The sequence below is a fragment of the Bemisia tabaci genome, chromosome 10 (assembly GCF_918797505.1).
Source record: "Bemisia tabaci chromosome 10, PGI_BMITA_v3".
NCBI lineage: Eukaryota > Metazoa > Arthropoda > Insecta > Hemiptera > Aleyrodidae > Bemisia > Bemisia tabaci.
The window spans coordinates 31,472,479-31,584,310 of NC_092802.1; the positions used below are offsets into that span (position 1 = coordinate 31,472,479).

General features: G+C 38.5%; 4 protein-coding genes across 5 annotated transcripts; all 4 read left to right on the forward strand.

The window, feature by feature from the left end:
* Positions 1–439: 439 nt before the first annotated feature.
* LOC109033991 (maltase 2-like) lies at positions 440–16,478 on the forward strand. The gene is made up of 12 exons (XM_072305285.1): positions 440–548; positions 1,521–1,741; positions 3,868–4,047; positions 6,682–6,839; positions 8,211–8,339; positions 9,357–9,615; positions 11,087–11,093; positions 11,524–11,722; positions 13,397–13,631; positions 14,400–14,595; positions 15,293–15,433; positions 15,748–16,478. Exons 2-12 carry the CDS (start codon positions 1,576–1,578, stop codon positions 15,839–15,841), a joined length of 1,764 nt encoding a protein of 587 aa, XP_072161386.1. The 5' UTR covers positions 440–548; positions 1,521–1,575; the 3' UTR covers positions 15,842–16,478.
* Positions 16,479–25,576: 9,098 nt separating this feature from the next.
* On the forward strand, positions 25,577–42,700 carry LOC109033993 (probable maltase). Its single transcript, XM_019046882.2, has 11 exons — positions 25,577–25,862; positions 27,408–27,608; positions 28,118–28,297; positions 30,354–30,517; positions 35,577–35,702; positions 36,638–36,873; positions 37,116–37,308; positions 38,372–38,597; positions 40,396–40,591; positions 41,515–41,658; positions 42,432–42,700. Exons 2-11 carry the CDS (start codon positions 27,446–27,448, stop codon positions 42,604–42,606), a joined length of 1,803 nt encoding a protein of 600 aa, XP_018902427.2. The 5' UTR covers positions 25,577–25,862; positions 27,408–27,445; the 3' UTR covers positions 42,607–42,700.
* A 15,417-nt stretch (positions 42,701–58,117) lies between these two features.
* On the forward strand, positions 58,118–71,498 carry LOC109033992 (maltase 1). 2 transcript variants are annotated; one of them, XM_072305129.1, is made up of 8 exons: positions 58,118–58,323; positions 59,472–59,629; positions 61,311–61,436; positions 61,982–62,220; positions 63,102–63,294; positions 65,780–65,975; positions 69,499–69,639; positions 70,429–71,498. In XM_072305129.1, the coding sequence occupies exons 1-6, from the start codon at positions 58,221–58,223 to the stop codon at positions 65,840–65,842; spliced, it is 882 nt and encodes a 293-aa protein (XP_072161230.1). In that variant the 5' UTR covers positions 58,118–58,220; the 3' UTR covers positions 65,843–65,975; positions 69,499–69,639; positions 70,429–71,498. The 2 variants fall into 2 exon arrangements, with proteins under 2 accessions (XP_072161230.1, XP_072161229.1); XM_072305128.1 differs by lacking the exon at positions 70,429–71,498 and adding an exon at positions 64,590–65,134 and having other exon boundaries at positions 69,499–69,640.
* Positions 71,499–81,378: 9,880 nt separating this feature from the next.
* Positions 81,379–102,301, forward strand: LOC109033989 (uncharacterized). The gene is made up of 7 exons (XM_019046875.2): positions 81,379–81,496; positions 82,961–83,083; positions 89,382–89,579; positions 91,238–91,351; positions 93,770–94,456; positions 98,526–98,981; positions 101,473–102,301. The coding sequence occupies exons 1-7, from the start codon at positions 81,379–81,381 to the stop codon at positions 101,970–101,972; spliced, it is 2,196 nt and encodes a 731-aa protein (XP_018902420.2). The 3' UTR covers positions 101,973–102,301.
* The last annotated feature ends 9,531 nt before the right edge of the window (positions 102,302–111,832 follow it).

Below are 111,832 nucleotides of genomic sequence, written 5' to 3' on the forward strand. Positions count from 1 at the left end.
CCTCGGCCGGAAGGTGATGAATTGACGATAGCAGGTAGAAAATTCGGGAACCTTGGACAGCTGGACACCATACGCAGTAGCAAGATAGAACTCAAGAGACACGAGGTGTGGGAGTCTTGTACGGCGGCGGCAGCTGGATACCTCACAAAGTGTAAAAATCAATTTCAAGATATGTGCAGAGCGGGAATGTAAAAGAACAGTACGATGAACTTGAACTTGAACTCTGTTCATGGAGACAAAAAATCCCCTCGTGATCAAACGAGAAACATAGTTACTGAACCGATAAGAGCGCATCCTCTCAGCAGCGCTAATTTGAGCAAAATATATCTAATCAGATATTTTTGGATACTTCATAATCGGCAAAAAAAAGCCTGCGATCGGCTCGTTATTTGATAACGCCGAATCACTGATACCACTTTTATTCTTATATAGTCTTACACGATGTCTCATTACTTCGAAAATTCAAGGCAGCCAGTGCGTAATCAACATTTTCACTTTCAAATTTTTAATTCGACACCGGACTCTCCTCCGAACCATAACCACAACTTGTAAGTTAAAAAATCACTATAACATTTCTCACTTTGACAGCATAAATCCTATCCTCTTTCCTGCGGTACACTGTGAAATGAGCCAATAGATTAGGTCGGACATGAAATTTTTGGCAAAAATTTCAAATTGTAATGTTACTTTTGTCATAAATTTAATTTCAAGGGGTGTTTCGGGAAGGAAATTTCACAAAAAACTAATGAAACCACACGTGAACTTTTTTGTTTCGTATTTACAAAAATATAAACTTTCAAAGTTTTCAGATTTTGTCCGACTACTTTTGACTAGGTCCAGTGTGCGGCGGCCCTTATAATGTGTTATTGGCTGTAGCCGCAATGAAAATAAGATGAGTCATGAAACCAAAAAACCCTACGTCTTATTTCAAAATCAATTTCCTAAATCGGAAGACTCAATCCATTGATTGAATATATCGTCAAAACCTAACCACTTGACAAATACTTTATTTCATTTTTTCCTGAGAATTATTTTCACCAAATAAACTAAAAAATTTCAATATCTTAGAACTTAGGAGTTGATTTTAGTAATTTTCGTTAGGCGAATCGTGTTCTGCGTAAAATTTTGGTCAGCAAACATTTGGATTTCATTTTGCAATTCGGAACTATAATCTCTAGTTCATCTGTAAAAACACGTATGTGCACAGGAAAACTGATAGTACTGGTACATACGCTGTTTTTAAACTGAACTAGAAATCATAGTTCCAAATTACAAAATGCAGTCCATTATCAGAATTCTTCAATTCGTACCTTGTCTACTGGTCCATTAGGATAATTTGATAGGATGCTACTAAAGAAAAACATATATTTTTTTAAGAATATCAAAATGTTCGCCCTCTTAGAACCAAGCATTGTCAGTTATACTGTATCGTAAATTGTGCTCAATCAACCATGAAATTACAGATTCATAATATACCGATTAATACTGATTCTCTTTAATTTCTTGAAATGCACTTACAGATGCCACGAGTGTGAGAAACTGAAATAACGACTGGACGGAAATTTCTCAGGAAAGATGGTACTCAGATTAGGGATTGTCTTTTGCATTGCTGCTATGACCGCTTCGTGTGACGCTCATAATATTGCTGAAGGTCTAGACTGGTGGCAGTCGACGTTCATTTATCAAATTTACCCTCGGTCATTTAAGGACTCAAACGGGGACGGGATTGGTGATCTAAACGGTAAATTCAAAATTTAAAAAAAGTACTAGTGGTAGTAGTAGTAGTAGTAGTAGTAGTAGTAGGAGTAGTGGTGGTGGTAGTAGTAGTAGTAGTGGTAGTAGTGGTAGTAGTAGTAGTAGTAGTAGTGATAGTAGTGGTAGTAGTGGTAGTAGTGGTTGTCGTAGTAGTAGATTTTAAGACCTTTAAATATTTGGGGGCTAAGGGGGGGATGATAGTTATAAAAACTTTGATCCTCGATATCTTTTGAACAATTAAAGTATCGAAGTTCAGTTTTCACAAAAAATCTCAAAAATTGCATAGGCACTTTAAGATTCGTGATTTTAACCCCCCCCCCCCAAAAAAAAAAAAAAAAAAAAAAAAATTAGGTTGACTTTAAGGCATTTTTTATTTTTTGAGTCGAGAAAATTTGCTTCAAACGAAGAATTTACCTAAATTGCACATTTTTGTCTGAAAAAAACCCAGTTTCTTAAGTTGTTGCTGATTTTCCCCATCCAACAAGAGGTTCATTGGCTGGAGAATTAAACGGCTCGAGAGTTATGAACGATTGTAGTTACCGCCAGTGGCGTGGCGTGCTTTGCGATACATCAATTGATCTTTCATTTAAACATATGGAAAAGAATCGATTATTTGGGTGTTCGTCACGAACACCCAAATAATCGATTCTTTACCATATAGCTTCAAGTGGGGAAATATCGTTAATCGATCATTCACGCCACGCCACTGATTACCGCTTTCTGTGTGCCGATCCTACGGGCGCTGTACTAAAGACAGATTTTAGTGTTATTAAATAATGGGCTAAAAGAATGAGGCGCAAGAGTGCAAATTTTGCTGGAGAAATACGTGTTTGAAGTTCCGAATTACATGAATCCTTTCGGTGGAAAGAAAGTTCAAAATTATTTTTAATGCTTCAAAATTGGAACCTGGGGGCGAATCCTTGTAAAAATATGTAATAAGACTAGTTTTACTTGAAATCGTTAATACCTCAATTTCCTTAAACACTACACTTATGCGCCGTGCCTTCTCAGCCCCTCAAATCAGATTGAATGTTCAAACCACGGCCGGATTTAGGGGGTGGCCACATGGGCCGCGGCCCATGGCGGCAAATTTTGCAATTTTTTTAAATGTAGGTATTAAAAAAAAATCGGATTTAGAAAAAAATTACAAACAAGAAGAGGTGACAACATCTCTCATTTCCTGAGATTTTAGTAATTTCTAACAATAAGTTTGTCATTTTTCGGTGATACAAGAGACAGCACCTTGAATTAGTCGAGTAAAGAGAAAAACCAAACACGCAATCTGGCCTAGAGCGGCGCGGCGCAGAGAGCAATGATGACGAGGACTTGAGATGAAAAGGAGAAGCCCTTTGCGCGGCGGTTGGCATGTAACACATATTAGCGCCTACAAGACTGCATAAATACTTCACGCATTGCGTCAAACACAGTGAGGTCAGCAGCAGTCGGCGTGAAACGCACAGCGCCTACAAGACTGTAGGAATACTTCACGCATTGCACCAATCACAGTGCGGTCAGCGAGGCGCGGCGGTGGAAGTTAAAATTATTAAACCACATTCATGTTTATTCTTTCATAATTTTTTCGTTCATGTTTTATAAATGCCTTGTCCGCACAGAGATTGGTTTACGGAACTTAACTTTCGCGCATATTTCCGTCAACTTTTGCTAGTAGTGTTGACAGCGCTTTCGCAAAAAATGTATCCAACACAAATAAACGCGTCTAATGCACCCCTCCTCCTCCGGCACGTTCATTTGATGGTTCTGATTGATGTTTTAAAATGAATGAGAAGGAGGTGACAAAATACAGACGGCCAATGGGTGGCAAGTAGGTAAATCCGGCCGTGGACTTCAAACCGTGCAAAATGAAGTTTTAGGGCATTCGCCAGACTTTATAATAATCATCCATGAAGTATAGTTATCCGAGAAATTTATGATAATTGTCAACCCTTGCCGAGGTTTACCATGCGGATAGTAATTTGTGGCACTTCCTCTAATGAAAATAACGTCGAAATGAAAGCAAAAACTTTCTTTTCATGTATTGCAATTAATTGAGGGGGTTCAGTAAGGCCGGCAATCGTTTTTCAAACGATATCTGTTCCTTTTTTTCTTTTAAAGGGATTCTAGAAAAACTCGATTACATCAAGGCTATAGGAGTTGATACCATGTGGATTCAGCCATTTTACAAATCACCGATGGTTGACACGGGGTACGATGTCTCAGATTATATCTCTGTGGACCCAAGTTATGGCAGTATGGAAGATTTCAAACGACTACTCAAAGCAACAAAAGAAAAAGGTAAAGTACCCCAATTGGCAAACCCAGCTTTACACTGGGTTAAGGTAGAGTAGAACCTTCTAGTCCAGGCGCCTGGTAAGTCTACCTTGAATTTCGGGTACACAGCGATTTTTTTGGCTTACTTTATGTCTTTTGGGTCGCTGAATCTGAATCTGAAGTTTCCTACCGCGTATCTGGTGAGCATTTTCCGCCATTTTGAAAAAATGGCCTAAAAAGGCCTTTTTTGCGTTTTTTTTTATATAGCGGCTACGCATGAGAAAACGTCTCGGATTTAGTTAATGTTTTGAAAAGCTGACATAATTTGGAAGAAAGTGGTATATGAATTTGCTAGGTTTGCTTAAAAATTGAGGAACCTCGGATATCGGAACTTTGGAACGCTTCGGAACTTGGCTGACCGCGGCGAGCCGGATCCCGCGTTGACGGGTGCGCCGCGAAGACGTGAATGGGCGCGATGTTCACGATGCTGTATCATCCTCAATTTTTAAGCAAACCTAACATTTGTACACACCATTTTCTTCCAAATTATGTCAGCTATTCAAAACATTAACTAAATCAGGGACTTTTTTTCATGCGTAGCCGCTATATCAGAAAAACCGCAAAAAAGGTCTTTTCCGGCCATTTTTTCAAAATGGCGGAGAATGCTCACCAGATAAGCGGTGGGAAACTTCAGATTCGGATTCAGCGACCCAAAAAACATAAAGTAAGCCAAAAAAATCGCTGAGTACCCAAAATTCCAGGTAGCCTCATTTTTAGCTACCACGCGCCTGGACTACTACTGAAGTTCGACAGTTACGGTCGTAGTTTAACGAGGCTAAAGCCAGGATTGTATTTCGCAAATGGATAATTTTTGCAGAATAATTAAAAATTCAGAAGCAGGAGTAATTTTACTAAATAATGATAGGAACTCAAATCAACAATATAATGCAAAATAATTTGGTAAATCTGTTCTTGTAAATACAGAAGATTCCAAAACGCCTTCAATTGAGGCGTGATACCTCACGCGTTCCGGAGAGTTCAAATAGTTGTATCCCTGCGCCTTAGAAAGGCGATGGAAGCTTACTATTGAAGTAGCGTCCCCGCTTGGGTTTTCGGTTTTCTTGTGCAGCCACTGCAGTTTCGACCGTTAAGGCCGTAGTTTAAGGGCGTGAAAGCCAGGATTATATTTCGCAAACGGATAATTTTTGCAGAATAAGTAAAAATTAGGAAGCAGGAGTCATTTAACTAAATAAAGAAGGAAACTCAAATCAACAATATAATGCAAAACAATGTGGAAAATCTCCTCATGTAAATACATAGGATTCGGAAACGCCTTCAATTGAGGCGTGATACCTCACGCGTTCCGGAGAGTTCAAATAGTTGTATCCCTGCGCCTTAGCAAGAAGATGGAAGATTAATATTGAAGCAGCTTTCCCGCTAGCCATTTCGGGTTATTCCTTTGCCGCTACTGCAGTTTTGACCGCATAGTTTTAGGTTCGCCGAAGCTACGCTAGTATTTAGCGAATGGATAATTTGTACAGAAGAATTGAAAAAAAGGAAGCGGTTGGAATTTCACCAAATAGAAGTTACTCAAATCAAGAATAAAACTTAAAGAACTGCGATGAAAAATGTGTATGTAAACCTTAAGTTTGAGCCAAAGCACGTCCTAGCAAATTTTGATCTCATAATTAACTGGAACGAATGCAGGGCATAAAAAATCAAATCAAGGGGATGCGCGCGTGACCGTGGCAGTAGCTCGGATGATCAGTCATTCCCTTTCTTCCTTGCTCCGAATGTAATGGGACGAGAAAATCTCGTTATGTAAATACAGAAGATTCCAAAACGCCTTCAATTGAGGCGTGATACCTCACGCGTTCCGGAGAGTTCAAATAGTTGTATCCCTGCGCCTTAGAAAGGCGATGGAAGCTTACTATTGAAGTAGCGTCCCCGCTTGGGTTTTCGGTTTTCTTGTGCAGCCACTGCAGTTTCGACCGTTAAGGCCGTAGTTTAAGGGCGTGAAAGCCAGGATTATATTTCGCAAACGGATAATTTTTGCAGAATAAGTAAAAATTAGGAAGCAGGAGTCATTTAACTAAATAAAGAAGGAAACTCAAATCAACAATATAATGCAAAACAATGTGGAAAATCTCCTCATGTAAATACATAGGATTCGAAAACTCCTTCAATTGAGGCGTGATACCTCACGCGTTCCGGAGAGTTCAAATAGTTGCATCCCTGCGTCTCAGAAAGGCGATGGAAGCTCAATATTGACGTAGCGTCCCCGCTTGTGTTTTCGGTTTTCCTGTGCCGCTTTATTCTCAGGGTTTTCAATTAAATGACTGGTAGCTAGTTATTTTCGCTGTTCCAATTATACATTTTTAATTAGATTAATAATTTTAGTTTCTTTACTCTTAGTTTACTTTTATTTACAGATTTTCTTGTTTGTTATAATTAGTGGTTACAATTTTTGTCACTGAATCCTTTAAAAAAAAAAAAAAAAAAAAAAAAAAAAAAAAAAAAAAAAAAAATCAGTAATTTTTCATGGTTTTTAAGGAATTTCACGAATCAAGAGGAACAAGTCTTACTAGCTTTACTAAAACTGAAAAACAACCCAATTTAATTTTTTTCCGCACGGCTTATATTTTGCTCCTGAAATAGGAATGAAACTGATTGTGGACTTCGTTCCCAATCACTCTAGTGACCAACACGAGTGGTTTAAACTTTCCGAACAACGCATTGAACCTTACACTGACTTCTACGTTTGGCACGATGGAAGGAAAGTGAACGACAGTTATTCGATGGCTCCAAATAACTGGGTAAGTACTTGCATCCTTAAAAACGCAATAAATTGATTCATATTTTAAGCGTTCAGCCGATAGGCAGCGCTTTTTGATTTCGACTTGCCTCTAGAGTACTAGTATACTAGTGCTAATTCGTTTAAATGGCGCACCAGCTCATCGATGTGTAGGCTTTTTAGGGGGGTCCAGTTTTAAAATAAATAAAGCTATGAAAACCGTATTTTATGCTTTTAACGTAATGCGCCGGTAGTTTCGATCGTTTGTTTATAAGAAAATTCCTTAGCGGTAAAGTAATTCTTATCGAAATTGATCGATGAAAATAAATGAAGCCTAAAAAAAACGCGCCTGATGAGCTCAACGGTGACTATCATTTTCGGGAAACGAAAAAACGCTTGTACGGTTTCCTTGGTAACCTTTCTTTGCTATCAGCTGATGTTTTATTTCCATTTCCCAGCCAAGTCGACGGAGTTTATACTTCCTTTCTTCACTAAATACATTGACTAACACCTGAGCGCTCTTCTAATACGACAGGATTAGAACTTTCCCGCTTGTTTTAATTTTAATTTTATTTTAAGCCGTCCCCAAATCAGCACAACCAATAACGTCACGTATCCTTGAATGAATAATTTCTGACGAGCTACTGGATCGATAAGAATGATCTCTACGTGTATTGTGTCTGCATGAGCAGTGGTGTATGCAGGATAAGGTTCGGAGGGGGGGGGGCCTCTCAAGGGGGGGTATGGAATAGACCCCACACTGAAAAAAAAGTAGCTTGGATCAAGCATGATGATTCTTGAATTTGCCGCCAAGAATTTTTTTTTCTTGCTTTAAGCTGACTTTTTCTTGATACAAGAAAAATAATGCTTGGGTTAAGCAAGAAAGTAGCTTATATTAACCAGAAAACTTCTTGATTTAAGAAGAAATACATCTTGACGGCAAAAAGATTCTTTTTTTTTTCAAGTGCAGGTGCAGCGGGATCCGGGACGATTTTCAGGATTTTAACCCCGTAAAACTCCATGTTTTAACAATTTCAGTCATGAAAAAAGATAAGAAGCTCTCCACTGTTTTTCGCCTACAAGACTTTAAAAAAATAGAAAACCGTTTAAACAAGACCAAATGGGTTGTTTTCTTTTAAGTATGAGATGGAAAAAATCCACTAACTTCCTGAAGAGAAAATGAGGCCTCTGAGGCGACGCTCAAGGCCGTTTCGTCCGACTACGAATCCATCCACGTCCTAGAGGAAAATATCGTCATGTTCAATCTCTACCCAATTGTCCTTCCTCTCTCTTGATTTCTCTTATTTTTTCTCTCTCAAGTTGTGGTGAAAAAATGCCCCCAATCAGTGCTGTAAAAGTATGGACTCTACCGGTGCTATTTGAAAAATTTCAGATTGATGTTGTGCATGGTTCATCAGCTTGGACATGGAGCGAAAAAAGGAGACAATACTATTATCATCAGTTTGTGCGGCAGCAACCAGATTTGAATCTTCGAAATCCTCGAGTTGTGAAGGAACTGGAGGTAAGTTTTTCTGGTTTTTGTTCAGTGAAAAATAGTAAGCTTGAATTAGGGATAATCTATTAGGCAGTGGTATAAAACGGCCTAACTTGATTAGTGTGCATTACATATTTATACGTTGGTACGTCTTTGATTTCGTTTTATGTAGAGTATATAACCAGGCCCGATTTCTACACTTTTCAATGAGATTTGTGCAAAATCTAAAGTCCGTAGTGCTCTTTCTACTTTCTTCCTTTATTTTTGGTGATAAAAAATTTAGGTTATTTTGGAATAAAATGAGTGATAATTTAGCAGAACAATCTCGATAGAATTATTGTTTTATCACTATAGAGTTGTACCTAATTATTTGAATTTATTCACAGTTATTTTAAAAATGAATTAATGGAATGAGATGAGTAAAACTTTAGCAAATCAGTCAGACAGCAGGCGTAACGCATAACACATAACGTCTAAGGCGCGAAGCGCTTCGGGGGTTGGACCGCAAAGCGGTCAAAGGGCGTACCCCATTGTATAAATTGATGTAAAAAAATAATGAAATGAAATTATCGCGCAAATTTGGATCCAGAATGATGTAATTCAATGTTGAAATTTATACTTTGGTAGTGGCAAAAGGCAATATACACGAAGAAAAAAACTCGTGCGTAGGACCCGAAGTTTAGGTCATATGGATCTCTGAAGTTTTCAGATTGAGCATCTGAACACTTTAGGTCTAGCTGCCGAGGTTCGGATCGCACATCTGAAACTTCAGTTCTAACATCTGAAGTACTTCAGATGTGAGAACCGAAGTTCTTCGGATGTGAGAACCGAAGTTTTTCGGATGTGAAAACCGAAGTACTTTAGATGTAAGAACTGAAGTTTCAGATGTGTGATCCAAACCTCGACACCTAGACCTAAAGTGTTCATATGCTCAATCCGAAAACTTCAGTGATCCATATGACCTAAACTTCGGCTCCCACGCACGAGTTTTTTTTCTCCGTGTAGTTATACTTTCTGAGCTTCATCCTAAACTTTTTGATCCAGAATGTTCTGAAATTTTGGTTGGATTTGGGTGTGGATGGATTCCGCGTGGACGCAGCCAGGCATTTATACGAAGCTACGCATCTCAAGGATGAGAAGCTTGTAAGAAGTGGGCCGTACAATTGGATCGAACACGAGTATACTCACGAGCTACCTGAGAATTACGAGCTCTTTCAGTCATGGAGGACCCTCTTGGACGAATATTCAAGAAAAGATGGGAGAACTAGGCAAGTGCAACTAACTTCCCTGCGTACTGCATCCTAACGCACTTTCCACTCATGTTAATTCTGGCCGACAGATCAAGAAGATATAAAACAGATAAATTGATTTTGTCGGAAAAAGAGGACTTTTCAAAAAAACATAGCTCTGAATTTTAAAAGAAGCGCCATATTTTTTAGTTCAAGAAAATGATTGAAGGGACTTAAAGGCCAAGGCACATAAGTGAAGTTTCTGAAAAAATTGAGATGTTAATGATTACAAATAGAACAAGTCTTAACGCATATTCTGCACTGGAAAAAAAACACATCGGATCTAGAGTCCAGACTCTTAAAAACATCGACAAGAAAAAAGACTCTTGATTCAATCGGATTTTTGCTTAAATCAAGAACTCTTAATTTGAGCGGATGTTCTTTTGATTGAAGCAAAAATCTGATTGAATCAAGCGTATTTTTTCTTGTCAATGTTTTCAAGAGTCTGGACTCTAGATCCAATGTGTTTTTTTTCCAATGTGTGAAAAATTCGCTATAAAATTCCAATTTTTATGCATCAAAAAGTCTATTTGAACTTTCCTTTCCGCAATAGGAATCCGCGAAATTTCTGAACCTCCAACACGTATTTCTCGAAATAGCAAAAACTGCACCTATGCGCCTCGCACTCCAAGCCCCTCAATTGGACGTATTTCTATCAAATGGAACTATGTGCATTTAGACATGAGCCCCGAGACCCATAAGAATACATGTATAACAGGGCTTACGTCATAATGCGCATAGTTCCGTTTGACAGAAATACGTCCAATTGAAGATGCGATGCTAAAATCATAGGGTAAAATCTGGATTGCATTTCACCTCCCGCATCTATTTTGCTCCCAAAAACCAGAGTAAAATGAATAAGGGGCAATAAACGCACCTTAACACTGGAAAAAAAAGTAGCTTGAAACAAGCTGGAAAAAATCTTAAATTTGCCGCCAAGAAACGTATAGCTTGAAAAAAGCATGGCCGTGCTGCTTGAAATTAGCTACCCGGCGGAATCTTAATTATTCTTCGTTTAATGCTCGGATCCAACACTGAATACTGAAAGTTTTATTCATTTTTCATTAAATTCCGTAACGTGGGGATAAAACGTTACTGATTCTTCGACATGGATCATGTTGAAGTCGTCGTGCGTTGCCGCGGGTTTTGTTCTCGGTTTGCAGCACTGTTAAAATGCGCGGCTTTTGGAGATCTCCTGGAATGACTTGAGAATGTAGGAATGTATAACTTAATGCCCGTGTCGAAAATGAAGACGGAGTGGTTACAATCCAATGGAAACTTTATTCAAGAAGTTGGCTGCAAACTTAATTTAAGTCTAATCTTTTCAGCTATTTCCAAGATTCGTGTCATGCTTGAAACCAGGAATCTTGAATCGAGTATACATTATCTTGAATCAAGAATCAACTTCTTAGAATTAGCAGCCATGGTGGCTTGATGCAAGACTTAGCAGGTTTGACTCAAGATTTTTGTGCTGCTTAAATCAAGCTAGCAGGTGATTCAAGCTATAAGGTAGCTGCAATTAAGAATCTCGAATCCTGAATTTAGCAATAAATTGCTTGTTTTAAGATAAAAATTCTTGAATCAAGCTGATTTTTTCTCAAGATTCCGAGACGGCTTGACCGTAGCAGACTTTTCTTTCTCCAGTGAAGGGCGGAGTTCACTCCGCCAAAAGAGCAGATTTCGATCCACACTCACATCAGCTCCGAGGCAACGGTGAGGAATACACTCTGGATTTCTCTACGATATTTTTTACAGTGCGTTGAGAATTATTTTGCAAAATTTTCACCATCCAGCACTTGATAGTGCCAGATTTTTCAATTCTGTTCCCCAAATACTCGCTCGTTAATATGCGGGAATAATTTCTAGCAATTAATTTCCGCAGTCAATGCCATCCTCAATGCTTCTAATTGTTAAATTTGCAGGATTCTGTGCACAGAAGATTATGATACCCCAGAGAATCTGAAGAGACACCTTGGGAACGCAACGAAACCAGGCGCTCACATTCCATTTTACTTCTATCTTACTAATGCGAACTTGGAGCAGAGAATGAATTCAACTCTTTTGAATAACCTTGTCCTTTCAATGAAGAACAATTTCCCACAGAATTCCTTCAATTGGGTGGTATGTAAAACTTCTGCTTGTATATTATGCCTACATGTCCAAGAGCAGTTTCCATCCATGCGAGGATAATCCTCGGCGTAGTACAAGAATTGAAAATTGAAGGATTATAATGGAGATGTTGCATGTGTGAGGAATTCGCGATTTGACTGTTGACTCTTATGTAAAAGTTCGCGAGAAACACAATAAGGCCACTGGTTTTCTCTGAAATCAACTCCCAAGCTCAAAAAAAAGCTCTCAAAGTTGAGGCTAAAATGGTGGGGATATCCCACCTTACCCTGAGAGTCCACCTATACATCAAGACAAACTCTACATGCAAAGATAGGGAGCAAATACATTGACAGGGCTGCCACTTTATTTGGGGACTCTAAAACTGTAAAACACGGCAACCCTGCTAATGTATCTGCTCCCTATATTTGCATGGAGAGTTTGTTTTGACGTAGAGGTGGACTCTCAGGATAGCGTGGGATATCCCCTCCATTTTGGCCTCAAGTTGAGAGCTGTTTTTGAGCTTGGGAGATTATTTCAGAGAAAACCAGTAGCACCATCGTGTTTCTCGCAAACTTTTACTTAACAACCAACAGTCAAATTGCAAATTTCTCACAAATGTAACATCTCCATTATCTCCTATTATCTACATTATATGTTTGAAATTTAGAGGGAAAGAAATGAGTACAATTTTACACATACATAGACTCATGTCCCGACAAATCCGGAACCTGACCTCCTCTGATTTGGCTCTTTGACGAGCGGGGTCTTTACATCACTTTAAAAGACCACGTGCCATCCAGTGGCGTGGCGTGCTTTGCAATATATCGATTGATCTACCATTTAAACCTATTGAAAGGATCGATAAACAGGGTGCTCGCAATAAACGCTTTCAATAATCGATTCTTTACCACAACTTCAAATGAGGAAATACCGAAAATCGATCATTCATGCCTCGCCATTGGTGTCATCATGGAAAATCAAAGAGAGGAAAGTCGAAAGAGTGGAAATGACAAATCTTCATGGGTCAGTATGACAGGAGCGTCGGAGAGGGAAATCCTTCAAATTCTTTGAATGAAGTAAAAACTATGTATACTTTCTATGATAAAGATGAAAAAGATGAAAAAGTATACCGAAACACGCATATTGTTGAATAAGGTTTAATGGCTTTTGGGTATACTCTTTCATCTTTCTCATCTTTATCATAACAGCACGCGAGATGCGTTTTTCCAGTTTTCTATGATAGGCTGGAAAAGAAGATACAAAAAATCGTAATTTAGAGACAAAAAAAATTACCTAAATCATTTCAATATTAACAGTAAAATTAGTTTTGTTGGATCGTGAGCCTTCACATAAAATTTCTCGAATATTACACCTCGTAACCAACTGATTTTGATGGGATTAGTTGATAACAATACAGAAAAATTCTTACACTTCTTTTGTACCGAAAAAAGTGAAGTTGATTCAACATTCCGGATGTGAAAAAAGTGTGCGAGAACTTCAAAAATACTGAATTACCCGCTACAACAGTTACTTTAGCAATGCCAGGATGTTAAACCAACTGCTGTGGCGGGTAATCCAGCATTTTTGAAGTTCTCGCTCACTTTTTTCACAACCAGAATGTTGAATCAACTTCACTTCTTTTCCGGTGTGTGTTGCCCTTTACTACCTTTTTATAGTTCAATACAGCTAGATAACCACGACAGGGTGAGAGTAACTTCTCGGTTTTTCCCGGAAAGCGGTGACTCGTGGCTGATGCTGGTTCTCCTACTGCCAGGAGCGGTGAGCATTTATTATGGTACAGAGATTGGCATGGAGAATTCAAAGATGGGTCGCGACCAACATCCACTTGACGGCCATGGACAAATAAATTTTAATGACGACTCAAGAACTCCTATGCAATGGGACGACACAGAAAATGCAGGTGAACATGAATCACTAGACATGCAGAGTGCAATTTTAAACATCAGTGCATATATAGTATATTTTCTTATTTAAATTTCACGTAGAAAACAGTATGTGCATCGGAAACTACTGGAAGTAACTCCTAACCAAGAATTCACGTTTTCCGATGCATAAATTCAAACTTCCCGCTCACGAAAAAATAATAATCTACCACAGAGTAGGTACATAGAGTCGTAATGTAAGTGAGTAGGGATCTTAAGCTGGCGCTACTATTAAGCATTTTCCATTCATTATGATTTCTTGTAACAACTGCAATGACCAATCAAGCTATTTTGCGATTAGTGTAAATTATTTGTAATATTGAAGTTTTGTGAAAATTAGTCCGATGGAATGAGAGTCTTATGATATCATAAATGAATTATGTGTACTAAGTTATAAGTAAAGTATGGTTATATATGGTTCAAGTGCATGGTATAAGGTAATATAGTATACTTTAAATGGGTACTTGTAAAAATTAATGAATTACCTTAGCTTAATTCCCAAAAAAAAGGCTTCCAAAAGCTTCGTAATGATTTCCAAGGAAGTTATTGGTAATAATAGAAAACTCAATATCTTTCCGATGGACCTAAAATTTGAAATGAACTCGTTCCGATTTTGTTGTAAGATGACGTCCCGTGAATGTAAGAAAAAGTAGGCGGGAAAGCCACATAAGATTTTACCCTTACACTCGTACATAGTTTCCTTTTTTTACTAATGAAAATAAATTATGTTTCGATCTACTATCCAGGTTTCACGTCAGGTAGAGATACATGGCTACCTGTCCATCCAAACTACTGGCTGAAAAATGTGAGAACTCAGGAACAAGATCCCAAAAGCCACCTCAACATTTTCAAACGGCTAGTGGCATTGAGAAAATCACCTGTTATTACACACGGCGACTTTGAGACTTATGCGCCTAAAACTTGGGTTTACATGATTACCAGGTATGAATCTGAGGAGCCGACAAAGCTCATCTTCATAAATACCTTATTCGTTGACATGCCTCGTCAACTACTACTCATTACTATCGGTTCTTTGACCCCCTGTATTTTCATTTTCGGTAACAGTTCGTTACAACGTTCTACTGGACCGATCTTAATGATTTCTACGGCTGGCGACAGGTGATAGTCCCTGAGTGTATGAGCCCGATTTATTTAGATTTTGGAAGTATGACCCAGGTTTTTGCATGTTACGTTTTAAAGTTTTGTGAAAGCCTTCCATTTAGAAAATATAAATTTTCATTTTTTGTCATAGTTCGTTCCCGCGTTTTACTTGACCGATTTCCATGATTTGTTTAGCTTTTGATGGGAGAGGGAGATAGTCTTTAGAGGAGTCCGTTTTATTTAGATTTTCGGAATATATCTCAGATTTTGTACATCAAGAATAGGCCGTGGAAATAGGCAAGCTGAGGGGCAATGGCAATATGCAAAATTTGAAATTCCCGCCAAGCCTTGGCAGAAAATTGAACTAAACAAAAGATATTTGATCTTGGTATGTTTTTCGGTTCGCCCAAATGATTCAATTTTAGAACGGACAGCCGGATACAGCAATAGGATACCGGTATCTTTCTCATTAACCCTTGCCTTGCTTGTTACCCTGGTCACCTGTATCAATAACAACCGCATCATTTTAATATTTCAGGTCATTCGAGAGTCAAATTATTGTAGTATTGATGAACATTGGATCGAGTGTTGAACATGTTTGCCCGAAAGAAACGATCTCAACATTACCTGATAAGATGTTCGTTTACACTGGTAGTGTTAACTCCGGTTTTAACATTGGGTAAGAACTTCCTCTTAAATAGCAATCAGGCCATTGATTTTTCAAGTTATTTAGAGCGTTTTTTGTATACTTAATATAAAAATAGTAATATTTCAACGACAAAAAACTGTGTTAATTGGTTTATCTTTGAAAAAAAATAATGGGTTTACTTTCAGAAATAATGGACTTGAGGTAACTGGTACTACTATTAGTACTGTATATAATTAGTACTTTATAATTATATTTTAGTACTACTATTTACTAAAATTTACTTTATTTTGCTATATTCTTTGTTCGGTTATTTGATACCAGCCAAATTTTCTGGCGTGTTACAGGGATGAAGTGATAATCTCCAAGTCGGACAATACGAGGTGTGTTACAATGAGGCCACAATCAGGCTTGGTGTTGAGCACAAGCGTGGCACAATAATCACTTCCTCAATCAATTTCCTGGTCCTCACACAATCAGTTGTGCCGGAAATGACTTTGGTATAAGCATCAATTGAGCCGAAGTTGGGTCATGATGGTAGAGAACCATAAATACTTGGTCTCTATTAGGGGTGTGCACGTGTCACGAAGTAACTCGGGAAAGAAGCAACCAACGGGCTTATACTGGAGGGAGAACCACCACGTCCAAAATAGATTTTTAGACGTTTTCAGCCACTTTTCGTCAAATAAAAGTTCCCCTTACCACAAATCTCTGAACTGTTGTAGATTTACGTGATTTTATGCGGGCTAATTTTAAGAGGGTTTCAATGTCAAATTTTAAAGTGATATTAATTTTCTGTTTATGCAGCTCTTGTACAGACGCAAGGCTGCAACAAATTTTTCCCGCCAAATAGAAATTAAATAGAATGTTAATTCTTGTAATCGAAATTTTTCGTGTTTAAAAGGACGTGAATTGAGTTTTGATTTGTGACCCTCACAAATAAATCATATAATAAAATCATATAAATTAAGACGCGTAGTGACAATAATCAAACGTCCTTTTAAAAATTCTTGAAATCCTGCAATGCTGCGAACCTATATAGGGGGTCTCGTAAGTTCACCATTAAGATGTATAAGATCATTTCTATGGCTATATGTTTATCATTAGAGGTTATGTTTGTAACTGTCTAATACATTCGGTTATGCTTATTCTGTGTCTATTCTGTTCTACGTCGATTCTGTAAGGTTGTCTGTGTGGCTTCATGTCCATACTGTGCGGCTATGTCTCTTGCTATGTCTATGGCTGTGTCTATAGCTAAGTTCCTCATATGAGGGGTATGTCTATGACTATCTTCTTGGCCATGGAGGTATCTATTTTAATCTGAAATGTCTGATTGGTCAGTACATGACATAAATCACTGCCTCTAGTCAGTTTAGGCAAATGGCTTGGAGACTTGAACGCTGAGTAAAGAAAGAAAACCTTGGAATTCCGCCTATATGAATACAGTATTCTTCGTAGTTTTACGTCACATTTTGGGAGGACAAGGAGGGGGGGGGGCTGCTGCGTTACAAAATATATCACGAGGGAGAAATGAGCTCGATCACGTCACATGAACTATCAAAGAACACTTGTAGAGTTTTTTTTGCAAGGCAACAAAGATGTCTATACATTCATTTGGAAAATACATTATAAAAGCTGTTATTTTTTTCCCAGATTGCACCGGCAATGATTATTTGCTATAAGCATTAAATTTTAATTTCTTTCTCCTTTTTATGTAGATATAACTCACCAGACATGTATAGGTCTTTTGCATGCGACCGATGCACGCAACATGGAAACTGAGCTAGAGAAAGGACGCGGGTTGATGACGGTGCAGAGATACAACTATTCGTGCTTGACGGTTGTCCGTGTTGCATCTTCAAAATTGAAGGCGCGATGGCACGAGGTGTGAACTCTAAATGATTTTTTTTGTGCTGCCAATAAAGTTTTGCCCACATTTTGGGAGAATAGTCATAGAACGTTCATAAACGGCAATTCAAGAGAATGACAGAAAAAGCCGTGATTTTACCGAGTAAGACAGACACATTTGAATCAGTGAGTTCGAAAACACACCAACTCGGATTTTTTTTTCAATTTTCACTTTTTTACGGTTTTGTAACACTTATGGATAGAAGCATCTGCACACAAAAGGAAATTTCAAAATTGCAATTGGAAGTGCTCGAAACAGCGACGGGAATAGGGAAAAATCGAAGTATTTCATTGGAAATTCCAATTTTTGGCCAATTCAAGGGAAATGGGTGACCATCCGATTTTGCGGTTTTCTTTTTACGGTCCAGTATACCTTGTATCAACAGGTTTTATAAATATTCAAGCTTTATTCAGGTTAAAAAATATACATTTTTCTGGACAGACAATGAAAAATCAGTTTCTGAAAGTCGGTGAAAACGAAAGCACACCAACTCGGAAATTTTTAAACGCTTAATTTTCTGTCGTCAACCATGGTGTATCGATTTCAACTTGGTGCTTTATAAAGTCTCTAAGTACTTGTCCTTTGGCACCAAAAAGGTTTTTCTTAAACTAACTTCTTCGCCCGCTGCGCAGTTTTAGGTGTTTCCTGAACATTTTTTTTTCTGAGTTGGTGCGTTTTTGAACTCACTGATTCATTTGAGTGCCGAGTGTTGCCAGGGACATTGATCCATCCTTAAAAACAACATTCCTAGAGCAGAGTCTCGCCAAAACGAAAAAAAATGTGCTACGACGTTGCAATTTGGCCCAACAACTCTTCATAGCTCCTAGTTGCACCTCCTAGCGGTAGAACACAGAAATTTTCCACCGTTGCCAATTTACAGAAAAATTCCAGGTATATTTGGGGGTCTCCATGGTATAATTAATCTTTACACTGAAAAAAAAACACATTGGATCTAGAGTCCAGACTCTTAAAAACATCGACAAGAAAAGTACTCTTGATTCAACCAGAATCTAGCTTAAATCAAGAACCAAGCCTCTTAATTTAAACGGATTTCGTTTTGATTCAAGCAAAAATCCGATTGAATCAAGAGTATTTTTTCTTGTCAATGTTTGACTCCAGATCCAATGCGTTTTTTTTTTCCAGTGTAACCAATGAATACGATGTATGCGGCAATTTGCAATAATCTGAAGTTCTCATTACTAACCTTCTAAAACCTCTTCAGCAAGTGCTAGGTAAAAAAAGAGTTGATCGTCTGCGTTTCTTTTGCTTGTTTTATTAGCTGGATCCCTTAAGAAAATTTCCAGTCATGGTTTGCATCCATGGAGGTGCTTACTTTATCTCACTTACCAGAGCCGAGCCAGAATTCCTTACTGAAAATGTGATTCTTATTGACGTCGGCTACAGGCTAAGTTCTTTGGGTCTGTAACGGATATTTACTCTCTTGCTGTAAGTCGCGTTGTTGGAGAAACTCTTAGCGGTGTCTTTAGCTACGTTGGCTATTGTAAGCGATCGCGGTGCAATCGTTCGATAGGTATCGAGGATTGACCGCGGCCTGATCGTGAACGTATTCAATCCGTATTGGACAACTGCAGCGCGATCGCTCACAAACGGGATGTAAACAAGTGCCAACTAGCTGACGAAACCTCTCCATCCGTATATTAGACAACCTTTTACCTCACATGTTTGTGTAATTGGGCGAAAATTTGGAATAGGGGCCATTCTTGTCCCTAGTCTTTTATTAGCAGACAAACGTGTTCCACTCCTATTTTTTTGGCCTAAATATGAAGAAAACAGATTTTTTTTTTTAAAAATAGTGATATAAAATATTGCCTAATATTCATGATTATTTAAAAAATTCTACCCTTTGAATATAAGGCCAGACTCGGTCATGGAACATTTCGTCAACGATTTTTTGTCCGCGCACATGTTTTTTCCAGGTGCTTACGTCCACGCAATTTTCGGTGGGAGTTTTGATCCACGTACCTATTGAGAACCAAAATTTATTGGTCCACGTGTAAAAACAAAGTCCACAAGGTGAACATGGTCGAAAGTATTCGTCTCGGCCCAAAGCAGAGTCAGGTCTTCGAGGCCTCAACAAGGAAACCTTGGAAAAAAATCCGCCGTCGCTACTTCGTTACCCAAACGGCGCCGGATGGACTGTAAGGAGAAGCCTGGGTTCGGGTGCCATAAAAAAAAAAGATGGAAAGAAATCGAAATTAAGAGAGAGAACCCAAAAATTTAAAAAATTAAAGGGAAAAGGAAATTTAGCAAAGCTCGATTTGATGCTGCTAAGACCACGCACCACTACTTCGCTCTACTTCTTAGAAAGTCGGAATCCATGTAGCAGTGATCGCGATAAATAGCGATTTTATCGATTGGATATCGCGATTATATTGGTGGCAATATATCGAGATATTATCGCATTAAAAATTGCGATATATGGCGATTAAATCGCTACTAATTTTTAGGTTCGATAAAATCGTGATCAATTTTCGTCGATAAAATCGAAATTTAATTGCCATTTATAGCTATTTTTATTTTGAAAATATCGCGATAAATTGTCGGGTAATGAAAGCGCGATTTTATCGCGATAAGATCGAGGATAATTGCTCAGATGTTGATGATCCTGGTGATTTTATCGCCGATAAAATCGCAATATATAGCGATTTTTCCGTTGAGACATGCTACTTGGGAAGCGTGCTTCAAAATGTATAGAGATTTATTTAAGTACCACCTTGAAGGTTTCCTCATGAATCAATAAAAAAAAATAATGCTCGTATGAAGAAGAAAACATACTTACATAAAAAGAAAAGTCACTTACGTCGAGCGGAAACCCGCTTTCATTCCGCGATTTTATTCTTGATTCAAATAAAATCTTCTTTACGGCATACTCAAGAATGTTTCTGCATGGACTGAGTCATTTTTTCTCTGATGAAAATCAAAAATTATTCTAAACGTTATAGAATACGGACGCGAGAACTTAGGGAGTTTTGTGACTACCGCTCTCTTTTTGCGCCGTAGCGTATAGTATCTTTATTTATTTTGCGAGGAAAGCTCCGTACTCTCAAAAGATACCTGTCATTCTTGATACGTTGCAGCGTCTTCAATTTTGTATGATGCTGTACAACATCTCTCTTGCGAAATAGTTGCTTGAAGTACCGTGGTACGCCGCCCGCGGCGGCGTAGGGCGAGTGCGACCAGCGCGATACGCGCAGAGGCGCCTACAAACCTTACAGGGATACTTCACGCATTGCGCACTGCGTGAAGTATCCCGGTTAGGTTTGTAGGCGCCATTGCGCGTATCGTGCTGGCAGCACAACGCTCCGACCCGTGTTCGGATCTAATATTAAAACTCGCGGAGTCAGCGTTTTTCAACTCATGATTTTGCGATGTTTGCACACTCTGCATGAATTATCCTCATCTAGATCAATGGGGGAAAAATATGTATTAAAGGAAAACATACTGTGTGTTTGTAAATATTCCGATGATTCCGTGTCAAATTTAATGATTTCCAAAGCACTTTGAATTATTATTTTGTGCTTTTACTGTGCTGCAGCGTGGTGTACGAGCAACCAAACGATCAAAATAGGACGTATTTGACTCTAATAGATCTATGTACAAACGGGTTAAAACCAAAGATTGCGTGCTTCTTTTTTTTCTACGATTCATTTTTGTATATATGTAGTTCTTCTCGACACAACTACGGCTCATTGAGATTAATATCGATGCTGTCGCGCTTCGAAAATTTTAAGGATACAAATAAAACCAAATATTCACCAATGACCATATAAAATGATGAATCAAAAGGAGAAAGTAACATTTCATTTACAAAATGAGTTATCATAACAACACCCTCTCTCTCAATTTACTCATTTCAATATTGTCACTATAATTTTATACTTGGACAATAAAACATGTCGCTTGGACTAAGTCACTGATGCCAATATTACACAAGGACTTAAACTACCGGGCAAAACAGGTGCGCGGACAAAAAACCGTTGACAAAATGTCCTGAGACCCCAGACTCACAACCGTCGCGCGTCTTTACACCATACCAGGGTAAGTAAAACGTTATTCAAGAACTTGATAAATGAGAACTTCGTAATATCGGGACCATGTACGTTTTTAGATCCCAGAAATCGTCCAGAATTGAGAAAACAAAACTTCCAGGGGAAATTATGAACTTGAAATTTAACATTTACAGTGAGAAAACCCCCAGAAAACTGAAAATCCATCAACCTAAAAGATTGAAGTATTAGTAACTTTTTTACAAGCTCTCAAAGATTCAGGACAGCCCGCCAGTCACTTCCCGGTGAGCAACTCAAGGACTCGATACATTGTATCGAGTAGGGGGTCGAAACGATCGCAACAGCGGTATACTACGTATTCGTGCCAATAGGAGATTTTAGAAAAACTTGACATCAACTATTTCGAGGTTTGAAACTAATGATGAGGTAACATTCTGCAGTGTCGATAAAGGCAGCTTTTTCGACAACGAACCCCTGTTTGGTCGGTTTTTGGCGTGGGACTGAGGCAGGCAACGATACCTTGACCGCAAATCATACCCGCAAAAAAACACTGTCAAGGAAAGGACGAAATTCACAGAGAATGCTTAGAATTGCGTTTTAAAGGTCTTAAAATTTTAAAAATTTCCCGGATCTCTCCCCCCTGATCGAGTGGAGTTGCGCCATATTTGTAGGAACTCCTTAACTTAAGGCACCTTCGAAGTCTTTGAATGATCGCCCACAGATTTGATGTGTGAAAGGATGGATTCTTGTATTATTGATTCCTTTTGTTTTCATCGAAATGTATTATCAAACTTTGCTGAGATCAGAAGCACTTAAATAAACGACGCTAAAGTAAGTGTTCTTGTACAATGTTGAGCACCAGAAGCACTACGCTCATGACTAAATTTAAAAAAACTGCTATGATTACAGCAGCACACACACACACTCGACAGCACCCTTGACACATCTATTAAAAAATCAGACAGAATTTGAGTGCATGGATTTGTCTGTGAGAAAAAAAAATCGTATCGCTTCTCCATTGTTGAATCGTACCGATCCATAGCATTGCCACGATAGGGTTTCCTCAATGAAGCTCAAACATTTCAGCAATTGACCTGCTGGATTATTACTTCGGTACGTGGAGACACTCAAGCCCGTGCTATTCCATTGGAGGGCAAGGAAAGTTACCTTGCAGATAATATCGAAAGATTTTTTTTTCCAGTGACTTGCTGTGACCCAGATTTTGTATTGCTCTAAAGTTTTCTGGACATGCCAATTATCTGAAGTTTTTTAGATCGATTGATACAAAGTGAACAGCGTTGAATTATATGTACAGCGATATCCGAAAATACCATGTATCGATACAATGATACACAAATATACACATATATACACAAATATAGCACATCAAATACGCATCATCTTAGACCTGGACAGTCGCACAATTTTTTCACCCTTTCTGATAAACTCAAGCCCAAAACCTATAAAATTAGCCGAATATATTTTTTGGTGATAAAAGGACCATCTACGCGTTTTCTCGAACCCATCAGATCTTTCTCTGTGCCTATAAAATTCTTTAATTTTTAAGTGTTTATTATTTTGCTTCGAGCAAATCGCGATTTAAAAAATTAACCTATGTTTACACCTACAAGACATGAAACCAGAGACGAGAAACTCTATTTGGCAATGGTGGGAAGCTTTTACTTTCGGGACTTCAACATTCAGGACGTAGGTCAAGGGAGACTATCATTTTCGTGGGAACGGCCGAAAATTGACCTTCGGGACGAAAACATTCAGGCGTGAATCGACCCCAAAGAATTCAATAAAAATATTTTCAGCCCCCTCCCTCCCCAAAACCCCAAATAGGAGGGCTTTCAAGAGGGGTACCCCCGTTTCTTGCGCATCTCAAATTGGAAGGGTATGTTTTGACAATTAACTTAAATTTAATGGCAAAAAATAAGAACTTTTTTTTTCTATGCAATTTCTCCCTAGACCCCCATTTTTTGGAGTCTTGGGGCATTTTGGGGCATTTTTTGGGCTTTCAATTAGACACTGTAGGCGTTAAAATTAACCGATTTGCAAAATCTAAAAGTCTCCTGAGAGGAGAGGTCAGTATCTTTTTATTGATGTTCCTCATTACGCCCGTTGATTCAAAATTATGGGGGCCACGATCCGCCAAAAATTTTGGGTCTTTGGAGGGCTGTAAGTTGAAAATTTCGAATAGCAAGGGTATAACTTGACTTCAGATTTGGATTTTATGTGAAAAGTTACATAGAATAGATATGGCGCCGGGCCTATTTGTCCCTTTTTTCCTCCAAAAATACACGGTTTCTTATGGAAAAATGGAGTTCTAAAGTAATTTAGGGCAAAAAGGTCGTGTGCCAAATCAACTCTACGTAACTTTTCGCATAAAATACAAATCTGAAGTCAACACACACCCTTGCTATTTGAAATACGCGAGAAACGGGGGGCACCCCGGCATCCCCCTTAAAACCCTCCGAAAATGGGATTTTGGAGGTTGAAAATATTTCATTGAATTCTTTGGGGTTGATTTGCCCCTATAAGTTTTCGTCCCGAAGCTACATTTTCGGCCCCGAGAAAAATATAGTGGACGGGTGCTCTGAAACACCCGGTATATATCGATGGTGAAACTGCAGAATAAGTGCGTATTTCAGAAAACACGTTTTAGGGAGGGCAAACAAACTGTTTACCCTCCTCATTGTTAGTAGGAGAGAAATAATTCTTGAAAGTATCAAGAATAAAATGCCTTTTCAGTGTCCATCAGCATTTTGAATAATTTTTCGAACTGTTTGAAAATACGGCGAGATTATTACCGAGATAAATACCGAGATTCTCGTTTTCGGCACCAAGAATTGACACTAATCACGAGTTACGCATTTGTGCAATTATTGATTTAAACCTGTTGTCGGCGGATTTTGATAATTGTAGGACCGAAAAAAGAATTTCACATTTACAATTCCATATTAGAAGCTTTAGTTTGAGCTCATACGGCTGGATCAAGCATCGTATGATTGGGAACTAACTTTTGATCACGAGATATGCATCTCTGGGATTCGTGTTTTGAACTTGCTCTTGATCATTAAGGTGATTCGATGGACGCCATCTTTTGTGTCAGAACGGCATGCGATATATCGCATCAATTGGTTCCATTTATTCAGCTTTTCGTCATTTTTCTCCAATTTTGAGATCGCAATTCTGTTGTCAGGAGACTAAAGCACCCACTCAATTTTACCAAAGAAATTCAACGTAGTAAAGGCGTGGTTTTATTAGAGAGAAAATATCGCATTCGAGTGGAATTTCGATATCAGTATCGCGTGCGATGTTTTCTCTCTAAAAAAACCACGCCTTTATTACGTTGAATTTCTTTGTTAAAATTAGAAAGTGAGTGCTTTAGTCTCCTGACAACAGTATTGCGATCTCAAAATTGGAGAAAAATGACGAGTAGCTGAACAAATGGAACCAATTGATGCGATGTATTGCATGTCGTTCTGACACAAAATGGGGCGTCCATCGAATCACCTTAAGGTAAAAAATTGTTATTCATACTTAAAACTTGTTTGCAAGGTTTAGTTAACCCCATATATAGCCAGATCAAGCATTGTCATTTGTATGATTCGATTGACTCCAATACAGCTGACCGTTTTTATGAACTGTAGCTTATGATTGCATCTTTGTCTTTACATTATTGTTCATAATTTAACGCAGGCTGGACTGCCTGAACTCCAACAGCCATAAGTTAATAGGGGGCCAATGTGTAATTATTGTATACAAATTCCTATGCGAGAATCCCGAGAGTAAGAAAATAAATAAAAACACAGAACAGTTAATCATCTATTGTAATAATGCTGAGGCTGATGGCGGAAAACGCTGAGGCGCGCTTGTTATGTGTAAAGGCACACCGTATTAAACGGAGGCGCTAGAACGAGAGACGCGAAAGCATTTCTACGGTTTTAGGTCACTTCCCAATTTTTTCCGATTATAATCTCTCAATGGCAGATAGAAAACATCTTCAACAACACGTGTTTATGGAGCTAGCGCAAAAATGTCGAAAATCGAGACGAGCACTCCCGCACGTTCACCATCGATGTATACTTCACTCTTACTTAAATGATTTACGAGCTTCTCATTGTGTAATCCAGTTTCAAGATAAAATTTTATAAACGACATTATCTTCGTGGATTATGTCCTTAATAGCTTGGCCAGCCAAATTCGGTATCAAAATTCATTTGCGGATTAACTTTGTAGGGCATCAAGTAATTTTGAGAGGAAGTCGCTCTTACATGCTGAGTATATAAACTGCACTTTACTTAGTGCGACCACTTTTTTGCCTTTTTTACGACAGTGAACAGTTCCACGGTGCGTCAGTTTTTGCAACAATTAATCTCACATTAGAAAAAAAACATTGCGGCTATATTACTCGAGCCATGTATTTAAATGCCTTAGAAACTACATGTGTGAATTGAATTTTAAATTCCATCAACAGTTTTGGCCTGACTTTCGTGAGGTGATATTTTAGGCTTAATTCGTAAGTATTCTAGATCGACGCATGTTTGGAAAAATCCATTTCATCAATTTGAAAACTTCCAAGTATTTTACTTGTTTATTTTATTTTGGCGTATTAGCTGAGGGCTTGCATAAATCGCTTAAAAAAAAAAAAAAAACAAGCTATCAAAATGAGTCCATCAAACGATCATCAATATACTAATAATTCGATAGATCGAGGACTTATAAATTCTCTTTTGATTTCCGGATCATATTCTGAAACTTGTAACAATGCATTTTTGTCTTTCATCTTTAAAATTTTGAACGTAGGATATTTCGCGAAAATAGTCGTAACTACCACCGCGGGGCGATTATTGAAATGATATCGACTCTATGTCACCGCTTTGTCGTGTCGCGCCATTGACTAAGAGCCGCTCAGTCGATGGCGCGACATGACAAAGCGGCGACATAGAGTCGATATCATTTTAAGAATCACCCCGCAGTTTCATCTAAAAAGGCTTCAGTGACATGCATTTCTTGAAACGACGTGAGTAATCCTCTTTCTACATATTCGAGCATATTTTTGTTGAAAAAGACGTAAGTGACATTTTGTATTAGGTGCGTAAAGTGTCCATTGCACGAAAAAAATGGATGCAAGTAACTCTTTTATTGCGTATCAAAGGTAACTGATTATCACAACCCAAATAGTGCATAAGTGATGATAGTTTCCTATAAAAACGGCACATGTGACGTGCGTCACGAAGAGAAGACCATTGTTCCTTTAATGAATAGAGGAAAATCCTGCAAAAAAAGATTGATAAAGGGCGTCAAAAAACACGTTTACCGCAAAATATGCGTGATGCGGGCTTTATTATTGAAACGGGCTAACTTATGCTTTCACTTTATGAACTGCGTAAGTAACATTTCTTTCACAAGAAAGTCGACGTATACCATTCTGTTTTTTTCATAAAGAGATGCTTTACATTTTTGGATCAATATATAAATAACTTCAGATATTTTGCAAACAATATTATGGACTATTAAGTATTTTGGAGAACAGGCGTGGCTGTCAATTTTATTTTTAACACAGCCAAAGTGGCAAGCTTGTTGTGGAACGACTTTAATCAGACATTAATTGCTTAGAAAGTAGTAATAATTTATAAGTGATCTTTTAAATCAAGTTGTACAACCGTTTGTACTGTCCGTATGCCCCCGTAAAAGGGTTTGATTTTAACCGATATATTTAACTAGTCAACCCCCAGAGGACGCTTCGCGTTCTCTTAGGCCCGCGTCGACAAAAGAACGACCAAAGAAAATGAAAATATTTTCATACCCGACTCTCATTTATCCAATCTCCCACTGGCCGCGAGCAATTGGACCAATAAGAATCGAATGAAAAAATCGGCATTTATTTCAAACTTCACGCCAAGACTTACACGAAACGGAACGGAGCGTTTCGTCGCTTTTGGATAGTCTGTAGCAAAAAAGCATACCTCCGATTCACTTACCCTACTAACAGACCAAGATTTAACATTTCCCGCTTACTTCATCGCTAAATTTGAAATTTTTAATTTTTTTTTCTTGCAAGACAACATTTAAGGGAGAACGTCTCACGAAGGTAACAACATGTGCTACTCCATGTGTCTGATTTCCTGGATGATAGTTATATTATGCCCACTACAAAAAGTTCAATCTCACCAAAATGAATGGTACAAGACAGCAACGATTTATCAAGTGTATACAAGATCGTTTATGGATTCAAATAATGATGGTAATGGGGATTTGCAAGGTGAGTGTCGTAAGCTATAATATATAATAATTAAAGAAATCTTGAACCTGGAAATAATAAAAGCGACGAAATGAGCGAAATTTGGGGAATTTTGACTTCTTTAATTGGTACGAGGCGATCTAAATTAAGTATGTATATTTTTAGATAGGAAAAAAATAAGAAACTGTGCAGTCAACTGTGCATTTGCTTTAACAGTGTCACGTGAAGTCTGGATCTGGAGTATTTGCTAATGGATCAAATTACATAAAGAACATCATACACTCTGCAGCTGAAAAAGCCTATAATTTCATTGCCATATTGTGCTGTAAAGAACAGAAGTTAACCGACTTGAGATGCAAGCAGGGTAATTCTGGTTAATGCCGTCGATTTTTACTGCATGAAACTATTAAGTTTTGGTGTTATCCATGAAATGAAAAATTCCAGAAAATTCAATTTATATGAATATCGAATCCAGATCCTACTTAATGAAGCCTGTTCCTTAATTTGAGATCAAAATGCATTTATTTCAGGTATACTTGAAAAACTGGATTACATCCAAACTTTGGGATTTGACACGGTTTATGTTCAGTCCGTTTTGAAATCCCCTTTCCTGGATGGAGGATTCGACGTTTCAGATCTAAAAGACATCAACCCAATTTTCGGCACCACGAATGACTTGAAGAATTTGATCGATGAAATTCACAAAAGAGGTAGACCGGTCATATATTCCTATTTTTAAAAGTTGAAAAAAGCAAACTAAAACACTTTTAAGTTGTAAAGAAAATTCCAAAAGAGCTGAAGCAAGAACTTTGCATATTTAATTCTCCCTTTTTCCAGCTTAGATACTCATGACAGTGAAAGAAAAAGATAAAACCGTCGCAACTAACCTCATTCTTAGAAGGCTGATTTATAGGGCACCGCCCCGTTCCCCCGACCTATATTTTTTGATTAGTGTAAGTGGCAATGTCTTAGAAATCAGAGCGAAAGAAATTGAATTTGCCGTATATTCAAGATATACTTATACCTCGTCAGTGTGTTGAGCGTTGGTAGTCCAGCGGAAATACCTGCTGAACTTTCATCAGTTTACAGACGTCTTGGAGGTAATTATTGAGCTATCCTTTTTTTCTCAATCGGCAATTCGATGACGAAATAGGGTAATAATGGTACTACAACTTACATAACTGACTTACGAATTTTAGTTCGTGAATGTCTGGAACGAAATTCAATTTTCTATCATTTAAAGATAATCGCCGATTTTGAGACTAACACCCACACTGCTGTACGAGATGTGTTCCCTGAATGTTGGCGCGTATACGTAGTATACCACCGTTGCTGTCAGATAGTTCCAAAGCATCGCCGCACAGTGGATCGAGTCAATGGAAGAGGTCGGAATAGATTTGGAAACTTTAAAAGCTCATAGCTCATGTGCTCAAGCTCATTGTGCACGATATCAAAACCAGGCAGCTGGTTTGGTATGGACATGTGCGGAGAATGGCAGATAGTAGGTTGCCCAGAAAGGTATTTGATTGGGTTCCTCCCGGAGGAGGGCGGCGTGGACGTCCAGTAAAAGGTTGGCGAGAGGGAGTGGAGGGGGAGATCAGGCGGTGTAATCTGCCCGATGATTTGTGGGTGGATTGATTCCGATGGCGATTTGGAGTCGCGCTCTAGTGCGCTGAGGTAGCGGCTTGATATGTATGTATGTATGTATGTATGTATGTATGTATGTAAAAGCTCATAACTCCGTTTATACAGTGATTTGAGATTATAAAAGCGATTTTCTTGGGTTTTTCGTAAAATTCCCATCCAGAAACACCCCTTAAAATGTAAAATGTGACGAATTAAACATCAAAACTTGCAGTTTTAGTGAAAAAATCCATGTCCGACATCTCCGATTGACTCGGTCCACTGTGCGCCGGACGCTTGATCGTTATAATAGGTTGGTAGCTTCGACTCTCACGCCGAGCCATCTCTCTCTATCGGCGATACCCGCAGACGCGGCAAAAAATGTTAATAGTAACGATACAGCAAGAACAACAATAAAAACACACTGAATACACTAAAATACAAAGAACAAATGGGTGTACAAGGCTATAGAGGATAAATAAACAACCAGGACGTTTCGGGCCAGTTACATGCCCATTCTCAACTGGAACAAAAGCTAAAACATGTAAAAATTAAAACAAGAAAATGAGCATGCAACTGACCGAGGTAGGAATCAGTGCAAACTCCTGAGCTCTGAGAACTGAAACTGAACTGAAACTTGAGTTTGCACTGATTCCTACCTCGGTCAGTTGCATGCTCATTTTCTTGTTTTAATTTTTACATTTTTTAGCTTTTGTTCCAGTTGAGAATGGGCATGTAATTGGCCCGAAACGTCCTGGTTGTTTATTTATCCTCTACAGCCTTGTACACCCATTTGTTCTTTGTATTTTAGTGTATTTAGTGTGTTTTTATTGTTGTCTGCATTCGGGCTATTTCGTCTCTCGCTCTCGATACAGTAAGTAGTAATCATAAGCGTTAAAAGCGGACCAACTTAAATAGGTTTTCAGATATCGTCGATATATTGCCAGAGGGATGATACAGATCCAGGTTTGATCTAATGAATCCGAAACGACGATTTGAGCAAGAACGTCCCATACGCTCAAAGACCCTTATTCCGGTCATTTCACAATTTGAAATAGGTACTTTCATTTTTATTTATTATTATTTTGTTTTCAATCCAGTGCGGAAACACTAATCAAACCAAGCTGTTTTGTAATGCCACAGGAATGAAGATTCTTATTGATTTCGTCCCGAACCACACGAGTCATGAACATGAGTGGTTCAAGAAGTCTGTCAAAAGGGAGGCTCCATACACTGACTTTTATGTCTGGGAAAATCCAAAAGAAATTGACCCACAGACAAACGAACCTATCCCGCCGAACAATTGGGTAATATGTTTAGAAAATGGTTTATCATTGAATCATGAAAAAAATAGACTTTAAAATAAAATATTTTCGGGTACTTCGCGTACTCAGAGGCGTGCGTGGGGTCAGGGGGGCCTGCCCCCCCCCTCCAGAATTAGAAATAGTATCATCTGGCCCCCAAGAAATTCTGGATGGTGCAAAAACACCTTCTTTGATGCGCATGGTTTTTAGTTAAATTCTCGCGCTCGAACATTTAGTTTTTTCTTCTCTGTTCATTATTCAGTCAAATTGCTCTAAAAAATTTGGATGCAATCGATTTTTTCAAATTCATATACCTCTTTTTTTAGAGGATGAAAAATGTTTAATCATTCATAGTTACGTCTTGCCTATTATCTATATGCACTACTATCTATCTATACTTCTATACTATAAGCTCCAAGGCCTCCTAATTTTGCGAAACTGGTAACGCTTAGTTCCAGCGTTCCTTGGGGCCGATTTTCATGATTTTTGCGGCAATCGACGGGCAATTGTCTCTAGATTAGCCCATTTTATTCAGTTTTTCAAAATATGACCCAGGTTTTTTTATATCACGTGGTAAAGTTGCGAATTCTCCCATTTAAACAATGTAAATTTATACTTTTTGTCATAGTTCGTTTGAGCGTTCTACCGGGCCGATTTCCATGATTTTTTCGTAAATCGACAGGTAAAAGGCCCTAGATGAGCCCGCTGTAATCAGATTTTGGAAAAAGGACCCAGGTTTTTTTTAAAATCACGTTATAAAAGTGAGTGAGTTTACAGAATGCTCCGGTACTGCTACCGCTATGCGCGGGAGGATGCGCAGTGGTCGAGGAGGTTGCGCAGTAGCTATGTAGGCTGTATCAGCTCTACACTTATCTACACAAGATTCGCGACTGCGACCTAACGTCGAGTGGTGGCCGAGTCGTTTAAGACGTTGGAGGCGTCCACTTTTAACTCGGTGTGGGTTCGATCCCCGACTCAAGCATTTTTAATTATTACCTGACTATCATTGGTCATTGTTTTACTGCAATATTTCATCAAGCAGTCATTCCAAAACGCGTCCTTTTAATTTTAAAGTAATTTTAAGTGAAGTTTAAAATTAAAGTATATCTCATATCGTAATTTTTTAGGGGGAAAATAAAACTAAAACTGATAGGAGGGTAAAAATAGGGCCGCGAAGCGGCCCATTGATAGCGCGGAGCGCCTTCGAGGGGTTGGGCCGCGTAGCGGCCAGGGGGCATAGCCCCCTAGTATTATACTAGGGGGTACGCCCCCTGGCCGCTACGCGGCCCAACCCCCTGAAGGCGCTCCGCGCCATCAATGGGCCGCTTCGCGGCCCTATTTTTACCCTCCTATCAGTGTTAGTTTTATTTTTACCCTAAAAAATTACGATATAAGGTATACTTTAATTTTAAACTTTACTTAAAATTACTTTAAAATTAAAAGGACGCGTTTTGGAATTATTGCTTGATGAAATATTGCAGTATAACAATGAACAATGGTAAAGTCAAGTAATAATTTAGATAACATGAGTCGGGGATCGAACCCACACCGAGTTCACAGAGGACGCATTCGACGTCTTAGACGACTCAGCCACCTCTCGACCTGAGGCCTCTGCTGCGAATCTTGTGTACATAAGTGTAGAGCTGATGCGCAGGCTACACAGCTACTGCGCAACCTCCTGGACCAGTGCGCATCCTCCCGCGCATAGCGGTAGCAGTACCGGATCATTCTGTAAACTCAGTCACTTTTATAACGTGATTTTAAAAAAACCTGGGTCCTTTTTCCAAAATCTGATTAAAGCGGGCTCATCTACGGCCAATTACCTGTCGATTTACGCAAAAAGCATGGAAATCGGCCCGGTAGAACGCTCAAACGAACTATGACAAAAAGTATAAATTTACATTGTTTAAATGGGAGAATTCGCAACTTTACCACGTAATGTAAAAAAACCTGGGTCATATTTTGAAAAACTGAATAAAATGGGCTAATCTAGAGACAATTGCCCGTCGATTGCCGCAAAAATCATGAAAATCGGCCCCAAGGAACGCTGGAACTAAGCGTTACCAGTTACGCAAAATTAGGAGGTCTCGGAGCTTATAGTATAGATTTTACTTTACGTGGGCTTTCCCTGATAAAATTAATGATTCTGGCATTTTTAGAAACATTTTCCAACAATTTTCACACTAACGAGTGGTTATCGGTGAGAAATTAAACAAAATAACCTGCCGAATACAACAATTTGAACTTATTTCTGTCAAACGGAACTATGTGCATTAAGACATGAGCCCTGAGATCCATAAGTATATATGCAAAGCAGAGCTCACGTCATAATGCACATAGTTCCGTTTGACAGAGATACGTTCATTTGAAGGTATCATAACCTTAAAATGCATAAAATTGAGTAATTTCTTGCGAAAATTGAAGGAAGATTAGCGCCACGGAATAAGGTGTCCCAAAAGCACCGGGACTTGTTCTGTAACTTCGAAAGTAAGATAGATACAGACATGATCTTGATTTCATTTTAAAGATCAACTTAATACCTATCGATTAAAACCAAGATCAGCTCAATCGGATAAAAATTGACCGAGTTATGGCAATTTGAAATCAGCGAGGAAAGTTTACGCCTACGGATTTTCAGGAAGATTCTTCATCGCCGTAAATCGAAAAGTCGGCCAATAAAGTGATGCTTATTGTGTTTTTTTATTTTCGAGGTGTCATTTATCAACATTTTGTACCATCAAACACAACAGTTGACAGTGCGTATTATTGCAAAGTACTAAAGGAGTTGAGAATGCACATTTCCCGGAAACGGTCGGACTTGAAAGCTTCGTGGATACTCCATCAAGACAATGCGCGGCCTCACACATCGAGCTTAACACGTGAATTTATGAGTAAAAATGGAGTTGAAACAATCCCTCATCCCCCTTATAGCCCTGACTTGGCTCCATGTGATTTTTGGATGTTTCCTGCGCTTAAAAAGGAGCTTCGCGGACGAAGATTCGTATCGAAGACAAAAATCCAGAATGCAATTCAAAACTTCTTCAACTCCATCCCAGAGGAAGAATTCAGGAAAACAATGTTGGATAAGTGGCAAGAGCGCATGAAAAAGTGCATCCGGTTTGATGGACGGTACTTTGAAAAGCAAAAGGAAGTTATGGAAGATTCGGAGGAAAGTGGATACGAATATTAACTTTTTGAATCCTGGTAAGCGAAAAATCTTCCTAAAACCCGTAGGGGTAAACTTTCCTCACTAATTTCAAATTGTCATAACTCGGTCAATTTTTATTCGATTGAGCTGATCTTGGTTTTAATCGATAGGTATTGAGTTGATCTTTAAAATGAGACCAAAATCATGTCTGCATCTATCTTACTTTTGAAGTTACAGAACCAGTCCCGGTACTTTTGGGACACCCTACGTATGATATTTTTACTCTACACATATGCCCAAATACGCATCATAAGGGACCTATGTGCTTCCTAAGTTGCCAAGTATTAATTATTGTTAGATTATTGGTCTAAAACATTCAATACAACCAGTAAAAATTAGCTGTCCCCTACGAGATTCGAACCCCCGCTCGCACAAAAAGTGACGCTCTCCCAGAGTCAGAACAGTGGCTTAGCTAATTGCATAGAGAAAAAAAAGGAGGTGTTTGCATTTCGGGCATCTTGGAATTTTTCATAGAGTATCTATAGCTTTGATGACGTCATTGGGTACAGCGACGTTTTTATCCTGTCGATTTTCTTGGAAATGGTGTAATTTAAGGGAAAAAGTCATTCTATAAAAAGTGCTTGAAATTAAATAAAGAGTTGATTTAAGTAAAAAAATCGGACATTATGGTCCGTTTTTACAGCGTCAACATAACCCTCAACGAGCGTCTTGTTTACATTGATGACGTAGGTGGGTACAAATCCTCAAGATGCAAACACCTCCTTTTTTTTCTCTATGAGCTAATTGAGCTATCTCGCCGGACGGATGTTGATGGAGAAAATGAGAACAGTTAAGTGATCTCGGACGCTGAGCGGGGCTTCACAAAAGACGTCCTTGAGATTTCAACGGTTCGGCCACTGGCGTGATAAGAGACAAATGGATCAAGCGCATTACTCTGTGAGACATTGTTTACCTATGCGGTCATGTGTAACAAGGTTCATCTCAGTATGCATATGCGATCGCGGCAGTAAGCTGAGGCAATATTTCTGTATTCATGGATTAAATCCATCAATCGAGTTCTGATTTTGGCTCATATATCCGTAACGGGTCCTCCAGAGCAATTTTCCACCTTGTACGATGGTTATTATTTCTTTACATCTATGTTTAAAATTTGAGGTGGGATAATGGCGGCTTCTCAAGAGCAACGAGGTAGGCGATCTTTTGCACCAACGAACAGAAAACTGATGGCGAAAAATAGCCAATGAAAACCTCCCAAAAAAAAGAATTTGCCTAAAAACGGAACTTCGTGGTTCTGCGCAGATTTACCAGTCAGACACGACATCTCAAGGTGGAAAAAAACTCGCTGAAAGCGAATTTTAGAAATCAACACAACTTGACGTAGAGACATGATTGGCTAAAAAATACAACGGTTTTTGATACATCGGAAAATCAACCAAAAATCGGAGACTGGGCGAAACGCTCAAGGTTGCAGAGGTATAGGGAATCCCATTGCGAAAGCAACGGAACGATTGTAATATCATGGGGAACTCCGTTCCCATGACAAAATTTTCATATTTCCTCTCTTCTTCACTCTTTTTTTCTTTTCCTTTTTTTCTGGGTGGTGACACCCTTAGTTTCTTCCGCCTCGCTTTCATCAGTCGGTGTGATACTCATTTGCACCGGATGTTCAACGTGAAATTCGGATGAAAGCAAGGTGAAAGAAAACCAAGGGGGTTACTACAGCGGTGAATGACGTCAATAACCCGAATTTTCAAAGGGTGATATTATTCAACGTAGAAAGCTGCTGTTTGGACAGATCTTATTATTTTTAGCTAATCTAGGTACAAGCACAAGCATTAAAACACGGCTCTGTGACCAGCGCAACTGACCCATTTTCAACAAATCACTTTCCAGATAGCCTTGTTTACTGGTTCTATGTGGAAATGGAGCGACGAAAGAAATCAATTTTACTTACATCAGTTCTTACCCGTGCAACCTGATCTGAACTATCGAAATCCGGCAGTGAGAGAGGCAATGAAGGTTAGTCCAAGAGACAGGTATTTTTAAATCCTTACAAAAGGAAATTAAAAGAAATTTTCTAGACGTAAAAACTAGAAAAAAAGCACTTATGTTAACTTAAAAATGTGATATCGGGATTTTGACCTTTAGAATCTGAAAGTATGCAATTTTAGACGATTTTTCGTCTAAACCGGACCTCGATATCTTCCTTCGTTCGAGAGATATCGAGGTTCACAGGTTTTGACTTCCACCCCCCTAGCTCCCCCCCCCCCAAAAAAAAATAAAAAATTTTTGGAGGTCTGAAAATTTGAGAAAAGAAGCGCTCAAGTATGAGTAATCAATAGACAAAGTCTGAAGAAATTCCAGAGGAGGGGGGGGGGGCGAAAAAAGCCGTTTTTGCATCAAGCTCTTTAATGGAGTTTTCTCCATATTGAATCATTTTTAATCTAAAGAAAATTATTGTATTCGTATGTAAATGTGTCTTATATTCCACAATTTCGATTCAAAAAAGCGCTAATGAAATTCCGGTCGGAAAATGACGAATTGCTCCAATTACCTCCAGATCATTCCAAGGGTTGTTGATACAGAAATTTCAAAAACTATTCTGAAGATGAGCGATTGCCCAACTTGGCGCTCGTGAAACTGAACCTCAACGGAGTATTTTCCATTTTTATTTATGTTTATTCTGAAGAATTGACGTGAAGTTTCACGAAAATAAGGGATTTGTGCGTCAGTGGCTAATTCGTTCCTTGAATGAAATACACGCGACACAAAATTTTAAAAATTCTTTCCTTGGATCACATAATTTATTGCAACTTTGATGTTACTTGGTGTCAGATATTTTTTGCTTTCAAGTTTCCACGCAGTTATATCTAATTCTAAATACTCGTTTTTGACATTCAAGGCATGGAGGTCTTCCTTCTCGTAAAGCGTGATGCTTTTTTCTGTTGTTGCAGGACATTCTTAAATTTTGGTTAGATTTGGATGTTGATGGGTTTCGGGTTGATGCAATTGGACATTTGCTGGAAGATATAATGCTGAGAGACAACCCATGGAAACCTGGTATGGTTGGAGTAAATAACTATCGTGCCCAGATTCATCAGTTCAGTAAAAACCAGGAGGAAATGTACGAAGTAACGGACGAGTGGCGATTGGTCTTAGATGAGTATACAAGAAAAACCAATAGATCCAGGTGAACTGCTTTTTAATGTCATTCTTGTGAACATGCTTCTACCTGCCGTTGGTAAAACGTATTTAAACGTTTTTCTTTTAGCTCGGTATGGATTTGTTTAGTTTGCTCATTGGAAGTCAGTTTTAAGTAACGAATTACTGTCTGTAATTTATAAAAGAAGAAATTCAACTGGAAAGAACGCATTTAAAAGTAACAAAGATACGTTTTCGCTCTCTTCACTGAAATATGCTCTCTTCTTCCAGGATAATGGCATTTGAATCGTTTGATCCTCCTGAATTTGTTCAAAAACACATGGGTAACGAGACACATAAGAGACTACATTTTGTACTGTGTCCAACAATTTTTTTTCTAAGGCCATATAATGCAAGTGGCATTGTAGATTTTATCCAGACTCAATTGAGGGTTTCGTCACCATCCGGAGTTCCAAGTTGGTCGGTTAGTGAGTATATTCGCTATAAAGTACATAAATAAAAAATATAGGACCATCATTTCAAAAGATAAATACAAATATAAATAAATAAAATCATGTCCATGCATGCTCTAGCTGTGTTCCATTGTGGTAGTGTGTCCTTAGTTATAAACGAGGAAGAAAAGTAAATGAATGTAATAAAAACTTTAGGTTTTGGAGTACTTCTTCTTCATTATAAAATTGATGTAGGGATAAGTCAAGTGATTCGATGTTTTAAATCCTAAAAGATACTGTAATTTAGGTTTCAATGCAAAACGTATTCTCGGTCACAAAATCTCCAGAGAGTACATAGTTCACGTTTGAACAAGATTAAACCACGAAAAACGAGCTCAAAGTTGTGTATCTTGAGCTCCCATTTAAACGCGCATCGACGGGTCACCAAAAATGGCCGTGGGGAACCCACGTCGAAGAATGGCCGCACTCGTTGAGTCACCTCTTCTCTCTGCCGCGTCCTATAGCGCCCATTTTTGGACTATAGAGGCCGAAATCCACGATCAGCCTGAGCTTCAGTCTAGCAGTTTGATGAGTTTGTTGCTTGGTGAACGTCAGGATTTAGCGGGCCGCCAAATCCTGACCACCAATCAACGCGTTCCGAATTAAATGAATTCCACTCGTCTTCTCACCATTTATCTATTTAAATACAACGGTCAGTTGAAATCGATCAAATTTAAGATATTTGATTGTCGAGCAATTGCCAAACTGACGCTAAACTTAAGCTTAGACTGACCGTATATTTTGGCCTTAAGGCATCGTGCCACATAGCGTACAGACTATATGGCGCTGCAGTGGGTAACTTAACGAGTGTGGCCGTTCTTCGACGGGCTATTTTTAGTGACCTGCCGATGCGCGTTTAAATGGAAGCTCAAAATACGCAACTTTGAGCTCGTTTTTCGTGGGGTTGATATCGTTCAAAATAATCGGGAAAATTCCTGTGAAACCAATGCACTCTCTAGTTTCCAGAAATGCAGGAATTGAACATTACTAAACAAGCTCTTTCTGCACCCTGGTTCATTTAATTATGTGTTTTAGGTTGGAAGTCATGATATGGGTCGATCGGGCGATTTAGGTGGTTCAGAAATATCCCTGCCATCTTTTATGGTCGCTTTCTTACTCCCAGGAGTGGCAACCAGTTACTACGGAGAGGAGATTTCAATGACCGATCAACCTTTACGCCCAGATCAAAAGAGTAACTTGGATGAGTATGGTAACCTTAAACACAGGACCCCAATGCAGTGGGACGACTCCCCTAATGCAGGCAAGTTAACCGCGTAATCATTAGAGCAGTGACGTATCGTGAATTGCGATATATCGATTGTTATGTAATTTAAACGTATATAGTAAAGAATCGATTATTAAGGTGTTCGCTGCGGACACCCTGTTTATCGATCCTTTTCCGTAGGTTTAAATGGCACAACAATCTATATATCGCAATTCACGCCACGCCACTGCATTAGAGTGCATGCCATCAAAATATTTTGAGCTCAGATGATGTTGAATTAAAAAATCGAATTCTAATACTAAAAATAAAAATTGCGTTTAAACTCACCTGTGTACTTTTTATCGAGATCAGACGCGCCTTTGGATCCTCAGTGATAAGTTGCGTAACGCGTCTGGTTTTTATCGAAGTACCTAAATGAGTTCAAGAGGGATTTTGAATTATAAAACGCAATAAAATTTACTTCATTTAGATAAAAAAAATAACGCACACTTGTGGGTATAAAGTGCGTCCTGATTTCCAACACTGCTGTGCTGAAGAGCTAGCTTTTAAGAATATACATTTAAATTGCTGGAGAGTAATTAGGAAGTTTCAAACATTGGATAAGACGAATTAAAATAAATTCTTTCTAATGAGAGCTGGAATGAAGTAGTGCCAAACCTCTTTCAATCCACTGTGCTGAGGACATGTCTCCACGGGACGTTTCATGGAATTTGTCCTAGGGAAAAATCTTATTTGCGAATTTGGGGAAAATATTGAGTTTGTAAATACCAATCACATTACCAAGTAGAGTCTCCGTGGAGTCCTTAGAGCGAATCAGAGAGAGTGAGAAGATACTTTGTTGCTTCGTTTAACGGCCCAAGAGTTGCATTCATGCGATTCGAACTTGGGGCAAATCCCAAGAAACCTCCCGTGGATATACAAGGCATAAAAAAGACACTGACAGGACCAGACTAGCGCTCAGAGGCTCGAGGGACTCACCATTAGGGGCCCCAAATCCTAAAACTTTAAGGCCCCGTAACAGACAAAATTCCATTCTCGGGGCCTTGCTATATCAGTTTTTAAGATTTCAAAGACCCCAAAGAGATCAAGAATTAAAAAAATCGCGCCCAGAAGGGCCTAAGGGGCTCCCGGTTAATCCGGCCCTAGAAAATGATGATGCCGTCAAAAGATGTACATTACAATTATTGCCAAATTATATTTATTTTTTTTATAATTATAATCATTACCTCCTAAGTGGAGACGAAGGGGAAGCCCAGGGAAAGGGTGGCGACAGGGGGTTTTAGAAAGAAATGAGGGAGTGCCAACTCCTTAAAGGGCTTTCGAAGGATAGGGGACTTCGACGACTAGGTGTCGCAGAGCGCCAGATAGCGCTGTAAAAGCGGTTTTTAAGTATGTTTATTACCGGCCGCCATCTGGCACATGGGCTATTGATACTCCAACCGTGACGGTGCATGCGTCCATGACGTTCCAAATCGTGGAGTGCCACATTGGACCGAGGCTGAGAAGAAGCAATTTGGTTGCAGGGATTGAAAATGCGTCCATATTGAGCACCGAACTTTTTCAGTTCAGGTAGTCGCAGTTCAAGATCATTAGAAACCAAATCCCGGTAAGTTCAACCGATTTCAGTTTCTTTGACCGAAAACGTCGGTTACCTGAACGATAAAATTTGGTGTACGATGAGTATAGAAACCCCCCCCCCCCCCTTCGAAGGGCTCTTTATCCCTAGACGGTCACATTATAATTTAGAAGAAGGGGGGGGGGGTTGGCATGCCTTCATTGATATTGTAGCTACCAAAATGATATCATACTTAAAATATGAGTATTTTGATTGTAGGTTTTACGAGAGCAAGAAAACCATGGGTGCCCGTGAACCCAAATTACTGGGCAATCAACGTGAAGAGGCAAGTAGGGGAAAAATACAGCCAGTTGAACAATTTTATACGCTTAATGAAACTCAGGAGGACACCAACCATCTTGAATGGACAATTAGCCATGTGCACGCCAACTCCTTGGCTTTTTGTTTTTCAAAGGTAAGGCCCACAGGGCAGCAATAGATATAAAATGTCGTTTAGCTCACGAATATTTTAGGTGCATACCATTGTTTCATATCTTAATTTTAAACTTTTATCATTTTTTTTTTTCATTTCATAAATGTACATTATTTTTCAGTTCTCCTTTCTATTTTTTTTTGTTTTCAACTTTTCTTAGGTATTATTATACTTTTCTATACATGATGGGACCACTCGACATTTGGTGCTATTGAAAATCAGGAGGGTTCCTGGTAAGCGTTCTGTCCTGGAGCAGTCAGGGGGCGTACCTATTTAAATTCTTGCTACACATGCATACACAACATTCATACGCATAAATTCATGCTACACAAATTCGAGCATTGCAATTTTTGCTATACTCCCTTTGAATCATACGAATCTTTCCTATCCTCAAATCATCATTTTTTTACCCCTCAGTGTCTAAGTCACAGATAAAGTAGAGGGTCATACGCCGCACCGTACTTCCTCCCCTCCCTATCTACAACGTCTGTACGAAGAACGTCTTAGGAGAGGTTATCTACCCCGAGAAAGAATGCCGCCGACTTTTAACGAGACTATTCGGAATTGCATCCACTCTTATTTTTTAAGGCGAATGTTAGATGATGAATTGTCTAGTTGTCCACGCATGCAAAAATGGCAAAGTTGCACCTGAGAATTATCTTTAAAGTGCACGATGATCCACCACTCTATTACCTCGTTGCTCCGTATTTTTTCCGAGGAAAAATTCTCTACTAATGCACAAATATCAAAATTGCACTTGAGAATGTGAATGACCTTTAAAGTGCTCGATGATCCATCACTCTGTCACCTCGTTGTTCAGTATTTTTATAGAAATTGATTGCACGTTACGTGGTTTTTATAAAAGAGAAATCAATATTACTTTTTTTATATCCTTCTACTTTAAGGTATCTAGTTGGCGAAGCATCAATTGTTGTGGTCGTCAATCTAGGCACAGAGATGGAACTTATCAGTCTAAAAGACTGCTCGTTTAATCTGCCGAGGGTCATGGAAATTCATACCGCAAGCTCCAGCTCTGGTTTCCAGATCGGGTGAGACATCTTTTAAAGATATCATTTTCACAACGCTATAACTTGGTCAAAAATTGACCTAGAGCCTTTGGGTTAGTCTCGTTCTGCCCGTCATTAATAGCACATTAACGCTACTCAAACCGCATTCTGATATCTGCTACCGTTCATGCCACAAAAAAAAAAAAAAAAAAAAAAAAAAAAAAAAAAAAAAACTCTGCAGTGCTTTTCGGTTACCTATTGTATAATCTGCCCATCTGGTACCTTTAGAATATTAAATACATTACACAAGGTTTTGTGACCAATTTTCCAAAGTTTAGCAGTCAATTTCGTGTGAAAAAGAATAATTTAGAGTACATTTTACGGACTTAAAATCGGAATACGTTCTTCCGTGTGGAAAACGACAAATTTTTCCGGAGAGAGGTCTCCTCTGATTCCAAATGTTTCTAACAAGAGTAAAGAAGTCTTAAGCTGTTTTTTGAAATCGATATCAGCGTAGCCAAGATACGTCTCATTAATCGTTGTCTCCTGAGCGAAGGAACGCAACTCCATTCCAAGGTTACCAAATTGACTCAAAAATATGATTTACTTTTCAAGAAGTTACGTGTGCGATTTTTATCTAAAGTTTTTCTGGTTTTTGCATGGAGTCTGGGAGGAAAATCAGTGTTTTCAGTCAGAAATGCCTAAGATTCTTTTGATAGTTATGCAAGTTACGAGGGGGAATTTGGCAACATTGAAACGGAATTACGTTCTTTCATGGAAGAAACGACGTAATGTAAGCTCCTCTCTGCCCTTAGGGATGAATTCGTGGTTTGTGACTCCAGTAATTTGACTAGTTGCCCTCAACTGCGTCCAAGATCTGGATTGGTTTTGACATCCGTGAGGAGCTCCGAAAGCAGTTATGCTGTCAAGTCTAAGCATTCTATTCTTATTTTTGCTTTGTCACTTGTACTATCCACTTGTTATTGGTAACAGTATGACATTTTATACGCCAAAGGTTAATTTTTGACATTTTTTGTTTACATGATTAGTTTGACGGATTCAACTAGAATCTGTTTAACGATAGTTCACGTTGTTTAATTCCCTCGCCCGTTAGTTATTCTTCAATAGAAAACTAAACGATATTTCGCTTTGAATCTTAATGATAATTTCGCAGTGGAAGCGTGCTGGGCCCATAACCCGTTGGGATAAAGGGATATTTGGAATGAGAACAATTCACTTGCAGTGCACATTCATTTAATAATAAGGGTGCACCAGAGGTTATGAAAAATCTAAAAAGAGCTCAGCTGATAGTATACGTATTAATTTTTGCTCTCACGGCATTGCCATATTTCAACTAATTTTTTATGGTTTGGTTAGTTTTTTTTGTGAAGAAATAGGACAGCAGATGACTTTAGACGACGTCTAGTGATTCTGGTTGAATTCATGCAGTTGCGAATTACAACAAGCTGCAGGCGCCAACACCAATGTGTTGGAGAGTTGTCGTCAGTATCGTCGTGTTAAATACTACTTGTATGCCTTCGAAAAGGCTGTCTTGTGCCATGAGTGGCTTCGGCCCAACAATAGTGTTTTTTGGTTGTTCGGCACGGTATAGTAATTCAAAAAAACATATTTTGTCGTTGGTAAGAAGTCGTAACCTATCAATTGCAGTCAATTTTTTTTCTCGTCTCCAAAAGTTCTTTGATTCTCTTTCCAAAAAAAGTAAGTAATAAAAACGAAGAAAAAAAACCTAAAAATAAACAGTGTTGACGAAAACTTTAGGTGTATTTTCGTGGATTTGTTACTCAGATTCCTACTTTTTTCGGCAAAAAACCGCTTTTTTCCCATCGTAAGCTTCAAAAGAAGACACAATCTTAGTTGAAGCTGTAATGGGTTTAATATTGTATCGCTGAAAATAAGCCTGAATTATTTGTCGGCATATGACAAAAGGCACGCCGTCATAATTTCCCTCACAGAGTAGTGATGCTGAAACTCAGTAATATTTTACTTCAATGGCACGATATACAACGCTGAAATCAAGTTGAAGTGTGAGAAAAACACGGCCATCGCCCACAGTCAGCATCGCACGCTGCGAACACTAAATGGATTCCATTATAACGCCTGGATGCAACTATTTCAACTCCACAAATGTCCATGTTGCATATGCACAAGGGTGAAGGCGTTTTTGGCTCTCCCAGTACTCACCGTTTCTCTTGTAGCGGCGCGGCGGGCTGAACTGCGAGAATCCAAAAGGACAGAGCTCCTTCAGTCCTTTCCACTCGTTCATATTAGGAGAATGCCTCATCTGCACGAACAACTACACAAATGGACTGCATTTTGCAATTTGGAACTATAAATTCTGTCTCATCTGAAAAAAACACTTATGTGCATAGGGAAACTAACGTTGTTTTTAAACCGGGCCGGAATTCATAGTTCCTAATTGCAAAATACAGTCCAAATCATACTCAGCACATTGCTACATTAAAACTGAAACACAGAAGGTAGGTACTTGCATCCTCTACGTGTGTGGGCAACTATTTGAGCGTAGTGGATGTCTTCGTAGTAAAAACTAAAAATTAAAGAGACTTAGTCAATTTGGGTTCTCGTTATACAACCACTCGCCACGGCTCGCTACGGGCTGCGGGTGAAGTGGTAAGTGCCTGGAGATTGAAAACGCCTTAACTTTTGTGATTATGCAATGATAAAGTTGGATCCAGGCGTTGCACTGAAATTCGCTTGGAGCTCCTGGCTTTGCTTGTTTCTCTAACAACTCAATCTAATTCCAGCGTCACATCACCCATCGCGCAGATTAACTTAAACCATCACTGGTAATTTTTCTTTGTTCAAGACAAGTAACAGATTTATAGTATCCTAGTGGATTCTGACTTGCCTTCAAAGAAAATTATAACGGAAGGTGCGGATTCATACGATTCTCAGAGGAGTTGTTGGTAGATGTGTTTAACTGTTGCCACAAGTCAAAAACGCCTTATGTTTCATGCGATACTTCATCGCTCACACAATACCTAAAATACATATTATGTACATCATGAATTGCCGAGCAGAATCACTCGTTCGTTGATGTTTGATTCAAATTTTTTCTAAGGCTCATTTATAGAGGAGGATTTGTTTTATAAAAAAATCTTGGTCAACCTAAAGAGGTTGACCAGGAATATAACTCGAGGTTTCGCACTTTGGCGATCGATATTCAGAATGTCCCAGACAGTCCATATCAAGCTTCTTCTAGGTTGGTTTAACTTGGACGAATTAGTGAACGGCGGTGCTGAATGGTGAGTCGATTTTAAGGAATCAGAATTTCTTCCTTCCGAAGCCAAAAGACCTCTTTTGTTGTAGGCCTTTCAAACTGTAGACATTTTCATTTGATAAAAACCCCGTGAAATTAGGATTTTTATTTTCTTATGAATTAATCAGGAAGGACCATTGGCGAATCCAGAAATTTGGCAATGTTGTTGTCACTCATTTAAACATATGGAAATGTATCGATTCTAGGAGGGGCCAGGTGCTCCGACCAGAATAGATTATTCACCACAGATTTAAATGGAAGGAAGACAGTGCTGCCAAATTGCTGAATCCACATCTCGGAAGGAATTATTAAGGGGCACGTGGTTGAAATGAAAATTATCATTTTGCTTGGTCAACACCCTCTTTCCTCTACCTTGATGATGAAGATGTGACTTTTTTTCGCTGCTAGGTAAAATTTGCTCATCATTTAAGAGCCACTCGTGGGGTTTACGTATTTTATAAAAAAAGGGAAGAAGAAATTTAAGAATTAAATAATCAAAGAGCCTCCCAAAAAGAGGCTTCTTCAAGTCTGTTTTTAAGCGGTCGATTCGTACATTGGCTACTACGAGTAGCTTAAATGAGAGTGTATGATGACGTAAACTTTAGAAACATCTCAAAATGAGTCCAGGAACCGTTTTCGAGTTACAAAGCGGTAAAGAGGCCAAAAGCCCACCCAATTTTTCGCAGTTTTCTCGTTGAATTGATGTTGCTAATGTAAATTTGGTATGTTAGGGTATTTTTATCCTAAAATTTATAACTTTATCTTTTTTTACGCCAGTGTCGAATCAAACATGACAGAAAAAACATCTTCAGCATGGTTGTAAATCCGTAAAATGATAGATTACTGACGAATTTTTATGAAACTTGGTATCCGATTTTTTCTCGAGGGACACAAATTTGAAAGTATTTTTCCTTCGCTCTGAAATACAATACAGCGGAACATACACAGTTATTGTAATCCACAAAAGGACTTTTTAACCAACAGATGTATTTTCATGAACATATCTTGCGAGTGTTTTGGTTGTATTTTTGAGAATTTCCTTAATTTGTATATATATGACCCGAAAACATTTCAGACTGGGTTTAAGATACTAAAAATGGAGTGATAACTTTCAATTTTCATGTGTGATACTCAGAGGCTAGGTTGCTAAGTTCGGATGGGAAGTATGCTCAGGCCATTCGGAAACGTAATCTGCAAGGGAGGAAAGGCATCGCCATGCTGAATGGGATTCTTTGGGATCGAAGAATCTCCAAGGACAACAAAAAGAGGATTTATAATTCGGTTGTCAAACCTTTAATGACCTATGGCAGTGAAGTGTGGCAGTTGTTGAAGCGGACCCAAGAAATGCTCAAGGCGACAGAAATGGATTTCTGGCGAAGATCGGCTGGAATCTCGAGGAGAGAACGTATCAAGAATGAACGTGTCCAAGTGATAAAGGGAGTTAAGGGGACAGTTTTGCACGATATCATGACCAAGCAATTGGTATGGTATGGGCATGTGCAGAGAATGGCTGATACCAGGTTGCCGAAGAAGGTGTTGGAGTGGGTCCCCCTAGGTAGGCGACGGAGAGGGCGTCCAGCCAAACGGTGGGTAGAGGGCAGGCCCGCCACATCCCATCTCGGGCCCTGGTACCAATTTTCTGGCCCGGGCCCCTAGCACAGGGGGGGGGGGGGGGTCCGGGGGGCCTCCCCCGGGAAATTTTTGAAATTTTAAATCTATTTGGACGCATTATGAAGCTCTTATGATGGAGATTTTCCATCAATTTCTGCAGAATAATTACGCCTTTTTGTTTACTTTCAGCACCAAAAACTTTCGAATTGTTGCATTCAAAACATCTATAAATTTTTTTTTGAGGGGGCAGATGATAATTTTCAATTCTATGGGGAGCCGGGCCCCCGTGGACTCCCCTTTCGTACGTCTATGGCAAGGGAGTTAAGCCATTGAAGTCGAGGATGCCCAGAAAGGAGCCTCTTAGCATCCGACAACGGAAGAAAATGAAACACAGTTACTAAAAATATCATTCTACATATACTCAAAATCTTGAAAATCTCTAAAAAAGTAAGAAAAATTTTATAGTGCCCTAGCGTGTTTTTGAAACTTTATTCATCTTTTGCGGAATTTTCAGGGTAATTTGCTCACTTTTCCCTACGAGACAAGGGTTACACATGAATTCGCAGTGGTTTTTCACCTGCGTCACGGGCCCCTCCAGGGCCCGGGCCCCGGTACCAAGGACCCAGTATCCCCCCCCCTTGTGGCGGGCCTGGTAGAGGGCATCCATGAAGAGATGGAGAGATGGAGGATCTCTACCATGACAGATTTCTGTGGACAGTAGGCGTCGCAGAGCGCCCTAGCGCGCGGGTTATAGGACATTTCGTTGACAATTCTTTGTCCGCTTACCTGTTTTTTCCAGTAATTTACGTCCACGCGTTTTTTCGGCACGGAAATTTTGGTCCACGTGCCAGTTGAGACCCAAAGTTAATCGGCCAACATGTAAATACAAACGACAATTGGATTGCATATTGCAAAAAGGAACCACTAGCATTGCAATGATGCTAAGATTGTGCAACTTCATCCTTTGCAATAAAATTGCGGAAATCGTTAAAAGCTATGAAATTTAGATGGTACTTTTTGTCTTAAATTCACAGTTTTTAGCGAGTAAAATAGAAACTATTAATGGATAATCGGGTCTTTCCTCCAAGACAAAAGAAGTTGCACAATCTTAGCAACATTGCAATGCTAGTGGTTCCTTTTTGTAAAATGCAATCCAATGGGCCTGTTGCATGCAAGAGATACAGCCGGGCGGATAGACTTTCTAGAGGTTAAATGACACGAAATTTACGATGGTCATATTAAAAAAGTCTGAAATACACTCCTTACTGCGCAATTTGCGTTGTTAGGAACGCGCTTTTTCAAATTTCCCGCGTCTGCGGGCAGTTTTCTAATCACCGGAAACGAGCAAACGGCGGGCACGGTGATTTCCGGAAGATGCCGAGTTGTTGTTATTTTTTCCTTCAGTTTGTTTACAAACCCAACGTGATCTCTTATAGTGGTCCATATACGCTTCATGCGGTAACAAAATCGATCAACTTTTAAATATCCAACGCAATCCTTCTACATTTCATTTCACGATATAACGAGCTCCGATTTTTAGGTTATGTTGTCAGTTTTAGTTGACCGGAAATAGCCGCGAATTGTTTCCGCTAGAAAACTGCCCCAAGACGCGGGAAATTTGAAAAAGCGCGTCCCTAACAACGCAAATTGCGCAGTAAGGAGTGTATTTCAGACTTTTTTAATGTGACCATCGTAATTTTCGTGTCATTTAACTTCTAAAAAGTCTATTCGCACGGCTGTATCTCTTGCATGCAACAGGCCCATTGCTCACTACGTTTTTAGATGAAAATAATGTATATAATGTCTTGGAAGAATGAGGGTTTGCTTGTTTTTTTTGTTTTGTCTGTTTGGTCCAACGGAGAATAATATATAGTTGAGAGTTTTGGTAAAAATGGGGGAGCGTCAATTCCATGAGACAAAATTCACTAAAACTCTCTACACCTCTTTCGTGTAACAGGACTTAATTATATTTCAAGAAATTCCCACCTTGTTATACCTGAACCGGATAAACCTCCATATTTGCCTCAGCTAAAGGCTCTTAGATTTTTCCTGAGCACGATAAGTGTCTTGATTTATTTTGCGAGAAAAGATCTGTACTTTTAAAGGATGCCTGTCATTCTTAATACGTTCAGTTTCGTATAATACTGTGCAACACTTCTGTTGTGAAATAGTTGCTTCAGGCGCCGCAGTAACTGCGGCGCGCATTGGCCCCTACAAACCTAAGCGGATACTTCAAGCATTGTGCAATGCGAGAAGTATCCACTTAGGTTTGTAGGCGCCAGTGAGCCTCTCGCGCTGGCAGCACGCCGCTCCGCTCTGTTCGGCTTCAATATTTATACTCGCATAGTCAGCGTTTTTTAACTCAGGATTTTGAGATGTTTGCAGACTCTGCATTGATTATTCTCATTTAAATTGATGGGGGAAAAAATATGTATCAATTTATCAAAGTAGAATAATAATATAATGTGTGTTTTTTTAAATATTGGTGGTTCCTTGTCAAATTTAATGATTTCCAAAGCACTTTAATTTTTTATTTTACATGTTGTGCTTTTATTGTGCTGCAACGAGGTGTAGGTGCAACCAAACGATCAAAATTTGGCGTATTTGACTCTAAAAGATCGATGTACGAACGGGTTCAAACTAAAGATTGCGTGCTTTTTGGTTTTTTTTCCCTCTTTTATTCGTTTTTGCAGTTTCCTTCGGCACGACTGCGGCTCATTGAGATTAATGTCGCTTGGAAAAGGTTTTACAAATATTTGTCACGTTTTAAAAATATAAATGTTTTCAAAATGAAGTAATAATCTCGTAAAGAAAAAAATAAAAAAAGTACCTACACATATATAAGGTATATTGTACATTCAATATTATAAGGATAGAAATAAAACCAAATATTCACCAATGACAATTTAAAAAGATTATTCCAAAGGAGAAAGTAATAACATTTCATTTAGAAAATGAGCAACCATAACAACACCTCCTTCTCTCTCAATTTCTAATTTCCATATTGTCAATGTAATTTTACATACCGACTAAAATATAACGCTTGAACCAAGTCATTATTGCATTATTGCTTATTATTATACGAGTGGGCGTAAACTACTGGTTGAATTTCTCGTCAAAACCTAACTACTTGACTTGTGGCTTTTATTTCATTGTTTGCTGATGATTTTTTCCACCAAATAAACCTTAAACTAAAAATTTTAATATCTTAGAACTTAGGAGTTGATTTCAATAATTTTCGTTGCGCGAATCGTGTTCTGCGTAAAATGTTTTATTAATGTTTAATTATTTTTTTTTTTATTTTGGTAGGATGCTACTAAAGAAGAACATATATTTTTTTTAAGATTATCAAAATGATTGCCTTCTTTAAACCAAGAATTGTCAGTTATACTGTATCGTAAATTGTGCTCAATCAACCATGAAATTATAGATTCCGATTAATACTGATTCTCTTTAATTTCTTGAAATGCACAGTTCATTGTGCTGTACTATGATGGTAGAGAACTCTAATTACTTGGTTTCTATTAGAGGAGTACACGAGTCACGAAGTAACTCGGTAAAGAAGCAACCAAAAATTTACATTCAACGTTCATAAATCAATATGTTCTCCCAAATTTAGCAAAAAGTACCAATTGATACAAATAGCAATGACACGTAAATAGTATGAGTCCAATATTTCAGTTATTCGGCACGCTTTTCCAAAATATTCATGTTGGATTTGTCCTTTTTTTTTTTACTTTTATGATTCTTTTTTTCTCTCAATCTTATTTTGTACTTCATTTATTTCCCCTTCTTAGTCATATTAAACCTCATTTATGGTTTTGAAAAAAGATGAATTCATTATCATCATCATCATCATCATCATCATCTGATTAAAAGTGATTACCCACGTATTGATATGAATAATTGGATAAACATTATTGTACAAAAATGAATTCGGGATAAAATAATTTTCTGAATGCGGTACTTCAGAAACTCCAGGATCGCATAGTCCTAGTTCCCATAGTCTTTACATTTCTTACATGCTTTTAAAAGTTGTCCAGCAACCGGATCAAATTAACACGTGACTTTTTTTTTTCTGGGCCGCGTTATGGAGCCGGTACATACGATCTTTATACATGGGGTGTACACTGTACAAATAAATCCTCAAAAAAAGAAGGAGACATCAAATTTAAAAGAGAGAAAAAAATAGAGTGTCAAAACAGCCAAACATAGGAGAGACGTGTGTCAGGATGAATCAACCAGCGGGTCGATTGTTGAATCGTTATCGAATGCTTCTGATCGATAAATCCCTATCTTAACAATGCTATATATCGATCAAGGTCATTCGATAACGATTCAACAATCGAAGAGCAGGTGTAATAAATTGAAATATCGACAGTTTTCCAGTTTCATTAGATTCATCACGAAAGTAGCTAAAATTGTATGACGCTGAATTGAAGGCGCATTTTGTTCTCTTCCTATTATCCAATCCAACGCTCTTTGGCCGACAAAAGTATTCAAGGTGGAACAACTGGATATGCATATTAATCATTTTTTGACCTAACTTCGGGGTAATTTTTCAAGTGTCTAGAAGTGGCAATTGTTTATGGAGATTAGTTGGCACCAGGAAATGAATGTCAACAGATGATACCGCACAATTGTTTATGAACTCTCTCAAAATCTGTCTAACGGCAGAAACTCAAATTTCTTAGTAAAACATAGAAACGTATTTGAAGTAAAAAAAATTGATTCTGAGCTCTCGGCGAGAATCGCCTTTTGATACTTCCAAGAACAGCGGATTAAATTATACGTCAGTATCTTCATTACAAATTAATATAATGGGTACTTCTTAACTTACCTATTCCTTTACATACAGGGTGTACCAAAAGTCCGTCCCACCCCTGCTAACTTTTGAACGAATTGAGCTAGGGTAATGAAACTTTGGGAATGTTCCTATCTCAAAGGAGACCATCTTTTGAGGGGGTCAAAATTTTGGGCCCCCCTCAGGGGGGGCGCGGGGGGCCCCCAACTTTTTAATTTCAAATGGCAACCCCTATCTTGTGATACATCATTCGAAAGGGCATAAAAAACTAAGAATTTTGGCGCAAACCGCAGATCAATATCTTAATTTTTGACCGAGTTATGATAGGTCAAAGGTCAAATTTGACCTTTTTTTAAAAAATCATAACTCCGGTTCAAATTATCGTAAAGAAAAAAATAAAACGGGAAAATCTACCAAATTGTGTCCGCTTTTAAGTAAAAATTGCAGAAATCACTTCGCTGTAATTTTAAGGGGGGGCTCGGACCCCCAAATACGTCAAATCAAAGGTCATTCAATTTTCCCGCGAAAAAAGGCAATTTCCCCTAGATTTGCCTCCACATTATCTCAGTAAGGTCAAAATTAGTTCAACATTACGTTGGCAAGTCCCCAAATTTCGGGAAAAATTTAAAAAAAAAACGAAATTTAAGGTGATTAAATTTGACCGTTTAAATTTCGTTTTTTTTAAACTTTTCCCGAAATTTGGGGACTTGCCAACGTAATGTTGAACTAATTTTGACCTTACTGAGATAATGTGGAGGCAAATCTAGGGGAAATTGCCTTTTTTCGCGGGAAAATTGAATGACCTTTGATTTGACGTATTTGGGGGTCCGAGCCCCCCCTTAAAATTACAGCGATGTGATTTCTGCAATTTTTACTTAAAAGCGGACACAATTTGGTAGATTTTCCCGTTTTATTTTTTTCTTTACGATAATTTGAACCGGAGTTATGATTTTTTGAAAAAAGGTCAAATTTGACCTTTGACTTATCATAACTCGGTCAAAAATTAAGATATTGATCTGCGGTTTGCGCCAAAATTCTTAGTTTTTTATGTTCTTTCGAATGATGTATCACAAGATAGGGGTTGCCATTTGAAATTAAAAAGTTGGGGGCCCCCCGCGCCCCCCCTGAAGGGGGCCCAAAATTTTGACCCCCTCAAAAGATGGTCTCCTTTGAGATAGGAACATTCCCAAAGTTTCATTACCCTAGCTCAATTCGTTCAAAAGTTAGCAGGGGTGGGACGGACTTTTGGTACACCCTGTATGCGTTTACAAACGTCAATTATTGTGGCTCAACTTTTTACATGTTAGTAATCATTAAACGAATCATTTAAAGAATAACAAGCCTTCTCATCTGATCTGGTTCTTAGGGTTTTTAGAAAGACATTCGCTTTTCTAGTTTTGATTAACTTTCTTAAGTTCTACGGAACGGAAGGTCATTGAACAACCTAATGGTGGGGTAGAACTTAAGCTGTCCAGCAATCTTTAGGTGAGCGATTGAAAAATTGATCAAGAGATTTCTATCATATCTAATCATGTCAACACAGACAAAGTCGTTATCAATGGCAGGTTTAAACGTATCTAAAACTTTTGTGCCTTTCGATGTATTTTCATGAGAAATTATTCATGCTCCTATGCTATGCTATTTGCATGCATAAAGATTGTAGGCGTTTCACGTGGAGACGAATTATGCAATCCGTCGCATACGCTGATGTCCTCTGGGCATTTCTCATTTTATTCCACGAGTCATATCTCGATTGACCGTTAGAAAGACTGCTGTGTTATCCACCACTCATAAATTCGTCCCCTCGTCACTTTTCTTTAAGAGGGTTAAGTATTCAACGTCAAATTTTAAAGCGATAAATTTCTGTTTGTAGAGCTCTCATAAATTATACGCAAGGCTGCCACAAATTTTCCACGCCACATATAGACATCAAATAGAATGTTAGTTCCTTATAAGATAATTAGAATTTTCATCTTTACTATAGTCACAACAGGCAGTTTGAACGTCTAATTTTAAAGAGATAAAACTATTTGTTTGCCATGCTCTCACAATACATCGCAATCTACATTGAATTCCCTACAAATTATTCAGAGATAGAAAACATTCTATCGTGTCCGCTTCTCTATGTGATTAGATATTTAATTTAGGTGGCATGTGGTAAATACTTTTGAAAATATTGATTCCGTCGTGAATTCAGGGCGACTCTCCCTTGTATCATAACAGGATCCAAAAATGTAGCCTATTTGGAAACGAGATGGAATGAAAAACCACGAGTTATACGGTAGATACACGAAATGCATAGAATTAAATACTATAAGTAGAGAACCAGCTTTTCCCCATTCATAACATCGAACTTCCCTTTGCCAAAAAATATCGAAGTTTTGGGGTAAAGTACGACAAATCACGAATTGAAGGGTATTATACGAGTTAACATTTTTCTCAGTAAGCTGGATTTTTGTCGAGAATTTTATGAGTTCCGAGTATCAGAGGAAGAATGTAGCCTTTCAGAACTGAGTCTAATTACTTTTTGAATGCACAACGAACAAATTCGTTTAAAGCGATGGGTGAGATCGATGTAGACCTCTGGGTTGTTTGCGCTAACGGAAGGTTTAAATTCAATACCTGAATCATTAAAGTAAGAACCTAACACGGAAAATGATCCGTAGAGTTGTAACATCGCCCTAAAACTTACTCAATCTTGGTTTTCTTACTATTTTCTCTGAAAAAAAATCAGGACGAAGATCAAACACCGAGCTACTATGATATCATGTGCATTCAGAGAAACCATTGTAATTATTATTACTTTTTTATATGTAAACAAGCAGTGAACTCCAACACAATGTGTTGATAAGGCGCGTCATTAACTCGCACATATCAACCCCTTTAGTTTTCATTTACAGAGATTTCAAAATAGGCAAGTAGCACAACAAGAGAATTCATACGATTCAACACTGAGAGGTCAACGACGCACTTTGACGAGACCGTGTATTGTGGATGTAAAAAGCCATTCGAACGAGTTTAAGTTTTTTGATCTGCCCCAAGCAAAACCTTATCAGATTCTTAAAGAAAAGTGCGAACTCCTGAAAGATAAAGTCGATTTGAAGGTATTTTGGGGCTAAAATACCCAAATCACCGGCATTATAAATCCCGTTATATTATTGAAAAGAAATTGACTCGATATAAATGCAATTGCATTAGATATGTCTTGATTTTGTTATTTTAAACGTATTTCCACGCAAAGAAGTTCAACCATGTCCATGCTTTATTCATTCATGAATTGAAAGTAAGCAATCTACATCCCGAAAATCTACCGATTTGCCGTAAAAAATTGCAGAAACTTGATATACCAAGTCGATGCACCCACTCGTTGAATTTACCAACCAATTTCGTGAGTGCAAATATGTAACAATCAATATGCTATAGTCATTTTGGGTGCATTTACTTTTCATGAAACAATAATAATTTCAATCCCGAAAACCATCAATTTTTCGTATAAAATCGAAAAAATCGAAATGTGTCGACTCCCTGACGTGAACATTGGATTCTACGTGTAAAAATACTCACGTATCGATATGCATATCAGAAATCCAGAACCAGAACAGAAACCATGTGTGGACACAGTTAGCAGTCCGCGGCAACATCCATTCAACAGAATAATGGTAACAATTAGATAGGATTTTAGCCGCCTTGCCCGCCTCTCCTCGTTATTTACAAACCGTTCCTATACTCATCTCAAAATTTTTCTCAGAGCTTTGTGTTATTATCAGCTTCCATTTAAATCCCGGTTCGATGACCGAATCGGCTGCCCAAAAAGCAAGCCATTTTTGAAAGCTTCTATGAGAAATTCGTGATATTATCGGCTCTCAGGAAATCACCCCATGGCTATAATTGGTGGTATAAATGTTTGAGTGCTTAAAATAATCGTATTCAAGAAACTAAGGCATTAAACTATGGAGTCAGTTTCTTTTTAATAATGTAACGGGATTTACTCCCGGTGATTTAATTATTATAGCCCCAGAATACTTTTAAAGCGCCTTTACTTTTCAGAATCTTGACGGAATTTTTTTTTTAGCTTAAACGACTTAAGAGACACTGTAGTTAAAAAATATAGAGAATTTTCGATTTTGACCAAAAAAAATGTTCGTTCAGGCACACCGTGTATTGTATGGAGTACTGCTGCTATTCAAACCTTGTCTTCAGGTCAAAATTCTTACAAGGAAGCCCCTTGCAAGAGGCGAATTTTTTTAATTTCTCCCAATTTTTTCTCCGTTATATAATTGAATTGCTTGTCAAATTCTGAGGTCAATTATATTTATTGTAATTTATACATTTCTTTTTTCCCCTTCATTTTATTTTTTGTCTGGAGAAGTTTCGTTGATTTCTTCGGATTTAGAATACTGTAACTTCTCTTCTATTCGGCCGATTTTTATGAATGAGACCTCTTTTAATTCGTCTTTTAACGGAGAGTAAGGAAAAAATTGCTAAGTACACGCGAAACAATTTTTTTTTGAAAATTGGACGAATCCTAGCGTGACGGTGAAATGGTTAATCAAGCGTAAAATCAAGGGTGAGGGTCCGGGTCGGGTCGCTCGGGAGGACAAAAGACACTGCCTCGGTGTCGGGACAGAGGTCCGGTGTGCGGGGAGGAGAAGGGTAAGTGGTTTTCTGTAAAAGCAAACTGATTTCTGTATGTGTTATGGTTAGCACATGGTCTAATGAGTTTTGAGGCTCATCACAGATTGCACTGACGTCTATCCTAGGTGGCCTTCGCTATCAGAGGAAAGGTACCAACTTTTGAAAAGCCTAACAGTGGTGTGGAGATCTGTCAAAGCAACGTTATGAACGAAACGGAGGAGTAAAATTCTCATTCCTAGAGTGGCGGCCTGGTCAGCCATCCTCGAATCAGTTCGCTCGTTTCTGCTTATATATGCATATTTTAAATCAGCGCGTCGCATTCTTAGGCTTTTTTTAAAAAAACCAAGTAACGTAGACTCTTGGTATTCATTGCACATAAACTAAAAAGCCCCAGAATGAGAAATACATTAGAATCATAATTATTGACGGATAAATAAACTTTTTACACGCTTTGGAAAATCTCATATGCCACTAGAGTCCCTATGCATATACGTGTTTTCATTTATAAGCCTGAAATTTTAGTTCCTAATTGTACAATGCAATCCAATTACGCTAACTGACCGACATGAATACAGAATTCTGAGCAGTAGCGAAAGCGATGTCTCTGGGAGGGGCAACTCCAAAATCAAACTCTGATCCTCATCTTCAAGTTGGAGATTGAGGCATCGGGCCGACTTCCCAATCCTCGAAAAAATACAATGTTATGCTAATGTTATGTTAACACATATGTATGATGAGCATGCTATGAGAAAAATCGTTTTCATAATCAGAGATAATATATTTTAGAGACCCTGCGCTAATAATCTAAGCTATTTGATTGGCCGAGGCAAAAGTTAAGTTCAGAGATAATGCTATTTCTATCTAAAAATTATTAATGAGCAACTTGTTGGACACACAATATACCTTATTTCCTGATGACGATGGATGAATGTGAGCACTTGGCCTGGCAAGTTTATGTAAATCAAGTTGGGTGCGCTGGACAAATTACTTAACACTTTGGTGGATAAATAAAGCAGTTTGGGGTCCCTAAAACATGTTTTCTCTATTCATAATCACGAGCAAATCATTTTCTTGGTAATTTAGCCTTTAGATGCCCAAACTGGGTCAAATTGACCCGAAGCTTGGTAAACACCAGTGGCCTAATGTGAAAAAAAATCAGACATTTTTTTAAAGAATCAAGTTTCAACACAGTCGAATTTAGGAGAGACGTAATTGAGCCACGTTTTTTTTTAAAGTTTACTCTCAAATCTGAGCCACATCTCATATTAGCAGCATGGATTGGAGCATTGAGAGCTCACGCCTTGCGCCGTCGCGCCTTCAATTTTGCATATGCAACACGGACATCCACCAAGCACGAATAGTTGTATCTCTGCGCCGCGCCGTTCCGTAGTTTCGATAGAGACATTTTTTTCCCCCACCACCATGATTCCTTGCAATGGAATTTGCATCCTCTCATTCACAGAATATAGTAAAACGATTTTGCCGCCGTGTCCAGTAGCGTTATTTTTGCGGCAATAATTTTAGGCTCATTCAGGCTTTTAGTTTTTGAGTTACATTATGGATCTATTTCCAAGCAAAAAATTGCAACGTTTTAATGCGATAAATTCCCTCTTATTCTCTTCTCTTCGAACATCATGACTGAAACAAGATCAATGTTTATGACTATCACGCCTCAAAAAACAATAAATAAGTGTTTTTTGGTGCTTTTAGACAAAAGCTTACTTGCAATCCATCATAATCACGCAAAAAATTGAGTAGTGAACGTGTTTTTGGCGATATTCGATGAATTCTTTTGTCACGCACTTGAATGAATTGAATTTGATCGGGGTCATAATCTCTTTTGCTTATTGAAAACATGCTGAACTGAAAACGATATATGCTGAATTACTGCACACACAGTGACTATACATATAAGGCAAGTGGGATGATCACTCAAGTAAATGAGGTGTTTTAACTTTAGGTAATGATAAGGCTGTAATCCACTCATTTTCAAAATGATAGAATGGATCTCACTCTTTTTCAATTTTGTTGGAACATTCTTTAAGTGGAACCCACTCAAGTTGCTACGTTGATTTCTCCTACCTTTCAAACTTCCTTATCACCACTGAGGAATGGGATACCTCTGTTCTGTAATGGATTATTATCAGTTTTTTTTCCATTACTGTTCTTGCGTGTCTAGGAATCTATGAAAAACTGGACTATATCCAAGACCTTGGAGTGGACGCAATCTGGGTTCAACCTTTTTATAAATCACCCATGAAGGATAATGGATATGACGTTGCAGATTACACCGGCGTGAATCCCTTACTGGGCACTTTAGACGACGTCAAAAAATTAATAAATGCTACACATGACAGAGGTATTCAGCTACTTTTATTAAATCGAAAGGATATACCGACATTGACTGGAAAGACTTCATAAGATCCAATATATTTTATTTCGCAGAAGCATCGCTAGGTCACGTGATGACCACAAATTTATCATTTCTCTCGTAATATTGTATCATTACAATGATGAATCTCACCAGTTAGTGTTTATCCGCGTGAAAAATTTAGTACCTGCAGGTAGGCACGATTCTCTGAATTTTCAGAGCGTTAAAAACACTGCACTGAGAGTGAAGCTGTCTTTTAATTATACAAAAGTAAATTAAATCGTAAATCGACGGTGTAAGTCGGTAATCACATAATTCGGTTTGCGACGTCGCAAAGTTCCTGTCGTACTTTATTTTTTAAACGGAAAACTGCACAACGGCAATTCTTTGAAACTGCCCTGATTCTTCTTCTCTGTGCGAAGAAAATTCTGCATAAACTTCAAGGATTGATAGCAATGTGTTCTCCTTTAAAAAAACAACATTAAGGCGGAGATTTTCAGACACCGCAAACGAGATATGTGACTGCGGACTTTCGCCGTCAAAATGTAATGTAATAAGTACAATATGACTGTCATTCATTGCATAATATGTTTCATGGTTACATTTAAAGAGTGTCAAGATAGTGCTTTAAAAAGAGAAAACAAGGAGAGAAAACAGGAAACAGGGCTGAAATACAACAATAGAACACCCGAGACGATTGCTAAGTTATAATTTTCTGATTTTGGAAATAACATGCACATACCTGAGAAAATACACGAAACTTTATACCGCGCAGGAAACACAAACTTCAACATTGATGCATCTAAAATAAGACAGCGTTCATACAGTGTCTTTACCATCACGGGTATACTCATTATTCAGAGCAACTTTTACTAAAAATGACAAAAAATTAATTTATTTTAAAAAAATGTCACTTAAATATCTTATGCGTGGTATGCTTGAAAAATGCGTCTTTCATGCGTCGTACACATGGAAACTTAAATCCAATTACTTATTACCCGTATAAGTCATTTTTGCTTGAAAGACTGCAAATTAATCAATATTATTTGTATAGCTCATCATTTGGAAATGCATACTATCAGTTTCTGTTTTTAATTCGCTGTATACATCATTTCTTACCACGTGTCTGGTTTCAGGGATGAAATTTCTGATGGACTTCGTCCCAAATCATTCGAGTGACGAGTGCGAGTGGTTCAAACTGTCGCTGAAACGGGTGGATCCGTTTACTAATTTCTACATCTGGAAGGATGGCGTCCCAATAAACGCTACCCACACCACGAATCCAAATAACTGGGTAGTTCTTTCATTTTTTCTTGATGTTGGGATTGATGCTAATCTGGTCTATTCCAGGAAAGAGCAGGCAATATACATACATATAACAAAGATCCGCACTTACACTCAAAGAAATGTAATCGAGTGAGCTAAAAATGAAATTCAGAGGTCGGTGCTATTCTACGCCTTTACACTGGGGAAAAAAACACATTGGATCTAGAGCTCAGACTCTTAAAAACATCGACAAGAAAAAATGTCCTCGATTCAATCGGATTTTTGCTTGAATCAAAAGGAAATCCGCTCCAATTAAGAGGCTTGGTTCTTGATTTAAGCAAAAATCCGATTGAATCAAGAGTATTTTTTCTTGTCGATGCTCTTAAGAGTCTGGACTCTAGATCCGATGTGTTTTTTTTCCAGTGTATGATGGTTGATGAGCGACTTTTTGAGCATAAAATCAAGTTAATTTCGCCTTATGATGACAGATGAATGTCAGAATGAGCACTTTGCTGAGTGAATTTTTACAAAATTGTTTAGAATTGCTAAACCAATTGTTCAACTCTCAAGTCATCATTCATCGGGCGAATCTGCGCGTTGATTTTCTGGGGTAACTTAAACACTAAAAAGAGACAGCACGTTCAAGATAGCATTATAATTAATTTAATTTTTTAGCTTGTGGTTTGTGAGGTGGACTATAAATAATTTATTGATGATATGGTTTTGCATAGAACTATGTCTAACTTTACTTATGGGTATTTATACATTGGGGGAAGGTTACAGACTTGTTGAAAGTGCGGATCTCTAAAACATACGGTCTCCAGCCCAGGCATTATTTCGTCTACTTAGACCTTTCTTTAGAGACAGTTTATATGACAAAGATCTTTTTAGACGAAATTCGAGGATAAGAGATAGGATAATTTGAAACATTTATTTTTGCTATCTAAATGATTCAAGCTTTCAAACACGAATCAATGACAGGTCTAACTCAACCATTATTGAAAAAGCCTCTCAGAGGCACCGTGAAGCAATCGTGTATTCTGAAGGTGAAAATTCGCACGCATATAATCTTATTTGGTCATCGTATAATCGTATCCTCCACGTGTGCTCTGCATGCGTGATAGTTCGATTCTGTGTTGTCCTACCTAATGAGATTCATTCCTTCCCAAATTCGTCGATCCTAATTAAACTCGAAAAAAGTTTCCACTTGGAATTTCATCAGCTCATGAGCGTGCGAAAATGACTAAAACGCGAAAAATATCGTAACAGAGCATATGACTCAATTTGCAAATTATGTAAGAAACTTGTATTTTACATGAAATTCCAATATGACTTGAGATGTCTACCGAGAAGAAAATTCTGAGAGCTCCACTTCACACTTGAGCTGCTCTCAGACAGGACCCTTGAGAGTGAGAACTTTAATAAAATTTAAAAAGAAAAAAAAAATACATATTGGAGGACTTGAGACAGAACAGTGTGTCTTTGACCAGGAAACATTTGAAGTAATCGTGAATACGATGTCTCATTTATGGAGAGGGACTACTCCGTTGTAAAATGCTCCATTTTTAACCCTCATTGAAAACCGTATGATGGAATTTTCCAAATCTATTTTTATCCTTTTAAGCACATCATTGTATTTTACGTTTCCATGCATCGGTTTATTTGATGTGATTCTAAAACGTGGTCCCTTTCTTTTGCTCTATGATCAGGCTAGTCGATTCACAGGATCTGCATGGACATGGAGGGAGGAACGCAAACAGTATTATCTTCACCAGTTCGCAAAAAATCAACCAGACTTGAACTTCCGGGATCCGAAAACTAGACAAACTGTAGAGGTACGTTATTTTCACGCCACTGGTAAAAAAGACTCGTAACTTTACTTCGTCTAAGAAAATATTAGGAATTTCAGAATCACACAAATCGAAATAAAAAGGCCAGAAATTGAAAATGTTCCAAGATATGCACATCAAATGGACTTTCTGTCGAACGGAACTAAGCGCCAATTTGAGTTCCTTCTGATGATTTTAGAATGCCGCATAGCGCGTTCTGTCAAACGGAACTAAGCGCCATGGAAAAGCATTGTGAGTATAGGACGGAATGAGCCCGACGCCCGGTTCCGCCGCCAATCCAAGCCCCCCTCTACCTTCCTCCCCCTATGGCGCTTAGTTCCGTTTGACAGAAATACGTCCAAAACAATGGTTCTGAATGGAAACACAACTCATGAGTTGAATTTAGTAAGTTTTAATTCGTCAGTGTTACTCTCCGTAGAACTTCGATAAGAAAATAAATACATATTCTGTATTTCTTAATTTTGTGCCGTAGTGGTCCAATGCGATAAATGTAGTCAATGAGGTGTAAAAAGCTGAGTGATTGATTGCAGAGTGCTGTAAAATTTTGGCTCGATTTGGGATGTGATGGATTCCGATTGGACGCTCCGAAGCATGTGTTCGAGGATTCGCAGTTCAAAGATAAGCCTCAAATTCACGACTACCGCACCGTGCCGAATGAGTGGTTTGCTTTAGATCACATTTATACGATGGCGCTACCGGAAAGTTATGGACTGGTCAGAGATTGGGGCGCTCTTCTTAATGAATATAAAAAGAGGGATGGGCGAACCAGGTGAGTCACGGTATTTTCATTTTTTTTTTGGGGGGGGGGACGAAGAACGGTCTTTTCATTGTCTTCAATGGGTCACTAAACCTCGTTTTTTAAATTTAAAATTCTGAAAGTACCAGATGAGTAGATTTCGTGGAGATATATTGTGTATTTTTGGAGCCAAAACGCCGGAAACACCCGCTAGTACATAGTCTAAAAAGTCTAGAGACTCAACAAAATTTCAAACGTGCCGGAATGACGGGAAAATGATGGCAGTTAAGTACCGCGGCATCAGTTAAATCGCTGTGTCTGCTCATTTTCCACTGGTGTTTGTTAAAATAAAACTTATTTCATTGTAGAATTGCTGCGTATTTACTAACAACATAACTGAATGAGATTCGATTCATTACTTCTGAAGATGGACTTTCGAATTTACTCTTGTTTTTATATACGAGTAGTAGGGAGACATTTGACGGAAGTCGTAGAAACCTGTGCTCGCTTCTGATTGGCGCCAGATGATATCATTCGCTTCGGAGCTAAACCGGGGCGTTTTAAATTTGCGGAAATGTTGCGCTTTCTGAACGGTGTGTTTCTCGGTTTCGGATTTACTTCTTCACGATTTTAATGCAAGCGTCGTGTTTTACACGTCTATTAGCTTTGAGATAATGTATCTGCAGGTCTAAATTCGTTCATGGCTTGGTGACCCATTATTTGAATTTGCAAAAGTGTTCCCCAGTTACCACTTTTTTCCACAGTTTCAATCACTGATTTCTTTACTTTCGCGCAGAACCATTTCTTTACTTAACTCTGATCTATTTTGGTATCAGCTCGTTCACTTACGAGGATAAAATATAAAATCCGTCGAAACTTAAAATTGATTGAAATGCATGCCGCTTGATCCACAGGATTTTAATGACTGAGGATTATGACAGCCCCGCAGTCTTGATAAAATACTTAGAGAACGCAACATCTCCAGGGGCACAAATTCCACTCTATCTAACGATGACTGAGATGTCATCCACAACGAACGCCTCAAGGTTGGACTGGTGGGTTCATAGTATGAGCGACGTTTTCCCGCAAGGCTACTTCAACTGGGCGGTAAGACAGAATGATTTCAAAATGAATTTTTTTTAATTTCCACAATGATACGACCATTAAGGATTATATACGATATTTCCGTTAATGATGCAGAGTGTTTAGCGGTAATCCAAGATTGTACGAAAGGTCTAAGAAAATGTACGAAGATTGCGCGTAGAAGGCACAAAGATTCCGCGGATAGAAATCTTAACATGTGCTACAGGAATGTGCGAATTTAAAATGAAGTTAATTAAAGGTAGAATATTGACAAAACAAGAAACAGTTGGAAAATGAACGCATTTTAATGTTAATGCTAGTTTAGGTTAGTTTGTTGACAATTCATCGATATCTTACCTTCTGGTGATAAATAAAGTGAAAAGATTAAATAATTGTCGTGGGTATAAAGAACTTTCCTAACTTTTCCAGGAGAAATATTTAATTTTGAGAAACAAGGCCACGTTGAGCTCCATTATTGGATGCCCCATTATTCTACCGCGCATTCGAATAACCGCGCGAATTACAGTGCGGCCGCGTGAAACGTATATTAGCGCCTGCAAGGCTGCAGGAATACTTCACGCATCGCGCCAAACAGTGCGGTCGGCGTAAAGCCAATACTAGCGCCTACAAGACCGCATGAATACTTCTCGCATTGCGCCTAACGCAGTGCAGTCGGTCACTTGGTGAGGAACGCATATTAGCGCCTACAAGACTGTAGAAATGCTGTAGGTCTGCGTGTCATCATGCTTGACTTTCTGCTTTAGTTTTTAACATAAATAAAGGGAAAATATGTATGCTCATTGTAACGCTTCAGAAAATCGGATGATATTTAATTTTTGTTTTTATTATAAGAAAATATAACGAAAGAAAACATCGCGTCGAAATTTTCGATAATCTTATTTGAGATCATTTAAGTGAACTGTGAAAGAGTGCATGTTGGTTTCTCTCTGCAAAATGCAATCCCAACGCTTCAAATTTCCAGACAGTCTAGCAGCCTTATAGGCGAAGGCAAATACCTAAGTAGGATTTAACTCAATGAAACCGCGTTCGATAAATTAGAAATTTTATTTTAATTTATCACGAATTTTTGTTTTACAATATTGCGATGAATCTCCGTCGGTAAAATCGCGATTTTACTGCAAATTTTTGTGATGAAATCGCAACTATTCCGAGGTTTTATCCGATAATATTGCGATAAAATCAACGTCGATAAAATCGCAATGCATTCTCTCATCAAATTGCAACTTATAGCAATTACTGCTACTTAAGTAGTTTTTTTCTACATTAATCATCTAAGAATATATGAAAATGTTTGGCAGCTCGACAACCACGACAATCATCGAGTGACCACGAGGTTCACCCCGGAGAGTGTAGACGCGATGAACATGCTGACCCTTCTCTTACCCGGAGTCGCGACCATGTATTACGGCACAGAGATCGGAATGCCAGACATCAAAGTTCGCCCTGACCAACGGCAGGATAAACAACCAGGCGCCGGCGCCACCGGCGATGACAACGATTCCCGGGACGCCTCTAGGAATCCGATGATATGGGATGACTCTGACATGAGCAAAGTCTTGGTTATTTGGACGTATTTCTGCCAAACGGAACTATGTGCAATAAGACATGAGCCCCGAGACCCATGAGAATATATGCATAACAGGGCCCACGTCCTAATGCACATAGTTCCGTTTGGCAGAAATACGTCCATTTTTAACCAAGAAAGCAGTGAAGGCAAAAATTACGGCGTGTTTTTTTAGATGAAAAATATCGCATTGGATACTCATATCGAAACTGCACTCGAGTGCAATACTTTTCCTTTAAAAAAACCCCACCTTTGTTGCATGGCATTTTTTTGCCTTTGGTGAGTGAATTCTTTAGTACCCTCAAAAAAAATTGAATCAGTGAAAACGAAAACACACCAACTCAGTAATTGTAAAATGCGCAATTTTCATTGGAGACAGTCAGTTTCATAAAGGTCATTGAAATTAAGCATATGTTCCAAATTGGACTTTTAAAGTGTTCATAAGTACTTACTTAAGGCACCAAAAATCTTTTTCTTAGACTAACTTCACCTTCTGTGCAGTTTTGTATGTGTCTTGATTATTTTCATTTTTTCAAGTTGGTGTATTTTCGTTCTTACTGATTCAATTGCGATCTCAAAATTCGAGAAAAATGACGAGTGGCTGAAAAAATGGAGTCAACCGATGCGATATATCGCATATCGTTCTGACACAAAATATGACATCTAAAGATAGTCCGAGGAAACTTTTAGGAGGGTCCGAGAAAGACGTTTGGCCTCCCTCACTAGCTAACCGTGCCGTTGAGAGCGAGATTGTCCGGTTCCTCAAATTGTATTTCTGGGATTATTGCTCTCTTCGCGGTTTCATGACAGAAAAATCATCAATGTCTCCATTCTGTAGACTGCAATTTAATTGCATGAAGATGAGAGTCTTGTTACAACTACTAACTTACGAATAGTATATGACATTATTTACTGACATTTCAGGTTTCACAACAGCTAAAAAACCATGGCTCCCAGTCACTCCAAGTTACTATCATATCAACGTGAAAGCCCAGCAGCAAGACCCCCACAGTCATCTCAACATCTACAAGCGCCTCGTCAAATTGAGGAAAACTCATATAATCCAACACGGCGATTTCGAAACATTTGTACATAGTGAATGGGTTTACATATTTACTCGGTATGTATACCCCCCCCCCCCCCCCAACAAGTGCAAAGCAATTAATTCGATTTTTTTCCTCTGAATGGAGTTGAGTTGTTAAACAGACTTTCCTTGCAATTATGTGGAGAGTCCTGGTAATGAAGAGATACTTTTTTCATTAATACTGATATTTGTTTGTCTGAGTACCGTCCACTACATAATGTAGAAAAATGAACTTAACATTCCACATTGAGAATGTCTTTGATTAATATCATTGTGCTACACAGAAGAACGATATCATCCGTTATAGGACATTTCCTCGACTATGACGTGTGGTGCGCGGCCAGCTCGAAACGGCACCTACAAACCTAAGGGGATACTTCACGCATTGCGCAATGTTGGAAGTATCCCCTTAGGTTTGTAGGCGCCAGTGCGCCTCTCGCACTGGCAGCACGCCGCGCCGCCGTTCCGCTCTGCGTTTGGCTCTAATATTTAAACTGGCGGAGTCAGCGTTTTTCAACTCATTATTTTGAGATGGTTGCACAATCTGCATGGGTTACTCTCATTTAAATTGATGAGGAAAAAATGCATTATAGGAAAATATACTGTGTGCTTCGTAAATATTAAGGTGGTTCGGTGTCAAATTTAATGATATCCACGGCACTTTCATTTTTGGCGCGTATACGTAGTATACCGCCTTTGCGATCGTTTCGACCCCCCACTCGATACAATAACCGAGTCCCTTAGTTCCTTACCGAAAAGTGACTACCGCGAACTTCTGAGATTTTCCAAAGCCTGTAAAAAGTTTATTTATCCGTCAATAATTATGATTTAAAGTTGTTTCTCATTCTGGGGCTCTCTAGTTTACGTGCAGTGAATACCAAGAGTCTACGTTACTTGGTTTTTTTAAAAAAAGCCGAAGAGTACGACGCGCTGATTTAAAATATGCATATATAAGCAGAAACAAGCGAACTGATTCGAGGATGGCTGATCAGGTCGGCACTCGTTGAATGAGAATTTCACTTCTTCGTTTTGTTTAAAACGTTGCTTTGACAGATCTCCACAACCCTGTTAAGATTTTCAAAATTTGGTACCCCTTGCTCTGATAGCCGGGGCCAGCAGGATAGTGGTAAGTGCAATCTGTGATGAGCCTCGAGACTCATTAGACCATGTGCTAACCGTGGCCCATACAGAAATTCACTCCCCTATCAGGCCAAAACAGTGCACAGGCAGGCACAAAACCCAGGTAGTGTCCCGGTCCTGGCTCGGTTCGCCGCGTCGCTTCCCAGCTGAAGAACAAAAGGCGACCCTCGCGGTCCTCGTCACAGTCAGACCTAATTACTTTCACTCGATTACCCATTTCACCGTCACGCTGGGATCCATCAAATTTTCGAAAAAATTGTTTCGCGAGTACTTAGCAATTTTTTCCTTACTCTCCGTTCAAAGACGAATTGAAAGAGGTCTCATTCATAAAAATCGGCCGAATAGAAGAGAAGTTGCAGTATTCGAAATTCGAAGAAATCAACGAAACTTCTCCAAACAAAAAATAAAATGAAGGGGAAAAAAGAAATGTATAAATTACAATTAAATATAATTGACCTCAGAATTTGGCAAGCAATTCAACTATATAACGGAGAAAAAATTGGGAGAAATTACAAAAAATTCGCCTCTTGCAAGGGGCTTCCTTGTAAGAATTTTGATCTGAAGGCAAGGATTGAATACCAGCGCAATACACCATACAATACATGGTGTGCCTGAACGAACATTTTTTTTGTGTTAAAATCGAAAATTCTTTATATTTTTTAACTACAGTGTCTCTTGAGTCGTTTAAGCCAAAAAAAATTCCGTCAAGATTCTGGAAAGTAAAGGCGCTTTAAAAGTATTCTGGGGCTATGTATCCTAACTGTGTCCACACATGGTTTCTGTTCAGCATATCCATGTGTAAGTATTTTTACACGTAGAATCTAATTTTCACGTCAGGGAGTCGACACATCTCGATTTTTTCGATTTTATACGGAAAATTGATGGTTTTTCGGGATTGAAATTATTATTTTTTCATGAAAAATAAATGCACCCAAAATGACTATAGCATATTGATTTTTATATATTTGCACTCACGAAATTGGTTGGTAAATTCAACGAGTGGGTGCATCGACTTGGTATATCGAGTTTCTGCAATTTTTTACGGCAAATCGGTAGATTTTCGGGATGTAGATTGCTTACTTTCAATTCATGAATGAATAAAGCATGGACATGGTTGAACTTCTTTGCATGGAAATACGTTTAAAATAACAAAATCAAGACATATCTAATGCAATTGCATTTATAATGAGTCAATTTCTTTTCAATAATATATCGGGATTTATAATAGGTACCGGTGATTTGGATATTTCAGCCCCAAAAATACCTTTAATCGACTGTATCTTTCAGGAGTTCGACAGAATTTTTCCTTTCTTCGCTTAAATTATTCCGTAGCACTTTTCTTTAAGAATCTGATAAGATATTGCTGGGGGCAGATCAAAAAACTTAAACTCGTTCGAATGGCTTTCTACATTCACAATACACGGTCTCGTCAAAGTGCGTCGTCGAAGAGTTGGATCGTATGAATGCTCTTGTTGTGCTACTTGCCTATTTTGAAATCTCTGTAAATGAAAACTAAAGGGGTTGCTATGTGTGAGTTAATGACGCGCCTTATCAACACATTGTGTTGGAGTTCACTGCTTGTTTAATTTATATTTTGTTCTTTTGCCGGGCTGCAGCGTGGTGTACATGCAACCAAACGCTTAAAATTGGACGTATTTGACTCTAAAAGATCTATGTGCGAATGGGTTAAAACCAAAAATTTGCTAGCTTCTTGATTTTTTCTTCCTTTATTCATTATTGTATGGTTCCTTTCAACACAACCAAGGCTCATTGAGATTAATATCTATGCCGTCGCCATCCCTTTGAATAAACTTTTTTAAAATATTTACCACGTTTTAAAAATGTCAATCTTTTTAAAAGAAAGTAACATTTCCATTAAAAAGGAGAAAAGAGCCGAAAAGAAAGAAGAGAAAGAAGTATATTGTACATCGAAAATTTCAAGGATAGAAATAAAACCAGATATTAGCTAATGAAAATTTGAAAGATGAATCAAAAGAAGAAAGTAACATTTCATTAAAAAAGTAAGTTACTATAACAACAGCTCCTTCTATCTCAATTTTTTCATTTTGATGTTGTCAATATAATTTTACATACGGACTAAAATATGAAGCTTGCAACAAGTCACTGTTGCCTATTTTACGCGTGGATGTAAACTACTGGGCAACATAGGTAGGCGCACAAAAAATCGTTGACAAAATGTCCGGAGAATTCCAAGGGTTCAAAATGAAAAGGGTGTCATCGTAATATTGAAAGTGATGAAAGGTTTGGAAAATAACTTTTCAACATTCAACTTTACAATCGCAAGATGAGAACTATTTACATGCATTCCCCCATTTTTGATTTCTCCAATGACAACATCAATATTCTAGTGAAATGATATTAAACAACTGTTCATGATGATATTCTTTTGAACCTCTAGATCTTTAGACAATGAGCAGATTGCAGTGATTTTGAATCTCGGGTCAGAAAGCGAAGAAGTTTGCGCTAAAGGATCAGCGTTCGCCCTACCTGATACAATGTTCGTTCATACCAGCAGTGTGAACTCAGGATTCAGTTTTGGGTGAGCATGACTATAGTTTTATCATTTTATCCTCTCCCGTAAATGAGAAGTTCAGCACTTAACCATTAGACGCTCAAGAATGTTTTTATCCGCTGAGTTCATAGTCTGGTCAAATCATTCCGTATTTAAATATATGGATTTTTATTTCCAGTTTTTGAGGGTAAAAAATACTTTTTTTTCTTCTTTTTAATTTTCACCCTTACAATAAAATGGCGCTTTCTCGCACGTGAACTCGCATTGCTTTTTTCTATGCCTCCAATGAGCTAATTCAGTAATTTCTAATTTTTGCATACATTGCAAAACTAGAGATTGCACTTATTGCACTGGAATTTCCCCACTGGAAAATTATTTTGAACAATATTGATCCACAAAAATCTAGTTTGAAGTTGGGTATTTCGAGCCCCATTCAAACGCGCGTTGCCGGGTCATCCAGTTTAGATATCCCGGTCACGCACCTTGTGGTCTAATCACACCATTACCACGTATGTACCGCTGATTTCTTGTGCACAATAACGCGTTGTTTCCTTAAGTCAATTCGAGGCTGATTGTGAGACTGGGCAATGCATAAGTCTTTTTCTTCTTCTCGTGTATTATGGATATTTGTGCAGATAGGTGGCTTTTTGTACACGAAATAACAATTGCGGTTCCCCATTGCAAAATGAAATTCATTTGATGATACCATTTTAAAGAACGGGAGTAGGGAATTCAGATCTCAAGTTACGCAATAACGATGCAATCATGTTTCGTGGGTCCCCGGGTGTTAACTCAAACTCATCTGCCGTGTTTCAGGAACAAAGTGAAGATCTCTGCGGAGGATGGAGCGCCCTGCCTGAAACTGAGACCATACGCAGGAATAGTCTTGACTACAAATCACAGCGTTGCGGTGTCTTGCTCTTTATTTGTTCTCTTTCTTACTTTTTGTTCAAATCTCTTATTGTAAAATTTCCCTCTTTAACACCTGCGATAATTTAAGGTTTATCTGTTCAGCTATGCCCAGGGTTTGCGTAATGAGGGCTGGTCAGAATTTCTCTGCTCAGTTTGACTGTATTTTACAGTAAGGAGCAATTAGTTTTCGTTCATTCTATGGACAACTTAGGTGCTATCAATTTCTTTATACAAAGTATGCGTTTTGTAAAGCAACGTTTCCCCGATCGAAATAGAACATCGATGCTACTGTTTAGAATTACCTATTAAAATTAAGAGTAGCTTTTACTTTTTGATCACCATGAATAGCGAACTGAGTATCAAAAAACTCTTATTCGATACGCTATTCGCAATCTAGCTCAATGAAACAGAAAAATTGCCTCTAGATTTTGATTAACAACCCTGAACTGTCTCATTCCTGTCCCTATTTGATCGGCTCATTCTGCTTGAATAAACATACTTTGATGTAGGTTTGTTAGCTATGACGTACAGTTGCCTTAATGCCACATGCGTAACCTTTTAAAGAGTTTGTACCTGGAAAAAATTAAATTCTAGTCAAATGTACTGGGTCTACAAAGAGTTTTACTGTGATAGTAGTAAGTATAGTAATGTACCCTATCAGTCTTTTTCTGTTTTAATTTTAGCCTTTCTTCTCCAGGTCGTGTTTTAGTGTTATAATTATGTATGTACATATATATGAGCGTCACGCAATCAAAGTGCAAAGTGACAGAGATACTTGAAACTAATGTATTAATGGGAAAGTGAAAAGGAGAGTAATAGAAAAAATATGGCATGGATTGACTGTTTATTGCATACATTTAGTGTTAAAGTATAAGAAAGATTTAAGACCGTTTCATGTTCCGTTTTAAAGACATCTCGTTTACTACATAGAATGACATATATGAAAGATTCACATGTATTATTTCATCAATAAAAACTGGAAATTATATTCTACAATGATTTTTTTCACTTTTCTCTTTAATTTTAATAGGAGCAATACTGAAAGCCAATTCTGTTTCTTTTTCTTCCCTCAAATATTGAAATGATAATTTTTTTTAAATGGCTTTATTATTATTATTATATGCGAGATTAATTTGATGACATGGAACTTTTTGGTTTTGCTTCTGAGTTTAATTCCAACTTCAGGTGTTAAATCATTGTCAAAAAAACTTGTGACTTGCAGAAAACTTCTACTCAATTAATTTGGTCTTCTCGATGTTTAATCAGTGATAAAATTTGTCTATATTGCCGACTTAAATATAAAAACCAAGGATCCTTTTAGTTCTGAATTATTGGTAATGAAAATCTGGAAGTCAAACGCGACGTCTAGACTTTCTAGAGTTCAGACGTTCTAGGGTTGAGGACAAAAGATCTAAGTCCCAGACAACCTGCAAAAATAGTGATTTCCATCATTGCGTTCCACCAAATTATCTTGTGTGACACACGCATAGACACACCCTTGACCTCACACCAAAAAATTAGAACATTGAATGTGAATCAGACTCAGTCGTCAAGAATGTTCCACCTATCAACTCAATACGGTTACTGACTTAAAGTAAAAACAATCATGTAAAGATACCGATTTTTCGTTAAACAAAGGGTTCTTTGCAGTCTGAACCGGTCAAAATTTGATGCGCTCAAATTTTCAGAATCTTATAATTATTATAGGAAAAAAATCAGGAACAGTAACAAATCTAGAATACAAGTCAGTTCAGTGTATACAGTGGATTGAAAATTTGAACTTACCATTTTTATGTTGGAGTTTTTTAGCCGCAGCGTGCGTTAAATTCACCATAAAGGTGATATCTCACTTTTAGAGGATTATAACTTTATGCTGAATTTAACGCACGTTGGCTAAAAAACTCCAACATACCGCCTTACGACTCTTGCGTCTACCGCAATCAGTTTGTGTTGTTATTTTACTATTTGTGCTCAATATTTCAAAAGCACACTTCCCAACCCATAATGTCGGCACCTGAAGTATATTGAGTAATCCGTGCTAACGGAGCATTGGACCTTTAAAAATGACGCGCTCTCTGACACTTCCATTTGTACAGCCTCACAAACACGTGTGCTACAATGTGATCAACAATGTCATAAACAATATGATTAGCAAATACCAGTGAGGTGGCGAGCTTTTCGATGTATCGATTGATCTGCCATTTAAACCTATGGAAAAGGATCGATTAACAGGGTGTTCGCAACGAACACCTTAATAATCGATTCTATACCACGGATTTAAATGGGAAAATATCGATAATCGATCATTCACGCCACACCATTGACAAATACAAGAGTGGAAATGAACACGTCAAATATTCAATTTTTTTTTTTTTTTTTTTTGAATGCTCAGTGATAAAATTTGAATGCACGTAATAGTTATGTAGAAATGACATGTAATGGAAAAAATGCAAATAAAATCTGTCTAAACATGCACGACGGAAGGACACCGAGCGATCACTGGAAATCGGGAGGAAAAATGTAGCTTCTATCAAGCTGCAGGATGGGCCAATACTGGAGAGTCGTTACATTTTTGTACGTCGTTGCATACGTACTACAAGGAGGTAAGCCATTTTTATCAAAGATTGCGATTGTGAATTTTTGGTTTTTTTCTGGAAGCAGGATTTTATTACCTAGTGAGAGGGCAGAGGGTCGACCCAAATTTCGAATTTTTCAGGGCTGTTCCCTGCGGAATTTTAATCCCGCGTTTTTCCTATTTTCACTGTTTTTCAGATTGCTTGAAACTCCGTACAGCAAATCCGACTTTGACGCCTCGGTATTCAAAGGGCTTTAAATTTGCTAAATTTTCGATTTATGCTTTAGTCGTGTGTTCTTATCCAACTTTTGGCATGGTACAAGTGATAATTGGGGAAAATAAGTGAAATGACTGCTAACCATCAGATGACTAACCGTTTTTTTTTACCTACACGAATACCTCTCAAATTTCCCCCTCCTCTCCCTAGTCCCCTCTGATCTAGGTCTCATTATAACACATTTTTAATTCTTTGTTGTGAATTTGAAGAAGTTACTATATAATGAAGAAAAATTACTATCCCTAAAAGTATACTTGAATTTGAGAGGAAAGGGGGCATCATTACCCACCACTACCCCCCTCCTACCGGTAGCCAAAAAAATTAGTACTTTTCGATTTGTTTCTTTCAAAGTTTTGCACTTGGAAGGTTTATTTTTTTTAATTTTGTGAAAAGCAAATAAAAGTCTACAATTTATTCTTGTCATTTATTGAAGACTTCTATATTACTTCAAATTTTTCGACAAGTCAGAGCAAATTTTGGATATTACCGTGAATTATAAGATAAGCGCGGGACAAAATTTATTGTGAAGTTTCTAATGATTTTTCTGAGATTTTGCTGTAATTCTTGAAGCTGAGAAGTAATCATGGAGGTAGTATACTGCACCGGTCAACATGGGTTCTGTCCTTCGAACCAAACCAATTTTTTTTCGATTTCTAGGTGCTAAAGAAGCCCGAAAATTGCCATATTAACTTCAGGAAAATTTGCTGGTGCTCAGGGCGCTGCCATTCTGAATTTTTCAAAATTGAGAAAACCCAAGATTAGATTTTTGCAAATATCTCCTCAACGGTTCATCTCTCAAAAAAAAAACAAAAATACCAGCGGAAAGACCATAAAATTTCCTACCGAAATCATCCTCCTTTGTTTTTTGTAGCTCAATTTTTTGGTCGTGACATTAACGTTTTCTTCAAAAATTAGCTTGAAAAAGGCGCATTTTTGCTGATTTTAGGAGAAACTTTGCTTCATACCTCCAGCCACGATTATCTGAGAAAAAAACTGTTATGCTCATTGAAAAGAGCGTACAATTTACTTTCAGAAAACATGTCAATAGTTCCTAAACTTGATTTAATCCTGTGAAACAGCAGTTTATTAGCTCCGCCCTTAAAATGTGATTTTTTCGACCATTTTCCTTAGAATCACGAAAAAAAGAGGAAAAACCCTAAATACGTGTCCCGAACTGTGTAAAAAGGTGGCAAAGAAAAGTGGCAGTTCACACTATTTTGAAAACAAAACCAAAAAGATCCAAAATTTTCAATAGATAAGTTCAACTCATATGAATTCAATTTTTTTCGTTTTTTAGAAGTGCTGTTTCTGACAAGGAGACACCGACATAACGTCTTCCCTTTGACGTAAGGGCGTATCTCGGTTACCACATGAGCCCTATTCTCCGTATAACTCTATGCTTCCCGGGACTCATGTGAAATTAGAGATTCGCCCTTACGTTAGAGGGGCGACGATAATATGTATAGCTGAAAAGTAAAAACATTTTGTTCTTATAATTTTTTTGATGCGGTGACTAGTTTCTGAGATATCAGAGTATGTAGATTCAACGCTGAACTCATGTGAGTTGAAATCTCTAGTCATATGAGTTGGCGAAAACTGAATAGAGAAATTCTGCTCATCTGAGTTAAATTCTATTCATGTAAGTTGAAATTCTATTCATATGACTTTGATTTTTTACTCATTTGTACTCACCATTTTATTTAGCAGGATTTTTGCCTTGAAATCATTGGACGCTGTAAGTTCATGCGTATAATTGCATTAGCAAAGAGGAAGTTTTCTTCGCAATAGTTGTAAATGACAATTTCCTGAAAGAAGTCGGAATTTTATTCAATTTTTAGAATATTTAAGCATTTTTGAAGTGTTCAATAAAAAAATCATGGGCTATTTTCATACCGTCGGGACGTTTAAGGTAGCGTTTCTGTCATGTGCGATATAAGTTCGCGCAGATTATGATTTTTTTATAAGCAAGAAGTTTTAACTTCTGCATCGGAAAACGTCAATATCTTTGTTAGGATTAAGTTCGATTACTTCTGTTGCTCAAATCGTATTTTTTTATGAAATTTTGATGAGTAGACAAGTGTCACGGTTCTTAAAATTACACCTCGTCTGACGGTCAATATTCTCTCTTAGGGCTTTTTGAAGGATTATGACAAAATAGAAATTGGTAAAATTTAAAAATTTTTAAAAAATTTACAACCATTTTAAAAACTTTTAAAAACAAACTTAAAAGCACTCATTTGCATAAAATCAACTTTTATTCTATGCAAGTGAGTATTTTAAAGTTTGCTTTAAAAATTTGTTTAAAACTTTTGTAATTTTTTTTAAAATGTTTGTAAATTTTACCAATTTAACGACTTGTGTAGTGGTTTAAACTCCTGTATAACATTTTCACAAAATAGAAAGGTTACTGCTTACGAATTTCGAGCCATCCTCTTTGTCTGCCCACCTTTGAAGTACTGAAGAGGTCGTGACCATCCTAAAATATTAATCTCCGTGCATTTAACAAAAGTTCAAATAGAAACGCTTCATTTCAAACCGGGAAAAGTGGATAAGGAAAACCACGAATTATTTTTAAGCATCTATTGTTATTACGGCCCTGTGTTAGTCCCCTAAAATACCGTTTATTTTTTGCATTTGTTTTTCAAGGTCATGTTCTCATTTTTCTCCAATTTTGATCCTCTGTTTTATTTTTCCCTGCTGTTTCCGCTTCAATTATACGGCTCAGAGTTTGGGAACCACGGGTTTAACGCAAATCCAAAAGTAAACACTGACAGCAAATACGCATACAATAATTGAACATAATTTAACAACTTTTTTCATCAACAAGTAGCTTGCTTTAATAAGAACTCTGTTAGCATGATGACGACAGGCATTTAGAGTTTCACCTAAAGTGATTATATCGTATGGGAACTAATCTAACTAATTTGAACAGACGCTTTCAAATCGAATTAAAAAATTAATATCAACAGTTATACAGCAAAATACGGTATGCATCTGGAAAAAAATCGAGAATATGGCAATAAGGTATACTACTTTATCAAAGAAACTTATTTTATTAATGTAATGTAAAATTACTTATAAATGAATAATCCAGCCAGAAGTCCCCCCCCCCCCACCGATGCCACCATTATGTTTTCTAATCCAAAATTTTGAGATTGAAAATTGGCAACATTGATACACGTGTAAAAAAAAAAAACCGGCCATGAAAATTTCAGGAATATCGCACCTCGTACCGGAAAATAACATACTAAGCATTGGAATTTATCCAGGAAGAAGGGAAATTTGATTTCCCTAAATGAGCCTTCAAAGGAAACAGCCTTAAAAACCATAAAATCGTGATTACTTCTAGCGGAGCTTCGACAACCGACTTCGAAATTGTGGTTTTTAGTATCTAGCATTGCTTCTCTTTGCGTTCCAGCTTAAATTTTCCGTTCACGACCAACATCGATTTAAACCGCGTTCAAGGAAACCCCGACGAGCTTTTGATACAGTCTACAAATTAATTCTAAGAACAGAATTAAAAATCAAATTTAAAAAAAATCGAGTGTCAAAACCGCCAAAGATGGAAAAGACGGAAGCCGCGTTACCAACTCCCCTCCCAAATCTGGGTGACCAGGGCGCCTTCAATTTTGCAGATGCAACACTAGTCTAGGCGCCCGGTAAGTCTACCTGGAATTTTGGGAACACAGCGATTTTTTGGGCTTACTCTATGTTTTTTGGGTCGCTGAATCCGAATCTGAAGTTTCCTACCGCATATCTGGTGAGTATTTGCCATATTTTTGAAGAAATGGCCTAAAAAGGCCTTTTTTGCGGTTTTTTTAATATAGCGGCTACGCGTGAGAAAAAGTCCCGGATTTAGTTAATGTTTTGAATAGCTGACATAATTTGGAAGAAAATGGTATATAAATATGCTAGGATTGCTCAAAAATCGAGGAAGCTCGGATCTCGGAACTTTGGAACGCTTCGGAACTTGGCTGACCGCGGCGAGCCGGATCGCGCGTTGACGGGTGCGCCGCGAAAACGTGAAAAAGCGCGATGTTCACGATGCTGTATCTTCCTCAATTTTTAAACAAACCTAGCATATATATACACCATTTTCTTCCAAATTATATCAACTATTCAAAACATTATCTAAATCCGGGACTTTTTCTCATGCGTAGCCGCTGTATAAAAAAAAACGCAAAAAAAGGCCTTTTCAGGCCATTTTTTCAATATGGCGAAAAATGCTCACTAGATACGCGGTAGAAAACTTCAGATTCGGATTCAGCGACCCAACAAACATAGAGCAAGCCAAAATAATCGCTGTGTACCCGAAATTCCAGGCAGCCTCATTTTTAGCCACCAGGCGCCTGGACTATTGATATTTTTTCATAGTCTTGACCACATAGTTAAACTGTGTTCCAGTTAGGATTTGAATTAGCGATCCGGCAGTTTTTATAGGATGATTGAAATAAATGAGCGGGTACAAATAAAAGGTTTGTGGGATTTCGAATCAACGATTGAATGCAGAAAATCCAGAAAAAAGTACCTGAAAGTTGAAATAAAACGAAATCAATGGCAGGACGTTTTTGCAAAAATACTCGCTTATTCCCAGCAATTGAAAAAGCTGAAAACAAAAATTTAAAACAAGGAGATGAGCGCAGAATTGTTGAATTATGTCGTGAGGTCAATCATTCCGTCGTTCTGGTGCGCCTGACTCCAAGCGGTACGACAATCCCGGTCACGAAACTGTCAGTTTAAAAAACGCCTTCAAGTGCGGCGTGATACCTCCCGCTTTCCGGGGAGCAGGTATAGTTGTATCATTGCGCCTTACAAAAGTGACGGACGGAAGGATAAAATTGAAGTAGTCTCCACGCTTGCGGTGACCGCTTTCCCTTGTAGTCCAGGCGCCTGGTTAGTCTACCTGGAATTATGGGTACACAGCGATTTTTTTTGGCTTACTCTATGTTTTGTGGGTCGCTGAATCCGAATCTGAAGTTTCCTACCGCGTATCTGGTGAGTATTTTCCACATTTTTGAAGAAATGGCCTAAAAAGGCCTTTTTTGCGGTTTTTTTTTTAATATAGCGGCTTCGCGTGAGAAAAAGTCCCGGATTTAGTTAATGTTTTGAATAGCTGACATAATTTGGAAGAAAATGGTATATAAATATGCTAGGATTGCTCAAAAATCGAGGAAGCTCGGATCTCGGAACTTTGGAACGTTTCGGGACTTAGCTGACCGTGGCGAGCCGGATCGCGTGTTGACGGGTGCGCCGCGAAAACGTGAAAAAGCGCGATGTTCACGATGCTGTATCTTCCTCAATTTTTAAACAAACCTAGCATATATATACACCATTATCTTCCAAATTATGTCAACTATTTAAAAAATTATCTAAATCCGGGACTTTTTCTCATGCGTAGCCGCTATAAAAAAAAACCGCAAAAAAAGGCCTTTTTAGGCCATTTTTTCAATAAGGCGAAAAATGCTCACTAGATACGCGGTAGGAAACTTTAGATTCGGATTCAGCGACCCAAAAAACATTGCGTAAGCCAAAAAAATCGCTGTGTACCCGAAATTCCAGGTAGCCTCATTTTTAGCTATCCGGCGCCTGGACTACACGGACATCCATTACGTACGAATAGTGCTATCTCTGCGCCGTTATCAACACCCGTCCTTTTCCTCGCTGTATACCCATCTTGTGTGGATTATGTTTGTCTTATTCATATCGGTGCTGCCTGCAAGGGTTATGTGAGCAACACTGACGAATATAGGATCTTGTTGTTTTAAGAATCGGCCAGCTTTACAACATGAAGCAAGTAAAGTACATCTCCTCTCCCAGCCTATGAGAGCTCTTCAAGGATTAATTTAAGAAAGATTTATAATTGGCTTGTTGCACGCAAGAGATACAGCCCTGAAGTAAAATGGCACGTATGACGTAAATTACGATGGGAACATTAGAAAAGTCTAAAATCTTCTTGTAAGATGATTCGATGGACGCCATATTTTGTATTAGAAGGACGTGCGGTATAGGGCATCGATTAGTTCCATTTTTTCAGCTACTCGTCATTTTTCTCCAATTTTGAGATCGCAATTCTGTTGTCAGAATCTTGGACTCCATGCTCACTTTAATTAGGGATAATTTTTTCGAAAAATCGATGTGAGCATAGCGTCCAAAATTGTGGGAAGCAGGTATTCTCTGACAATACACGAGCATGGGGTCCAAAAATTTATTAAGACAATTTTTGTGAAATAAAGACGAAAAAATGTGTTCTCGAAAAAAATTGTACATTGCTTAGGTTAGGTTAGTTTAGGTTAGGTTAGGTTAGGTACACTGTTAAAAAAAACGGAGTGAGACTCAGCACAAGCGCGAGTAAGAACGGGCCCTCACTTCGCCGGACCGAGGAGTCACTCCGACGGAGAATCGGCTGGACGGATTTTGGGTGCCGTACGCATAGAAATCACTCCGACGCCGGACGGATTCGCGGGAGCCGCAAATTTAGGGGTTCGCAGCTAGGGGATGGTGGAAAGGGGTTAATTGTGGAAATAATTTTTGAAACCATGAAAAATAAAAATAATGAAACCATTGGTACGCGATTTAACCGATTTTGAAGGTTAGAAATTTTCTACCTACCTTGGGAATTGAACCCGGGACCTACCTAACACTAACCGACGACCCTACCGATTGAGCTATAGCGAACGATGCATGACAGCGACGCAAAAACGGTATTTAACGTCGATTTGAACGGGCCGCTAAGATATTTTCCATCTACCTGGATTTGTCCGTGTATTTAGTTTACTTTACTATATTTTTTAACTATATTTTATCGTTTTACTTTGTTTTATTTCCTTGTTGTCTCTATTTTTTCTTCACTCTATTTTATTTTTTCAAGCACTTCATTTTTTTTTCTTTAATTATTTACTTCTCATTCCTTTACTTTGTTTTATATTTACTGTGATTTCTTTTAATACTTCATCATAATTTATGGACTTCACTTTACTCTTAAAATTCATTCTATTCTTTAACATCATTTAGTTGTTTCCCTTATTTTATTTTTTTCTTCATCTCCTTGCTTCCTCTAATTATTTACTTCAATTTAGTCTTTGACTTCATTTTATCATAATTATATTTGATTTACTTTATTTTATTTCTTTTCTATTGTCTCTGTTATACCATAATTTCGACTATTCTATTATTTTTTCTATTTTTTTCTCTTTAAATTTTTCATTTTCATTCTGAGAGTGGTAGGCTTAAAGGGCATTCTGAGAGTGGTAGGCTTAAAGGGGAGAAGAGACAGTAAATAGCGCTAGTGCGAGGGAGAGAAGGTGCGCGTGACTCCGGGCCGTACTGCAGCTCCGGTGCGGAGTGCTTTGACTACACATGCAGCCCGTCTCAGCACCTACGCGCTGAACCGCACTCCCGTGTTCATTCTCACTCCGGATTTTCCGTCGGACGGAATCAACGATTTTTAACAGTGTAAGGTTAGGTAAGGTTAGGTTAGGTAAGATTAGGTTAGGTTAGGTCAGGTTAGGTTAGGTTAGGTTAGATTAGGTTAGGTTAGGTTAGGTCAGGTTAGGTTAGGTCAGGTTAGGTTAGGTTAGGTTAAGTTAGCTCAAGTTAGATTAGATAATGAATATACGATTTTCTATCATGATGGACTTTAAAACTAATAAGGAGGGTCTACTTGCTTTTGGACTCCATGCTCAAGCAAAGAGGTGAGAAGTTTAGCGAGGAGCATGGAGTCCAAGATTTGGACGAAATAAGCAAGCAAGTATATCAAGGGTGAACATGGAGTCCAATATCTTGGACGCGATGTTACATAATCGAAACTGATCCTAGACGCAGGTAATGTGAAGAAACCTGGTTTTTACCACGCGAATTTCGCACGAAAGGAGATGATTTCAAACTGTTTTAGTGGAGTCATAGCGTAATTTGTGCCGTTTCACTCCTAAAAAGTCTATTCATGTACAGCTGTATCTCTCGCCAGCAACACACCCATTTCCGTTTGATTTTTTTTCCAGTATGTATGCAGTCACCAGGTGATGGAAAAGGAAGTTCCGGAGGCTCTGAGGAAGAAAAATCCTTACTAGAAAAAGGATCGGACACGTCATCAGGGAGCTCAGAAGCGTCCAAACCGAAAAGAGGTCAGCACCTTAACAGCAACCTTCATCGTAACCACATTTCTGAGGGCCTCACAGAAAATCATTCATTCATATTTTTATTCTAATCGTACTTAAAACGGTTTTGGAGATTCAGTAACGATATGAAACTGTAATATCGTGAAAAGAAATCTAAAGAAAAGGCAATTTAAACGTCCTACGAAAATGTTTCATAAGAATATATGGATCGCATTTAGCAAAATGGAACCAGTTACAGTGTTGTAAAAATGTTGCTACTTCATAATTACCTAAAAAATCTCTCAGAATAGCAAATAGTTTTCATTCCCTACTGGAAAATTGTTAATTTTAAAGAAAAAAGGTGTTTAAATTTTAATACAGTACAAATATAAAGTATTTTTTAAAGAAAATTTTAAGTTCCACGATTTTGAAAACATTGTAATCGCGCTGGCTCCTTTTTTGCTAAATGTGATCCATACATATATATGTCATCGACGGTGTAAGTCGGCAATCAAATAACTCGGTTTGTGACGTCGCAGACTTCCTGTCATACTTTATTTCTTAAACGGAAAACTTCTCAACGGAAATTCTTCTTTCTCTGTAAATTTTGCATAAACTTCAAGGAATGATGTCAATGTGCTCTCCTTTAAGAAAAAAAAATAGAGAGGCGAAGATTTTCGGATACCGCAAACGAGATATCGACGGTGTAAGTCGGCAATCACATACCTCGGGCAGCGACGTCGCACACCTCCTCTCATACTTCATTTTTTGAACGGAAAACTACTCAACAGCAATTGTTTAAAACTGCCGTGATTTTACTTCTCTGTGCGAAAAAAATTCTGCAAAACCTTCAAGGAATGATGTCAATTTTTCCTCCTTTAAAAAAATAACATAGAGGCGGAGATTTTCAGACACCGTAAACGAGAAATGTGATTGCCAACTTACACCGTAAATATGTGATTGCGGACCCACGCTGACGATAGGTACAAAAAACTTTCTTTACTTCAAAAACATTCCCGTTAAGTCAAAAAGTTAATTTTCTGTCAATTTTTTTTTTAAAACTTAAGGTGATTCGTCAAGCTCAAACAAAGGACGATATCTGAGCATGAGCCTAAAGAATCATTCTAAAACCCAAAAATCTGCAAAATTCAGAGAAATGAAAGCTGAATAGTGTTTGGGAAAAAACCTCGCATTTGATACAGAAATCGGTAGCTGAATCGAATGCGAGGTTTTTTCCAAACACTATTTTGCTTCCATTTCTCTGAATTTTGCCAAGTTTTGGGTTTAGGATGATTCTAGAGGCTCATGCGCAGGTATCGTCCTTTTTTTTCCTAAAAATTTAAAATCTGCTGAGATTTTCGGCCTAATCGATGCGATATATTGCATGCCAGTGCTCGACCACGTCACATGAGCTTGACGAATCACTTTAAAACATTTTAAACAATTTTTAGGTGATAGTTGGGCTTGTAATTAACTTTCTCTGTTTTATAGCACAATCTGTGAGGACATTCAGGGTTAAGGATGATTACTGGAAGGATTCTGAGAGGCCTTTGTTGGCAGAAGGCTCATCGGATACAACAGGGAGCACAGGAACACCCCCAAGACCCGGAGGAGGTCAGTTTCTTGAACCCAAAACCTTTAGTGTGACCAAGTCCGTCACGGGGGCCAATGACGTGGCGTGACTGTTAACCCTCCCCCCAGTCCCTCCCACCGGCAGGGGTGGGTGCAGCATTCTGCCGTGCTAAGGAAAAACGCCGTATGAGCCTTCAGGCGTTGCCAAATTGTCTTAGGCGAAACACGAATTTCCTGGTAAACTAATGAATATTTTTGTTCCAATTTTTCAGATAATTTTGTTCGCAATGGACCACTAGACAAAGTACAAATTAAAGGATTCTGATGCATGCTTCTTAACCAAAATTTCACGCAAAACACGATTCGCGCAACGAAAATGACTGAAACCAACTCTTAACGAAGGTATTAACGTTTTTATTTCACATTGGTTACAAGGAATTTGAACGGCCCGCTCACAAGAAACTCAAGGCTCTATACGTGAGTCAAATCGCGCACTACAACGGTTTCAGCAATCTTCTCAATCGAGCAATGTTCATTTCCCACCATGTGTTGTTCAAACTGTAAGCAATTTGCTATGGCTGAGCCAAAGCGTCAAGATTGAGGTTGCCAGATGTTTATATCGCAGAGATTGACAAGATAAACGTTTAGCACGCGATGTGAATCACGTAGAGGATTGAGTTTTCATGAGCGGGTGGTTTGAATTCACGCATCAAGAATTAATGAATATCTTCGTAAGGAGTTGATTTCGGTAATTTTCGTTGTGCGCATCGTGTTCTACGTGAAATTTTGGTTAAGAAGCATGCATTAGAATGCTGAAATTCGTACCTTGTCTAGTGGTCCATTCTACCAAAAAGTCCTGAATATTTCAAGAGATAATATGCATAACTTTCCTAGAAAATGAACATTTTATCGAAAGAAATTTGGCAACTCTCGAATGTTCTTACGGCGTTCTTCCTCAGCACGGCAGCATTGCGAAAGGCGTAATAATTGAGGGAGGAAAAGAAAAAAGGAGCAGCACCTTATACTGCCGTGCTAAGGAAGAACGTCGTATGAGCTTTCAGACGTTGCCATATTTCCTTCGACAAAAAGTGAATTTCCTGGGAAAATTATGAATATTTCCCTTCAGATTTTTCGGATAATTATGTTCACAATTCAATCTAAAATGTCAGAAAATTTCAAGGTAAAATATGCATGATTTTCTTCAAAAATACATGTTTTATCTGGGGAAATTTGGCAACTCTCGAATGTTCATACGGCGTTCTTCATTAGGACGGCAGTATAGAAGGACCGAGGGCGGAATGACTCCTAGTTACGCCATTGGGTCAATGAAGTACCCCCCACTTGAGGCGCTAACCGCGGCAGTGTCCACCGTGCTGCCTTGCTAAGGAAGAACGCCGTATGAACATTCGAGAGTTGCCAAATTTCCTTCAATAAAATGTTTATTTTCGAGGAAAGATATTAATATATTTTTCCTTGAAATTTTTAGGGACTTTAGGTGAAATTGCGAACAAAATTATCTGAAAAAACGGAAGGAAAATATTCATAAGTTTACCAGGGAATTCGTGTTTTATCAAAGGAAATTTGACAACGCCTGAAGGTTAATACGACGTTTTTCCTCAGCACGGCAGCGTGAAAGGCGCTAAAATGTCTCGTATTTATGTTACTTATTTGATTTCTCAGAACTTATAAATATTATTCTTCTACTTCCTATTTCTCCTTCTTTCTCTCTTTACCTTTTTCTTTATGTTCCATCTCAATATTTTCTTCCTTAGTTTTCTCCTCCTTGTCATCTTCTTCTTCTTTCTCCCCGGTGTCTTCCGCTTCTCTTTCTTCCAATTATCCTCTCTCCTTTTTTTCTTAAATTCCTCTCTCCTCTTTATCTTCCACTTATTTTGCATCACCTCCTTCTGCTTCCACTGCTTCTTCTCCTTCTACTGCTCCTTTTTCTTTTTCTCCCTATTCTTCATCTCCTCTCTCTTTGTCTTCTCCTTCCACCTCCCATTCATTGATCGGGCACGGGGCGCTTTTTATGTTTGCGCGGAGGATAGTTTACCCTCGTGACGGCCCTAAGTGTAACCTTATTTGTTTTTCTGTTTACACACCAACACCAGTATCATGCATGTGTCAGGCTAATAAGAGTCAAATCAGCATTTTGTCAAATGCCGGCACAAATTATATGTATACATCAGTTATTCATCAAAATGCATCTAGTTGAGCACGTTTTTCCGATAATTTCTACAACTTTTAGCATTCAAATGAAATTGAAAAAATCCCCAGTTATACTCCAATCTGACCAAAATCGACATTATACATATAATAAGAATCAAAAAATGTTCCAGTGAGAGAAATTTGATAATAGTACCCATTTCTCCTCCACTCTGATTAGACTAAACAAAACTGTCATAATCATATGCCATTTTCTAAATTTCGAATAATTTGAAATCCGCTCTTAATTTGAAATGAAAAATAATTTTAAGAAAAATATATTATAAGCGCTTTGCGCTAACGCTTACGAATTTATTTTATTTATTGGTGTGAATGTTTTGCCTTTTTGACTGATTAAACGGTCTAAATCGTTTAATATCATTCAAATAAGCCGTAATTGAAGTATAGAAAAATTGCCTAGCACTTTAACACAAAAATTTGACAAAAATATACGAACTGTTAAAAATCAAAGATTTACTCTGAGTGAATAGCCGGCGTGAAAAAAAAACAAGCAGTGAACTCCAACACAATGTGTTGATAAGGCGCGTCATTAACTCGCACATATCAACCCCTTTAGTTTTCATTTACAGAGATTTCAAAATAGGCAAACAGCACAACAAGAGAATTCACGATCCAACACTGCGAGGTCAACTACGCACCTTGACGAGACCGTGTATTGTGAATGTAGAAAGCTATTCGATCGAATTTAAGTTTTTTGATCTGCCTCAAGCAAAATCTTATCAGATTCTTGAAGAAAAAGGCTACGGAAAAATTTAAGCGAAGAAAGGAAAAATTCTGTCGAACTCCTAGAAGATCAAGTCGATTTAAAGGTATTTTGGGGCTAAAATACCCAAATCACCGGTAGTATAAATCCCGTTATATTATTGAAAAGAAATTGACTCGATATAAATGCAATTGCATTAAATATGTCTTGATTTTGTTATTTTAAACGTCTTTCCATGCAAAGAAGTTCAACCATGTCGTTGCTTTATTCATTCATGAATTGAAAGTAAGCAATCTACATCCCGAAAATCTACTGATTTGCCGTAAAAAATTGCAGAAACTTGATATACCAGGTCGATGCACCCACTCGTTGAATTTACCAACCAATTTCGTGAGTGCAAATGTGTGAAAATCAATATGCTATAGTCATTTTGGGTGCATTTATTTTTCATGAAACAATAATAATTTCAATCACGAAAAACCATCAATTTTCCGTATAAAATCGAAAAAATCAAAATATGTCGACTCCCCGACGTGAAAATTAGATTCTACGTGTGTATATACTTATGTATCGATATGCTGAACAGAAACTATGTGTGGACACAGTCAGAAGCCCGCGGCAACATTAATTCAACAGAAAAACTGTAAAAATTAGATCGGATTTTAGCCGCTTTGCCCGCCTCTCCTCGTTACTTACAACAAACCGTTCTTATACTCATCTCAAAATTTTTCTCAGAGCTTTGGGGTATTATCAGCTTCCATTTAAACTCCGGTTCGATGGCCGAATCGGCTGCCAAAAAAGCAAGCCACTGTTGAAGGGTTCTATGAGAAATTCGTGATATTATCGGCTCTCAGGAAATCACCCCATGGCTAAAATTGGTGGTATAAATGTTTAAGTGCTTAAAATAATCGTATTCAAGAAACTAAGGAATTAAACTATGGAGTCAATTTCTTTTTAATAATATAACGGGATTTACTACCGGTGATTTAGCTATTATAGCCCCAGAATACTTTTAAAGCGCCTTTACGTTCCAGAATCTCGACGGAATTTTTTTTTTTTTTTTTGGCTTAAACGATTCAAGAGACATTGTAGTTAAAAATAAAAAGACTTTTCGATTTGGACGTATAAAAAATGTTTAACTCGTTCAGGCACACCGTGTATTGTATGGAGTACTGCTGTTATTCGACCGTTGTCTTCAGGTCAAAATTCTTACAAAGAAGCCCCTTGCAAGAGGCGAATTTTTTGTAATTTCTCCCAGTTTTTTCAGCGTTAGGTATATAAATGATTTGCTTGTCAAATTCTGAGGTCAATTATATTTAATTGTAATTTATACATTTCTTTTTTCCCCCTTCATTTTATTTTTTGTATCGAGAAGTCGAGGTTTTGTTGATTTCTTCGGATTTCGATTACTGTAACTTCTCTTCTATTCGGCCGATTTTTATGAATGAGGTCTCTTTTTATTTGTGTTTTAACGGAGAGTAAGGAAAAAATTGCTAAATACACGCGAAATAATTTTTTTTGAAAATTGGATGAATCCTAGCGTGACGGTGAAATGGTTAATGAAGCGTGAGTAATTGGGGCACGGGTCTCGGCCGCGCTGGGACCCAAGGCGGCCCAAGGCCTATTGTTCTTCGTGACGCCAACGCAGTGATCAGGAGCGTGGGGAACAGAGGGATAGGTGGATTCCTGCATGAGCCACGTTTTGCAAATGGTCTAATGAGTTTCAAGGCTCATCACAGATTGCACTTACCACTATCCTGCTGTCCCTGGCTATCAGAGCAAGGCGTACCAATTTTTGAAAAGGATAACAGTGGTGTGGAGATCTGTCAAAGCAACGTTTTGAGCAAAACGGAGTGAGTGAAATTCTCATTCAAGGAGTGCCGAACTGGTCAGCCATCCTCGAATCAGTTCGCTTGCTTCCGCTTATATATGCATATTTTAAATCAGCGCGTCGTACTCTTAGGCTTTTTTTAAAAAAACCAAGTAACGTAGACTCTTGGTATTCACTGCACATAAACTAGAGAGCCCCAGAATGAGAAACAACTTTAAATCATAATTATTGACGGATAAATAAACTTTTTACACGCTTTGGAAAATCTCAGAAGTTCGCGGTAGTCACTTTTCGGTAAGGAACTAAGGGACTCGGTTATTGTACCGAGCAGGGTTCGAAACGATCGCAAAGGCGGTATACTACGTATACGCGCCAAAAATCCAGCGCGAATTTCACGCCGCACTCTGAGTGAATAGATCAGAGCGTGAATATCACCAACGACGGACGAATCAGTTGAGCTATCTCAAGTAGCGTGAAATAAGAGTTCTCTGATAAGAGCTTTGAATGGCAAAGTGATGACGCACTCGTCTATCACCGCCGCGACACGAGTTCAAAACCATGCTGCGGCAGTTGAGCTATCTCAAGTAGCGTGAAATAAGAGTTCTCTGATAAGAGCTTTGAATGGCAAAGTGATGACGCACTCGTCTATCACCGCCGCGACACGAGTTCAAAACCATGCTGCGGCAGTTCCGTTTCACATTTGCCTATCAGATTTTCACACCCACCAGGGCGCGAAATTCGCGCCGGATCCACGCACTCATTGTCAGAGTAACAGGTGGGCAAAATAGCAACTGAGTAAGCGTGAATTTCGCGCCGGGATTCTTAACAGTGTACCCATGTATTTTCAAATTTCACTGGTTAAAGTTATCAAAATTCTTTGTCAACGTCAAAATTTCAAAAGAATTCTCTCTTTTTTACTGAGGATATAGAAATTTCGAGTCTAATATTCATAGGCTCAAGCCGAAACTGTCGAATCGGTTTAGCATCGCTTCCGACAGAGCCTTTCGTAATGGACCACTAGACAAGGTACGAATTTCAACATTCTGATACATGTTTCTTAACCAAAATTTCACGTAAAACACAATGCGCACAACAAAAATTACCTATATCAACTCCTTACGAAGATATTTAATGATTCTTGGTGCGTGAATTCAAACTATCCGCTCATGAAAACTCGATGCTCTACGTGATTCACATCGCGCACTAAACGTTATCATGACAGTCTCTGCGATATAAAAATCTGGCAACCTTAATCTTGACACTTTGGCTCAGCTATTACAAATAGCTTATAGTTTGAACAACACACGGTGGGAAATGAACATTGCTCGATTGAGCAGCTTGCTGAAACCGTTGTAGTGCGCGATTTGACTCACGTAGAACTTTGAGTTTCTTGTGAGCGGGCAGTTCAAATTCCTCGTAACCAATGTGAAATAAAAACGTTAATATCTTTGTTAGAAGTTGGTTTCAGTAATTTTCGTTGCGCAAATCGTATTCTACGTGAAATTCTGGTTAAGAAACATGTATCAGATTGCTTAAATTCGTACCTTGTCTAGTGGTCCATTGTTTCATTTTCTTGACAGCTCGTCTCAAAAGGCTAGACGCCTTGCCACTAGACCGTCATGAAGGATACCAGAAACTGGGGGAGGAGTCTGATCCCAAATCGCCGAAAAAAGAAACCGTCCCTCCGGAAAAAAGACCCTTATTGTCAGAAGAACCATCCGGAACAACAGGAGTTACAGAAAAACCTCCGAAACCTCCGAAAGGCACAACCGCAGAAGGTAAGCGACCGAAATTTTTAACCTTTTAGTTTTAAAAATTTTTAATTTTAATTTGTTCTTCAATTTAGGGGGGCTGCGCCCCCTTGCCGCTTTGTGGCCGAACTCCCCTCCCCCCTCCCCCTCAGGCAAATCGAGCCTGCGTAGGGGAAGCATGTGAGCGAAAGGAGTGGGAAGAAGAGGAAAAACCGGTTTGTGACATGATGAGCTCGATACCCTCAGCAAAAAGTTTTTTTCGCTACACCCTACTCAGGAGGACACGCTACCCTTACGATTTAAATTAAAGAGTATGATTAACTCATTGTGTTGTTATGTAGCCTCATTCCTATTGACCTCAACTTCGAGTCCCACGCACGAAGTTTTTTTCTACGTGTATATGAGCAGAGTCGCTTGCATTCCTACTCTGACTTCGTAATTGGGTGAGTACTCGTAGGTCATAAAAAAAATACCATATTCAAACTTTTTGCTCTTGTTGAAATTACAACACAACAAGAAAGAAGTGCCTGTTTTGAGGAATAAATACGAATGGAGCTAATTTCGGACACCGGGAACTACCCTTGCCATTTAGCACAGCTAAAAAACAAAGCCAAAGCCTTTAATTGGGTCACATTTTGCACTTTGGTACCAATTTTTCTGGCCCATTTTAGAAACAACATACATGCCATTGTTTCTCTATGCAGATATGTTCTGTAATGGGAGAGCCAGAGATAATGGCTCCTTACTGCAAAATGTAATCCAATTGATGCTCAGGGCCGCAGCGCGAACTTTTAGCACCCGGGGCAGAGATGTTGTCGCCCCCCCCCCCCCATCCCCGCCCCATGAGGGAAGGTTGCGAGGGGGAGGGAGAGCTTCTGAGAAAATCTTGAATTATTTTAAGAGATCATTTTTATCACATCTTCGTTTTCTCCTGTCGTTTTCCCTTCTCGACCTTTTGGCGCCCCTCCCCTCTCGTTAGCACCTGGGACAACCGTTCCACTCGCCCATAGGACGCCACAGCCCTGTTGATGCTATTCAAAAATTAATTGTGCCATTTTTGCAACATTCAAAATGTTTGAAAAATTTTATGCCCATAAGTGGACCGCGCTAAGCAGAAAGGAACCCTAACCTACCCTAACCTACCCTAACCTAACCGAACCTAACATATCCTAACCTAACCTAAATATTGCACAAAAAAAGATGAGAGAATTGACAGGTGAGTACTCATATTAGGAGCCATTTGGACAACATTCAGCAGAAAGAAACCAAGCTACATCAGCTATTGCCAAATTTATTTGGGCAATTTAATTTTTTACATGAAAACGGTTGTGCCAATTTGTGTGCAAATTTCAGTACCCTTTCTGCATATTACGAAACAAATTCCTTTAAATTTCCGATGGAATTGGGACCAACGTTCTCTTGTAAAAAAATAAATTGCCCTGTTAAATTTGGCAGAAGCTGTTGTGGCTTGGTTTCTTCCTGCTGAATGCGGTCCGAATGGCCCTGAATATGAGTACTCACCTGTCATTTTTCTCGTCTTTTTTGTGAAATATTTAGATTAGGTTAGGTTGGGTTAGGTCAGGTTAGATTAGGTTAGGTTAGGTTAGGTTAGTTTGTGTTAGGTTAGGTTAGGTTTTTTTGTGAAATGTTTGGTTTAACACGTAAATGTCTCTCCTTTTCCACAGCGGGACTAAAACAAAAAATAAGCAAAGCAGAGGGCTACGAACGACTGGACAAAGGGAAGAGTCCAACATTTACTCCACGGGACCCGATTGTCTTCGGAGTTTTTACGGGAAAAGGTTTGTACGCTTGCACTCCACTTTCCATTTTGTCCGCTTTGTTTTCTCTTGCCACTTGTCCTTACTCTCCTGATGGGTCTGTAGCACACTCAGAAAAAAACTTCAGTCTTATGAACCGAACTTACGGTGTTCAATACTGCCGTGCTGAGGAAGAACGCCGTATGAACATTCGAGAGTTGCCAAATTTCCCCAGATAAAACATGCATTTTTGAAGAAAATTATCCATATATCACCTTGAAATTTTCAGACATTTTAGTTTGAATTGTGAACATAATTATTTGAAAAATTTGAAGGAAAATATTCATAATTTTCTGAGGAAATTCACTTTTTGTCAAAGGAAATATGGCAACGTCTGAAGGCTCATACGACGTTTTTCCTTAGCGCGGCGGAATAGCGGCCGTGTTGTTCGGTTCATGTAACCGCTCTGCCGGTTCTGGGAACCGTATCCTCGGTTCATGTAACCGAGTATTCAAACCGAACAGAAACAACGGAGAAACACGGCCGTATGAACCGAGAGGGCGGTCGCATGAACCAAGCAATACTGCCGACATTGAACACCGTACATTCGGCTCTTATGATCGAACTTTTTTATCACCCTGGTAAAAATTGGCAGTAGAATCTGTGTTCCAAAATACCATAGACCTGAAGCCGGCTGTTAGATTTTCAATAGCTTCTACAGCCGGCTGCACAATTTCTTATAGCCTTTTATAGCCGATGGCGACTAAGGAACAGCCGGGCGATGAAGTGTATGCTAAATGTTACTAATTACGGATGCTAGGACTTAGTGAGTTTTTGGACTACCGCTCTATTTTTGGGCCGTAGTATCTTGATTTATTTTTCGCGGAAAGTTCCGTAAGCCTTCAATTTCGTATGATACTGTGCAATACCTCTGGTGTGAAATAGTTGCTTCAACGCCGTGGCACGCTGCGGCGCGGCGGGCGGGCAGCCAGCGCGAAAATCGCAATAGCGCCTACAAACCTAACAGGGATACTTCACGCATTGCGCAATGCGTGAAGTATCCCTGTTAGGTTTGTAGGCGCTAATGCGCGCTTTTCGCTGGCAGCACGCCGCTCCGCTCTGTGTTAGGCTCCAATATATAATCTCGCGGAGTCAACGTTTTTCGACTCATGATTTTGAAATGTTTGCACATCCTGTAAGGATTATTCTCATTTTAATTGATGAAAAAAATATGTATTAAAGGAAAATATAATGTGTGTTTTGTAATTATTATGGTGGTTCCATATCAAACTTAATGATTTCCAAAGCACACGAATTTCTACACAATTTCTTATAGCCTTTTATAGCCAATGGCGATAAAGTGTAAAGCCCGGCGATAGGAACTATACCCCGGCTGTACACTTTTTTATCGCTTCGTATAGCCCGGCTATATGATTTGCTTCGCTCTCTACAGCCAGCTGTATGATTTGCTATATTGCTTTCTTTAGCCGGCTATAAGAATTCCTATGGTATTTTGAAACGCAGCTCCTATCGCCAATTTTTACCAGGGCAGTGCACGCAAGAGATACAGCCAAAGCCAAATATATACTCTCGGTAGGCAACATCTCAGGAAAACCACGTTGGGAACGTCAAAAAAGTCGGAAATCTATTCCCAAGTACGTGATCTGCGTAGTTTGTAACACGCTTTTTCAAGTTCCCCGCGTCTGCGGGAAGTTTTTCTCAGCCACCGCCGGCCAGCTAGGTTTGCACGGACAGGAGTCAGAATTTCTCGCAGGATATACCTCTGCAGTCTGGCAGTTTATCCCTCGATCGTACTGTATTCAGATATTGTAAAACGAAGCAGCTGCACAGTTTTGAAAACACTATGAGATCAAGCTTGTAGCCTTCTGTTATATGCGATCCAATTTAATTTGGATGTAAGTTTTGTGTTGTGTTGTAATAACAAATGCAAAATATTTTTTCTGGCACAATTGGTTGTGAAAAAAATGATAAAAAACTCTGAAATTTTGAAGATAAAACTTTTCAAAACCTATTAACAACCAAGTCAGCAGACCATTTTTGTACTTTTTGCGAAAAATTCCTCCTGGCACTTAAAAAAATTTCCATGACTTTATCTTAGTAAAGTTTGAATAAAAAGTTTACATGCATTTTAACTTTTATAAAACTAAAAATTGTACGGCAATATTTCAAGAATGTTAAGTTTTCACCAGGCACAGTTTGCAGTTTATGCTGCAGTAATCATCAATATATGAGCGTTTATAGAATCGAACACAATTTTGATGTCAATTTGTTTTCATAACTTTTTTCAACGTAGATTTCACATATATTTTAGTACGAAACGAACAAAAAGGGTTTCCTAACTCGAACATATGGCAAATTTGTTATTTTTTTTTTAAAATCCAAATCCAGCAGTGAATGCTACAGATGTGGTTTAACACATTTTTTTTATCATTATTGTAGATGGCCATCGTATCACGCGCGAAGAGTGCGGAGCAAAATGCAAGGCCCACTTTGGCGAGATGTATTTGCCGGATCATAACATTGTTCCATTCGCTCTTCCTTTCATTATAACGGACAAGAAAACAAATTCAGTACGTTGTAACTGTACGATGAATGCCGAGCAAATACGGGATTTGCTTCTACAAACAGAACTAAGTAGAAATTATTATACCTTCCAGCAGGAGTTTGCGAAGAAGTCATTCTGTCACGCCAGGGTCTGGCTGTATACGAGAGACTTCCAAAGGATAACTGTGGATATCCCGTATGAGCTGGAATCGAAGAAGCTGAAATCTCCAAAGGAAAGAGCCAAATTTTCTAGATTAGAATCAATATCGGGTCAAGCTCACGTGTCTCCAGATTATTTTCGACGGAAATTGCAAGAAGACGAGGAACAAGCTCGGTTAGACAGGTTGGAAGAAGAAAAAAAGAAAAAAGCGGAAGCATCTTCGAAGGATCCATCTAAGAAAGGTAAAGAAGTTGCTGAGATCTCGCCGGAAGAAGAGGAGCAATGGAAAGCTCTGGTAGAAAGAAATGAAAACAAAAAAAAGGAAGGAGCTTCGGAGAATCCTGCTGAAAAAGGTAAAGATGTTGCTCAGGTCAACCCAGAGGAAGAAAAAATTATCGTGGGAGCATTTCCGAGGTCTAAGGGTAATTATTCATCATTCTTTAATCATCTTTATTTCCCTACGATATTCATAACTGTCGATTTGTTGCTTATCTACTACCTGAAGGAGCCCCGTTAATTGAAATTCAAGTCTCTATAAAATTCATTTCATTGAGCTGCGGGTTATGTGGATAAACAGTATATTCGAGGATGGTTCCGGCCAGTGGCGTGGCGTGCATTGCGATATATCGATTGTTACGTCATTTGAACCTATGGGAAAGAATCGATGAACACGGTGTTCGCAGCGAACACCCTGTTTATAGATTCTTTCCCATGGTTCAAATGACGTAACAATCGATATATCGCAATGCACGCCACGCCACTGGTTCCGGCGAAGTTTTTAATTGGACGTATTTCTGCCAAACGGAACCACGTGCAATGACCATTTGTCCATTGAGGCATGAACCCTGAGACCCATAAGAGTGTATGCATAACAGGGCTCACGTCATAATGCACATAGTTCCGTTTGGCAGTTAAAATTTAAAATTCTCAGTTGGCTTTTGGCTTAGGCAGTTTAATGTTGAAATTCTCCTCCTGCTCGAAAATGGTCCATGTTGTGCAGCAAGCTCCTCGCCAGGTGGAACGCCTCTCAAACAAGCAAAATCAAAATACACTGAAAAAAAAATTCTCGGCGTTTTTACCTCGGTCCGTTGGTACCTTTACCGTCTCACTTTTTTTACCAATTGTTGGTAATTTTACCGAGACAGACTGGTAAGCTTACCTAAGAACCGGTATTTTTATTGTTTTTTTCAGGTAAGATTACCACTTTTATTGGTTATCAATTCCCGGTAACTTTGCCATTTTATCTCGGTAATTCTACCGCAGTCGATAAAAAAAATATTGGCGTTTTTACCGGGGCCCAGTAAAATTACCGAGAAAGTCAATAATTTTACCGAGATTTCTGGGTAAAATTACCAATGCCATAAATGGTAATTTTACCAAGAAAAAACTGGGATCAAATAGAACCCTGAATTCTTGGTAATTTTACCATTTTCTTAGTAAATACACCGAGATTTTTTTTTTCAGTGTAGGGCGCTCGACGGACAGCGCTTGTGTCGAACAAGAACATTAGCGAGATGCGTTTTGAGATGACTCGAATGATCTGACATTTGAAACTAAGGAAATCATCGATTTTCAGGAACTCGAAAACGGAGACATTAATAATCAAATCTTTGCCATAGCGTTAAGTGGGAAAATATCGGTTGCCGATAACTCAGGCTTCGCCCGTGGACAAAAATATAGCTTGCGATTCAGTTAATTTTGACTTTTCCGTAATTTTACTGCTCTTAAGTTTTGATGAAAGTTGTCGAGAATGCCTCAACATTCACTGTGTACAGTGCACGCATTCATTAGAGCCTCTCTTACAGCGCTTACAGCAACACCTGGCCGCCGCATAGCACCCTACATGGATCGCATTTAGCAAAAAGGAAGCAGCGCAATTACAGTGTTGTTATATTGTTACTCTTTCATATTTATCTGAAAAATCACCAAAAATATTAAACAGTTTTTGCATACCACAAACAAATTGGTAATTTTAAAGGGAAATAATTGTGTGAATTTTAATGCTGCACACATATCCAGTATTTTTTAAAAGAAAAAAGTAATTTGCACGATTTTGAAAAAACCGTAATCACACCGGTTCCTTCTTGCTAGATGCGATCCATATCGACGGTGAAACTACCAAACCACGTATCTCGTTTGCGGTGTTTAAAAATCTACGCTCACATTTTATTTTTTTGGAGTAGACCAAATCAATATCATTCCTTGAAATTTTCACGGAATTTTCTCCGCACAAAGAGGAAAAATCACAGAAATTTTCAAGACTGGATGTTAAGTAGTTTTTCGTTTAAAAAATAAAGTATGACAGGAAGTCTGCGACGTCGCAAACCGAGATACGTGGTTTGGTAGTTTCACCGTCGATATCTTATTCCCATACTCTCCCTGTGAGTTGGCCCTCCTTTATTGTTGTAAAAACCTCTTCCACCATCCTTTTAGTGGGAGTCCCACTTAATATATTCATAATCTTAAATAACTTTTCATATGCTTCTTAACTTCTTTTGGGGAGCAAAATAAAACAGTAATGCCATTTGCGACACATTGGATTGTGAACAATTGGAAAACAAGACGACGGTTCCAACGTTAAGACGTTGGAGAGCGTTCACCGTTGTAGCACCTCGTCAATATGTAAAAGTGGTTTGGCGCGGACGGAAGAGAGCGCTGCAAGACGCTTTTGAACTAAACGTGGAGCGTAACCTAGGAAACATACATAGATACAAGAAATGTCTTGTCATCATAGAGTAAAATATAGGGGTCATTAGTGAAGGGGTACTTTGTACCCAACAATTTTTTTAGATCTCCGACGACTAAAAATTTGAACGATCTTTGAAGGAGTCACTAAATAAAAGTACGTTGCAGAGTTTTAAAACGTAAAGATATTAATTTCTCAAAGACCAGCCCACAGGCATCACATAAAGTGGACAAAATAAGAGAAAAAAGGTAGAAATGATACATAAAAAAAAATTGAGAAAATAGGTATTGCTTCCCGGCACGAAAAATGGCGCCGATTCCCATGGAGCAGTGCGAGCTTTTACCAATGGATACATTAGTAACATACCCGCTGCAAAACGACCGGAAAGAGCGTACACTACTAACGTGGAAAACGCTAAAAAAATTCGGCACAGTAATGAAGCGTTCGATCTATTAAAAAATTGTCACTTTTTTCACACGGAGAAAAAAAACTCGTGCGTGGGACCCGAAGTTTAGGTCATATGGATCTCTGAAGTTTTCAGATTGAACATCTGAACACTTTAGGTCTAGCTGCCGAAGTTCGGATCATACATCTGAAACTTCAGTTCTTACATCTGAAGTACTTCAGATGTTAGAACCGAAGTACATCGGATGTGAGAACCGAAGTACTTCGGTGTGAGAACCGAAGTACTTCGGGTGTGAGAACCGAAGTTTCTGATGTATGATCCGAACTTCGGCAGCTAGACCTAAAGTGTTCAGATGCTCAATCTGAAAACTTCAGAGATCCATATGACCTAAACTTCGGATCCCACGCACGAGTTTTTTTTCTCCGTGCACCTGTTCGATGTCCTCAGGGCAACCAAAACTGACAATTTTTTCATCACGGTCGCGTTATCTAAAACAAAATTGCTTTCTTTTCTAATTGCGCATGCGCTCCGATCGGAGTCAATGCACGCTTGCCACATCGTCTATTTCTGATGAGTAGATTTATTCGCCGTGGAAGACTCCGCGCACTGAAAAAAAATTCTCGGCGTTTTTACCAAGGTCCGTTGGTACCTTTACCATCTCACTTTTTTACCAATTACTGGTAATTTTACTAGGACAGACTGATAATCTCACCTAAACACCGGTATTTTTACTGTATTTCTCAGGTAAGAATACCACTTTTATTGGTAATCAATTCCCGGTAACTTTGCCATTTTATCTCGGTGATTCTACCACAGTCGATAAACAAACTTGGCGTTTTTACTGGGGTCCAGTAAAATTACCGAGAAATTCGATAATTTTACCGAGATTTCTCGGTAAAATTACCGATTTTATGAATGGTAATTTTACCAAGAAAAAACTGGAATCAAGTAGAACCCTGAATTCTTGGTAATTTTACCCTTTTCTTAGTAAATACACAGAGATTTTTTTTTCAGTGCGGAACTTTGAAAACATGACCCTGTCATCATGGGTGGCGGAAGCCACCCCCGGACAATTCTGTTAACATGACCATACCAAACTAACTGCTTGGCCATGACGCATAATTTGGTCTATACAATGTATCACCCTCACCCCATGTATTTGTTGCGGGCAAATGCCAAAAGCTGGGCACATCGCGATCTGCCCGGGCAAATCCCGGATTCTAAGTTCATTTCGGGATCGGCCCAAAATCTCGTGGGCACATCGCAATCTGCCCGGGCTAATCGATAGATCGAGATGTGCCCTGCTTTCGGATTTTGCCCGTAATATATTCCCTGTATGTCCCTTGAAAATTCCGGAGATTCTATCATGATTTTCTATATTTCCATTCGTTGATTTCAGACGAAGGGTTCACGGATGAGAGTTGCAAAGCAACTTGCCAAGAGTTCTTCGGCGAGATCGAGTTAACCATCGGAGTTCGTACTAGCTTCACGAAACCGGAAGTATTAGAGAACGGAAACACCTGCAGTTGTTTCGTGAATCCGAGGTTGTCGTGGTGGGCTGAAGTAACGAAGTTTAGACTGGAATTCCTCGAAAAATTCAGGCATTTCTACTGTTTCGGGCAGACCGAGTTCGAGAACTATGACATTTTCCTTCAATATGAAATGGATGCACATCCAAACAGGAAGTCGAAAAGACCTAAAGTAGATATAGACACGTATAACAGAGAAGTAGCGGAGAGGGCAAAAGGAGCACTTCAAATAATGAGAGGACGTCCGCACAAAGATAAGCCGCAACCCAAGAAAACTGCAGAGGCGGCAGGACCCCCGCAAATTCTTCTGGGCACAATACAGAGAAGTAACTATATTTTTCCACATGTTCTGCTTTGTTCACAAATACTTTCAAAATGCACTCTTTTCCTTCTTCTCTACCCTAGTAGTATTTACTACTCAATGTGGCTGATTTTTCTTTGAAAATAATCAGTTTGTGTGTTTCTTTGATTTGTTACAACACTGAAAAAAAATTCTCGGCGTTTTAACCAAGGTCTGTTGGTACCTTTACCATCTCACTTTTTTACCAATTATTGATAATTTTACCAAGTCAGACTGGTAAGCTTACCCCAAAAACCGGTATTTCTTCTGTTTTTTTCAGGTAAGAATACCACTTTTATTGGTAATCGATTCCCGGTAACTTTGCCATTTCATCTCGGTAATTTTACCACAGTCGATAAAAAAAATTGGCGTTTTTACCAAGGTCCAGTAAAATTACCGAGAAAGTTCAATAATTTTACCGAGATTTCTCGTCTCGGTAAAATTACCAATATTCCATAAATGGTAATTTTACCAAGAAAAAACTGGGATCAAATAGAACCCTGAATTCTTGGTAGTTTTATCCTTTTCTTAGTACATACACCGAGATTTTTTTTTTCATTGAACATTGGCAGAAACTGTAAGTTGGCAACATTGATATCTTTTAATTTTAACCCATAGAAATGAATCGATTTTCGCAGGAGCCAGGTGCCCCGACATAAATCGATTATTCAACACAGCTTTGTGAAGGAAAAGCAGCGTTGCCAACCTGCTAGGTTCTGCTCTTTTAGTAGTAGCTCCTCAGAGTACGTAGGCGGCGCATGCCCAGCGGCGTGGCGTGCTTTGCGATACATCGATAGATCTGTCATTCAAACCCATGGAAAAGAAACGATTAACAAGGTGTTTGCAACGAACACCTTACTAATCGATTCTTTACCATGACTTCCAATGGGTAAATATCGATATTCGATTATTCGCGCCTCCCTAGTGGCATGCACAATACGAGCAGCATAGACAGTTTTCGATAACGGTTCGATGTATCGTTTGGTTCAAAACAATAGAACATAACCTCAAACCAAACTGTAAGGATTTAAGTTGGAAAAGCTGAAAATGAGAAATTTCCTGACAATTTCACTTTGCATTTGGCATTTGGCACTCAGAAGAATATAAAATCTGTTACAAAAGACCCGTTCTTTCAAATTTCTGAATTTACTTTTGAGGCTATGTTTATGTTTTGAGCCAATCGATATCGATACAATCGCACCTGTTTGATGTATCGAATACGATCTATTGAATCAACTCATACTCGTCGCCCTAAAAAGAATGCTTAAGTTACTGCAGTTCCACTAATGAGTTCAATTTAGAGATAATTGATGTTACCGCTGTGTTTTTAGCAAAATTTTATTGAGATAATATGAATAACATTTTTGTATCATATTTTCAAATCCTCTCATGGTTCGCTGTAGAGTCCCTTTATACTAAGAGTTAATTTAAATCCATTTCTAATTGGTTCCCATATTTTAGGCCTCCGCAGTGTCACAAACGGGAATAAAGATTACATTTTCACCAAATTGCAGTGAATATAATAAGGAGATGATCGGGGAATTACGGGTTCGGCAAAGAGCAAACGGAATGAGAGAAGGAACGGAGAAAGGAACTTGAGAATGAACCGATCGAAGATTACGAAAAACTTGCAATCTGTGTAATCTTAATTCCCGTTTGTGATTCCATTGGGGGGGGGGGGGGGTGTCTTCACTCTCGGTATAAAGGGACTCCAGTTCGCCGTAACGTTGAAAAATTTGAAATGTGCCTGTAGACCAGTGGCGATTTTGCAAGTTGGCAACACTGTTTTACCCCTATTTAAATCCATTAAAAATATCGATTTTAGGTGAGTTGCCTCACCAAGAATCGATTGCTTTCCATACAGTTAAATGGGAAAAAGCAGTTATGCCAGTTTTCAAGAACTCTCACTGCTGTAGACAAGGTATGAATTAAAGCACCGTGCCTCATATTTTCTTTTCAAAAGTTCACGAGAAAACCGTTACTGGAAAATTAACGACTGTACAAAATATTTATGTTCACGTTTGACAAAAGTGAAATGAGAAAAGTACCAATAATGCCATTCGTATTATCTAACTTCCATCTAATCTGGGTTAATAATGCTCGTCAATATCTAGTTCTGGAATTACTTCTTTGGAACTTGAACCTCCCATTGGGTGTAATTCGTAATACGCGTACAATTTTGATGGAATAACGTGTGCGTTTCCTAATGATTCACACCTTGTCAAGTGACCGAATCTCCCTCATCAGTGAATATAACAATTTTCTATGTTTTTGCTGGGTTCCTCATAAAATGTTTATGAAATCATCACTTGTTTGGAATTTTATTTCTAATTCCATAGTCCACTGTAATAACGATGAAGAAATGTGGAGTTTAAATTGCCATCCTACTTTTCTCCCTGGTGGTGAATCATTTCTCGTAACCTGCTCAAGCACTTCTGGTAGATGTTGACCTCATAATGTTCCAATTTCCTTTCCAGGTTCATGGAAGAACAAGTTATCAACACTCACGCCTGAAAAATGCCAGAAGAAATGCAATGAGAGGTTTGGGTATATTCTCCAGGAGCCTCCAAAAGCTGAAAGCTCCTCTGTAGGCATTCCTCCAGGTAATCCAAACTTGCCCCCAAACGCTCCTCAAAAATCTCCTCAAAACGTCCCTCCAGAAGTTTCTCAAAAGCCCTCTCGGATACCGTTTACCACGGCAAAAGTATCAGATGATAAGAGTGAATGTAAATGCTACTTCAATAGAGGTCAAATTCTTCCATACCTTAAAACGAGAATTACAAATTATTCGAGTTGGGAATCAGTATTCTTTTATTACCTCACAGGTAAACCCTTCGGATACGACGACGGAGTGACTCATTTAAAGAAAGAACAAATTAAAGTCGTGAATGAGAATGGTTCAGAGAAAATCGTGCACAACCGGTTCGACAAGTCGGAAAAAAATCCACCTGAAACCAAACCCACAAAACCCAACTAACCCAATCCCATTTGAACGTATAGCTCGGCGAAAAGTGAGGGAATAATCTCTTAGTTGAAAACATTTGAGTTTCTAGTCAGGAAATGCACGCCACGGGTCAAAATTGACGCGCATCTCTTTCAGTGGAGGAATCAATGAATGCGATGTGTAACTCCTATTGTCACACATAAAATAAGTTTATCACACATTCCACGAAAAACCGTTACAGCTCCTTCGCAGCTCTCCTCGGCTGGAGAGCATGGCGGTCGCCCATGTTTCCAATCGAAACAAACACTAACTACACGATAATATTACAGTAGATATCGATTAATACGACATCGGTTAATACGACATATCGGCTAATACGACGGATTTCGTTTTCCCCGGCGAAACTCCATAAGTTAATACGACAACGGTTAATACGACATATCGGCTAATACGACGAAATCCCGTGACCCCTTGAATGTCGTATTAACAGATATCTACTGTATTCAGAAAACGCTCCTAACACTGCAAATGAAAGAAGAAGAAAAACAAACTTCGATTCTACGAAGTGCCGAGGAAATTTTTCTTGAGGTGATTCGATGGACGCCATATTTTGTGTCAGAACGGCATGCTATATATCGCATCAATTGGGCCCATTTTATCAGCTACTCGTCATTTTTCTCCAATTTCGAGATCGCAATCCTGATGTCAGGAAAGTAAAGCACTCACTTACCAATTTTAACGAAGAAATTCAACGTAAGAAAGGCGTGGTTTTTTTAGAGAGAAAACATCGCATTCGATACTGATATCGAAACTACACTCGAATGCGATATTTCCTCTCTAAAAAAACCACGCCTTCATTACGTTGAATTTGTTTGTGAAAATTGGTGAGTGAGTGCTTTAGTTTCCTGACAACAGAATTGCGATCTCAAAATTCGAGGAAAATGATTAGTAGCTGAAAAAATAGAGTCAATCGATACGATATATCACACGTCGTCCTGACATTAAATATGGCGTCCATCAAATCACCTTAAGTGGGATGCACGAAAATATCTTTCATCGACTAAGAGATTCCACTATTCAATAATTTTTCTCATCGGTGAGTTGTATGTGGAGGTGGAATAGTCATAACGGATTCAAAGGAGTGGCCCAGCTCTGCGTAATGTTAGACTTAAGAGGATCCATAAGTCCCGATCAATAAGGAAACCCTGTGAAAACTTCAAGGGATGATATTGGTTTGTTCTCGTTCACAAAAATAAAAAGAGATCGAACATTTTTAGGCACCGCAAACGACAACGAGATACGTGGTCTGGTTGTTTCATCGTCGATATTTGTTTCTTTTTGATTTATTGAAGAAGTAATATTAAGTTATGTTGTATTTTCGATTGTTTCAAATGTTATATTTTTTTTCATTTTCTATAATTATATTTTAAGTTCTTTATTTGTTCAATCTCAATAAAAACGATAATGAAAAATCCGATTCTGTTTCCTTTTTCTCCCTCACATTTTGGAATAATATTATTATGGCAATGATTTTCTCTATATTTTGCGCGTGAAATCCATTCAAATAACTCTTTCGCTGGGAATAGATTACGTAAATGGAGGAAAAGGAGCGGTGCTTATTTGCTGAAATCACCACTAAAATACACAAGCATCCCCCTTCTGTATGCTTTCTGTAATAAAATTACGTATTTTTTTCTTAAATCTGAGAATTTCAATACATTTCATACTCATGTGCATAGGAAAACAAAAGTGGAAGCATAAGAGACCTGTAAAAGCAGCCCGAAGCGGAAACGACAATCAAAAACACAGGAAAATGCGGAAATGAGGCTAAAATACAAAATACAAAGGCAGAACGTTCCGGAACCTTACGGCACCATTTTCAACTGCTAAAATAGAATCAAAAACAAGAAAGAAATTAAAATAAAAATAAGAAAAAACCAACAACGGCGTTACATGGTGAAATTGGTATTGGAATGAGACCCGAATAAAACTAATAGTGTATACGTTGTTCCTAAATTGAGTAAAAAATTGCGGTTCCTGGTAATTGCAAAATGGAGTCCAAATGTCATCAAAATTATTCTCAAGAACATTTTATCTATCGACGCAGCACGATTACCAACTTAAAGTAAAAACAAGAACGCAAAAATACTGCAATTTTAAATTAATCAAAGCTTTCTTTTGCAGTGCGAACCGGTTAATTTTTGATACACTCAAATTTTTAGACCCTCATGAACATTATTAGAGAACGCTCAGGCACAGTAACCCGAGGATAAACATCGTTCAGTTTGTACAAAGTGGATTGAAAATTTGAACTTTCTATTTGCACTCGGTATTTCAAAAGCGAGCTTCCCAAACTGCGGTGACGGAGCTTACAGCTTACCTGTTGACATGTGCACTACTGCCGGGACCTGCCTTGGGACTTTCAAAAATTACGCGCTCTCTCATGTTCCCACATGTATTTGAAGTTGTAACAACGAGCTAAACAAATACGAAAGTGGGAATAAACACGTCAAAGATCTTTTTTTCAAATGCTCAGTTATCTAACTTGAATGTAAGTTATGAAGTATGATGAGACGCCACGTCGCCACGTAATGGGAAAAAAGCCTGGACAATCTGAGTAAATATGCACCACGGAAGGGTACCAAGCGATTATTGAAATATCAGGAGGAAGATGTAGTTTCATGTCAGGCTGTAAAATGGGCCCATTCTGGAGAGTTGTTTTATTCCTCTATGTTGTTGCGTCTGTTTTAGAAAAAGGTAAGCCATTTTTATCAAAGATCCGTGAACGAGAGGTGCATTATTTATATACCATTCCGCAGGCAGGATTTTACTGGATTAGCCCGCAGACAGGAAAATTCGAAGATAAGGGGATGATACAAGCAAGGACTTTCTTAAGATTGCGGACTATTCTGACTAAGCTCCAAATGAGAGCATTATCAATTGAATGCCTCTTCCAGTGAATTGTAAAACACTGCTTTCAAGTAAGGTCCTTTTCAGCTTTTTGCAAAATATTCCGACTTAACTCCAATGAAGATACAGTAAGACCATTAAGACAGTATGTTGAAATTTTTAGCCAAAGTGCGTTAAAAATTCAGCATGAAGCTTGATAACTCAATACAGAGGGAAAAAGCTCATATGAGCACAGTTTTCCCTCCAATAGATATGCTGTTTAGTGCAACACTAGTTACGGAAGGAAGGCAACTGCAGACGCGTTTCGGCCTTGTTGGGCCAATCCTTAGTGCAGTGCAGCTTCCTGAATTTCCTGCTACCAAGCTCGAGAGGTTGTGAAAACTGTCTGAGTCTGCAGTTGCCTTCCTGAATGATGTAATAGACGTAACTAGTGTTGCACCAAAATTGTGCTCATATGAGCTTTTTCCCTCTGTGTTGAGATTTTCATTTTTCTGCTGAATTTTTAACGCACGTTGGCAAAAAACTTCAACATACTGTCTTACGACCCGTGCGTCCACCGCAATCAGTTTGTGTAAGACCATTAACTCTAAATTTGATTTGTTTCTATGCAATGAATGACGACTTGTCTGACGATAAAATCTCGTCAAAGCAGCACGTTCTTATGGTAACTAATTTTTTAAATGAAATGTTACTTTCTTCTGTTGATTCATCTTTTCAAATTGTCATTGGTGCATATTAGATTTTATTTCTGTCTTTAAAATTTTCGATATAAAAGATACCTCATACGTACCTCTTCCCCTTTTTTTTAAACTGAAAATATTGCTTCATTTTAAAAGCATTTAAATTTTGAAACATTTACATTTTTAAAAAGTGGCAAATATTTGTAAAACTAATGCCAACCGATAGCATTGATAATAATCTCAATGATCAGTAGTTGTGATGAGGTAACTATACAAAAATGAATGAAAGAAAAAAAATTAGCACGCAATCTTTGGTTTTAATTTATTTGTGTCTGTGTAACCTATTGTGTATATCTTTCAGAGTCAAAATACATCCAATTTTGAACGTTTAGTCGCGCGTACACCACGCTGTAGCACAATAAAAGCATAAAATATAAAAGACAAAATTAAAGTGCAATGGATATCATTAAATTTAACACGGAAACACCTTAATATTTACAAAACACATATTATATTTTCCTTTGATACATCTTTATTTTTCATCAATTTAAATCAGAATAAACCACGCAGAGTGTGCAAACATTTCAAGATCATGAGTTGGAAATCGCTGACTCCGCGAGTTTAAGTGTTAGAACCTAACACGGAGCGGAGCGGCGTGCTGCCGGCAGGAAACGCGTACTGGCGCCTACAAACCTAAGGAGATACTTCAAGAACTGCGCAGTGCGTGAGGTATCCCCTTGGGTTTGTAGGCGCTACGCGCCGGCCGGCCGACACGCGCCGCGCCGTAGAGTGCCACGGTGCGGCGCCTCAAGCATCTACATATTTCACTACAGAGGTGTAGCTTTGTATACGAAATTGAAGGCGCTCCAACAGATTACAAAAATGGCAGGCATGCTTTGAGAGTATGGAGCTTTCCTCGTAAAATGAGCATAAAAAGAGATAAAATCTCGTCAAAGCAGCACGTTAAAGAGCAGCTGGGTGACGCTTTGACGGGTTTATAGCAGCACGCAAAACGCAGGCTGCGGTCTCCTCAGACCGATACTGAGTTTGACCTTGGGCCTTAGGTGCAGCCAGTGTAGTGTCTCATGGATCACATGTTCAATATAAAAAGGGGTGTATTTGCATTTCTCAGCGGTTTACGCAGATGTGGTTGACAAATTGAAAAAGTTTCGTATTTTTGCGAGCATCTGGAAAGTAGAAGTTTTCAGTCGACCCAAAAATCGTGAAAATCGCCCCGATAGATCGCTCAAATCAGGTGTTATATCGGAAACTCACGGCAACCCTCGGGGAGTCAGGGGGGGGGGGTGGATTTGGCTTTCAGAGTGTCTCAGGCATAAGAGGCTGAAAAATTTGGAAATTTGACAATTTTGGGGACATTGGGACGTCAAGAGCTTTCATTTTTACTGGAATCGAGCGTCGTGGAAATCGATCCGGTACTACTCCAGAAATAAGCGTTACAGTGAAACCCCCAATGATTTTAATTATACAGATTACAATAACAAGACGGAAGATTTCTCCGAAAGTCGTATAGAAAGGTGTTCAATTCTTGTTGCGATTGAGTTTAAGTAGATTGTGGTTTTTTTACGAGTCAGACTTCTTAATTTATGCATCGAAAAACGTCTGTATCTTTGTTAGGAGCTGCGTTCAATAATAGTTGTTGTTGCTTAAATTAAGCTCTACGTAGAATGCGTATGAGAAAACATGCATCATAATGGATATAAATTCGCACCTTGCCCAACGAACAGTAATCTCTCTCAGGGCTTTTTGAAGAATTATTACCAGAAAAGGAAGGTTGCCACTTCAAATTATCGAGCTGCCCCCTTTGTCTGTTCACTCCTGAAGGGCTGAAAAGTAAGGGGATCGCAACTATCCTTAAAAAGATTTCCATTCATGCATTTGACATGAGTTCAATTTTGAACTCTTCATTTCAAGGCCGGGAAAAGTTAGAACGAAATAAGAGGAATTTTTAAGCTCGATTGTGGCAACGGTTCCACGCCAGTCCCTCAACATACTGTTTAATGTTCGTAATTGTTATTTTCAAGGTTATGCTCTCATCATTTTTCAATTTTGATCCTCTATTTGATTTTTCTCCGAATCGATTTCTCTTTGTTACCGCTTCAATCCTACGGTTTAGAGTTCGGGAACCGCAGGTTTAACGCAGATCCTTGAATAAGCACTAACAGTAAATACGCATCGAATTATTGAACATGTTTTGACAACTTGTTTCATTAACGAGTTACGTAACGATGAGGAGAAATCTGATATCTGATGACAACACTCACCATACCGTGGTTGTCACCTTGAGTAATTATACCGGGGACTAATCTACACATTGCTAGGAAACAGTGGTGATTTTGCAAGTTGGCGACGCTGTTTTTCCTCCATTTAAGTTCATTGAAAATATCGATTCATTTTAGTTCATTGAAAATACCGATTTTACGTGAGGCAAGCCACCTCAGCGAAAGCGATTATTTAACATCCATTTAAATGAAGGGAAAACAATGTTGCCAATTTTCAAGAATCGCCACTGATAGAAAACTACAAAAACGTGAAACCCATTACTAAATTCAAAATCTTCGCGCATCTTATTATTTTGTCAAGGTGTAACAAAATAACACTATGACACGAAATTCTTGAGGGATAATTCTGACGTGTGAAGAGTATTCAAAGGAAATTTCGAGAAAAGAATGACGAGTTCTTTTTCTTTTTAAATAATGGGCCTGTTGCAAACTTTTGTTAGAGCAAAAATAGTTTTGTTACTCATGGAAAGTGTCTCAAAAATCACGATGAGCGCATCTGCAAAGTCTGAAACGCACTCCTAACTTGACAATCTGCGTAAGAAATTTGCGTTTTTTTAAGATTCCCGCTTCAAAAACGATACCACGGCACAGGTGAACATTTTGTTAGAGGAGTCATTCCATCCAACCTCTGCTCACGAGGATATTACGCAATATTCAACATAGCCGACGCCAATCCGCCAAAACAAATGTGATGGGACGATGATTCTAACCACCTGATAACAATCGGCGTGTTTACATTCACATTTTTCTCGCGTTGATAGATATCTGCCTTGATTGACCTCGTGCTCTTCTCAACTTGCGCGCGGAAGCGTCGGACATGTTGAGCAGGGATTGAATGGAACGACTCCTCTAACGAAATGTTCACCTGTGCTGTAGTATCCTTTTGGAAGCGGGAATCTTTAAAAAAAAAACGCAAATTTCCTATGCAGATTGCCAAATTAGGAGTGCATTTCAGAGTTCGCTGATGCGCTCATTCACGCAGAGTTCATGTCTCGCTCCATCGCGCCTTCAATTTTTTAGATGCAACACGGACATCGATCGAACACGAATAGTTGTATCCCTGCGCCGTCATCAACACGCGTCCTCCCCCTTCCTCTTGCTTAGGTTCCTTTTGTCTTATTTGTGTTGGTGCTTCAAGGACTATGTGAGAAACACACCCGAAGATAGGAGGGACGTAATCGAGTATCGTTTTTAAATTTTCTCCTGAGTCCGATCAACATCTCATCAGTGCCTTGGAGCGGAGCATTGCGAGTTTTACGCCTCGTGCCATCGCGCCTTCAATTTTTCAGATGCACCACGGACATCCGTCAAGCACGAATAGTTGTATCTCTGCGCCGTCTTGGGACTTTCAGTGTAAAAAAATTCTTGGACATAGAAGGGTTAAAGGGATGACCAAGAGCTTTTCCGAGGAGTAATGCACTCCACTTTTTCCTCTGAAAAAATTAAGTTTGACGAGAAATTTTCCCAGCACAGTGGATCGAGTCAATTGGAGAGGCCGGACATGAAATTGTTGACTAAAACTGTTTTAGATGTTTATTTTGTCATATTTTAAATTATAAGGTGTTTCTAAAAGAAATTTACGAGGAAACTAATGAAATCACTTTTAGAGCCTCAAAACTTTGTATGAACGGGTCATAAGTGTTCAAAATTTCCAAATTTTGTCCGACCTCTCCTACTGACCTGATCCACTTTGCGCCGCAAAGCGAAATGGGTGTTTTTGACTTTCATCATGGTCGTGTACACGAATATTAAAGGGAAACCCCTCTTACAATGTGCATTGTAGATTTTAGGCCATTTCACTATTCTCGTCGTAGGCACCATGTTTTATTTGGACGTATTCCTACCAAACGGAACTATGTGCATTATGACGTGAGCCCTGTTTTGCGTATATTCTTAGGGGTCTCCGGGCTCATGTCTTATTGCACATAATTCCGTTTGGTAGAAATACGTCCATTTCTGTAAAGGAATAGCGTGATGCTGGTAACAGTAATAAAGCCCCGATAAACATGTTCTGTTACATTCTTATCAGGACCGAAATAATTTTTATCATTGTAGTAACACAAAACTACGACGTATCGAAAGGAATAGTAGATTGGACCTGGAATCGTAATTGAGCGTCGTAGGAGGAACTGGTTCTTCCTCTACATGATGTCTTGCATTTTAAGAATCTGCCTGCCTGACTACATGAAGCAAGTAAAAAACAAAGCATTTTCCCGCTTCCATTCTGTAGACTTTCTTTGGAGATGAATTCATAGAGATGCGTAATGGTCATTGCACGCAAGTGATGCAGCTGTGTGAATATATTTAAAGGGGTGAAAATCGCGCAAATCAAATGGCACATTGTCTCAGGACACCGGCGACGATTTTTTGTCCGTGCACCTGTTTTATCCAGTAGTTTACGTTCACGCGTTAAATAAGCTACATTGACTTGGTCCAAGCGTTATATTTTAGTCCGTGTGTAAAATTATATCGACAATATCGAAATGAGAAAATTGAGAGAGATGGAGTGTGTTCTTATGGTAACTCATTTTTAAATGAAATGTTACTTTTTTCTTTTGATTCATCTTTTCAAATTGTCATTGGTGAAGATTGGATTTTATTTCTGTCTTTAAAATTTTTGATATAACATATACCTTAAGGAAGTCTTTTTCCCTTTTTTTTTACTGAAAATATAACTTCATTTTAAAAAATTTACATTTTTAAAACGTGGCAAATATTTGTAAAACCATTCCCAACCGATGGCATCGATATTAATTTCTTTGATCAGTAATTGTGATGAAGGAACCATACAAAAATGAATAAAAGAAAAAATATAAGCACGAAATCTTTGAGTTTAACCCATTTGTGCATCGATTTTTCAGAGTCAAATACGTCCAATTTGAAGCGTTTGATTGCGCGATACACCACGCTGCAGCACAATAAATGCATAAAATATAGAAGAAAAAATTAAAGTGCTTTGGAAATGAGTGTATTTAGCAAGGCACCACCTTGATATTTACAAAACACATATTATATTTTCCTTTGATACATCTTCATTTTTCATCAATTTAAATCAGAATAAACCACGCAGAATGTGCAGACATTTCAAAATCATAAGTTGGAAATCGCTGACGTCGCGAGATTAAATGTTAGAGCCTAACACGGAGCGGAGCGGCGTGCTGCCGGCGGGAAACGCGTACTGGCGCCTACAAACCTAAGGGGATACTTCAAGAACTGCGCAATGCGTGGAGTATCCACTTAGGTTTGTAGGCGCTACGCGCTGGCCGGCCGGCCGCCGCCGCGCCGTAGAGTAGCACCACGGCGCTGCGCTTCCAAGCAACTACATATTTCACTACAGAGGTGTAACACAGTACCATACGTTTCCGGTGATTAGATAATCTGCTCCCGGACGCAAGGAAATTTGCAAGAGCGTGTTTCGCAACACGCGAATTCTGCGTTGCAATGAAAAACGTCGTATGAACCAAATATCCTCTATTAGAATGTTTATTTTTGAGAATATATATGAATATTTTCTCTTGAAATTTTCATATGATTTGGATCTGATTACAAAAAAAATTCTCCGAAAAAAAATCTGAAAATATTCACAAGTTTTTCTAAAAATTCATATGTGATCATTTGGCATCTGACGAAGGTTCATCGGCGTTTTTCTTTAGCACAGCAGAATTGCGCACAAAAGGAATGGATTCCAAACTTTTACAACATGTTAATCGCAAATCCCGTGCGATTTCACTTCTTTAAAGTCTGTTCATACATGTGTATGCCGTGCCAGTAACAGGCCCATATCCGTCAGTGGCGTGGCGTGAATTACGATATATCGATTGTTATGCCATTTAAACCTATTGAGAAGGATCGATAAATAGGGTGTTCGCAGCGAACACCTTAATAATCGATTCTTTACCATAGGTTTAAATGACAAACCAATCGATTTATCGCAATTCACGCCACGCCACTGATCTCCGTTTGATTTATTTTCCCAGGCTGTATGGAGCCGCCAGGAGACGGC

Bases quoted from the DNA above. Each gene is read 5' to 3' on its own strand.
- LOC109033991 (XM_072305285.1), top strand. From the start codon at position 1,576: ATGGTACTCAGATTAGGGATTGTCTTTTGCATTGCTGCTATGACCGCT. The intron at 1,742-3,867 runs GTAAATTCAAAA...TTTCTTTTAAAG, and splicing joins CGGGATTGGTGATCTAAACG to GGATTCTAGAAAAACTCGAT. The intron at 6,840-8,210 runs GTAAGTACTTGC...GAAAAATTTCAG, and splicing joins CGATGGCTCCAAATAACTGG to ATTGATGTTGTGCATGGTTC.
- LOC109033993 (XM_019046882.2), top strand. From the start codon at position 27,446: ATGTGCTACTCCATGTGTCTGATTTCCTGGATGATAGTTATATTATGC. The intron at 30,518-35,576 runs GTAATATGTTTA...ATCACTTTCCAG, and splicing joins CTATCCCGCCGAACAATTGG to ATAGCCTTGTTTACTGGTTC. The intron at 41,659-42,431 runs GTGAGACATCTT...CTCTGCCCTTAG, and splicing joins AGCTCTGGTTTCCAGATCGG to GGATGAATTCGTGGTTTGTG.
- LOC109033992 (XM_072305128.1), top strand. From the start codon at position 58,221: ATGAAGGATAATGGATATGACGTTGCAGATTACACCGGCGTGAATCCC. The intron at 59,630-61,310 runs GTAGTTCTTTCA...CTCTATGATCAG, and splicing joins CCACGAATCCAAATAACTGG to GCTAGTCGATTCACAGGATC. The intron at 62,221-63,101 runs GTGAGTCACGGT...CTTGATCCACAG, and splicing joins AAGAGGGATGGGCGAACCAG to GATTTTAATGACTGAGGATT.
- LOC109033989 (XM_019046875.2), top strand. From the start codon at position 81,379: ATGCAGTCACCAGGTGATGGAAAAGGAAGTTCCGGAGGCTCTGAGGAA. The intron at 89,580-91,237 runs GTAAGCGACCGA...CCTTTTCCACAG, and splicing joins GAAAGGCACAACCGCAGAAG to CGGGACTAAAACAAAAAATA. The intron at 91,352-93,769 runs GTTTGTACGCTT...TCATTATTGTAG, and splicing joins CGGAGTTTTTACGGGAAAAG to ATGGCCATCGTATCACGCGC.